Source organism: Gordionus sp. m RMFG-2023, chromosome 2 (assembly GCF_954871325.1).
Source record: "Gordionus sp. m RMFG-2023 chromosome 2, tfGorSpeb1-WG-v2, whole genome shotgun sequence".
In the NCBI taxonomy this organism is placed as follows: Eukaryota; Metazoa; Nematomorpha; class Gordioida; order Chordodea; family Parachordodidae; genus Gordionus; species Gordionus sp. m RMFG-2023.
This window is the reverse complement of record NC_088776.1, coordinates 40,357,589-40,481,222: the sequence shown is the minus strand read 5'-3', so window position 1 is coordinate 40,481,222 and position 123,634 is coordinate 40,357,589. Positions and strand designations below refer to the sequence as shown.

The window sequence follows — 123,634 nt, the reverse complement described above, 5'->3', positions numbered from 1 at the left end:
AAAAGTTAGAAATAAAATAAGGAGGAATGACAAAAATATATAAAAATTTAAGAACAATTGAAAAATTTAAAAAAATTACGATTTTCCTTTTTTGAATGGGAATTTTCCTTTTTTGATTGACACTTTTTTTTCCTTTTGGGAATTTTCCTTTTTCGATTGACACTTTCCTTTTTTGTTTGGCACTTTTCCTTTTTGATTGAACCTTTTCCTTTTTTGTTTGATACTTTTTCTTTTTTGATCGGACTTTTTCCTTTCATTTTGGGAATTTTCTTTTTTGATTGACACTTTTCCTTTTTTGATTGGACCTTTTCCTTTTATGATTGAAACTTTTCCTTTTTTGATTGGGACTTTTCCTTTTTTGAATGGGAAACCCTGTAATTTACCATAAATCTTTTAAATTAAAATTAATTTATAAATATTTATGGATATTCTGTCTTATACAATATAATGAAATGTGTATATATACCTGGTGGCTCAAATGGGGTATTTTAAAATCTATATAACTCTTAATCACGCCTCTTGCTATTTATGAAATACATATTTTATTAAAGAATATATAGAACTCAATTTTTGTTAATAACTAGATTGAGTCGTTTTTTTTAGCAAATACTAATATTTGACAAAAAATAACTTAAAACCTCATTTATTTTTATTTATTCAAGAATGGGCTAGACGGGTTCTCATTATGTAGAAATAGTCGGACACTTCCTTTTTTAATTTTTTTATCTAAATTAAAACACAAAGCATACTTTAAAATCTTATAAAATTATCAAAATAATAAATATAATTAATGTAATATAATATTAATCTATCATTTTTTAATACCTAACAATTATTACCAATGTGACGAAATGGAGGATCATATTTTATCGTGTAAGACTCAAAAGGTAGCCTATTACTTGATAATTTTTTAGTATATGAAACATTAAGGTCTCTTTAAGGATATCAAATCTTCTCTTGATAACCTCGACAGGAAGCTAAAATTTAACAAGAATTAATAAAGGAAATTATTATTCTACGGTTTTTCCTAATTCTCGAGTCACAATAATAGTAGTGTTGTTAAAATACTTAAAAACGGCTAACTCAATATTTTGGCCATTAAATATTATGCAAATCTCGAGATTTCGTTAATAGATGTCCAAACCTTTCAATGATTTTTGAGCAAAGTCTACAGACTTGCGTAATATTTATGGCTAAAATATTGGATTACCCGTTTTAAAAATCGAGCCGTTTAGCAACACTAAATAATAGCAATTTTATCATTAGAAATTACATTAATTATGTTCTAAGACGGTCTTAATAAAAATATATGCTTCATTTAAATGTGTATTAATTAGAGTATTATTTGAACATTTTAATATAATATTTTTAGCAATATCGCCATAAAATTTATTATCAATTTTTAACTGTAGAGATGAACAGAGCTGTAGGATAATTTTGCGAACCTTTATTAATAAAGAATATTTTGATTGCAACAGAATATTAACTGCATGAAGTAGATTTCTTACATGTGAAACTAATCCCAAATATGCTTCTGCCCTTTCATACTCGTAAAAATTTTTCAAAATTTTTGAACAGCTTTTAAAATCTTTATTTAAGAAATATTTTTTTTTAAGGGTTTGTAAAATTTTAAAATTCTATCGATGGCAGGTATTTTGATAACCACCTGATAGGTACATATCGCAACAACTCACACCCTGCCAAGTCAGACAACTCTACCAATTCTTTTAATTCATTAACTCTTTTAGTTGATGAATTAAATTCGTTAAAACATCTCATCTTAATTATTTCGGCATCTACATGCTGCCTCAATTCGGTAAATACACTTTGGGTTTTGCCAAAATTTACAGAGGCATTATCGGCGCATAAAGCTGACATGCAATTCATTGATAACCCTGAATCAGCTATATTTACATTATGTGGTTAGCTACATGTTTGGATTTTTCACTATCCGAGGAAAAAAATAAAAGTTTTATTGAAATGTTCCTATTCTTGTTGAAATAGAGAAAGATCAGGGGAAATATTTTAATATTTCCCTTATTAGATGCATCTGTCAGAATTGCATATGGTTGTCCATCTTTCAAATCGTCTAGAATTGATTTCTATTATTCAGGTACTAAAACACTTGTGATAGCCTTACTCATTTTTGTTCTACCACAAGTAAGGTTTGCACTTATATTGGAGTCGTTAAATATCATGGAAAAAAAAATTCGACCCACATTGTGATGATATAGCTCTGTGAATATTGAACTACATGATAGATGTATACGATTTCTGCAACTGTAGTTGCATCTGTATTATTTATTATTTTGGAGAATATTTTTGTATTGCAATCGATGTTGATATACTCCCCTGTACTGATGAATGAAATGATGTTGATTTATTATTGGATAAAAATAAAACAGGATAGAAAGAAATTTACAAACTGGACATGTTTTTCGAATAAATATTTAAAATCTATTTTTAAAATATAAAAATAATCAATTACTGTCTCTCAAAATTATTATTTATATATTAAAAAGGTTAAAAACTTTTTTAAAAAATTGCGGATTAAAATATTGCGGTAGATTTTTGCGGGAGATTTCCAATTGCGGTAGTTTTGCGGAGAAAGATGTCTGCGTGTAAACTAAAAAATTGCGGGAGTCTCCCGCTATTTAAATGAGCTTGTACCCAATAACAAAATTCTTTGTAAATATATTACTGGTTACATAAGACTAAAATTTAACATTAAAAAATTTCAAGCCAGGTCCAAGCTCATAATATTTGGAAAAAATTTCCACGCGTTCAAGACCTTATAATTTATAAAAAAAATTCTCAAGCCTAGCTCAACCCATAATAATTTTGAAAATTTTTTCCTAGCCCGGCCCATAATAATTTGTATAAGATATTCCCAAGTCAGGTGCAAGCAAATATTAATCTTGAGGAATATTTTTCAAGCCCAGTCCATCCCATATTAAGTTTCAAAACTATTTCCCAAACCCGGAGATAGTTAAATTTCTAAATAATTTATCAACACATGAAGGGGAAATCTCGGATTTACCAATTAGTGGGTTAACTCCTTTTATCAAAAAATTTGATAAGGGCTATCTATATCTTTTGTTAAGTACAAAAAAATGCTATCTATTTAAATTACAAAAATGCCATTCAATACTAATGAAACTTATATGCAATTTATTTATATATTTTTTAAGAAATTTGTTTTTCTTGCCATATAAATTTAGGTAATTTTTTTAAAAAATGATGAGGATTAATTATTACTCTGTGTGTCTGGTAAAAATAAGAGCAAATCCTTTATGACATTTTAATTTTATTTTTGATGGAAAAAGCGACAAAATAAATCTGGGCAGTCGTCTGCAGAAGAAAAAATTAATGTATAATATCATCCCATTTAGGGTTGTAGGTGAAAGTAATGAATAATGACGGATTACCAAAGCAGTGTACAACACCCATTGCTTCCTGATAAAGCTGAGGCCCTGGGCTACTGGTAAAAGAAGAACGCGAAATGATATTTCTGCCAAAGTGTCAATTTTGGTATCCCCCTCTAAAATAGAATCATGAACGACATTGTCAACTCAACCATAAAACGGTCGTAAGTATTGTTATAAAGGCCATGACAAAACTATCGCATATTTTCCCATTAATAATGTTAATGAAATTGGCTGCACTACACATTCACGTTTGAACATCTCTCTAAATATTCATGAAAGTTCCTCAGGGAATCGGATAAAGTATTATTTATAATAACTCCTAATGAGGTGAATGATAGTGGAATTAAATGCTTATGTTTGTTAAAAATTAGGCAGAGGGGGCATAGGGATTGTGGTAGTGGTGATAGAAATATCATTTGGAGGCAACTGGGTGTATAAAATAAACATATAGATATAAAACATTAGATAAAAAATAAAATAAACCTCCAGAGGAGTTCACAGTGCTTTATTATCTTGGCCACCAGTAACTCTAGAACGGGTAAGGCGTTTGTTGAATCGCCATTTTTTCCTTTGCTTATCTTTAATAATAGATTCATCATGTTTGGTAGCAATGTGAGGGATTAGGGTTAGCCTAGTCAAATAAAGAAATCAGGCAAAAATATAAATATACTATTGTTGAAATTAAACAAACATTAAAATAATGTAAAACCGGTAGAAGGGACAATATTAGATGCATATTTCTAATAAGTTGGAGGGCTACCATCAAATAAAATTTTTGGGGACTTATCAAGTCTATTATGATATTATAAAAGTTAAAAAATAACATGATAAAAGTTAAAAAATAACATGATAAATGTAATGTTTAAGATAAAGGTTAATTAATTGTAAGGTAATTAAAAAATTAGATTAAAAAAGGGGGGAAAAAGAAGGTATAAATTATTATATTATATTATATAAATTAAAGGTGATAAGGTTTTGAGAAATAGTGGTTAATAGATAATAGAGATAGAAAGAAAAGAATGAGATAATAAAATTTAGTGATAAATAAAAATGTTTACTTTTGTTAAAAAATAGGTGGAGGTGGCATAGGGATTGTGATAGTGGTGATAGAAATATCATTTGGAGAACTGGGTGAAAATAAAATAAACATAGATATAAAACATAAGATAAAAAAAAACCTCCAGATGAGTTCATTTCAAGCGTAGTTCTTTATTATTTTGTCTACCAGTAACTCTAGAACGGGTAAGGCTTTTATTTATTCGTCATTATTTTCTTTGCTTATCTTTAATAATAGAATCATCATGTTTTGTAGCAATGTGAGGGATTAAGGTTGGGTTAGCCTAGACAAATAAAGAAATCAGGCAAAAATATAAATAAACATTATTATTGAAATAAAATGAAGATTTTTTGGAATAGATATAAAATAATATATAATATTATTTATAATAAAAATAATGTACTATGTATATTTTTTGTGCGTTATATAAAATAATCAGCAGGGATAATAGAGCAATGGTGGATCCGACAAAATGGTAAGTTTTTAAAAAAGTAGGATCCTTAAAAATTGTTATATTAATTTAGTTAAATTTTAAAAATGTACTTTGATATAATTTTCAATTAGACAAAATATTCATCAGAGATAAAAGGGCATATTGAGCGGCCTGACAAAAGGATGCTTAAATAATATAAAATTGTTTAAATTATAAAATAATATCATACTAAGTAATGTTCATTCTTATTCGTATAAACCGGGATTAATCGGATATAACCTCATGATATACCACATTGGTTGTAGTCTTTGTTTTATCATTGGTTATAATCTTTAATTTATGAGGAGAACAAACTCGAGACATAGCCACATATAGCTGTCCATGTGAAAAAACAGGATGAGGTAAATAGATGCCAACTTTGTTCAACGTTTGTCCCTGAGCTTTATTAATTGTCATGACAAAAGCAGGTCTCACGGGAAATTGGCGGTGCTTAAAGGAAAATGGCAAGCCAGAATCTGTAGGAATTAAACTTATTCTTGGAATGAGAACTTTAGTACTGAGAAAACTACTAGAAACAAATTCCGCCTCAATTATATTTGGTAGCAAAGAAGTTATAATCAATTTAGTCCTATTATTCAAACCAGAAGCAGAATTTAAGTTACGCATTAATATTATAGGTACCCCGACTTTGAGTAAAAGTTTGTGAGGTGGTAATCCTGATATACTTAAAGAGTTTAAAAATTCAGTGGGATAAAACGTCGCTTCATCCTCGGTTATGGTTTCATCAGCACTTATGTATGTAATTAAATCCCCCGGAATTTTGTTAATCAATTTAATATTTATAGAATTGACTACGTTTTTAGGGGTCAGGATTGCATTTTGAGCAAATGATGTTCGGTTAAATGATGAATTGTATTTGTCTATATCATAAACAAAAGCAATAAGATCCTCGATATCATTGGAAGCTATACAACAATCTTGAGGAATTTTTATTTTATCCCTGGAGCCATCGAATGTTTCACAGCCTTCACCAACTCTTAAAAGAAATTTTGAGTATTTATTATTAATAAGTTAATCATTTGCTTCCTGAAATTATAGAAGTCTCATATTAATACATAACCTTAATGGCACTATATGTGACCATAAATAGGATCGTTTTAAGGTTGAGTTAACAATTTCGCATCTTCCACCACGTTTAATAACAGGTAAAATCTGTCTAAAATCTCCGCCAAAAATAATAATTTTACCACCAAACGGTTTGTCTAATTTCATTATATCCTGAAATGACCTATCCACGGCCTCGAATATATGTTTATGAGTCATTGATATTTCGTCCCATATTATAATTACCGATTGTCTTATCAATTCAACTATTTGGCTTTGGTAAGGAATATTACATGAGGAACTTTCATGAATACTTAAGGGGTTGTTGAAACGTGAATGTGCAGTAAGGCCATTATGAAGAAGAGTTGAAGCAATGCCAGAAGATGCAACAGCTATAGCAATTTTACCTTGAGCTCTCAAGTTAAATAATATTGTATTTAATAGAAATGATTTTCCAGTACCACCAGGACCATCTATAAAAAATAAATTATGGGATGGAGTGGAGTGGAGGGCAAGGACATAATTTTGGCATAGATAATATTTTGATCCCGATTAAATAAATTGTAGTTAGCCAAATATTTTTTATACATATCATCAGTATCGTAGGATATTTCCTCCCGAATAAGGTGACACATAATATTAGCTGTAGCAGATGGAGATTGGGTGGATAATAAAGGGATAGGCATTCCCAAAAAATCCTTAAGAGATTTACCATTTTGAATCAAAATTTGATTGATGTGGCATAGCGCGAGATTTTCGGTGATAAGGTTATCCGGCTCTGGTGATATTTTCTTGGAAAAATCTTCACAAAGATAAAATTTAAAATAATTCCATAGACCTAGAGGATCTCTCGGCTCACAATGTAATAAAATAACAGAAAATAACTGGCGCAATTGATTTGGCATCTTAAATGAAAGACCTTCCTCTAAACAATGGTTCCATTCCGCATCATCTGATAACAGACCACGTCGAATACATGCATCTTTAAAAGTGTTACTGATAATTCCATTAAAAGAGCGTAGATCTTCAAAGCATGTAGGCCCAGTAACATAATTAAGTAATAGTCTTAAATAAAAAACCTCACCCTCTTTAGGATAAACTGTGCGTATACGGCCTATAACTTTATCACCACCCCTCGTTTTATCCACTGTTTAGATAGAGGTTTCCACACATAATATCTTACAAAATCTGCATAAATATAATGTCTGGCATCTGTGTCAAGTTGATTAATTTTAAACCATTCGGTTAATTTTGTACCAGGATTTTTAGTTAAGATATTATTTATATCAGTATTTGATTGAAAAAGGATTATATGTTGATTGGGTAGATGAAGGTCTAAACGATAGACTGCAGTTATTATTGTAATAACTAAAATTTCCTTTTTCTTTATTATTATTATATGAGTACTTTTGATTAGAAAAATTTCCATGATTATTCTCTATCTGCTCTTTAGGTTTATTAATTTTTTTAACATCATATTTGTCACTTCATCCTCAGCCTTTTCCATTGCCAAAGCCATATTTAAAACCTCTTGAAAACTCACCCTTTCTCCCATGTCATTTATTCCATCTGGAAATCTGGTGCGAATATCTTTCTCCAATGCACCCATTTTGATTCCAGCCACCATCTGATCCCTCAATCTCCCATCCAGGTCAGATTCAAATTTACACTCTTGTGCCAATTTTTTAAGTCGGTCTGCAAACTCAACAACTGCTTCACCATCTCCTCTTTCTATCCGAATAAGCTTAATTCTCAAGCTGAATAACGTTGAAATAAGCTTAAATACTTTTTTACCCACTTCAATTATCTCCTCATAATTAAGTTCTTTCAAAATTTATGGATATACAAAAGACCTCATCTCGTCTAAATTACTAATCCCCATATAAGCAAATAATATTTTTTTCTTGGTTTCATCATTTATTAATATACCTCTTACCTCCAACACATCATCTATATATTCAATATAATCTTGAAAGTTGTTTTGTTTGTCATAATTTTCAAATTTTATTTGTATAACATTATTTACTTGATTAATATTATTCGTTTTATTTGTATTCAATTCACTTTGATTAATATTATTCGTTTCATTTGTATTCAATTCACCACTAATAATTGGTTTTTTATTCATAATGAGATCGTCGCCAATATACAATACCTTATGTTAATATGACCGATTAATACTAACCTTTAAATTGTTTTTTTTATGTTGATATAAATTGATTTTTTATAAATTGTGTAGATTGATTTTTTTTATATAAATTTTGATATATTAATATGAAAATTGTTATATAAACCTGATTTTTTTAGTTTGATAAAAAAAAATGTAAAATTTTAAAATATATTTTATAAAATTAAATTATTAATTTAAAATAAAATAAACAATCTTTATATTAGAAAACTTTATGGTTTCATTTTTATATTTAGAAAACTCGTATCATTACATCAAATATCTTGTAAAACATCACCTTAATTTGTATACAATTTCTTTATTAGTATGAATAAGTCAGATGATAAAATGGTATATATTTACAATTCGTATATATCTGCATGATTGATTTGTATATGACATTAATAATATGTATAATATATCTCATTTATAACACCCACGACCCCCTTTAAAATATTTGGATGCAGACTGTTCCTATTCCCGTTCATGTAAAAGCTGCGCCTAAGTTGGAGACCAAATAATGATACTACGATAGTCCCATTCCGTGTTGTCCACGCACCAGGGGTCATCTTGGGCTTATCACAAAAGGAGGGTGGGTGCCAATTTATTTAAAAAGTGTATTCAATAGATAATTTATGGTTAATTTTACCCTTCTCCCCATATCCCTCTTTAACTAGCCTTCGGCATAGTTATGTTCATAGATTTATCTACTCTAAGTCTAATATAATAAAATATATGCATGTATTCTTTAATTAAGAGAATATTTAATGCCTATTTTACCTAAAATTTTTTTAAAGGTTCTGAGATAATTATTATGACAATTGTCACTTTTATAATTTACATTAAATATTAAACATTAAAATTATGACAAAATATTTTTAAAATAATTATTATTACTTACTCCAAATATTAAAAAATATACAATAGGTATTATGACAATTCTTACATTTACAACTTAAAATTATTCATAAAAATATTTTTTAAGATCAAGAAATAAAATAAAAGATTTTACCTCGATAATTTTATTTAAAAAAAATCACAATATATATGCTCAAAAGATTTTTAGATCAAAAATGTTTTATATCATCAATAAAGATTTCATTACAAAGGATTTAATCATCACAAAAGATTTAATCGCAAAAGATTTTATTAAATTATAAAATTTCAAAAATATTTGCTCAAAATCATAGAAGATACAAAAAACATTCTTTATTTTGCTCAAAAATCTTCTTTGAGCATGCTCAAATTTTTTTTTAATCTTCTCAAAGAATTTTACTCAAAATTTTTGGTCTTCAAATACTCATTTGAAGATGTTTGTTAAATTCTAAACACAAATGTAGAATCTAACTCAATTTTCTTACAACCAATAAAAAAATCAATCTTTTAATACCCCAACTAAAAGCCTTATATATCTTATTTTCCTATCAAAAAAGTTAGATGAATATTTTTACGAAGTTTGTCATTAGATTTTGCATTTTTTTTAGAATTAAAATGGGTCTAATTTTAAAATAAACATTGAATTAATTGGGAAATAAGCACAACTTTTTTGTATTAAGAAAACCAGCGTAAAAATATTTAATAAATTATTTTAAAATTTGGTGGTAATTTAAAAATAATAGGATGCTAATTTATTATTTAATATGATAATTTTGAAAAATGCGGTGCTTTAGCACTAAAACACCTAGCCAACAATGCTCCTGCCACAAAATTTTAATGTCGGGGGATATGATAGTTTATTTTGTTACAAAATGATTTTTTAAAGTGGACACAGTCTGTTTGATTAAGTCCATTTAGTAATAATATGATTTGTTGTAAAACATTTCCATATATAATATAACAACTTCCTTGTAAATAATAGCATATTAGAAAATTTGAAAAAATAAAAATAATAGAAAGTACAAATATATGATAATGTTTTACAAAAAATTATTTTATTACTATATTTTGTTCTTTATTTAGGTAGTGCCCATTAAGACTAAGTTAATGGTAAACAGACTTAGGTGGTATGGGCACACAATGAGAAGGCCTATAATACTACATAGGAAATAAGGTGGAATTGATGGGCAAACGTAAAAGAGGAAAGCCAAAACTTCAATGAGACCATAAAGTTAGAGACAATATAAAGAAGTATAAATTAGATAAAAGAGATTGTATGAATAACAAGTGAAGAGAGATGTTGAAAGAGCTTACCACTAGAAAAGGTAAAGCTAAAGAGAGAAAAAAAATATTCTTTATTTCTCGAGGATAAAAAATATTTTGTTCGAAAATTTAAAATTTGAAACGGTAACGAAGTTTATAAAATGCAAAGGTAAAATTAACTATTTTATAAAACTTTAACATTCAGAACATAGCTATAAAGAAAATATTAAAGATAAGACCGATTTAAACGAGTCCTGGATGGATATATATAACATAAATCAGGTTAATTTATATATTTTTTAAATATAACATTAAAAACAGAAAAAGAGAAAATTAAAACCACATATGGATGGGGATGATATTAGCTTGTTTAGTATTAACTCAAATTCATCGAGATTATCATTGAGAGTAAATATAACAAGAAGAATTAATTTATATTTTATAGGAAGGTTTTAAAAGAAGATGTTCACTGCCAAAATTTCCAAATATTACTCATTTGATGCAACAACCTAATATTAACGAATCTCTAAAAAAAATAAGCCAATCTATACAAGTTATAATTCTAAATTTCACTAGTTAATAAATTTGCCATTATTAGATAAAATATAAAAGTCACATAAGTTTTAATTATCTCTTTATTGTAGTAAAAGGAGAGAAAAAATTATTTTCCATTTAAATATTCAAGCTTTGCTCATTCTGATAAAAAAAATTTAAGCCTGCCTAGACTGATATTTATGTTAATTTATAGGACTATACTCTAAAGCCCTCCATAAAATTTAAGAGTAACCACTCAAAACTCCTTAACCTTAGAAAAATTCTAGATACCCTCATGGGTCATAGGTAGCATTTCTCTGAACACTCCTATTGTTATATAATTTGTAACAAAGTCCTCTGTAATTTTAATTTGTATAAATAATTAAAGTATCCTTTTTTTTCATTACTCTATATTACACCTTTACTCTTAAAATATTAAAATTATGGTTTTTTAAGTGTTTTAATATTTACTTCTTTCCCTATTTTATAGGGCTATGCTGGTTCATAGATTTTTTACCTATAAAATTTTATCCAATATTTTGCAATTACAAAACTTATACTAATTCAATATTTAGATTTATTTTTCTTACTATCTATCTTTTAACTAAATTTTCTATACAAAAAATAACTATAAACTATGGGCAAACCAAGAAACATATTGAAATAATCTATTTCTCATGGCCAAGGCAATATTTAGTTCATTACCATAACTAGTGTTGTTAAATGGCTCTGTCAAATAATGAAAGTTATTTAGACTGAATATGCCCATAAAACATAATGTTTTGGTAACAAATGTTGTAGCTGAGAATTAAGGAGAATACAAATAAATAGTATAAATAAATTAACTACTAATACTTTTCTAATTAATATAAATTGTAATTACATAATCATAACTAAATTAAAAGATTAAAAATTAAGTTCGTAAAATAATAATAATTTACAAGTAAAATATCCTCGATTATATATACTTTTCTATTCATTTATATCGTCTTTACTCAAATAATATAAGAATTTGTTTCGTTTTTCTGTTTAACAGTCGATTTGAATATTACTTCTTTTTTCTCGATTTTATTTCAAGGTAAATTTACATATTACAACAGGCTCGATTTGAGCCAATTTTTAAAAATGGCTAACTCAATATTTAATATAGAAAAATATTATGCATGCTTCAATATTTTACTAATAAATGGCATAAAGATTGACATCTATTAACAAAATCTTAGGCTTATGCCATATTTCTCTGGCTAAAATATTTGAGTTAGCTGTTTTTAAAAATTGGCTCAAATCGAGCCATTTAACAACACTAATCATGGCACAAATGATTATGTGTATTTTTTTAAAAAATATTAAAAAGGTAATCATCTCATTTAAAATTTGGGCAATGTTTATGCTGAATGTGACTTATTAAATATAAAATCCTTTTTTATTGCAAATAATATAATAAAAAAATTCATATATTGTCATAAAATAATTTGATTTGTTACAAATAAATTGAATTTTCATTCTTCTATTTATTATTATTAGGATATTAAATTCTCTATTTATTAATATTAGGATGTTAAATTGTGTATTTAAAAAAAATAATATTCTATGATTATATAATGATGCTATTATTATAAATCAGTTTGTTATAAAAATATCAGTCCAATCCAGGATCTCTCAATTAATAATTAAATGAGAATTATATATTTTTTTACCTATGGGCTTCATTATATTGGCAATTTTGATTTTTACTTATTCTTATAATTTCATATAAAGAATAACTAATAGCCATTAAAGACCTGCAAGAGTACCTCTCTGATATGGGCATAAAAAAATTAAAAAAAGAAGACTTAACAGTCTAGAATCAGGCTTCTTAAAACTTCATAATTAAAAATAGTGTTTTTGCTTCTTTTATTAAATTAGAATGATAATTAAAATATCTTAGGGATTAGGATAGTGTTGTTAAATGGCTCGATTTTTAAAACGGCTAACCCAATATTTTAGCCAAAAATATAATGCAAGCCACAAGATTTTGTTAATAGACGTCCAAATCTTTCCGTCATCTATGAATAAATTTTCCAGGCTTGCCTAATATTTTTTGGCTAAAATATTAGGTTGGGTTAGTAATTTTTAAAAATCGAGCCTTTTAACAATACTAGATTAGGACAAAACAATTAGGGATATTTATTTTGTTTAAATTTATGGACCAGCTTGGGCTTATGAATAAAAGTTTTGGGCCAGGTATAGAAATTAATAATCTTGAGCCAGGCTGGGATCAAATTTTTTAGCCTGGTTGAAGCAAAATAAAATTGGATTTGCATTTTTCTAATTGAATTAAATCTTCCAATCTTAGTATTTGCTTCATTATCTACCATACTACTTATATATATTTTTTTTATATATACGGAAAAAACGATGATATAAATATTAAAAATTATATGTAAACATATACCTGAAATAATAGCGCAACTGTTCATTCAAAAATCTTGGCAAATTTAATTTAAGTGCTCCTAGTTCAGAGAGAAAACAAAATCATATCATTGAAGCCGACTCAGATAAATCTTTCAATGCTGAAAATGTCAAAACCCAAACCAAATCATCTCAGTACTTGAAGACATTGAATTCTACACTGGCTGAAAAGCAACACTTGAATGCCTCTTACAAGAGATTTACCAATACGATCAATTCAAAAGCTGAGGAGAATAGTGTTGTTAAAATGAATTGTGAAAAAGTCAACAACATTATTGTCCAACCAGAGATTAATACAGCACCAGAAAAAGGATCATTGGATACATCCCTCCTAACTAACGCCTTGATATCTTCTCCCTTCCGAAAAAAATCCCAGACCCTGAGTTCGGTTGACAGGGATCAGTATTTCAGGAAGCTCTACGTTGCAAATTTAAAAAATAGCGGCATCAATATTAGAAACTCCCCCAAGAGAACAGCCAGTTATGTGCCTAATAAAGTCAATCTTAGATCCGCTAATGGTTGTTGGGTTGAAACGATTGATGCAGACCTTCAATTGAGGTTGCAACCCCAAGAGATTAGAAGACAAGAGGTTTCATAAAATTTTGAATATATCTGTTTAAGTTTTAAATTTTCGTGGAAGGTCAAATGTTTTAATTATTACATGCATATACAGGGTTTCCCATTCAAAAAAGGAAAAGTCCCAGTCAAAAAAGTAAAAATTTCAATCATAAAAGGAAAAGGTCCGATCAAAAAAGGAAAAGGTTCAATCAAAAAAGGAAAAGGTCCAAACAAAAAAGAAAAAGTATCAATCAAAAAAAGAAAAATTGCCAAAAAGAAAGGAAAAAGTCCGATCAAAAAAGGAAAAGTGTCAAACAAAAGAGGAAAAGGTTCAATCAAAAAAGGAAAAGTGTCAAACAAAAAAGGAAAAGGTCCAATCAAAAAAGGAAAAGTGTCAATCGAAAAAGGAAAATTCCCAAAAGGAAAGAAAAAGTGTCAATCAAAAAAGGAAAATTTTTATTCAAAAAAGGAAAATGGTAATTTTTTTAAATTTTTTTTGTATATCCCATAAAGATCCCGGATAGTTATGATCCCTTTAAAAATTACGACATGTGTATGATGAAAAAAAAGTAAAGAATTGTTTAAAAAATGGACCTAAATTTATCAATTATTTTTAAATATACAAAAGAATTATCAAAAATGAGAAGAAAAAAAATTGAGAAAAGATACAAATAAAGTAAAGAAATCACAAGAAGTTAGAAATAAAATAAGAAGGAATGACACAAATAAATAAAAATTTAAGAACAATTGAAAAATTTATAATTTTTTAAAATAAAATTACGATTTTCCTTTTTTGAATGGAGATTTTCCTTTTTTGATTGACACTTTTTCTTTCCTTTTGGGAATATTCCTTTTTCGATTGACACTTTTCCTTTTTTGATTGGACCTTTTCCTTTTTTGTTTGACACTTTTCCTTTTTTGATTGAACCTTTTCTTTTTTTGTTTGACACTTTTCCTTTTTTGGTCAGACTTTTTCCTTTCTTTTTGGGAATTTTCCTTTTTTGATTGACACTTTTCCTTTTTTGTTTGGACCTTTTCCTTTTTTGATTACCTTTTCCTTTTTTGATTACCTTTTCCTTTTATGATTGACCCTTTTCCTTTTTTGATCAGACCTTTTTCTTTTATGATCGGACCTTTCCTTTTATGATTGAAACTTTTCCTTTTATGATTGAAACTTTTCCTTTTTTGATTGGAACTTTTCCTTTTTTAAATGGGAAGCCCTGTATATTATTTAGATTAACTTTATGAGTGCTATTAATCGGAAAAATTTCATATTTTTTTATGATAGTAATTAAATACAAGGATACTTTCTATTGTTAAAACACGATCTAATCTAAACTGTAAACACACTAAGATGGTTACTCACCCACTTGCTCCCCCCACCCTCCACCTCATTAAAATTCATTTTAGCACATATACAGACAAACCAACATCATTATATGATGCTTATGGAATTTTGGGCTGGTCAATTATCCAATTCCTATTTTTTTCAATATTAATAATATTATACCGTTAATAAAAATGTGAGCTATCTTATATCTAAATTAAAAAAAACATTAATTCATTTGACAATTTTTTTATTACTTTCTTTGCCAAATTGTTTCAATTTTTTTGTTAAATGTTAGGCCATTCATGAATTTTACACTGGAGAGATAGATACACTTGCGGATCTCAACTGTTTGAGAAGCGTTTACTTGGATTCCCTGAAATGCTTGGCTCTCATTAAAAACGAAGAAATAGAGATAACTTTCAGAACTCTTCTGCAAATCTTACCCGTCCACAAAGGTTAATTTTTTATAAACGAATTTAAAAATATAAAGCAACAAAACGGATATTGCACTATATGTGGAATTTATATTATAGCCTATTTTCGACTGAACAAATATTTTTTTAAATGATCAGATGGACACGGATCTTAAAAAATATTTCAGATACAGTCTTTAAATTTACTAATAATGTAAATGCACAGTGCACACCTTCCAAGGGTAATGAGTTGCATTAATGTAATTCGACTTGTAAATGTATTTTGAAACAAATTGGGAGAAATAGGAAAAGCTAGTATACAAATGATATAATTATAACGAAATGTTAATTAATTTGCTTTTTTATTTTTGTTGTAAAACCATTAAAAAGAAATGATCAAACACATTGAAAGTATACGAGATCCTAACACCAAGATCGTACACTCCATTGGTGCTATCTTATATAATTGGGTAATTAATGCTATTAAACTTTGATATATTTAATTTTTAAATATTTTTTCAAATAGATTTATAAGTTTAAATATTAAAACACCATACACTCGCTTATTTATATTTATTTTCAGGTGTCAACTCTTAACTGTTACATAGATTATTGCGGAAACTTGGGGAATTTGAGAAATCTTCTGGAAAAAAAATTCAAACAAGAGGTAAAAGTACGGGATTTCTTGGAACGTTGTCAAAATTCGCCATTTAGCCGTAGACTTGACATTTGGTCCTTTATAGGTGAGAGCAGAACAAATTAATAATTTATTCTGGTTCAAATTTAAAAAAAATAAATAAAATTTAATGAGGATATATCATATTAAAAAAGGGGAAAAAATATTAACTAGAATTAGCCTAATATTTGTGCTCTTGATTCAGATACCTAACAATTTGAACGAAATTTATGGTCCCTATATGAACTTCCTATTAAATTATTTAGGGAATGACTTTAATAGATTGGACATAAATTTAGCTAAAAATATAAGCTTGAATCCAGGCACTTATCTAATTTTGTTAAAAATTCAGGCCTCTAATGAATGCCCAAATTAGATACCATTTTTGTTACATATGTTTTCATATTTAAAAAAATCAATAGATTTACCCAGGACTCGCTTGGTCAAATATCCGCTATTATTCAAACAAATTTTAAAATTGGTAGGTAAAGATAATTCTATTTAGATCCCTGTGCACATAGGTTTGATCCATTTAGATTTTTCAGACTTGAACAAATATTCCCTAAGACTTGGTTGGATGGACCTTAGTTTAATTTTTTTTAAATATTTTGCCAAACCTGGATTGTGGCAAAATTTTATATTATTTTGCTATCCTAATACTTTCATAATTATTATGGATATAATCCAAAGGTGCACCGATATCGATTCTTAATTATAAAAATATGATTTATATAATCAACCACATTTAATTGTTATATTCCGTGTGATTTAAAATTTGATTGATTTTACATTTTTATTTTATCAAAGAATTTGACTTCCTCTTTTTTCTCACTTGCAAATGATAATCGAATTTAAGTAACTCATGAAGTGAACTGATTTCTTGTGAACCTGTTTGAGCCTACAACAAATATCCATGTTTCTTAGGTGTTTTTATCAATTTTCCTCATGAAAGCGAAAACTTAACATTCTATTTTTTTATACATATAAATTAACCTTAGTGACATTTGCTTAAAATTTTTATAAAAATGGGAGAAAATTATTATTTTTACAGGATTTTAAACTTTAGAATGGGGTTAAATGAACAGCTACATTAAAAAATGAAATTATTTTAAAAAATAAAATAAATACAACACTTTTGATATTGAAATTATTATATATTATTCCGTAGTTTTTTAGTAAATCCTTTATTGAATGACGATCGAAACGCTGGAAAATAGGGAATTTTTATACTTTTACTCTTAATTCTCCACAAATAAAAGAGTAAGGATTTAAACACATTTTGATCACGTTTACTGTAAATACAAAATTTCACCCAGATCCTAAGGAATCGGGAGAATCGTGATCGATTTTATATATAATGGACTTAATAATTTTTCCTTATAAATTCAAACCTTTCTCAGTCTAATATTTTTTTTTATTTTATTTCTACTCCCTGTAGGACCTATTTCTAAAATATGCGTTCGAATTGGCTTTGAAATAGGTATATTTGGAAAGAAAAATTAAAAATAAATTTGGATCAGGCCTGACCTGCAAAATTAGTTTCCATTCAGGACTATAATTATAATTGATTATAATTTTTATTAATAATGATTTATTTTTTATTAGACTCCAGAAACCCACGAGGATTACAATCTCATCAAACTTTCTGTAATAATTTTAAAAATATATTATTTAGGATAGTATAACACGTTTATCATGGGATCAAAGTTTATTTTTCTAAAGTTATTAGGTTAGAGACCTGCAAAAAATATTTTTTTTAAGTCTAGGCTCAGAATGACCTGTCGAAATATTTATTTTATTCTCTATATTATCATTATGTATTAAATGTGAGTATTCAACAAATAACTGTTAGTTTAATTATGTTTATGTTTTTTCATTATAAAATATGAATATGGAATATTTCTCACCTGATTTATTGTTCTGTAGGCTGAAAACGATTTTAAAAAAATTTGAAAAGTTTTAATTTTTTTTAGAATTATGTTTTGGACATGTTTTAATTTTTATATTTAAAATAGCTTATTTATTTATTTTCATTAAAGTTTCAAAAATTTGTGAATTTAATTTTTTGAAGTTTGGACTTAGCCTTAAATTCATTTTTTAATTATGATACCCAATCAGGTAAAAAAAAGGAAAAGAATAAGTAATAATTTATAATAATAGTAAGGAAAGTTTCAGGCAATTTTTATTACTTTGGCTACGGGTCGACTCAATGAAAATAATTTTAATTTGATATAAATCTTTATACAAATAAAATAAAGATTAAAGAAGTTGAAAAATTTATAAGACTCATCGACCGTAAGATAGGTTACAACAAATGCTTGGCCATTACCCAAAATTTAGAATATACCCACGATTTCCAAGTTTTTAGTTTTTATAATGTATTTCCATCATTTTTTTAGATTTTAATCGATCAAGATGAAAGCATTCTTATTAATAATGTTATAAACAATAAAAAATTAACTTTTTTTTTCTACGATATTATTAAATTTTAGAAGCACACTGAAATTCGAAAAGCTCAACAACTCATATGTTCAGGCATGCTGAAGAATCAGAAAGGAATAGTAAATTTGAATTGATATTTTTTTACAGCTACTAATTTAAGGTATCTTTGACTTAATATTGCTAAAAGTATAAAATGATTTTGATTGAATATAATATAGTAATACAAATGTAATTTATACACTTAGAAACTTCAAACCTTTCTCTTCGACAATATATTTCTCATGACGAGAGCCTCAAGCTTCAACGTTAAAAACTCGGGAAAATATATTGTTTACAAACGGCCAATACCATTAGGCGAGCTCTACTTGGTACCCCATGCCAATATCTCCAATCCCAATTACGATCATCTAAATTCCAATTGTAATAATAATAATAAAAATTTGTGTTCAACCTTAAATGCTAATTTGACGAGCAATCGCAATGCCGAAATTACGGAAGAGTTTGGGGAGAATAAAGAAGATGAAAATGACAAAGGTCAGTTGATATTTATATTAAATTCCAATTTTATACACATGAATGACTGTTGTATAAATCCAGAGGCTCTTTTTGTAGATACTTTTTCCATAAAATCATGCTCAAATTGCGCTATTTTATTCATTATATAGTAGTGATCTGCATCGGGCCTAATTTTTCAAGCCCGGCCCGGCCCGAAGTTTTTTTAAAAAAGTTTTGCCGGCCCGGCTTGAACCCGAAATTTTTTAAAATAAATTTACCGACCTGGCCTAGCCCGAATTTATTTAAATATAGAAATTACTTTTTATAATCACTCAAAATAAAAGACATATGTTATATGTCGTTTAGTTTCAATAAATAAAATCAAATATTTTTATTTTACTAAAAAATTCAATATAAAATTGATAAATTTTGATATAATTAAAAAAAATTCCAAGGTTCGACCCGAATTTTTTTTAAAAATATTAGACCCGGCCCAGCCCAAACCCAATTATTTAAAATAGAATTAGGCCCCCGAAGCCCGTTTGGGCCGAATACGGGCCGGGCCTAACTTTGCAGATCTCTATTATATAGTACATATAATAAAATGTTCTATTAAGATTCAGTTTTAAAAAAATAATATTCAATTCAAAAATCTCGAAATAAGTTTATGTCAACGTTATAAAATACAAAATATTTACATCTAGTTTTTACGATTTTTACTTAAATTATTATAACGTTTTAAGTCTTAATTAGATAAGGGTGTTGTAAAGGGTTGCCAGACCTGCCGGTTTTGGCATAAATCTTTCGATATTTTTACTCTTGATTATTCCATAATACACTATTAATTTACGGTTTCTCCCGAATTTTTACGTTTTAAAAAAGAACGTTGTTAGTAATGACTTTACTTTGCAGCATCAGTAAATACCGGATCGAATCTTGAAAAATTTGTAGATCGGCACACTCCTATTGGCAACTTTGGTGTTGAACCGTTATAATCTAATAATATTAAAACACTAATTAAATTTCTATATTTGATCAGAGTTGTTAAATCCTACTTTTAAAAGTAACACGCTACCACTATCGCTATTTGTCAAAAAAGTATCTTTGGCTACCTTTTAAAAAATTTAGAAATAAATTTGTTTTATTTTTTTGCTTATTATGTAATTGCATAGTATATATAATATATAAAATCGTCATTTATAAATATTTAAATATAGTTAGTTTTGATTATAAAAAAATTTATGTAAGAAGACTATAATTTAATAAAAATAACTATTTACGATAATATTCATTTTTTATTTTATTTTGTTGCATTATAATAATAAAATCATTTCTATACTATCATCCCCAAGTCTAGAGCGGCGATCAGAAAGTATAAGTTTCGCCTTACTAATCTCAACACTAGTACTTAAGTGCAAGGCAGTATTTATTTTTAATATAAAAATTATCAAAAATACTCATAGATTTAAAAAAAAACTCGTCTAGGGGATTTATCTTTTATTTCAAAAAAATTATCAATGGAAGTCGTTTTTATGCTTCTAACTAGGGCATCTTTGTCTGCTATCTCAATTATTAGTATCTGGCGACAAAGTTGTATCAAGGGATTATTGGCTGAACTGTATCAATTATAATCGATAATAACTTCATCAGCCAGTTTCTGAGAAATATGGCATGTGCAATTTTATAATCAATTTAGCTTGAATTGGTCTTTTTGAATGTAGTCTCCCATATAACAAAATTATTAAGATGTTTTTCTATCTCTTTAAAACTCTTGGCATGAACATTCTTACAAAATAAAAATACTATTAGAATTTAAAAATGACAATTACCTTTAGGTGTTTTGAGGTTATAGCTAATAGATTTATTTAAAGATATATTTTTTTACAGTTTGAAAAAATAAATTTGTAGCTACCTTTTCCTTTTACATTAATTTGAAAATATTTTCAAATTTTGGAAATAGAAAAATTTGTATTGTTATCAAGAACATTTTCTTCCATAAAAATTAATAATTGGGAAAAAGTAGCATGCTATTAGCTATAGCTACCATAAAAGAGCACGCTACTTGTAGCGAGCTACTTTAACAACTCTGTATTTTATTATAAAACTTGAATAAGAAATAACGAAAAGATTGATCTCTTTTATCTTTTAGATGAGTAAGCACTTCAAGTTTAGTATCATTGATTGAGGGTTGATGTAAACTCATATTTGAAAAAAAATATCTTGTTTTTGAGAATGTCTGGACTTTTATATTTAGAAATGTTTATTGAAGCTTCAGATATTATTAATGATTTTATGTTTAGATACTAATTCAACCAATCGAAGCCTAAAATATGGGCATGAAATGGTAACTAAAAAACCTGTTTCCTCTCATTCGAACTCTAATCCGACAATTATAACTTTTAATTAAAATAGGTGCACAAAGATGCAAGGAAGAGTTTTGTAATTCTAATAAAATTTTTTATGGAATTTGGAACCAACTCTCCATAATAAGAATTCTTTCCCTCCTGCAATTTATCCAAGGCAATTGCAAATAAAATTTTACAGTATTCTTATAAATATTTCATTTCTACATCTTTAAAAATAACATTTTAATTAGACTTTTACTTAATAATATCTATTACGGCATTATACATAAAATTTCACCTTGTAATTCAAGGCAAAGATAACTTAGATTTTAATATATCTTTCATAATTTCAGCTGATTTGGGTTTAGCCATTTCCCATATTTTCCACATATAACTACCATTATTGATTCATAAAATCTTGATAAAATCAATTATTATACCTTTGATATCACTTGTACATAATTAACCTAAATGTGCGACAATTAATTATAACTATATTGCCATCTAATATTGGCATAAAATGATTTCCCCTATTTTCTTTCAAAAGATTTTGAACGCTTTAGCAAAATTTCTTGCGTTATTTATGAGTCAAGGTAAAAATTAAAGATTCAGAATCTCTCATTATGTTCCCGCCAAAAATATGAATGATTGTAATTATTAATAGTTTTAATAAAAAATATGAATGAATGATTGCAATTATTAAAAGAATAATATAATTTAGGAAAAAGAATTACAAATGGAATTGTAATTATAACTATTAATTCCCATAAAAAATGGAATTAATGAAAGTTAAAAAAGAACTATAATTATGCAATTAATTATTGCCCAGCCTTGATAACAACATGTTAATATTTATTTTTTAAATTATAATCATTTGAAATAAATTAATATAATTTTAAAAACTTTATGAACTGATTGGTTTGCTGTAATATAGTGGGCAATGACCTTACAATTAAAATATTTAAATTTATTAATAGGGAAGTTCAATTGCCCTTTTGGCCCATCCTCCATGCGCCCCTGTTATTTACTAAATGTATATTAATCAACCATCAAATATTTATAAAATTTTAAGCCTCACAATCATTCAACAATGTCAAAAAGTTTGAATTCAGAGTTCAATTTAGACAAAGAGACAGTCATCCCGACACAACATTTGTTCAAAGTATAGTAATCGTGGATGAACATTGTCTGTATTGCAAAGATGTACACGATTTGAAAATGTGGACAGATTCGATTAACTCTTGTATCAAGCTATTAAAGAAAGAACAAACACCTCTTTATAAATAAGAAATGAATTTTTTTAGTGTACACATAAAATATAATATGTATTATTTATTTTCGATCTATCATCTATTTTTGTTTTAACGAAAAGGAGATGTTAAAACGCTAAAATAGTATTACTATTTGAATGTTATATTAATAGTATTATGATGAACAATTTGTCAACAGTTTTAAATTTATTCAAAACTCTAATAATCTCAAATTATTATAACTAATTTATATTATGATTTAATTTTTTTTGTAAGCCACGTGGTTATCTTATGTCAATATCCCATATTTTTATATTTAAAACTTATGAAATATAATTTTTTTAAAAATATCTCATCATATATATCCTTCATGCATGTTACTAAGGGCGTAATCCTTATTATTTATGAATATAAATATTAGGCAAATAAATTATGATGGATGGGTATAATTATTATATTTGCTTAGGCCAGATTATATTTTTAAAATTTTTTTAGGTTTTACTCCTTTAAATTTTTTTTTTCTATTGTCATTATTTTTTTTAAAAATTATTAACTTATATCTTTGTAGTAAAAATAATTTTTATAATGATGTGATGGGTAAGGGCTGGGGGGCGTGGTCGAGACGTTTTTATAAACTAATTGAATCATATTTATGAAAATTGTGAAATTTTTTAAGGGAGGGGGGGATTTCGGCTTCCTCTACGAAATAAAAAATTTGTTTTCCCAGCCGTTTTCATCATTAATGAGCCTACATAGCCTGGCCAAGTGTTTATTGCTCGTACGATTACAAAGTTGACTATTATTAAATCAAAAACATAAATAAACTAAAATGGCATATTTGTATAAAACTTATTATGGATATTTGGCAAGAAAGTAACTGAATTACTATTTATGATTCTTTAAAGTATTATATTGTATCCAATTTAAAGAAAGAAATTTTTTTTGTAAAATTTGAATTTAGGCAGAGAGATCGAACGGGCCTTTATTAAACCATAATAGAACCTTTTTATCAAATTTCTTAAATCGAAAATAATTTTCTCTTTAAAATAGTTTAATTTGATTTATGACTTATTTTTTCGAAATTCTTACCCTCTATTTTTATACTATATTTTTTAAAAATTTTAAACAAATTTATTAATTTTTCCTCAAAATTTAGGCCTAAAAGAACTTTATATTTTAAAAACTTTAAACAAACCATAACATTGAAAAATGTTTTTTTTGGATTTTATGAGTCAGAATTGTTTCTTATTTTAATTAAGGAATAAAGACGAATTTTTTTATTTTATTACTAGTAGTAATTACATTTTTTTGTAATTTTCTAACAAAACTCTGAATTTTATGGCAATTTCAAACAATATAATTATAATAAACCAGTGTTTTAAAGAAATACACATAATATAATTTTAATTTCTTATTCTATTACAAAATTACTTTAATTATTTATTTAAAGAATATTTACTTTATAATATAGTTTATTAAAATACTCTTTTGGAATTATAAATTTCCGGTAAAGTAAATTATTTAAAAAAATAAAATTTGTTCTTATTTTATAGGAAGCTTTCATGGGTAATGAGTGACAAAAATGTCGATACATACGAAATCATAGAATAAGGGGCGATTTCCTACCTTCGTCTGCCATCGATAAAATTGAGGCCGATAAGTTTAAGGATCTATCGGACAAAAGGTGTATAACTAACTGATCAGATTACCATTTTTAGTTAAAAATTTTGGGTTTGATTTATTGTTTAAATTAAGCTAGTTATTTAATATAAATAATTATAATTTTTAAAAACCATTATGGTAAAGCATTTATTATTTATAACCGTTTGATTCTCTTTTAGGATTATAACGGTTCAGAACCTTATAGCAGTTTACTGTTATTCCGCGTTTTATTATATCATTTATGGCCAAAGTGTCGTATTAAATTAAAAATGGAAACTATTAAATTTATTAATATAAATTATATAAAAAAATCTACTATTTCCAATTGGGCGGACGATGAATTTTATTATTCAATCAATATTGACGTTTTTTCATCTATGTCAATTGTCAAACATAAATTATACAAAAATTTTGATGTCCCTAATTATTTATAAATTTTATATAGGTATCAGAATTGAGATCAAACCGCATTAGTCGTCGGAATAGAAATTTAATTTAAGTATGTTTAAGCAAATAAAAATGGATAGCCTTCGCCCTTCAAAAAAAGCTTAATAAAATAAATATTAAATTTTTTAAAATAATTACTATAATAATTTATTCCATATTTATAAACTTTTTTAAAAAATTATTTAGATTTAAATTTTTCTGGGAAATTCACATAAAACCAGTGCTGCAAACGTTACTATAAAATTTCACCGCGACACTTAAAAGAATGTCGTTACTTTTATATTATACTATTCGAAAAAGGAACATGGTTCGTTACTTTCAAAATAAAATACTATAGATTTTATTTACCATTCATTTTTTCAATATATTATGTACGAAAAAGGTTTTGCTTTCTTTGCAAAAATTTATAAGTAAAAAATTTGACTTTTAAGTGTGGCCAGAATTTTCATATGAATTTAAAAAATGGGCTCACCCCCCCCTACTCGACCCATTTTGGTTTCTTTGCCCCATCTTTAGTCAGACTATGTTTTATTACTTACACTTGTACTATGCCACTTTTTATATATTTATAAATTTTATATTTTAAAAATTCTTCTCTCATAATTTATTCAAATTTAATGTCTCATTCATGCCAATTAAATACATAATTAAAAGTTTTTATTGTAATATAGAGAAAGAGATAAATATGACTAGATGAAGGTCACGATTTGGCTCTGGAACTGATTTTTAAAGACCAAATCGAACCGTAAACCAAAATGTATTACTAAGTCGAACAGTGGATCACGGTATATTGACGATTTTAAAGGTCGCCAAATTTTGTTTCTTCTGGATGATAAATTTTACTCAAAATTAAATATTTTTCCTATCACTTTAATTTACTAAAAAACGTAGTTATATTTTTGCTTTATGAAAAAAAAATTAAAATTTATTTAACATTTTTAAACCAAATTAACCTTAATTACTAAAATGGTCAAAGGAAAAAAATGAACATATTTGACTGAAACTTAGTCAATATACAAAATAAAGGTCTAGTCATAATATAATTCATTTTGTACAAGGTTAAATTACATTAGTTTCTTATATATTCAAAACGAAATAAATTGATGAGTTGTTAAATTATTTAATTATTTTTTGAAAAAAATAAGTTTGACATGTCCATCTTACTATATTGAATTTTTTTTTTTATTATAAATTATTTTAAAAAATTTTTTGATCGAAAACTTTCTTAAAGATTCAAGGTAAATTACAAATGAAAAATATAATATATTTATAAAAAGACCATATATTTTCTTTATTATTATTTAAATTAAAGATCTGCAAAGCCCGGTCTATGCGAAAACCCGGCTGGCGGGTAGCTTTATCTGTTTGATTTGAGCTGATTTTAAAAAACGGCCAACTTAATCACACAAGCCTGAAGATTTGGCCAATAGATGGCACAAGGTTTTGACATATATTAGTGAAATTATAAGGCTTAGGCAATATTTTTCTGTCAAAATGATTAAGTTAGTCGTTTTTTAAGGGCCTGTGCCGGGTGGAAAAATTAAAAGAAATTAAAATAGTCGTGCCGGAAATTAAAATTTTTATATCGGGTCCGGCTGGGTAAAAAATTTTACAGGCAGGGAAATTCGTGCAAAAAATTATCGGGCAGTGGGCCAGACAATTTGTACCTTAAACAGAGATCTGTAGAGGTACCATTTGCACGGTCTAGCCCGGATTTGGAAAATTTTTTTAGGCACGACCCGGATTTTTTTTTGCCCGAATTTCTTTTATTAATAATTTGGTCAGGGAATTAAAACTCATTCTGCTGCCTTGGTTTTTTTAAAAAAAAAATACCTATTCAAGCATTTTATGGACTATTTTTCAGCGAATATGAACCAATAATAAATTTTCATTATCTTATCTCCTCATTTGTCGTAAAAGGGTAAGTTGGAAATACCACATTTTTAATTTGACTGGTCAATGGTAATTCCATTATTTTCTGTTCCTCTTGTAATTTTATATAGTCTTTTATATAAATGTAACAGTCATTTGCGCTCTCTGTAAACATATGTAATTGCTAAAATTTTTAAGCAACTGATTCTATAGATTCAGTGTAATTTATTCTCTTTTTTGCTAAATCCTCTACTTGGAAAATAATTATTCATATTGATTGATATATTTAATTTAATAATTTTTAAAAGATAATAAGCCATTTAATTTTTCTCCTTATCATGACCAAACTGAAAATTGATTTCAAGGCCAAAACTGAACTGCGAAAATCGCAAATACGGAGACCTTCACCATTATATATATTTTTATAACCCTCAAGATAGAAGTTGGTTTTGTATTTTAAACTTGATGTCATTATACAATAGCAAATTAAACCGTATCAGGTCAATTCAGCGAAACTTTTATCGCGTTATCGCGAATGTCGTTTATCACGAAGGAATTTTATAGCGAAGGTAATATAGCGAAACCAATTCCGCGAATTTTTTTCCGCGAAACATTTATAGCGAAGACAATATCGCGAACTTATTATCGCGAATTTATTTCCGCGAAACCTTAACCGCGAATACTTTATAGCGAATACATTTTAGCGAAACTTTGATCGCGAACTCGTTATAGCGAATTTATTTCCGCGAAACCGTAACCGCGAATACTTTATAGTGAATACATTTTAGCGGTACTTTTATCGCGAACTCTTTATAGCAAATTTATTTTCGCTAAACTTTAATCGCGAATACTTTATAGTGAATACATTTTGGCGAAACTTTGATCGCGAACTCCTTATCGCGAATTTATTTCCGCGAAACCTAAACCGCGAAAGAGCGAATACATTTTAGCGAAACTTTGATAGCGAACTCGTTATAGCGAAACTTTAATCGCGAACCATTTATAGTGAATTTTCTACCGCGAATGTATTTGCGCGAAATTATTATAGCGAGCGCATGACCGCGAAAATTCTGAATTCATTTTAAGTGAAATTTATGTATTCAATATCAATTTACCAACCGAAGTTTCTTAAATCATAAAGTTTTAAGAATATTTTATTACGTATTGTTTATTTAATAAGCATGTAATCTCTATCGGATGTGATAGAAAATATATTAGTCTTCCTGGTCTCACTCACTCATGGTTGTAAGTATGGAGCGGACATTTTGGGTTAAGTTTTTACCAGAATAAGTTAACTCCCCCCCCCCCCCAACATAAAATTTAAAAGTGTGCTTTATGTCATTTAAAGTAATACTCTATTTCTAATCTAGATAAAAAAAATATACTGAAAGCTAAGAATTTTTTATTGATTTTCTCAGATTATTTTAATTATAAAAGATTTTACTGATAATTAATGCCTCCTAATTACAATTTCGATAAGCTTGATATAATGGTGAATTCCATATCAAATCAACCAAGGTTTCAACCCGACCCCTTTCAATTTTTTTTAAATTTTGCATACTGGTAGTATATACTATAACTAAGAAAAAAATGAAATTTTACCTCCCAAAAAGGCTTACCCGCTAAAATATTGGCGTTTAAAGCGCAGAAAAATGGTACATTTTTGACAAAAAGTGCCTCATTAATTTTCAAATATCTCGAGAAATAAAAGCTTAATAATAGTTCTTTAATATGACATAAAAATAAATATGATATAAATATGATGAATGTCCAAAACCGGATGTATAAAACCGGAAATGGCCATAGAAAAAAAAGATATTTTTTTTTTCGAAATTTTTTTTCTGTAGATAGATATAACACTGCTTTATATTTGTGCCAAATCCTAGCCTGGGATGAAAAAGGGTCTAGGAGTTATGACTCTTTATATGGCTTAAATTGATCAAAAATATCTTCATTTAATGAATACTTTTGAAATAATGTTTATTTAAAAATTATGTCTAAATGATATGCCCTTACTTTTTTTTATTTATTAGCATAAAACAATCTATCATAATTAAAATTCAACAAATATCATCATATTTAATTGATAAATTCACATTCATATTGTAGTTTTCGTAACCCCTAATGTGTAAGCTCTATAACTTTTACTACATCTTAAAATCATAATCACAATTTTCATTTATATTAAAGAAAAATGAATTCTCCGAATCGAAAATAGTATTCTTAAACGGAAAAAATAATAAAATTATTATATTATTGGGAAAAAGAAACTAAATTATTATAAACTAAAAAAATAATAAAATCATATTATATTATAGGAAAAAGTGCAAGACCATGCACAGGGATTTCATTGGACAAATAATCAGTCCACTATTTACTCTTTTATCATTTATTATAGTCAGGACAACATTATAAAACATATAAGTTTAATGGTGATATCAGATTGCTTAAAGCACAATGCCTGTGCCTTTTATTTATTTCAAACTAAAATGATCTTATTTTTAAAAGAAAGATTTGATACATTGACCAAAATTTGTTATTTTTCTGATGGGGCCGTAACTCAATATAAAAATAAATTTTTTTTTATAAATCTCTATAATCATGAATGTGATTTTGGTATAAAGGCCGAGTGGCATTTTTTTGCTACAGCTCATGGAAAAAGTCCGTGCGACAGTTTAGGAGGTATTACAAAACGGCTAGCAGCTCGAGCTAGTTTGCAACGGCCATATCAAAACCATATTTTGACACCAATGGATTTATTCGACTTTGCAACAAATAATATACATGGAGTAAATTACATTTTTGTAAGCAATAATGAATACAATAATATGGAAAATCATCTAGAAAGCAAATTTTTGAGAGCAAAAAGAATTCCGGGAACACAAAAATACCATGCTTATATTCACCTTGACGAAAATAAAATTAAAGTCAAAATTTATTCCAATTCTTTAGATAATTTAATATATGATATATTGTAAACATAATTAAGAATTATTATATTATTATATTATATGTAATTATGCATTTCAGAAAAATAAAGTTATAAATTGGTTTAGAATTATTTTGTCAAATAATTTTCAGTCACAATATGTTAACAATTAAAAATAAAAAAAAGTGAGGGCCTATCATTTAGACATAATTTTTAAAAAAACATTATTTTGATCAATTTTAGCCATATAAAGAGTCATTTTTCATCCCAGGCTCGGATTTGGCACAAATATAAAGCAGTGTTATATCTATCTACAGAAAAAAAATTTCAAAAAAAAATACCTTTTTTTTTCTATGGCCATTTCCGGTTTTATACATCCGGTTTTGGACATTCATCAAATTTATATCATATTTATTTTTATGTCATATTAAAGAACTATTATTAAGCTACATAATAAAATTTAAATTATTTTTCTAACTTAATTATTTCTCGAGATGTTTGAAAATAAATGAGGCACATTTTGTCAAAAATGTACTATTTTTCCGCGCTTTAAACGCCCATATCTTAGCGAGTAAACCTTGTTGGGAGGTAAAATTTCATTTTTTTCTTAGTTATAGTATATACTACCATTATGCAAAATTTAAGAAAAATTGAAGAGGGTCGGGTTGAGAATCGACTTTTTTTGGTTGATTTGATATGGAATTCACCAGTAGCTAATTCATTTGAATATTATTACCTTTCCTTTTTCTTCTATTCGCATTTTAATAAATAGAAATAACTGCAAAGTTATGATTAATAAAAAAAAAATTCAAAATATTCTATTGTATTAAATAAATTTGTAATATTTATGAAGAATAAATTATGGAATAAATCATTAGATCTTCAATTATTTTTTTTTATTTTTGCTGATTTCACAAGCCTAACTAAACAATATAAAAAAAAATTAAAAAACTTAAAATAATTTTCATCATTTTTTAAAATGATACCAGTTCAATTTAAATCACAGCGTTTTTATGAAAACATCACTAAACGCTTCTACTCAATTTGTAAGCACTTTTACTCATTTTTTCTAATAAAATGGAATTAAAAAAATCAGGATTTTTTGAAAATAAATAGAAAATGTTCCAAATCAAGAAAATAAAGATATTCCAATATCGGGAAATCAGGGCAAAATGGGTTAAGTGTTTATTTATTTACTTTTACATATTTTACCACGACAGAGGGGGGGGTTTGTTAAAAACATTTTCTAAATTTTGAGAAGATTATAATGAAGGATAATTATAAAAAGTGGCTATATTTTAATTATAGATTAAATAGGTGTCTTATTCAATTTTCTCATTTTGTAAATTGCAAAAATTTTTAGGCCCGGCCATACCTCCCATATTCTAAGAGTGAGGTGGGATTTTTAATGACTAAAGGATAAAAAGCGGGAAATCGCGACAACTGCAATCCTTTTATATATAAATATTGGTGAATAATTTTTTTCAAATTATACAAATTTAAATTTGAATTTGAATATTATCCATATTTATAAAGTCAAAATTTATAAAAATTAGATCCAAATCTATATATTTATCGGAAGGAATTTATTTTATTTAAAAGTTTATTATATTATATATGAAAATAAATTTTAACTCTTCGCAATTCATGTCAAAATTCTGCTTTACCATTAATTCGGCCTCTAATAAATCAAATGAGACCGAAGAAAATTTTTTTCGCTTAATCATATTCATTAAACCAGGGTTGTGCATTTGACCGGTCAAATACGTTTCGGTCAATTGACCGATATTTGACCGGCCAAATATGGTCAAATGTGGTCAAATTCAAATATATTTTTTTAAAGTTAATATTATCTTTATTTTGAATATAATAGTAAAATGAATCTATAATACTAGTTTTTTAAATTCATTCAATAACTAACGTGTAGCTATCTGTATCAGAGTCTTGTTCTGATTCATATTCAATATTATCATTTTCTTTAATATTTTTTAAACAATTTTCCTGATATCTTAGATCTTAAATCGATTTCTATTTTCATAAGAATATTAACCCAAATCGACCTATTTCTTTCTAAAGAAGAAGTAGAACTAGGAATTGTTAGTCTCTTAATGGGCAGGGTAGACAAAGTTTAATCTATTAACTTGAGGTCGGAATTGATTGTTTCTGGAAATTACTACTTTCCACATATTTTGCTATATTAAACATGCTGTTTTTGCTTCTAAAATTAATTATATCACTTAAAATATTTTGGTCATCACTACCTTGTAAAATAGCTAATTCTTGAATTATATCAGATACTTCATTAATTACACTACTAGTGAGTTCTCCTCTTGATATTGTGGACCCGAAAAATAAGCAAACATTGTGATCACATGTATTTACATCTTTTTTCCCTTTTTTAAACATATTTTTAATTTATTTTTCCTTTAAATTTTTTAGAGTATTTGACCGTATTTGACAGGTCAAATACTCCTCCGGTCAATTGACCGGTCAATTGACCGGTCAATTGACTGAATTTGACTGGTCAATTGACCGACTTGCCAACCCTGCATTAAACACATCTCTGAGCCAGCATTTGAATGTAGAATTAAAAATAAATTTTTAGATATTTTTTAGGCTTATATTTACATTTTTATTTAATTCTTTCTAAATATTCTAACTTGATCGTATCATTCAAAATCAAAGGTTTAAGCTATTTATATCTATAATTACCATAATAGTTTGATAATTCTGAGTAACTTCTTTATATGCTTCAACTTGTGTATCAGAACAGAGGAATAGACAAGATTTATATATATTTATATCAGCGCCATAAAATTTGGCGGCTGAATAGTTTTACGTACTAATTGTAAATTATATCATATTTCTTGCTTTATTTGTACCAATTGAGTATTTAAACAAGTATAGTAGCTCGTAAAAGGAAAAAACTATTAGTAACAAAATTTTTGCAAATCTATGATTTAAGCGACGGAAATAATTTATTCAGAAAATTTTATCGATGTTCTGTATTAATTATAATTTAATTCGTTTAATAGACAGTATAAAGAAAAAGTTTATTAGCAAAATAAGAAAAATTGCCTAATTTGGCATTATTGATAGAATGGAAAATAGCTGGTTTGCGCTAATATTTATTAATTCTTCAGTCATTTTTTTCACACACAAAAAAGTAACCGTACTATAAGAGAAATAAAATCTATATCTCCCATTAAAGCGTAAAATCAACCAAATTTCTGGAAGCATTTAATCTGGAATAAATCAATAATTGAAATTTATTACATTGATTCTTCAATTCGTTTGGTAGATAGTTTTTCGACAAAATAAGATAAAATTGCCACGATTGGCAACATGCGAAAAAAACAAATATTTTTGAGTGAGCTCATACCATAGAAATGCCAGATTAGTACTTACTATTCCATCAATCAGTTTTTCTAGTCAATAAACAAAAACTAGTTTTAATAAGAGAAATAGACAATAGCAACCTTTAAGTATGAACAGGGTTGCCATGTCTCTCCCCATCAGCAGGACTCCAGCAATTTTTTAGTTTACACGCAGATATCTCTCTCCCGCAAAACTACCACAATTGGAAATCTCCCGTAAAAATCTACCGCAATTTTTTAATTTCTCCCGTATTTTTTTAAAAAAGTATTTTAAACGTTTTTAATATGTAAATAATAATTTTGAGACATTAATTGATTATTTTTATATTTTTAAATTAAATTTTAAATATTTATTCAAAAAAATGTCTAGTTTGTAAATTTCTTTCTATCCTGTTTTATTTTTATCCAATAATAAATCAACATTGTTTCATTAATATTAGTCAGTACAGGGGAGTATATCAACATCAATTGCAATACAAAAATATTCTCAAAATGAAACTATATTTGCGGAAATCGTATACATCTATTATGTAGTTCAACATTCACAGAGCACTATATATATCATTACAATGTGGGTCGAATCTTTTTCTCATGATATTTAACGACTCCAATATAAGTGCAAACCTTACTTGTGGCAATAAAAATGAGCAAGGCTATCACAAGTGTTTTGGTACCTGAATCCTAGAGGTCAATTCTAGACGATTTGAAAGATGGGCATTTATGTGCAATTCTAACAAATGTATCTAATAAGGGAAATATTAAAACATTTCCCTCGATCCTTTTGCAATTTCAACAAGAATAAGAACATTTCAATAAAACTGTTAAAAAAATTTCCTCAAAGAAAAATCCAACGATGTAGCTAGCCACATAAGGGTAAATATAGCTGATTCAAGGTTATCAATGATTTGCATGCCAGCTTTCTGCGCTGATAATGTCTCTGTAAATTTTGACAAAAACTAAAGTTACCGAATTGAGGCAGCACAAATGAATTAATACCAATTGGCTGTATATAATTCTTGCAAGAAGGCAATGAATGTACTGTCTGTGGATGTCGAAATAATTGTGATGAAATGTTTTAACGAATTTAGTTCAAATAAAAGAGTTAATGAATTAAAAGAGTTGGTGAAGTGGTCTGACTTGGAATGGTGTGAGTTGTTGCGATATATACCTATCAGGTGGTTGTCATTAATACCTGCCATCGATAGAATTTTAAAATTTTAAACCCTTAAAAAAATACTTCTTAAATAAAGATTTTAAAGGCTGTCCTAAAATTTGATAAAATTTTTCTAGTATGAAATGGCAGAAGTATATTTGGGATTCTTTTCACATGTAGGAAATCTACTGCTTGCAGTTAATATTCAGTTGCAATCAGAATATATTAAAAATGATTCACAAAATCATGCTACAGCTCTGTTCATCTCTATAGTTAAAAATTGATAATAAATTTTATGGCGCTATTGCTAAAAATATTATATTAAAATGTTCAAATAATACTCTAATTAACACACATTTAAATGAAGCAGATATTTTTATTAAGACAATTTTAGAATATTTATAAATCATATGAGTTAAATTTTATAATTACAATGAAAAAATCAAATAAATAAAAAAACTTTTTGTAGGAAGGAGTTTATGCTACGAGCAACCTCTTTATTTCAAAATATAATTTTATTAATTATTTTTTCTATTCATATTATTAAAATTTCCGTTTACGTAGAAATAGCTTCACTCAAAAAGTGGCGCTTGAATTGTTGCATATTCAATAGGTCTTTTAATTATCTATCGATTTATCTGTAATAAATAACCATGTATTTAACTAATAAGTTCAATAAGAAATAACTTAAGTTACATGGGCCTCGTGCTCATAGCAGATTTAGTCTAATTTTAGAGCCAAGCGCCAGGTCTGGGTATTACATAATCAACCAATTAACAATACTAATATAAGTAATCGAGTTTCATAAAATTTAAGATAGCCTGTTGAGTTCACGACTCAAGTTTATGACTAGTTCACGACTCAAGTTCATAACTCGAGTTCATGACTCAAGATCAACACTCAAGTTCATGACTCAAGATCAAAACTCAAGTTCATGACTCAAGATAAAAACTCAAGTTCACGACTCAAGTTCGGAACTCGAGTCGTAAAAATGAGTCGACTAATTGACTCAAAACTCGACTTGAGTTTTGAGTCTAGTTATTGCGACTTCGACTCGGAGTCGTAGTCGGGTGAACTCGACTTTTCAATCAAAATTTGATTTTAATAACTCTATTTACAATTGTATAAATATTATGACCTTGGAACAGAAACCATCAATTAAGGTTAATTTAATAAATATATTAAAAATACCGAAAAACATTGATGTCTTGTTTGAGGAGATTTTAATTCTCTCTATTTTTTTATGATTCGCCAAAACTTCTCCTTACCTCATTCTAATGCCTCATCCGAGCGCATTTTTAGCCTGAAGAGGACTGCCTGGAAAAAGGAGAGAAATCGGATTTAACAACATTAGAGGACGAGGTAATGGGTAAATAATGTATAATATGTCATGCCAGAAATTTTATAATCTCAATAACGACGGTAAACATTAGTTTTATTATTTAAATCTCAAATAAAATATAATTATGTTTTAGCAAGGGCGCCATAAAATTTATTGTCAATTTTTAACTGTAAAGATGGACACATCTGCAGCATAATTTTGTGAATCTTTGTTAAGATTCTTCTGATTGCAACTGCACATTCTACATGTGAAATCATTCCTAAATATACCTCTGCCATTCATTATAAGAAATATTTTTTAAGGTTTATAAAATTTTAAAATTCTATCGATGGCCGGTATTAGAAACATATCCCAACCAACAGTGTGCTGACTCACTTCTGTAAATACACTCTGTTTTTTCCAAATTCACTGAGGCATTATCAGATCAGAAAGCTGACATGAAATTTATTGATCATCTCGAATCTGATATTATATGGTTAGCTATGTCTTTGGATTTTTCACTATTTGAGGGGAAAAAATTTAATAGTTTTATTGAAATGACCTTAATTTTGTTGAAATAGCGGAAGATCAAGGGAAATCCCTTATTAGATGCATCTGTTAGAATTCCATATATATGCCCATCTTTAAAATCGTCAAAAATTGACCTCCTGGATTTCGGTCTTAAAACATTAATGATAGCCTTGCTCATTTGTTCTACAAGTACAATTTTCATTTATATTAGAGTCGTTAAATATTATGCAAAAAAGATTCTACCAGCATTGTGATGATAAGTATCTCTGTGAATGTTGTACTACAAGATAAGTACAATTGCCGCAACTGTAGTTGCATCTGTATTATATCTTATATTTTGAAGTACCTTATTATGTATTTAAACGTGATACGTGATATAAGCTCCTAGCCCTATAATGTTATACACACACACGGTAGATTTTCAATTGCGGTCGTTTTGAGGGACATTCGCATAAAATATATTTTTAATTGTAAAATTAAAATCGTTTTTTATATTTAAAAAAGATCGTTGGTTTTTTTTATAAATTAATATAATTTAATAAATCAAGATTTTATTGTATTTGAAAAATAGTTACCGACTTTGTATTTATATAACTAATTATAAAAAAAATAGGTAGATAATTAAATCAATTCAAAATCCCGGCCGAAGGCCGCCATCAAAAAATTTTTTTTTAGCAATTTTTATATTTCTACCGCAATTTTCATGTTTCTCCCACATCTCCCTCAATTTGAAAATTTTGACCTGGCAACCCTGAGTATGAACCAAAAGTTATTAGAATTTCAAAAATTATCAAATTAAGATTGAACAAAGAATCTAAAGAAAGCAATTATAATAAAAAAATTACATGAAATTATCATTATTTATAAAATCAACTTTTTTCCTTATTATAAAATATGAGGATAAAGATAAAAAGCTAACTCGATATTTTAGCCAAAAGAAAATTAATCTTGGAAACTTTTCCGACAGATGACATAACTTGCGGCAACTTTGGAAAATGTTATATCAAAATGAGATGGATTAGTTATGGTAAAATTTAAAACAATTAGGATAGCTAATTATTTTCATCAAGCCGCGAAAAGGTTGAGCTATTGTTTAACAAAAAAAATTTAGATTATTTTAATGCCGTAAAAAAAAATAATTTTTAAAAAAATATAACCAAAAAAAATGATGTATTTTAATTTTAGTTTTTCATGACATGACATGAAGCCACCCAAGCTCATTTACATTGTTGTCAAATCAAATGAGAATATAGTATATTAAAAAAAGTTAACCAAATTCCATATTTAAATAATTAATAACCTTAAGGAATTTTAAAGCTATATAACAAAATTAATACAACCAAATATCGTAACTTGAACTGCGAACTCATTAGAGGAGCATCATTGAAATTAGAGGGGGGATAGTTAGTTATGAAATAATTATCATTATTTGAAAAATTGGAAAGGGATGAAAGGTATTTTTTTTTAAAATTATTTATATTTGGTAGGAGGTTAAAAGTGAGAGGGTTGAATCATTTATAGATATGTATACAAGACCCTGATTATATTCTCCGCAGTCCGTTTCTTAAGTTAAAATAGGAAATGGTATAGCAAGTATTATCTTATTTTAATAGATCCCTTTAGGTCATATTTTTTTATATCTAATTTACATATAGAATAAATATCCTTAAAAAATAAATTTCATTATAAAAAGTTTTTTAAAAAATGATTTTTTTATTTATTGAATATGTGAAGGAAAAAGTAGAGCATTGCCATATCATATCGTCTAAACCAATAGGTTTGTTTGTTAAATATATAACTGAAGTGTAAAATTTTAAAAGAATCACTGATTTGAACAAAGACTGGCTAAAAATAACCATAGAAAAAAAACATCTGACAAAAACACCCCTATATAAATTTATATGCTTTAATAAATAAAAGGAAAATGTAATCCTCGTTTTAAACTTTGCCCTTTAGTGTAATACTTGAGTATTATTTTATAATAGTACTTTTCTAATCATGTTGCTCACCAAAAATGATCATATTTGTAAGGGGAAACAACTATATGACTCAAGGGCTAGGAATATGAATTTTAAAATAATTTTATAATACATGACGAAAGGTAGTTATTTTTGAAATATTAATCGTGGGATTGATGTGGTAGAGAAAGACTGTGTCACATATAAAAGAATTTGTAAATACCCTCATAAAATCTGTATCTTGATGAATGAGTCTTATGTAACTAGCTAAACCAAAGTAGACCTTCCTATATTTTTGTCACAAAAAAATAATGAAAATATAAAAATTTTGAGACTATTGTATAAGGTTCCATGTCAATTCGGCGCAAAAAACTCGGCGCGGCGTCAATTCGGCGCATCGTCAATTCAGCGCGGCGACAACTCGGCGCAACGTCAATTCGGCGCGGCGACAATTCGGCGCGTATCTAATACAGTTGCAATTTATTATAAATTTATTATTATAAAAAAAAGGATGATTAAATAGAAATGATTTTGAATGTTGATCATATTAATTATTTCTTCAAATTTTTTTTACAAAATCAATAAAAAAAAAATTAACAACCAATATTTATACCAATTTCCTTGCTGGACCAATTTATCACATTATAAGGTAGGGGAGACTGGGGTTAGTCGAACCGATTTTTATAAAATTGGCTATAGCTCCTGGTTTTTTAGATAATATAAAAAAGATATGCTATTATTTATGCCAACTAATGACAAATATCAAGTTTGTGCATAGAACACAAAATATTTTATATTCTAAAAATTATCAGCAAAAGAAACAAAATTGAAAAAATGGCCAACTATTTTTGAAGGCAATGATTTGATATATTTCTAAAAACTTCATGGAAATGATTAATAATTTGTGTAAAAATAAATATTTTTTGAACGAGGTTAGGGCAGGTTAAATTAAAAGGTAAGAGAGATATAACTATAAATGCCCGAGGTAAACCGAAAATTTATGTACTCTTTAGTCTTTATTATTTAAGTTTTAAAAGTATAATATTCAGGGTTGGCAAATCGGTTAATTGACCGGTCAAATTCAGTCAACTGACCGGTCAATTGATGGAAGAGGATTTGACCTGGTCAAATACGGTCAAATACTCTAAAAAATCTGAAGAAAAAAAATTAAAAATATTTTTGATAAAAATTGAAAAAAACGATATAAATACATGTGATCACAATTCTGCTTATTCATTGGGTCCCCAAGTGGAGTATCTTACTAGAAGTGAATTTAATGAAGTAGGTGATGTAATACAAGAATTAGGCATTTTACAAGGTGGTGATGATCAAAATATTTCAATTGATAATAAATTTCAGAAGTAAGAGCGGCATGAGTAACTTCCTTAAGAAACTATCCTTCCTACAAGTTAGTGATTAAAAATATTGAAGAAAATGATAATATTGTTGAATATGAATAAGAACAAGACTCTGTCAAGGAGAGTGAAATTAGTTATTAAATGACAGTGAATTTAAAAAATATTATAAAATTAATATTATAGATTCAGTTTGCTATTATATATATAAAAAAAGGAGTAAATTGTCTTAAAAAACATTTATTTCAATGACCATATTTAATCGGTCAAATATCGGTCATTTGACCGAATCATATTTGACCGTCAAATACACAACCCCGATAAATAAAAAAATTCTTCTTCATTTAATCTAATATTAGATCATCGCCCGCAACTGGACGGAACATGGCGCACTTACACTACAACTGGAAAAAAAAATTTTTTTTTTACAAATAAGAATATTTTTAAATTATTTTAATTTATTTTTTTAAAAAAGGGTTTAAATTTTATAAGACTATTATTTTTTTTTTCTCACTTAACTTTGAATATTATCATTATCTTATGAAGAAAAAAAATTATTTTAAAATGATAATTAATTGGTAAAGATACTAAAATTTAACTTGATAAGAACTAGTGTTGTTAAACGGCTCATTTTGAGCCGATTTTTAAAAACGGCTAGCAGATATTTTATTAAAAAAATTATTTATGCAACCCTTAGGATATTGCTCACAGGTGGCATAAAGGGTTGAACTGAACATCTATTAACTAAATCTCGAGGCTTAAATAATATTTTTCTGGCTAAAATATTGAATTAGCCGTTTTTTAATCAAATCGAGCCGTTTAACAAAACTAATAAGAATCAATAAAAAAAACAATTATAAGAAAAAGAACAAAAAAAACCAATCAAAAATAATTATCCATCCAAACATAAATAATATTATTTTAAAATTTTAAAAAAAATTTGAATTTAAATTGATATTGAAACCTTTTTAATAATAATTGCAATTTTCTTCTTTTTTTTTTATTTATCAGAACTAACCAGGGTTTTTCATAAAATGCTCATATCTGAAAACTCAAAAAAAAGAGACTTTTTTAAAGAATCAATCCTTCAGCAGGATTTTTCATCAAATTTTGCCAAAGAATGATTGTCAAATTGTTTTTTTATAAAAAAATCTTTATTTTTTATAAGTGTCAATCTTTAGTGATTTATTATGCATAAAAAAATGTTAAATTTTGTTGTTCATTTAAAAAGAATTTCTCAAAATTTTGGGCGAAAAAGATAATAATTTAAATGCATAATTAAAGATTTTTGTAAAACCCTAAGAACTAGTGTGTGCTGTTAAACGGCTCGTTTTTCAATCACCCAGAAAAATATTACGCAGTCTGGAAATTTTGTTCGTAGAAGGAAGAAAGGTCTAGACATATATTATCGAAATCTCAAGGATTAGACAATATTTTTCTGGCTAAAGTACTGAGTTAGCTGTTTTTAAAAATCGGCTCAAAACGAACCGTTTAACAACATTGCTAGGAACCAACAATAGCAAATAATTTAGACAAAAAATCTTTTGAAATAATTATTAAAAATTTTATTTAAGAAATAAAATATTGATGAAGTTTTTATAATTTGGGAAAGTTTTATGAGTATTTATTATATCCAGAAGTTTAGAGTTAGCAGGGCTTGCTAAACCATACACGTCAATTATGGCAGTTAATAATGAAAAAAATACAAAATGTTTATCGAGATAAAGGTTCACGCAAAATCTCCAGGCTTACATAATATTGCCTACTAATCAGGGGCTTGGCAAATATTTAATCTCTTCTTAAAATTAATTATAACAGAAGGTTAAAATTTTATCATAATATAGTTTTATTAGTTTACGTCTATAGACAAAAAATCTTTTGAAATAATTATTAAAAATTTTATTTAAGAAATAAAATATTGATAAAATTTTCAAAAGATTTTTACATGACAGAAATTTTATTAAAATATATAATCATTTATATGTAAATTAAATTTTTTAGCAAAGTTTAAACACTCTTCTATAATTTGGGAAAGTTTTATGAGTATTTATTATAACTAGAAATTTAGAGCTAGCAGGGCTTGCTAAACCATACACGTAAATTATGGCAGTTAATAAGAAAAATTACAAAATCTTGAAAAGGCAATTTCATGGCTGTTTATGATTGGTATTTAGGATTTATGCTAAGAAATCATAATATCTCCTTTATGACCAAAATGTTTATTAAATTAACCTAAATTAAGTTTAAATTTTTATATATAATTTGCTTCAATTTATAAATATTATGATATTTTTAACAATAAAACAATAAAATTATTCTATACGTATCATTATTAATAAATAAAAATGCATTTCAATTTATTATGGCTAAAAAAACCAATGATTTAGGAAGCCCCTTGAATTTGCCCACCCCGCTATTGGGGCTTTTTGGATATTATTTTTACTTTTTCAAAAAGTAAAATTTAAAAAAAATGATTATATTCTTAAAATTTTTATAAGGTACCTTTATAGAGTATAGTTTTAGGAGGTATCTAATTATATATTCTTTTTTATATTATCTAAAAAAATCAGGAGCTAAATTTTGTAAAAATCGGTCCGACTAACCCCAGTCTCCCCTACCTTATAATGTGGTAAATTGGTCCAGCAAGGAAATCGGTATAAATATTGGTTGTTAATTTTTTTTATTGATATTACACATTTAGTAAATAAAATTGAGATTTTTGTAAAAAAAAATACGAAGAAATAATTAATATGACCAACATTCAAAATCATTTCTATTTAATCATCCTTTTTTTTATACTAATAAATTTATAATAAATTGCAACTGTATTAGATACGCGCCAATTGACGCCGCGCCGAATTGACGTTGCGCCGAATTGTCGTGCGCCGAATTTTCCGCGCCGAATTGACGTGATACCATTATATAAAAACAAACAAAATTTTTATTATTGTAGATAAGAATTTAAAAAATTAAACATTCAATGTAATATTAATAGCGATTCCTTTAAGATAATCTAATCTTGATCAATTTTCGAAGTCAGAAACAATTGTTACTATTCTCGCATGTAGATTTCGATATTTTTTTCTCGGAGTAGAGGGTGTTTCACCAGAATTATATTGAGCAATTTTTAACTCTGTAAACCCTTGTTGTTTTTTTAAGCCTAGAAAAAATTATATAGTTTATTAGTAAATCTTTATACTTTTTAAATCATTTTAAAATAATAGATATATAGATAACTTGATATAAATTTCCACATGTTTGGATGGTAACTTGTTAGGAGGGAACTGAAGCATGCCACCCTTCAACCGCGTTGTTGGTTTTCGCTTCCCCGTTCACTGTTGATTGGTAACAATTCCAGAGTTCAATATTAAACAAAGCAGGTACTCTGCCTCTTCCAAACGTTTTACCAAAATAAGCTTTTTCAAAAGTTTCAATTAGAGGCTGAAGTAACAATTGATTATTAGAATAAAATTCGGAGTTTATTAGTAATTCAAATGTTTCAACTACATTTAAGGGTGGCACAAACGCCAAACAAATCATCATTCTAAGTTGTATATTAAATTCTACATCTGTTTTATATTTATGCGACATTTTTGAATGTTTCGCCAAAAGGATTGGCCAAAATGGAAATAGCAACATTTGTGTTGCTAATTGGGAAACACTTCATTGAAAGCTTTTACACTGGCCATTTCAAAATCCGTCATAATTTTTTTTGGAGTTGATATTAAGTTGTCACCTATAATAGTAAATATTCTTTTATAAGTTTCATAATCCTTTCTATTGGTCAATATATATATGAAAGGTAAAATATTATTATTTCTAATCCCATGAATTGTATAAATTTGCGTAAATAAAGGTGGCGACGATTTAAATGTACCATCAGAAAGCCAATGTTCGCATGAAGTTAAGAAGTCCAAATTTTTTCTTGTTCCAAATATGATAACACGGTCGGGAACCTGACACACATGATAAATAAATAAGCAATTATAATTAAGTGTTTCTTATCGGGCAGCTTATCGCAATAAAAATGAAGGATTTAGTTATATTTGTTCAAAAAATTTATAGAAAATCTTACAGGACCATCATCATGAAGTATGAAATCCTCATATTTATCTGTAATTGAATATTCATGCGGAATTACCAGCTCAATAAGGCTGCTAGGATTCGGAGGTGCAAAACTGTTGGAACTCCGCGTTCGGTGAATTATACGTTTCATAAGATTCGGTGATGGTAGTGCCATTGATATGTAATCACTTAATTGAGATACGTGTTTCGCCACAATAAAGTTTGGAGTTTCCATAGTATTATTCAAAGCTTCATTCTTAATTGAATTGATTATTTTCTTGGTTTTCATTTCGATTGGATTTTCTGGATGATTGTGTATTTCTTTATTATCTTTTATCTTACCATTTTTTTTTGTAAGTCGTACGGAACATTTAAAAATATCCTGATTAATGCATCTATAATAATTAGTATCTGAGACTACTTTATCCAGGCGGAACAAATAATTTTTAAAGGTTAAGATCTCCTTATTTTTGCTTGATAACATATTTTATAAGACTCCGAAATAAAGAGGAAAGAATGGCGAAAATATTTATAATTTATAACCAAAGGAATGGCACCAGCCAGACGAGAAATTTTTTTTTTTTAAATTTCGGCAATACTTTTTTTTAAAATAGTTATAATTTATCAAATATGTCATTAATTATTTGTTAATTTTTAGTGTAGCTATTTTTTTTATTATATTTTAAAATTATTTAAAATTCAATAAGAACCCATATCAAAATATTTTATTTAAATTAATTGAAATTAATGCCGAGATATTATAATAAAAATTTTATCACGCCCCCTTCCCCCCCCCCCACCCCTTTTTAAATTAACAGAAAAGATAAAAAAGATATCTATAAAGATCGTAAAATAATAAGATTAATAAATATTTTAAATTGGGGAAATCCCTTATTTCACTTAGATGTAATTTATTTTTGAATTGCCATTCAAAATTGATATTCTAAACAGTAATGTTGTAGACTTTATTCATCTACACTGTTTAAGAATAGTGACTGCCAAAACCACGGTTGTGCATTTGACCGGTCAAATATAGTTAAAATCAAATAAATATTATTTTATATTGAATATTATCATTTTCTTTAATATTTTTTAATCAATTTTCTTTTTGTCTAAATCTTCAATCGATTTCTGTTTTAGTAAGATTATTGACACAAATCGACCAATTTCTTTCTGAAGAAGAAGAAGATCTAGGAATTGTTAGTAATGTCGCTTCTCTTAATGGCCATGGTGGTCAAAGCTAATTCCACTGCTTGAGATTAAAATCTGATTGTTTCTTATGGAAGTTACTGCTATCCCCATGATTTTCTATTAAACAAGCCGCTTTTATTTCTGAAATTTATGATATAACTTGAAATATTTTGATCACCACCTTGTATCCTAATTCTTTTATTATATTACATACTTCATTAAATTCACTATGATTAAAATGCTCTCCTTAATATTAGGAACTCAATAAGCATTGTGATCACATTTCACATGTATTTATATCGTTTTTTCTTTTTCAAACATATTTTTATATTCAGATCTTATAGAATATATGACCATTTGACCAGGTCTCCCGTTCAATTGACCCGTCAAAATCTAGTCATTAGACTGGTCAATTGACTCACTTGCTAACCCTGGCCAAAATTGATTGATAAATTTATAAATATTAAGTCATCAGACAATAAATAGGAATGCTACCCAGATATCAATTTCGCCAGTAAATATTAAGATTTAACTAATAAACTCAATGATTAATATATTGATAAAGCTGAGTTCCTTGTGCGCGATTATATAAAATAAGAACTTCGAAGAAAAGGATAGGATAGCGAAAAAAGTGTATTTCAATAACAAATTTCATAAACCAGATTTAAGTTTATTAATCATTATATAAATTTTTTAAGGTTAAAAGAAAATTACAAACTATGTAAATTAAAAAAATATTATTCAAATAATATAATTATAAAAAAATGATTCAAAATAAATTAGTCATTATTAGCAATTATCGCGATATTAAATTCTCTATAATAATAAATTAGTCATTATTAGCAATTGTCGCGATATTAAATTCTCTATAATATCTTCGCGATATATGTTTCGCGAAATAATTGTCGCTACATTGTCTTTGCGATTTGGGTTTCGCTATTATTGATTCGCGATTAAAGTTTCGCGGTAATGTATTCGCTTTAAAGGTTTCGCGATAAAGTTTTCGCTATAAAAGTTTCGCGGTAATGTATTCGCTTCAAATGTTTCGCGATAAAAGTTTTGCTATAAAATTTTCGAGATTATTGATTCGCGATAAAAATTTCGCGGTAATGTATTCACATTAAAGGTTTCGCTATAAAAAATTCGCGATATTTGTTTGCTATATTGTATTCGCGGTAATGTATTCGCTATAAAGGTTTCGCGATAAAGGTTTCGCTATAAAAAATTTGCGATATTTGTTTCACGATATTACATTCGCGGAATAGTATTCGCTATTATGGATTCGCGATAAAAGTTTCGCTATAAAATCCATTCGCGATAAAAGTTTCGCTGAATTGACATGGAACCAAATTAAACAATGTTTTTAATTACAAAGTAAAATAAATTCTCATAAAGGGGGAGCTTTCATAAAAAACGCAATATATTTTAATTATGTAGAGACTTAAGGAAAAAATTCTGTACCCCCCCCCCCCCCCTTCCCACCCACCCCGCCTACCTTTCCTTTTATTCGATGCTTTAGGCATTACAATTTAAAAGAAATAATTGTAATTTACTATAATTACATCCAAATCGATTCATTTTTTTTAAAAAAAAACTACAATATTTACAGGACTGACTATGCAAAAATATTTTTTAAATATTTCATTATTATATTATAAAAAATTATTATAATTATTTGTTTATCTCATTAATTAATTTTTTTTCCAAAGAAAAGAAAATGTCAAACAGGCTAGAATTTTTGGATAAAAGTTTCGTGGAAAATGGGTTGACGCTTTTGAAATTCGTTATGGAATATCATAATAATATCAGGAAATTTTCTGTCAGGCCAACGCCAGCATTGAAACCAGGATATTTGAGGAACATTCTGCCTTCAAAGGCTAACGATCAACCTGTGGATTTTGCCAACTTGTATTCGGATATAATTAACATAATTTTGCCTGGGGTATATAATATTGTATTCTATATTTAGATAACTCTGGAAAAATAAAAATTAAGCCATTAATAATAATAAATCCTTGATCTGGTCACCGGACAAGATTAGATTATTTTGTTTATGATTAATTTAAAATAAAGAAAATATTCTCTAATGTGAATATTTTGACATGGTCTGAAAATGAACTTGCTCCATATGTATATTTCTCTATTTTTTTTGTAGATCGTGCACTGGCAAAGTCCGAAGTTTCATGGATTTTTTCCTGCTGGGTGCTCATACCCCTCCTTATATGCTGATATAATATCTGCAGCCTTTAGCTGCATAGGCTTTAATTGGGTAAAATAATATATTCATTTTGTTTAAAAAAACAACAACATCTTTGTTGATCCATAAATCCAGAAACTATCTCTTAATCAATTACAAAGCTGTTTTTTAAAATAACTATCTCTTTAAGAATAAAGAAAAAAGATTAATGATTATAATATTATATAGAATATTATATTTGTATGTATTTTATAGACTGCGAGTCCCATATACACGGAATTAGAAATAGTAATGGTTGATTGGATGGCGAAAGAAATGGGTCTTCCAAAAAAATTCCTGTTTGAATCAAAGTCAGGAGGGGGAGGTATAATTCAGGTGATTTTATTTATATATTAATTAGATGATAATTATATTTCGTTGTTTTATAAAATGTTTACACCCTTTACTTCTACTCAAATTATCAAAGATTTTTGCTGTCTCAAATGATAAAACTTAGAAATAAGAGCATTCCAATAACCCAGAAATAAAATTGTAAACCAATCATAACTTATTCATGGTAATGTTTCCATTTGAAAAAAAAAATGAGTTGGCATTAAAAATGGATTATACTAAGAAAAAAAATTATAAAGGTTTAAGTTCTGTTTAGATTGAGGATTAAAAAATTTAAAGGTTCGGTTCAGGACTCAAGGAAACCCTCCCCTTCATGATCATGCGTTATTATTATACTACATTAGGAAATTCATTTTAAATTCCGCGTTTTGTTTTAATCACGGCCCTAACTAAGAATTTTCGTGATAAGAGGGTGGGTGGGTGGGAGTATTTCCTAGGATCGTATAACGTCATTACCATAAACTATATATTTTTTCATTATATTGCGAAATTCTTTTCGCAAAGGTATTATAGCGAACTCGTCTCCAATCCTGCAGAAAATAATTAGTAGAAAATTCATAGAAGGATCCCCCCCCCCCATTACGGAAATCCTGGAGCATCCATTTAGATCTAGATAATTTATTATATCATACATCTTTAGATTAAAAATGTAGCATGCCAATGAAATACTTAATAATATCGAAGTCGATTGAAAAAATTGGATCGGTACATCTCTAAAATTTTAAGAAAATTTAAAAAAAAAGTAAGTAGAGCGATTTTTCATTGGGCTTATTTTTACTATATTTGCTTTATTTATATATATTGAAGATGTCAAAAAAAAACATACAATTCAATTATTTTATTTTTATAAATAGTTTTACGAATGATTTACCCTAAATTTTTTTTCAATTTTAGTCAAAATCACATTTCGTATGAATGATGATTTGAAACTTCTAAAATTGATATTCTCATTTTAAATAAAAACATAAGTAGAACTAGAGCCCTGTGAGTGGTCCATCTAGTTAATTTCAAAAAATCGAAACGGGTAGAGCTAGAGTTATACGAAAAATTTCTTTAATTAAAATGTTTCCCTCATTTTATTTCCAAAAAAAAATGAAAATTAGAATTTCTTGTGATTAGGACAAAGCATTAACTCATTTTTATTATACATTTATTTTATAGAATAGAACATAGTTTAATTGTTACATTTTAATTAAAAAATTTTATGTCGGGCTAAGGGGCCTAAAAAAATTAAAATCTTGGGTGGAGAGAGTCTTTGACTGAAAAAAAAAATTTCCAAGTTGGACAGAGCAACTTCAATATGAGGCGACTGAATATCTACTCAAAATTTGTATAGTATATATATGCGAATTAATTTATTATTGTTTATTAACTAACAAAGGGCTCAGCAAGTGAAGGGGTTACGGTATCGATAATAGCTGCTAGAGAGAAAAAAATTTCGGAAATTCTTGAAGACTCGTCTCAAAATCTTACTTACTATGAAATTTTATCCAAACTAAGGGCCTATACATCTGATCAAGTTTTCATATTTACTTTTATTTATGGTTTTGGGTATATACAATTTTCAAATTTTATTATTAAATATTTGAACTTATTCCAGAAAAAAAAGATATTTAAATGTTTTATAAATTCTATAATATTATGTATAATTAATTGTCAATATATTTTTATTAAAAATAAATCGGCTAGACCCATTCATCAGTAATAAAATCAGCTCGGATGAGTGCTGTAACGATGACCATAATTGAATCTGAAAGTGATTTGAAATTAGGAGAAGCTCGTTTGCTAGAACATATTAAAAGAGACACAGATCAAGGCTTAATCCCATTTTTTGTAAAAGCAAATATAAAATATTTTAAGATTTTTATTAGTAATTTACATATTAAATAATATGTTAGCTGGCGATAGTGTTGTTAAAGAGCTCGATTTGAGCCTATTTTTAAAAACGGCTAACTCAATATTTTACCCAGAAAAATTACTAAAAACTGAAGATTTTACTTATGACAAAGGTTTGGACATCTATTAGCCAAACCTAGAGGCTTAGACAATATTTTTCTGGCTAAAATATCGATTTAGCGATTTGTAAAAATCGGCTCAAATCGAGTCGTTTGACAACACTAGCGGGTGACAATGTGTTCCGGCAGTGTTATTTGTTCAACTTTAAATTATTTTTTGAGCCCGTTTTATTTTAATTTTACCTGATTTTACAGGAAATGTATTCCAACATCTTTGGAATCACCTACCTTATAAATACTAGATCATTTTGTCATGAATTTTTGAACTTAATATAATTTCTATTAGTTTTTCCATATATTATAAATTATAAATTACATAAAGGTTTCTAAATTTCTTAGGATAGGTATTCTGATATTCTAAACACGCTGGAATTTTCACTAAAATTGGATTGTTAAATTTAAAAAAACGTGCTCAAAAAATGATTTAAAGTTGAATAAATAACACACATCATCGGAAATCAAATATGAAATATTATCTTATTTTTTATGAAGCTTTAGCCAGAGCACGCTACTTTGCTTTGAAAAGTCGCTTTATTAATTGAAATAATCATTAAATTTTAAGTTTTACTATTGAAATTTAATTTACAATTCTTAAATTGGATTATATTTTGAATGATATTATGTTCCTACTTGAGAATATTAAAAACTGAATTTGAGAAAAAATAAATAGACTAATGCACAAATGAATCATTACCACAGCATATCTATTTATAATCTAGATTTACTATTATAATGGTATATGCATAATATTCCCTAATTAATATTCGAAAATATTTATTTTTAGTTTAACTTTTATATAATGATAAATCAAAGTAATCGTCCTTAATAAATGTACTTTTATAATGCTAAATTATAGTTAAAATGATTATTCAATCTAGTAGAATGGCACTTTAAAATAACTTAATGTTAACTAAAATATAAATGATATATTATTCAAATATACATAATATATCCATAAATGAACAATATAAAAGATATAAAACGATAACTATTAGTATTAAGAGTTTGTATAGAAGTAATTTTGGCCTAATTAATTTTTTTTCAATCGTGCTACCTCCCCTCCTCATTTGCAGTTAAAATCTATATTTAAGGGACTGACTATGAAGTATGAACAGTTCTGGCATTACATTTTATTAATCTTAATTTTAAGCTGAATAATTTATTTTGAAATTAGGTGGCTGTTAACATTGGTACAACAAATACTTGTGCGTTTGATGATGTTGAAATTATTGGAAAAATATGTGAATATCAATATACATTTTTTCTTAATTCATTAACTGTGACATCAAATTTAATTTTAAAAAATATATTATATATAATATATTTTTTAAATTCAATCGCATACATAGGTCAAGATCGCAAAATTTGGCTTCATATAGATGCTGCATATGGTGGAGTTTTATTTTTTCTAGAAGAATATCGTAAAATCCTTCCTAAAATTGATGTAAATTTGTTCAGTATATAATTTTAACAATAATAATTAACTCTATATTCTATGTCGTAGGGCATGGAGGAATTCAAGATATGTAGAAATATTTAAAATTTAAATCATTTATAAAGGACGCGTGGCCTTATTTTTTTAAGCCAAATAGCATTCAACCATGAGTATAGTATCTAGCTAGCTAACCGATGAATTCCAGTTAAATTTTTCCATAAAATATGGATTGACTTTAATTAATGCCATAGACTTGCAAAGGTCGAATTTTTAGACCCGGCCAGACTTGATTATTCTTATTTTCAAACCAAATCTTTTTTAAAGATATTTTTAGTTATGACCGGGTTTCAATTTTTATGCCCGGCACGGCTTTTTTTTTAAATTTTAATAATCTTTACGACTCCTGCTCTAATTTTTAAAATTTCGTCATCCTAAATCATTTCGAATGTATTTTATGAATATGAATGGCAAATGAATGTTAAATGATCTATTATATAAGTTTCCAATTTTATTTAATTGATAAAAATTAGATTATATGGGTTTAGGGGGGAAAGTAATTTTTAAACCTAACCTGAGTGTGCAATTTTATTTTTAAGCCCTATCCGATTCGATTTAAAAAAGTCTATTATATATTCTATTCCAGATCGGGTTAGCAAATCTGACCGGGTTTCAATCGACATGGCAGGTCTCTGATTTATATAAAAATATGGGGAAAAAACGATTTAAATTATTCAAAAGTTTACTAAGAAGTTATCTGAAATTTAAGAGTTGGTGCCACTCACATTCCGGAGTACAAATTCTGCAAAGTTAAGTTTCTAAAAATATTTTTAAAAAATAAGTGTATCATAAATGATTTAAATTGTAATGATCTCAAATGAAAATACACTGCTAAATAAGGTTAAAATAATATTTCATAAATAGAAAATCGTATGACAATAATAATTTTTTAAATTATAAAATGTAAAGTGTGATTATTAGGCGTTCGTCAAATTATACAAACTTCAATAAATTTATGACAAATATATATTTAATTGCATTCCTTTTATAAAAAAGAAATTTATAGGATTTACCAATTAATTTTTTCGGAAAATAACAACTATCTTAAAACATTTTAAAATTTTAATTTAAGAAAACTTTGGAAACCAAAAATTATTTTTTATATATCAATTATTAACCTTAATAATTTTAATAAAAGTTGACACAATCGCTCACCTTTAATCCTCACAAACTGATGGACGTATGTTACGATTGCTCTATATTATGGTATCAATATCATTTTATCATTATTTATGACCTTTTAAAGAAAAATGACAAAATTAGTTACATTTCAAGTAAGATAACTATGCTATTGCTATGCAACTAGCTATTAGAAAAGATAAATTTTTAATATAACTGGTTGCTTTTACACAGTAACTTTAACAATACTAGAAGCCCCATAAATTTTATTTTACCTTGTAAAAAAAATTCGGGGTATATCTATATCTCTCACTCCATTTACGCTACTAAGGAAAATAAAATAAACGGACAATATTATTATTAAAATTCGCCTTGATCATTTAAAATCAATTCTGTTATTATACAAAACTTATCTTTTATTTTTAACACAAAAAAATATTAGTTATATTTTGTAAATTACAAAGGATAGAAGATGGCAACCTATTGAAATCAGCCCTAGGTATAAATCCTGCATATTTAAAAAATGACGTAGAAGCCATTGTTGAATTCAAGGTTTAATTTTTATTTATAAATAAATATATCACATATTTTTTAGATATAATATATACCTTATTTTAAATATATAACTTTTTTAAATTGCTAATTTGAATGTTATTTGAAAATATCGAATTATTTTGAAATAAATTTTTCTATAATTTTATTTAACTTTACTCTAAATAATTTTAGCATTTTTATCAGTTTAACTAAACATATTATTATTTTAATGTAATCTGAGGCACGAGGAGAAGGGGGTCAATAAATTTTTTGAGGTGCCAAACTTGGCCTCAAAATTGGTTCTAATGTCTTTTAAATATTAGTCTCCAAATAACCCCCCCCCCCCCCAACCTTTATGAATAACTTATGCCTTATATTGTAATGTTTTATCTAAAAGAGATTTTACTCAATATTAAATGTCCTTCAATCTTCTTCAAAAATTGTAATTTATTTTGATATGAATTGTATTTATATAATTGCGATTACATTTTTTGGAATTCCTATTTGTGGATAATTTCCCAAAATAGTGATGGCAAATAAAATATGCATATTTAGTTTTTCAATAATAATATAATAATACTATTCCTTGAAACCAGGGGCGGACTGGAGACGCTACGGCCTCGTGGGCATTTTCTTTATAGCGGCCTCATTTTTCGGCCGGGTAACCATAAATGGCTTATTCGAATTACATGATTTTTATTATTTCTTATTTTTGAAAATCAGTTCAAACGATTTACATTTTTAATAAAAAAATGAATAGCATGACACGATAATCATATATTATATTTTAAAAAATTGCAAATCTAAAATCATATTCATTGCACATAAAAATATTCATTGCGCATACATTTTATATTAGATTTACAAAGATAATCAAATCACATCACATGTTAAATATAAAATAACATACTCAGTATATAAAATCAAATCTTACACCACATGTTAAACATAGTAACTACTTTAATTATACATATAAAATTATTTCATTAAATAATATTGTACAAAGAATAAAATTGCTGCACTTATATAATCAGGCACCGATCATATTGTGAATAGATATACAGGATTTCCCATTGAAAAAAAAGAAGTTTCAATCATAAAAGGAAAAGGCCCGTTTAAAAAAGGAAAAGGGTCAATCATAAAAGGAAAAGGTCCAATCAAAAAAGAAAAAGACCCTATCAAAAAGGGAAAAGTGTCAATCAAAAAAGGAAAAGTCCCAAAGATTTAGGAAAAAGGTCCAATATAAAAAGGAAAAGTGTCAATCAAAAAAGGAAAATTCCCATTTCGCTATTATTTAAAATTTTCCTTGTCAAATTTTCTTAAATTTTTATTTATTTTTATTATTCCTTCTTATTTTATTTCTAATTTTTTGCGATTTCTTTTCTTTATTTTCTTACTATCTTTTCTCAATTTATTTTTCTTCACTTTATCTTTTTAAAAATAATTTGTAAATTTTCCGTTATTTATCTTCACTTTTAAGCTCCATTTTTTAAACAATTCTTTGCTTTTTTTTCATCTTACATACAATATTCTTTTTATGATCTTTTTTCCTTACATTATAATCTTTTACATACATTTCTAACCTTTTCAATCTCTTTAAGTCATTTATTTTTTTGATCTTTTCTCAATTTTTTTTCTTCTTTGAAAGTAGTGATACTCTTTTAAAGCTATACCTAAATCCTGAGAGTAACCTTGATACCTTATTTTATGATATTTCCAAATCATATCTTTCTTTATCATTTCACATAACCTTTTTAAGAATAAAGTACAATCCAAATTTATAAAATTTAATATATATTCTTCCTGTTCTTCATTTAATTTCTTACGTGCACGTGAACCTCCTTTGGGTAAACTATATTTTATTCTATTTTGAGATGTGAGTATTTAATATTTGTCAGTCTTAAAGCTTACTTTAAAACATGATGCTATATTTTTGGGTTACATGTCAATACCGCGAAAATTTTAGCGCGAAATGTATTATCGCGAATGTCGATTACGCGAAAAGATATAATAGCGAATGCATTACCGCGAATGCATCATAGCGAAAACAGTATCGCGAATGCATTATACGCAAAAAATTACCGCGAATGCATTTCAGCGAATGTATGACCACGAATGCATTATCGCGAATGCATCATAGCGAATGTATTAGAGCGAAGACATTATCGCGAATATAATATTGCGAATGCATTACCGCGAATGCATTATAGCAAATATGATACAGCGAAAATATTAAAGCGAATGCATTAGCACTAATATAATACCGCGAAAGTGTTATCGCGAATGTATTATAGCGAAAGCATTATCGCGAATGCATTGCAGCAAAAGCTTTACCGCAAATGCATTATAGCGAATGCATTATCGCAAATGTATTACCGCGAAAGCATTATCGCGAATGTATTATAGCGAATGAATTATTGCGAATGCATTATCTTAAATGGAGTTTGATGAAAATTACTTTTATATTTATCAGCCTTTAAGACAGACTTGGTTGAACCTGGAAATTAATTTTTTTGAAAATAGGGCTAAGGCTTTTAATTTTTTTAACTCAAAATATATAAAAAAATTCTAAGCAATAAATAGATTTTTTAGGATTAGGGTAAAGAAATTATTTTTATATTAATTTATTGTTTAAATATGTATTTAGTTATATTTTTCAATTAAATTTAGGACAAGAAGACCTAAAATTTAAAATAAATAAAGATTTTTGATGGAGTTTCTGCTGAAATAAATTAAATTTGCAAGGTGCTAAGGAAAGTCTTATTTAAAACATTGAGCCCAACAGATAATTAGCCCTCGAAAATCATTTATATTTTAATTAGTGAGGGATTAGTATTGTGATAAGCATTTTTGGACAAAGTTTATCACAAGACATGAAACAATATTCAGCATGATAAGATTGTAGAATTGAATGGCTACACATCTTAGAACTTAATTCATTTAATCTCTGATGATGAGATTGCGATTATTGTGACTCAGGAATTGGGAAAACAATATAATAATGATTTCCTATTGATTCTTGTGATTCCTTATGGGTCTTTTTTCTAGTTAATTTTATAAATGGATATAGAAACATATTAAAAAGTTTTAAAAGCAAGCTTAGACGGATATCATATTAATTAAATAATCAGAAGCGAACTTGCTATGATGCATTTGCGATAATTCGCTATAATGCATTCGCGATACTGTTTTCGCTATGATGCCTTCGCGATAATGCATTCGCGGTAATGCATTCGCTATAATATCTTTTCGCGGTAATGCATTTCGCGGAAAAAGTTTCGCGGTATTGACCTGATACGTATTTTATCGCCCAGCGTTGAATAAATTTTTTTAAGATTATTTTATCCATTTTTTTATTCAAGGGTATTCCGAGAATTTCTATGATGGCACCTGGCTTATTATTTGTTTTAAACTTAAAGCTATAAAATTAATGATTTTGACGATTACAATAGATTTAATAAGATGGAGGTCTAATCAATGCAATGTTCCCCTTCATCTTATCTTATTTAAAAATTTCTATGCCTCCAAATATGGCTGGAGGTGGGGAGGGGGAGTAGCTATATGAACCATTTATTTTTTAAAAAATATTTATTAAAAATTTAAATTATATTATATTTATAGATAAAAAAAAAACTTTTTACTATAATAAATAGAAAAAATTATCAACATGTTTTTTTCGCGCTGGATGGATAGGGTTAATCATATGAATAACTAGAGGCTATTAGAATCAAGGCTAGCTGAATCAATTAAATTATGCTTAAAAATATGATATAATCAGTATTCATTGGCTACTATTATAGCTTTAAATTAATTTTATATGATAATTATTATAATTAGAAAAAAAAATTTAAAATATAATTAAAAACTTAAACATTTTTTAAATTTAATAAAATGTCATATTTTGACATTTTTATATGAATTATTTAGATGCAAATGATGTATTATATCAATAAGACATAGTCCATAAAAAATAGAAGAATAATAATTATAATCATCTATGTAAGAGACTTAATAAACCAATGGAATCTACAAGCCCCGGGTTTGGGGCTTGTTGGGGAAAAATTTAACTTTTATTAGAATCAATAAAATATTAAAAATATTTATTAATGTATAACTTAGGTCAGGCGCGTAAGCAGGAATTTGGTCTGGGGGGGGGGGGATAATAAATTTTTTAAAGAAATATTATTGTTATTTAAAAATATCAAGCATAAATTTATTATGACTAATAACTATTTCTAATACACAATTTTAAATTATATGAATTATAAAAAATATATATATAAACCGGCACATAAAAAACTATAAAATAAATGTGAATTAAAAAATATAAAGTGAATATAACCACCATATGAATCACTTAAATGACCCAAAATAGAAATTTGAATATTTTGTTGAGCCTTTAAAATTTATATATAAAGTAAAAATTTTTAATGTTGTACTATTAATATTAATACACAAAAAGTTTCTTAGGAATAATTGTATTTTGTATTATATTTACAGTGTAAAATCCAATTTTCGTTGGAATTGAGCTAATTTTTCAATTACTCATCCTTGCTTGGCGTCAAATGCTTATAAATATTTAAAAGATCCAAACCATTCAATCCACTTTCAGAAGTTGTACTTCTTAGGTATGTTTTCAGAGAACTGCAGGCCCGGTTCCCGGGTCAGACCGTATTTTAATTTTTTAAATACACCCGGGCAGGGCCCGAAATTTTTAAAAAAAAACACCCGAGCCAAGTCTGATTTTTTTTAAAAAAAATTATCCGGGCTCGGCTATATATTTTAAAACCAAATATTTGAAATTAACTATAAAAATCAAAAATAAATATAATTTCTTTAAAAAAAACCCGGGCCGGGCAAAATTTTGAAAAAAAATCCAGGCCGTGCCCTGGAAATTGTATTTCTGCAGGGCTCTGTTATTCTTCTTAAAAAGAGAATGTTCTCTCATTAGTTTACTAATGGGAAAAGTTGCTAATATATATAATATATATATAATCATTTTAATACATTGGGAATAAAATCTAAAATGTGTTTGAAATTATACAAAGCATCCATAGCATTTTTTGGGACTATATCTTAGTTAATCTTTTAAACATAGTTATTCAGCTAATAAGGCATCAAACAAAAATATTATTTTTTTTCTATCACCATCTGAAAAAGATTGGGAAGGCTTTTGTGGAAGTAATATCTGCAGATTGGTAAGTGCTGCATGATGAATTAAAAACCATTCATTTATTTGGATTATAGTTTTATAATACTTTTCTACTGATCTTATACTAATGTTTTGACGATGAGCTTGCCTTGCTGCAAATCGAGTGAGACAAATATTAAACACGTATAGCTCTCCTTTTGACTCAACGATAACATATAAAATTGAAATTCTTCATCAACATTAGCCCTAATTTCCTTGAGTTCTAATAAAATGCTCTCCGCTATTCTCATCTTCTTAATCAAGTCAATGTCATGTTTTTGAAAAGTATTACATAAAATAGTTGTATAATTAAATAATACATTCTATTGAGAAAAAAAAATTGAAATAAGTATTAAATCCAATAATTTTCTTGCTTCTGAGGAAATATTTCTTTCAGGCCATTGTGATATTTCAGTAATAGCATTAATAATCGGTTCTTCTAACTCCATAAAAGCTGTTACTGCTTGATGGCAGAGACTCTATCTCGTTGGATAAGGTTGCAATTTCTTTCTCCCTGTTGGACCAGAAGTTTCAGAAATAATTATTATTTGACTAGAAATTTGAAAATGGTAGATAAATATTACGCCACTAGAAATTTGAAAATAATAGGTAAATATTACGCCAATGAAAACTTGAAATCGAAATTAATTGATAAATAACTTAATAGATGAATGTGATAAATAAATGTAAATAAATATATATTTAATATGAGATGGGAATAAATATTAACAAATATAAATTGATATAAACATTAATATTTTTTAAAAATATATCCGGCATCTGCATTTTTTGGCTTTGGCCACTGCGTACGCCAATGCTTTAGGTAAATGTTTGTTGGGCTATCTCATAGTATTTTATTAATTCAAATACAACAATTATTTTCAGGCTTATGATGATTTTGACAAAAACGCCGAATAGCCCTAGACCCTACTATTGGAAGAAAGTTGATCATGCGATTAAAAATTTAGATTATTTACCGGTTGACTAAAAAACGTTGCGTTTTTAAATCTTTATAACTCTGAAACGCGTCATCGTTTTTTTTATAAAATCTATTTTATTGTGTATCTTAATAATCTTAAAATATTTTAAATTTTAAAAATATAGTCGGAACACTCATTTTTTTAAAAATTTCTCCTAAATCATAAACTATAACATAAAATATTTCGGTATTATCAAAGAAATCTTATTATTAAATGCCACTAACAATATAAGCATATATAGTAATTTTGTAAATTAATTATTTTATCAAGAGAAGATCTTAATGATAAATTATGCCATGAGAAGAAAAATTGGAAAGAAGTTTAATTCCTGAATTTTCTAGAAGAAAGTGGAATATTAGTCCAGTTCAACAGCTTTAAAGAGACCTCAAGATACGGGTTCCATATATCGAAAAACTATCAAGTAATAGGCTACACCTTTGAATCTTACAAACTTGAAAAAAAAATTGGTAAAATATGGCCCTTAATATCAAATTGGCGTTTATTGTCAGGTTCATGCAAGAAAAAAAAGGATAGCATAATTACATAAATTTTTATTATTTTAATAATTTTACGGATCCCAAAATATGCTTTGTGCTTGTTTTCCATTATAATTTATAATTACGAAAAAAATTTGAAAAAAAGGCGAGCGTCCAGCTATAGATCAATATAATGGGAACACGTCTAGCCTATTTTTAAATAAATAAAAATAAACGAGGGTCTTAAGTTATTTTTTGTCCAATATTAGTATTTCAAATTTTTTAAAAAACGATTTAATCTAATTATTAAAAAAATTGAGGATAAGAAACTTCATAAATAGCAAGTGACGTGTTTTAGAGTTACAAAAATTTAAAAACGCTACGTTAAATAAATATAGAAACGTCAATTAGGCTGGTTTTCTCGTTTTTTGAAAAAGGTCTCAACTTGCTAAATGAGTTACAATATAATTAGTGAGTTTAAAGAATTTCTTTAGAAAAATAGAGATCGGGAAAAATATTATCAGCTAGAAATTTGAGACTATTTATTAAGAATTAAGTGGATAAGTAGTAAGAGAATTTTAATACTTTATATTAATTATATCGATCATTTGTCAAATATAAATCAGTATTGCATACGTGATAATTTTTGCGATAATGCATTCGCGATACTGTTTTCGATGCATTCGCGATAATGCATTCCCGATAATGCATTCGCGATAATGCATTCGCGGGCATTCGCTATAATATCTTTTCGCGGTAATCAACATTCGCGGTAATCAACATTCGCGGTAATCAACATTCGCGGTAATCAACATTCGCGAAAAGTTTCGCGGTAATGACGTGATAAGATATTTTTGATACTATCCTTTTTTAACGCGTCAATTATTAGTGTTTCACTTTTAATATTTTCTCCCTTTGTTTTTGCCATATCTTCATAATTTTATTTTTTAAAACAAAAAAAAATTTCTTTTTAAAATATATACTCAACAAATGGAAGTAGTGACAAAAAAGACTAAAATCTTTAGATTATAACATTTACCACATTTTACGTTTAATTATTCATAATAATTACAAAAAACTTATTTACCTACTCAAAAATATTGAATGCTTCTTGCATAAATATTAAAATTTTAAAAATAAGAATTTAAAATGATTATATTTAATTGGTATTAGTTCAAACTTATTTAATTTTAAAAAGGTACATTATAACTAAACAATTAATTTAATTTAGCAATTGTAGTTAAACAGTGGTAGCCAGGACTGATCCATGGGGGAGGGGGGGGGGTGTTTAAAATTTTTTGCAGGGGCTTCGCCTTCAAACCGCATTTTAAATATTTGCCAATTTTGTGCTTTATTGGTGCCTAACCACTATATTAGCCAGCATAAATCAAAAAAATAACAAAATTTTGGCCAAATTTATGATTAATACGCGACTGAAAGCATTATTCTGAAAATTTTATCAATGTTTAGTCAATTGTAAATTAATTCAATCCATTCGGTGTAGAAAGAAGAATAAAATCGCTCCCTCCCCCAAACCTCCCATTTTTTATGATCACTCAATATATCTTATTCTATGTTAAAAATAATTATTTTAATTAAATTTTTGCATATAACAAAATTTAGCAGAGAAATTCATTATAGATTTTATTTATTATTTATACAATAAAATAAATTTCAAAATGTATAAATTATACAGATTATATTAAAAATGTATTCTAAATAACTATATTTAAAAAAAAATAGATTTACAATATAATATGAGCAATTCTTGTGCGGTATTTAAAAAAATCTAATTTAACAATTATAATATAATTAATACAAGTGAGTATATTAATAAAACATAAATAATTCTTATTAGAGATCCGCAAAAGTAGAAAAATCGGGATCGGGCTGGGTCGGGTCTAATATTTTTTTAAAAAAATTGGGCCGGGTTGGGTCGGGCCTTAGAATATTTTAAAATATATCTAAATATATCAATTTTATGTTAAATTTTTTATGTAAAATATAAATATTTGATTTTATTTATAAAAACTAGACGCCATATAACATATATCCAAAGTTGTTAATCGCTACTTTTAAAAGTAGCGCGCTATCGCTATCGCTATTTGTCAAAAAAATTAGCACGCTACCGCTATCGCTATTTGTCAAAAAAGTAGCTCGCTATTAGCTACTATTTTTACTTTTTATAAAAAAAATTTAGAAACAATTTTTTTTTTATTTTGCATAAATAATATATAAAAATCAACATTTATAAATATTAAAATATAGTTAATTTTGATTATAAAAATATTTATGTAATAAATTTTAAATATTTATGGTAATTTGTTGAATTTTAATAATAAAATCATTTCAATATTATCATCCCCAAGTCTAGAGCGACGATCAGAAAGTATCAGTTTTGCCTTACTAAATAATCTCTCGACACTAGCACTTGAGGGCAAGGGATTATTTAATCTTATATACATTGTTGTGTCCAACTATCAGCCGTGGTACATATATGAGATATCTCTGATAATTCTACTATTAAAGCATCTTTCATCACTTTAAACTTACTTGCTATTTTATTTAGTATTGATCAAAGACTGCGCTTCTGATGAGGTTTTTGCCTCAAATGATTTATTATCTATATATTATAAGTTGAAGTGCATTTATCGTTATTGGGAGCAAGCTTTCGTTGCCATTCCATCTAAGAGCTTTTTCACGTGCCGATCATCTTGTCTCACCTATTTTTTGCAGCCTTCTCAACTTATTTTGGCCAAATGAATTATTCTGTTTCACCCAAGCATCCATCCTTTTATATGATTCACCAAAGAAACTTGCTAGTCTGTTCAATAATCCAAATAAATTTTTGTCTTCAATATTATCGCATGAATCACATATACAGAGATTTAATATGCGACTGTAACACCAAATATACAAACTACCTGGAGCCTCTTATCTAATAAGAGCTTGCAACCCACCAAATTCATGCGCATATTTGCAGCACCATCAAATAATTACTCAATTATATTTCTCATTTTAATTCCATGTTTTAAAAAGCATTCACTCGAGATATCAAAAAATCCTTTTCCAGAAAAGTTAGTAACTTTTGTAAGTGCGAAAATCCTTTCTGTTATTTTGATATATGTATCGTAGGCGAACGGTTGCTTGATCATAAACGCTAATATCTTAAATATTTTCCTATTCATTTCAAACTAAACCGTTTGTTACCAATCCCCTTTTTTTTAAAATTAAATTCCGGATTTGATCAAAAACAACATCAATAACTTTGTTAACAGTTCTTTTTTGACAACTAGGTTATGAGAGAACATCTTCCCCTTGATTTTGATTTGTCAGAGAGTTTAGTTTAATCTTTTCTTTTCTATGTTTGCTCTTTAAAATAGCCTTCTCTAATAATCTCTGAGTATTTGATCATTCTTTGATATAATCGGAATCCTTTCCAGGAAATTCCCATAATTCAAATTTTCATTTTCAAAGTGGCTAAGTGTTTCAGTAGCATTTGATCCTCTGTAGGGTAATTTTGTTTGCCTAAAACCTTTATTATCTCAAATATTTGTTTTATTATGTGGATATTATTATAAATTAAATTTATCAATTTTTTCCATTTAATAACATTAATTGAATAATGACTTGTTTTTTGATGCTCTGAGGTAGGCCTCTACTGCACTAATATGTACTCTTGAATTTTCATGTATTTAAATTACTGAATGCATATGTCGAAAATTTGTTGAGGCTGTTGTGAAAACAGGGACCCGGAGTGAACCGTAACGAACCTTTAAACCACCGTTATAAATATCTGAACCCTAACTGTAACCGAACCGATATAATTCTTTTTGAAGGAGTATAAAGAACCTTTATAAAAAAAGGTTAAACCGGTTCAGTTTTTATATTTTTGAAATGGAAATAATTATTTGAATATTCAGAATTATATAAACCTGCTCTTATAGTACTGGCGGTTCCCGCAACACAAGTTTCGTAGAAAGGGCCTTTTCGGGGCTAAAATTTGTGTTATCATCACAACGAACAAAAAGGAATCCATTTATATTAGAAAATATATTACTTATACGTTCAAATAATATATTTAAAAATGAGTTATTATGAATCATATATACTTTTTTTATATATAATTCAAAGATGCTTATAATAAAAATTAGACGATGATGTTGCTTCAATAAAAAAAAAATTTATAACCGTAATGAACCTTTATAAACCTTTATAATTAGCTGAACCGAACCGAACCTTTATAAATTTTTTCTTTAGAACCGTAACCAAAACTTAACCATTATAATTTTTTACATACTTAACCGTGACCAAACTGAACCGTTATAAATAACGGTTCGGGTCCCTGTGTGAAAGTGTTTCGCGCAAATCCCAGGCAGATTGAACCACATATTTGGCTTTATTGCACATTAGTTTTATTGTAATACATTTTCTAGGTATTTTTTCACTCATTACCATTCGATAATATAATTTATCATATTTACTATTTATTGGTTGTATAAGATGTTGCATCAAAAATATAGGTTTTTGAGGTATAGTGTCTGTTAATTGCAACTTAAAATTTTCATATGTATGCATATCCAATTCTGAAGGAGATACTGTAGGATCCCCTGAATTGATTTGTGGCATATCTGGGAAGAGCTCTTTAAAAAAATAGATGATGAAATTGTTACAGAAATGTGACGTTAATATTCCTATATATATTGCAATTTCCGATATTAATAATCCACTTTGTGAAATATCTGAAGGCATTATTGATGTAGTTGCTTCTGACAAGTGTGAGGATAATAAAGACGGAACTGCTGTAATTGTAGATAATGTATTTTTAGGATATGTGAATGATTTATCTGCTATAATGGTAGATAATATAGTTTTAGGTGGGTGTGGCAATGATTGAACTGATTCAATTATAAATGAAGATGTTGCAGACAATGTAGTTGTTTCAGGTAGATGTAAATAGGAGGCAGTTGTTGATATTCCTAAAAAAATAAAGAAGTTGTTTTGAATCAGCACCAGCAGCTATGAGATCAGCAACATTTTTTTCTCCTAATTTTTCAGCTCCACCTTTAAATTTCCTTTTGGCATTTCTATGCATGATATTTAAATATATATCACTTTAACTAAAAATAATATTGTGTACACTACCCATGATAAATATAAACAAGATAAGTGTAAAATTAAATTTAATATATTTTTTAAAAAAATTGTATTATAAGGCAATAAAGTTATCATGTTAGATTATCCTTTCATATGATGTTGCATAAAACATTTACTATTATTAATTTATAACTTAAGAAAAAAAAATATCTCTAGATGTGAACTGGAAATTCAAATAAGATTCATATTACATATAAAATTACTTATTTTTATAAAAATCTGATGAACCAGCTAGTAATGATAAAAAAAACACTACTGTCTATGGGTTATGAAATATAAAGAAGTTGTTTACTTTTGACTTTTTACATACATCACGATCTTATAAATAAATGTAAAAATAGCTATATTATGTTGATTATTATATTTGGTTTGTACCAGAGTTGTTAAACCCTAGAGGATATATTTTTTTTTGAACAAAAATTTGTAGCCACTTTTTGTTTTTACATTAATATGAAAATATTTTCAAATTTTTGAAATGGATATTGTTATCAAGAACATTTCTTCAAGGGTGCCTTCCATTCAATAATATAATTGTATGACACACTTACATCCATTTGCGATGACATTTTAAATAATTTCCACCAGATGATTTAGGTTTATAATACAAATGGAAAATATAAATTAAAATTAAATAATAAATTATAAAAATTATAATTAATTAAGATATTATATTTAAATTTTAATGTTTATAGTTATATCCATTATATTTTTAAAAAGTGGCTAAGTAGCGCGTTACTTAGCTACTTTCAAAAAAAGGAGCGCGCTAAGAAAAATAAATAATTGAAAAAAGTAGAGCGCTATTAGCTATTGCTACCAAAAAAGATAGCGAGCTACTTTAACAACTCTAGTTTGTACAATAAATTTTACTGAAAATTTTTGCAAATGATAAGTAAATTGTTGTAATCCAAATTTTAGGTAAAATTTTAACAAGTGTTCGTTGAGCTTAGTTAGTAATAAAATAACATATATTAACAATCAATTAATATTAAAAAGAAACATTAGAAAATCAAATTGATCAAAAATGAATTTTATTAAAATTATACCTGGGTTTTATTTAATTTCAAGGAATTAAGAATAAGAAATACAATCACAAATGTTGGCTAGATTATTTCTATAATAAATTAATGTTTAAAAATATAATATAATAAATTAATCAAAACTTAGCTTTAACCCTACTCAAACTCAAACGGAAGCGTTTTCCATTTGAAAAAAACAACAAAGAAAAGCACGTGGTAATGATGTATAGTGTAAAGCTACGTTTTGATATTTTATGTATTAAAATATAGTAAATGACATGATAATTATCAAGGAATGTGATATTCAAATAATAGAGATTTCATTAAAAATAAAATGATAAAAGAAAAAAATGTGAACATAATAATATTTTTTTATTAATCGGCCTCTTTATTGATATTTTCCTCTCGGCCTCAAAAACAGACATTTTCTCGCGGCCTCGAAAATGCTCACCTGGTCTTATGGCCAGTCCGCCCTTGCTTGATGAAAGTATATAATAATTAATTGAGTGCCAATTTACATTTTAAATATATAAAATTGATTACAATATTATAAGAAATAGCTATTGGTAGACTGGAACAATTTTTGTTAGAATTTGTATTTACCTAAACTTTTTTTTACTATCAAAATTTTTCTAATTAATAATAAAATAACCTTTTGCTTCACAATTTACTTAACAAAATAAAAGTAATGATATATAAAGTTCAAATTTAAATACATGAATATCTACGCGCATATGAATAACAAATAATACCTATTCAAATCTATTACAATTACATTATAACGACAATGGTGTTCTAGTGATATTTTTTTAAATCGACATAGGATTGGCAGATAGGTCTTGGTCGACGATTTCGTTCTTTGAAAATATACTTCCACATCAAGCTATTGGGAATGGAACACATTAGATCTCAAATTAGAAATGTAAATTAAATTTATAAACCCATTAAACCCACCCATACAACATTCTATACTATTTTCTCGTTTTTCTATTAAATTTTATAGGAGCTCAATTTGCAAACACTATTTAAGTTTTGACTATTGATAATATTTATGTTTAATATTATTTTCAAATTGAGTGTCTAACTTATATATTTTCAAATGAATATGAATACTTAATTAATTTTATATCAAATAGAAAATATAACATACTATCTTATATGAGTTGGTCCAAAAATTGCTTTTTGATTCAATTTTTTTTTCATAATCACTTACTGCAACTATATTAACAAAGTTTTTGTTTTTACATATTATATCTTAAGTATAAACATATCAAATATGCCAAACTAATATAGTATCATAATATATTATTTATCTTCTATCATTATAATTCATTTCTTATTATTTTTGTAGCATAACCATGTAAGCTGAATTAAAGACGACTTAAAGTATGTTTTCAGTAAGCTGAATTTTATTTTATTCATATATGAATATAATAAACAACGAAGAAAGAGGACGATCGAATAGGAAAAATACAAAAAGATTTAAAGTACCTTATATTCAAAACTGAACGTTTTTCTCAAGATAAAGATATATGAAAATAAAAAATTAGCGGAGGTTTCTGTTATGCATGTAATTATGGAATATTGGCGCTAATACCACAATATAAATTCTTGAAAAATAAAAAGAAACAAAAACATGCGGGTCAAAAGGTGGATCATATTAGAATAGCAGAGGTCACTATTATTATGAAGTCTAACATTAGTATATCTGGCTTACAAAAAGAATAATTTTGATCAACATACATTGCGCAAGGCATGCATTAAATATCATGGTATAAGTTATCTTTTATAAGATTGCAAAAAAATTGATATTTCTTAGTATTATTTAAAGATTTGTTATCGTTTTTTAGAGATTCTCTCAAACGCTTGAAGATATTTCGTTCAACTCAAAATAAAAATGGATCTTATTTAAGACCATATACTCGTTGGTGTATAAAGGATAATATCGCTAAAACCATTACATCAAATAAGGCTTTGAGAAAACTCTCTATTTATTAAAATGACGATAACAATATTTAAGAGTAAAAATTTAATATCGTAAAAAGTTTTAACAAACCAGTAATAGATCATTTAATAAATATGCGATCAAAATGTAAATTTTGTATAATAAGAAAATAGCTTCTCCTCTCGAGTTTTAAGTCAAACTTATTTGAAAGAATATCAATTAACTCAACATTAATGGTGCTCTCAAATTAGCTTCCACTTATTATTTACTTGCAAATTTTACTGATTAAACCTAAATCAAACTCCTTTCTAAACGCCCTCCACCTACTCAGTTCCAATCGCTCAACAACCTATTAGGCTTCTGATTTCATCTCTGACAAAGTCTGGTAAACACTCCTGCCTTTAATGGGATTCCACCCATATTCCTTCAGGATACAACATATTCTTTGATCAGCTCAAGACACCCATTTTACCCAAAACATTAAATTTGTGAAACCGAATCTTGAGCTAGAATTATCGCCTTACAGATCCTTACATAGATATCTAGCGAATAGCCCATGGTTCAACACTCTGCGCAAAATGAGTTCTCCCAGGATTAAGCATGGAACCTCTCACATTCTCACTTCAATTAGAAATTATTGGCGAATATGAGGCTGCAGTACATTTCACACAACTTCATTTGGAGAGTGATCCCACAATAAATAATTCATCAAAAATTTTCCTAATGAATATAACTCCCATTCTGGCAATCAGACAGCACATCATTCCCTAGTCACACAAAATTCATCTATTCTTGTTACCAATTTTCTTCAATTTTACAATTGATTTCGCACTAGATCTTCTTGGACCACTTTTATTTTTCTCAGAATCAATGAGATAATCCAAACCATTAATTTTGCCTGCACGTTCGATATATCGAAGATGGTATCATTACCGGGTTTCAAGACACAATCAACAAGGCTGTAAAAAAATGGATGCACTGTTGGTCCTTCTTAACCCCAGATAGTCCGAATTTGTAAAGCTCAACTCATAATCACTTCCAATGAGGAAATCATATTTAGATTCCCTTGTAGGATGATTAACTGCTATCAGTACTTTCAAGCATTTTTCTTATGATATACTCAAGCAAGGTTATCATCTTTACCTGCTATCCTAGAATAAACCATTTTTCCATCTATATATCTTTTTTAGAATTTCACCATTCTTTTGCATCATTCAACTCCTATTTTGAAATTTTCCACCTCTTTTAGCTTTTATAAAAACATTTGGATAGGGATGATATATAGTAGATCGGACTCGAGAACGTGATTCCGTTAATATATATTAAAAAATAAGTGAGCCATGTTAAAAAATTATACATTTAGCAGTGCCTATCGAAGCAAAAATTAAAAAATATCAATTCACTCGATAATACCTTTGGCAATAAGTATCATTAACCTTATCAATGCTAACACTTCAAAAAATGACTTTTCTTTAGAAGACGTTTTCTTGTTGTGGAAAAGAAAACGTCTTCTTGCTACGGAAGATGCCGCTGATATTTCATCACCCGAATCCAACAGATAGAAAGATTGGCCAGGTGTAGTTCACTGTGAATCTTGTCGAATATCTAGCTTGCTACCAACCGATTGATCCTTCGATCCATATCCAATTTTTTAATTATAACCTTCAGCTCCAACTCGCAAACAATAAGCTTACCCATGATATTGGATTTAACTGTACGATATCCTCACATCAACTCTGGCTGTAGATAGCAAAGGAGAGCGTTTAAAATGCTGTTCATGTAATGATCGAATTTCTAGGGGTCAATACAATTGACAAAATATTCACGATATTTGAACCCCTGATTTATTAATTTCAACAGCAGTTTTCCTTCAAATTCTATACCTACTCTTTCTTCCTTATTTTCTTCTCCTTTTTATGCGATATTTATTATTTTTTAGATTAACCTAATTTCGCATAGCTAATATTATATTACTAGCTAAAATTTAATTAATTAATTATATTTGTTTTGTTTTACATACAATAATATTATTATAAAAAAATAAAATTATTTAAAATAAATTTGATTTTTTGTTAGAATATCAGATTAGGTGAGTATTTTGAATCTGTGGTACTAAAAGATAGGCGCCTGTTTATACCGTATCCCCTTGCGTGTGGAATGCTCTGCTTTAATTTAAAGGTTTATAACCCAATTCATTTTTCTAGCGCATAACGAGGTTTGCTACGAGTAGAGGGGCTAATGTTAAATTATTTGAATTTATCTTAAGTGATTTTTATTTAATATTTAATTTATTAGAATAACAATAAGACCTCTTATAGAAAGCGTGTACCGAGATGTCACAAAACAATTATATTAATATTTGGCTATATTCTTGAATAAATTTTGTTCCTGAGTGTTAAAGCATATAGGTCCTATGTTATCACTTAAATTACCAAAATTTTAGTTTTTAGCTTAATTAAAGAATAACATGGATTCATAATGTGAATCTATCACTTGGAGATATAATTTTAAATCTTATATTTTCTAACTTCACCCGCATCAAATGTGATCACTAAATTGATATTGTGGTAGGCGCAGATTGAATGTTGTGGTAGAAAATTAGAGCTTTCTGCTCTGTTAATCAGTATATAATCGATATCCACAATTTAAAATTTTTCACCCATTTTCAGAACTTTTATGCTCTAACATTCCATTTATTTTAGAGAAGAATGTTTCTTGTAGAATGGAAATTTTTCGTCTTCCATGATTTTTATATTCTATAATTTGAACTTAAAAAATGGAAAACAAAAAAAATTATAAAAACTTGGCTCAACATTGAAGTTAAATAGTTTTCATAAATTTATATCATTTTTATTTTATTCAACAAATATATAAATTAAGATGATTTTATTAACAATTTATACAATAAAATTAAAGGAGCCAATCCACTCCAAAAAGGAGCTAACTCCTGCTCTCGCCCAGTTTTGTGAAATAGTGCTACTCCAAATGTTACTAAAAAAAAAGTCAGAAAAATGCATAATAAAAAAATATAAGTGTAGCCAGATAAGGCCGGTAAAAATCTCGCTAAATTCGCCATTGACCCCTCTCTTATTCATAGAAAACCTGGCTATGCCTATGTAAAAAAAAATAATAAGTCATATTACTTAAATATCTAGTAAAAAATAGTATATAGCTTTTATATAGTCAAATTTTTTTATCTTATATGGCGGGAATTTTTTAAAATTAAAATAATGAAATTATAGACTTTTTATGACAAATGAAAAGCCAAAATCCTTAAGTTTTTATGAAATAAAAAAAATGTTAAAAAATTAGGACATACTCAAATTATCAATATGTTCAATTGTTATTTCGCGTAAATTTTTATGTGAGATGATTTATTTTTTCTACTATTTTTCATTTTTAAGTTTTGCTAAAATATATTTTAATAAATAGGATTCCGATCTTCTAACTAGGATTTTGTTCAAAAAGCTAATCGAACAAGATATATATCTGACATCTACAGAGGTCAAAGGGCGTTTACTCATAAGGTAATTTAATATTGCTGTTTTTAACTGCTAATAAATATATATTTAAAAAGAAAATAAATGATATAATGATAATTTCAAAATAAAAACAATATTTCCTAAAAATAGAGAGCCCCTTATACTAGAGATCTGCAAAGTTAGGCCCGATTCTATTTAAAACAATCGGGTTCGAGCCGGGCCTAATATTTTTAAAAAAATTTGGGCCGGGTCGGGTCGGACCTTGGAATTTTTTTTTAAATATATCTAAATTTATCAAAACTAAACGCCCAGGCGTGTACGCAGCGGGGGGGGCAGGGGGACAAAGCCCCCCCCCCCCCAAGTTAAAAAATGCAGATGCCGGATAAATTTAAAAAAATATTATTGTTTATATTCAGTTGTATTTTATATTCCATTCTCTTTCTTTTTAAGTAAATATTTAATTACATTTATTTATCACATTCATTTACTAAGTTATTTTATCAATTAATTTCGATTTCAAGTTTTTCTTGGCGTAATATTTATCTATTATTTTCAAATTTCTAGTCAAATAATAATTATGGAGATAAGAAATTTTTTTAAACATATTGTTGATGATGAAAATCCTAGTCATCTTATAAAAAAAGTAAAAATAATTTTATAACATTTTATAATTAGCCTAGATGGTTATGGCTAGAATTCTCTATATGAGACAATGGAGCTTATCGCAAGATATGAGTCCTGTTAGTTAAGTCAACATGTACAAAGATGCTGAGAAATTTTTGACAAACATCAAAAAACAAATTATCACAAACGCTGGGAACCTATTATTTCTTCAAATAAATTGTGGGGATATGATTCCTATTTTATCACATATTGACAAAAATAGGAATAAAATAGCAAAAGAAAATAGATGTAAGATCAAGCTAATTATTGAGGTCATTCTATATTGTGGATTGCAGGGACTAGAATTACGTGGCCATTTGGATTCAGGAAGCTTGAATTTCAATAATAATAATAATGAAGGTAATTTTCGTGGTCTTTTAAAATTTAAAACATTAGGGGATTCAACAGAATTATTTCTGAAAATCCTTGTCCAACAAGGAGAAAGACATTACAAAAAGCTTGTCCAATGAGATAAAGTCTTCGCCATCAAGCAGTAACAGCTTTTATAGATTTAGAAGAGTAGATTATAAATGCTTACTGAAACAATTGCCTGAAGGAGATAATCAGAAGCAAACAAATCATTGGATTCAATACTTATACGTTTTTTTCTCATTAACATTGACTTGATTGAGACGATGAGAATAGCGGAGAGCATTTTATTAGAAATCAGGGAAATTAGGGCTAATGTTGTTGAAGATTTTCATATTTTATTTTTGAGTCAAAAGCAGAGCTATACGAGTTTAACATTTGTCTCCCTCGATTTGCAGCGAGGCAAGCTCATAGTCTTAACATTAATATAGGTTCAGTAGAAGAGTATTATAAAATAAATGTATTTATACCTCTCTTAGATACATTTATAACCCAAATAAATGAACGGGTTTTAATTCATCAGGCAGCACTTAACAGTCTGCCTCTGCAGATATTACTTCCACAAACGTCTTTTCAACCTTTTTCAGATGGTAATAGAAAATAAATAAAATATTTATCAGATTTTTTTCATGAAGATGTTAAAGTATCTTATGATGCCTTATAGGCTGAATGCCAACTATAGTATAAAAGATTAACTATGGTTGATATAGTCCCAAAAAATTATGGATGCTTTGCATCATTTCAAACATCTTTAATATTTTCCCAATGTATTAAAATTATTAATATTAGTAACTTTTCACATTAGTACTGCAACTAATGATAGAACATTCCCTTCTTTAAGAAGAATAAAAACATACCTAAGGAGTACAACTGACAATATTTTGAATATTCATAGGTATTTGATGCCAAGCACAGATGAGATAATTGAATAATTAACCCAATCCCAAAGAAGATTGGATTTTACATTATAAATTTATAATAATTTTTTGTGCGATTTATTTTTTAATTATATTTTTTCATGAATACTTTTTAAGTTATTACATACAAAATACAATTATTCCTAAAAAACCTCTGTAATAATTTATGTTTCCAGCATTTAAATTTTTATACTTTATATGTAAATTATAAAGGCTCAAAAAATTTAAATTTCTATTTTGGGTCATTTATTTTATAGTGATTTATATGTTGGTTATATCCACTTAATATTTTATAATTCACATTTATTTTGTAGTTTTTTATATGCCGCCGGTTATATCCGTTTAATATTTTTTTCATTCACATTATTTTATAGTTTTCTATATGCCGGTTTATATATTTATTTTTCATAATTCTCATTAATTTAAAATTCTGATTTAGAAATAGTTACTAATCCTAAAAAAATTTATGCTTGATATTTTTAAATAACAATGATTTTATTTAAAAAAATTTAATCCCCCCCCCACACCAAATTCCTGCGTACGCGCCTGTAAACGCCATATAACATATGTCTTTTATTTTGAGTAATTATAAAAATTAATTTCTATATTTAAATAAATTCAAGCCGGGCCGATAAATTTTTTTTAAAAAAAAATCGGGTTCGGGCCGGGTCGGGCTTGAAAAATTAGGCCCGATGCAGATCACTACCTTATACCTTTCTTGTCCTCTATTCTCTACTACAAATATTGTGAGATATTTATAAGATGTGAAATAAAATTTAAATTTTTTATGCATTATATACACAATTTATTATATTCATTAAGATTTCCTGTAGGTTGTTCAAAAGTCGATAAAGTAGATTTAGATGACTCGTGGAAATTAATCTCTGAAGTTTTAGATAATGTTTTAGATGGGAGAGAATCTTAATTAAATTTTTTTACAGAACCTACATTCATATTTTTTAACACTTGATATTACCAATACTTTTTAAAAATTACCATAGAATTTTAATTTTCTATCCCGCAATTCAATTTTTGGCTAAGATAAATATGGTAGAATCTAAATAAAGTTTATCATATCAATGCTCTTCACTTCAAAAAGACTTGTGTTTATTTTATACAGATTTCCCTCGAAATCTACCGGTCTAATTTTTTAAGCATTCACTCTTCTATAGGATGATATATAGCTTTTTTTAAAAAATATTTTTTTCTTCGTTCTTTTATGTTTTTCTTCATAGATTATATATATATATTTTTTATATTTAATTTTTAATATATCCTTATTTGTTTTTTATTATATATTTTTAATTTTTAATTTTTGTAAAAAGTATCAATAAATATTTATTCGTTTAAATTTAAAATTTAATAAAAAATGTCACAAATATTATCAGAAATAGAAACAAATAAAGCACAAGATTTTTTTTTTGACAAATAAATGTTATAATAAAAGAAGTTGTTCTATTATTGTAAAATTTATTATAATAATATTTTTAAAAAGTGGAATCCAGATCGAACCTGAACCGTTAACTGGTATTAACCATAATTATTTTCTGAACTGGCAAAATATTTATTACCTGATCCTCTAAAAAGGAGAGTAATCTTGACCTTTCTATATTTCAATAAAATTAAAGATTATTATTGATTATTAATCAGTATCAATCGTCACTTTATAAATTTTTGGGTTTAGCTATTTAGAAGGCCTAATTTGATAAAAAAATATTATAATTGTAAAGTCTATTTGTTTGTGCATTAATAATAAAATAAACTTTAATCGTCTTACTTATGTATTTATAGATAAGATTTAAAAATTGTATGCTTTACTATACGTAATTAATTCCAAAATTGAAGGTTCAAACCGAACCGATAAAAGGTTATTTTTATTTAAACCAAACTATTTCGTACGATTCTGATCTCTGGTCCTATCCTGTAATATTGGTTTGATTAAATAAAATTTATGAATTTTTTGGATTGGCCTGCCCCGTAAAAACATTTTGCATAAGATGTCCGGCCTAAAATATTTTTGCTCTGCCAGATTTTCAATTGCTATCTTTTATCAAGTAATGTTTAGTAAAAAATCTACACGAAAAGCTAGCAATTAGCGTAATATACATTAGAGATCTACGAAAATTTTTTAAATTTAAATAGGCCAGGCTAAGAAAATTTTAAAATTATAACGAGGGCCAGGCAAAACATTTAACAGGCCTAATGCATAACATTTCTGAGCCTGACAATTTATACAGAAAATATCAGGCAATCGGTCAGACACATTAAAATTTTGATATATTTATTTAAATTCAAAATATTTTGATTAATATAATTTGATAAATTACAATATGCTTATTTTGTATTTTAAAAAATCTAACTAAAATAAATCTATAAATAATATATTATATTAACAAAAAATTAAATAATTTATTTGTGATAGGATACAATTATAAATACAGATGCAAGCACTATTGATTTATAAAACGGTTATAGAAATAGGTAACCATAGTGAATCAGATCCTCGTTTATTTATTAATACCATGATGTGTTTAGACAGAATAATTAGACAGAATAAGACAGAATTTTCTTTTATTTTATTATCATAAATTACATTTTATTTTTATTATAAATTACATTTTTTTTATTAACTCCTTTAACCAAAAACAATTTATATTTTTATATCTTTTTTTTAACAATAAAAAAATAACCAATTATGTGAAATACAAATTGATATTAAAAAAATGTAACGTTAAAATGATATATAAAAAAATGTTAATATAAAATTTTTACAAATAAAATTGATATCAAAAAAATAAATCAATTGCTAAAATAAATAAAACGTTGATATTAAAAAAATATCGATCAACATATTCAACAAAATATATATGAGCCGTAATTGATGTTGAAAATTAATATGTTGTTAAACGGCTCGATTTGAGCCAATTTTTAAAAACAGCTAACTCAATATTTTAGCCAGAAAAATATTGTCTAAGGCTCGAGATTTAGTTAATAGATGTTCAAACCTTTGTGCCACCCATGAGCAAAATTTTAAGGCTTGCATAATGATTTTCCTAATAAATTATTGAGTTAGCCGTTTTTAAAAATCGGCTCAAAATGAGCCGTTTAACAACACTAAGATATTAAAAATATGATGGCAGAAAAATTCATTCAAAAAAAAATCTAACAGGCTGAGGCGGACTTTTAGTAAAACTTTGAGGGCCGGGATAATCAAAATAAATATATAATTGGCTGCGACTGGAAAAATTTGGGGCCTCCCGGATCGGAGACAACTTGAAAATTTTTTTTTAACAGGACGTCGCAAACCAGACTTTGCAGGCTTTTACTATACATGGCTGAATTACCATTATATACAAAAAATTATTGTATTTTGAATAAATGGATCAGAGGGTTGAGAAAATCTAGCTTGAGACATAGCAGCATATTTCGCCAAGCTAAAAAAACAGGGTCCGGGTTTAGAGCAGGGTTGCCAGGTCTCCCCCCATCAACGGGAGACTCCTGCAATTTTTTAGTTTACATGCAGACATCTCACTCCCGCAAAACTACCGCAATTGGAAATCTACCGCAAAAATCTACCGCAATTTAAATTTCTTTCGCACAATTTTTTTTAGCATTTTAGCCTTTTTAATATATAAATAATAATTTTGAGAAACAGTAATTGATTATTTTTATATTTTTAAAATAAATTTTAAATATTTATTAACATGTCTAGTTTTTATTTCTTTCTATCCTTACTCCAATCATATGTTTTATTTTTATCCAATAATAAATCAACATCATTCATTCATATTTTATTATTTTCATGTGTGTATGTATAAAAATTATAGGGACATGCGCTTAATTATCACGTTTAAATATATAATAAGGTAATATTGTACTTATTTCAATGATAATTATTTTATTTATTATAGTTTAATCAATTATTATTATAATCATTGCAGGGAAGTGTATCTAAATCTATTGCAATACAAAAATATGCTCCAAAATAAGAAATAATATAGATGCAACTATAGTTGCGGAAATGGTATACACTTATCATGTAGTACAACATTGACAGAGCTACTTATCATCACAATGTGGGTCGAATCTTTTCCCCATAATATTTAACACTCTAAAAGTGAAAACCTTACTTGTGGTAGAACAAAAATGAGCAAAGCTATCACCAATGTTTTGGGACCTGAATCCAGGAGGTCAATTCTTGTCGATTTAAAAAATGGACATCCATATGCAATTCTAACAGATGCATCTAATAAGGGAAATATTAAAACATTTCCCTTCCTTCGCTATTTCAATAAAAATAAGGGCGTTTCAATAAAACTATTAAATAGACATAGCTAACCATATAATTGTAAATATAGGAGATTTGAGATTATCAATGAGTTGTATGTCAGCTTTCTGCGCTGATAATGCCTCAGTGATTTTAAAACCCAGAGTGTATTTATAGAATTGAGGTAGCCCAATGTTGACTTAATGCCAATTGGCTGTATATACCATATACTACATAATTCTTGCAAGGCAATGAATGTATTATCTGTGAATGTCGAAATAATTGTAATAAAATGTTTTAACGAACTTAGTTCATCAACTAAAAAAGTTAAAAAGAGTTGGTCTTGGTGAAGTGGTCTGACTTGGAATAGTGTGAGTTGTTGCCACATGTGCCTATCAGGTTTATCATAAAGCCCGCCATCGATAGAATTTTAAAATTTTACGAACCTTTAAAAAATATTTTTTAAATAAAGATTATAAAAGCCGTCCTAATATTTTGAAAAAATTTTTCTAGAAGGAAATGGCAGAGGCATATTTAGGAATGATTTCACATGTAGGAAATCTCCTACATGTTGTTAATATGCAGTTGCAATAAAAAGAATCTTTTTTAATAAAAGTTCACAAAATTATTCTTCAGCTGTGTTCATCTTTACAGTTAAAAATTGACAATAATTTTATAGGGCTAATGCTGAAAATATCATATTAAAATGTTCAAATATTACTCTAATCAATGTATTTTTAAATGAAGCAAATATTTTTATTAAGACATTTTTAGAATATTTGCAATCAAAATTTGATTTCAATAACTCGATTTACAAATGTTTAGATATTATTACCTTTGAACAGAAACCATCAATTGATGGTTTTGTAATATAATATATATATTAAAAATACCGATAGGCATTGATCCTTGTTTGAGGAGATTCAAATTATTTTCTTTTATATATAATACAAATAAAGTAACTCCACTACAAAGAAGTTAATTTGAAAAATATTACCTATTCTGAAATTATAAAACGTTACCGACTTTGCTAATATTTATATAAAGAATTTATAAGAAGTAATAGGAGGTTATCTAAACTAATTCCCCAGCCGGCCGGCACTATGCGGGCCTTCGGCCTGCAAATTTTTTTAAAGCTATTTTTATATTTTTACCGCAATTTTCATATTTCACCCGCAAAATACCAAATTTCTCCCACTATTTTAAAATTTTGACCTGGCAACCCTGATTCAGAGTTAAAAGTTTAAAAAGGGGTTCGGGTTTAGAGTATTGTTGTTAAACGGCTCATTGTGAGCCGATTTTTAAAAACGGCTAACTTAATATTTTATTTGGAAAAATATTATGCAAGCCTTAAGATTTTGCTCATAGGTGGCACAAAGGTTTGAACATCTATTGACGAAATCTCGAGGCTTAGATAATATTTTTCTGGCTAAAATATTGAGTTAGCCGTTTTTAAAAATCGGCTCAAATAGAGCTGTTTAACAACACTAGTTTAGAGTTTGAAGAGCATAAGGAAAATATTGACTCAATGTTAATAAATTAACATAATTTTTATTTATTTTTTTTTAAAATTCTATATCATATAAACATAATATAGCAAAAAAATTAAAAATATTTATCTTACAATCATTTTTATTATTTAATCCAAAAATGACACTTGCCTATATTTTAATTAAATTAAAAATTGAATATCTAGAAATATTGGATTTTATTTTCCTTTCTTGATTTTATGGTTGGCACAATATTTTACTTTCTAAAATTTATATAAAAAAAAGATAAGCAACATATTACTATTATATTATCAGCATATACTATATTATCTTTTATTACAAAATTTTGCCTAGATGGATTATTACAAAATTTTGCCTAGATGGATGCAAAAAAAAAATTTGGAAAATCATAAGAAAATGGAAAATGATTCAGCAAATAAATTTTATCTTATTTATTATTTAGGAATTTTTTTATATAAGGCTGTGTCCAAAATTTTTTAAAAAAAGCCTCATAATTTATAAATTTTCGCAAATTAATAACAAAACATTTTGGACAAGCCAAGTTTTATAAAAATCAAAATTAAAAATACGAAAAAAAAAGAAATTAAAAAAAAGAAAATGAAAAGAAGCATAACCAAAAAAAAATTAGAGTAAAATATTTCATAAAAATTATCAAAATAAATAAATTTTGAATAAATTTTTATTCAAATTTATTAATTTCTAGTATTTTTTTAAAAAAATAAATTTTTGACGAAAAATGATATAGTAGAATACTATTTTATTTTTTTACATTTAAAATAGCTTATGATTTTTTTTCTTCAAAATTTATTTATTTATATTTTTTAGATTTTGGACGCAGCCTAATTTATTATTTTAAGAATTTATTTTGATGCTTAAACCCTCAACTTTTACAACGGGTTCGGGTTCTGGTTCAGCAAAAAAATAAGGTTTGCATAGGCGTATTCAGGATTTTCATAGAGGGGGTAACACTACTAGGCGGGTTCTTCCATCACAAATTTTGATAATCGGAGAAAAAAAGCCTGTGGAAAAAAACTAGACTGACACAACTGCGGAAAAAATTCAGGGTTGTGAACCTGAACCCTCGTATTTTGTTTGTACCCGGACCCTTTTTAAAAGTAGAGGGTCCAAGGGTTCTATGTGTCATAAAAAAATTTTAAAAATAATATAAAAATTTTTTTATTTAAAGATTGATATCCTAAATTATTTTCTAGTGTAGTAAATAATATTTTTTTATGTAAAGCCCATGCTCTACAATTGGCTATTAATGACTGCCTAAAAAATAATTACTTTAAAACTATCATTATTTAAGAACTCCCACAATTGTAAGATATTAAAATCAATGAAAAGATCAATGACAATATTAGATTGCACAACACGTTTATGATGCTAGAACGATTATTAAGTTCTAAAGATTTCTGTAATGGTTTTATTATAGGAGCATGTGAAGTTATTTTGTCGGAAGATGATTGGTGCCAAATAAAGGACCTTAAACAACATTAAGATTATGATCAGAACAATTATATTTATCTGATTTTTATGGCGTATGGATGAGATGTCGATTAGATTTAGAAATTACTAGTCCTTTTTCGTACGAAATATTAGAAAACATGAAAATTCGAGAGCAACAATATTTGCCAAATAGTGTTTTATGTGCTTCTATATATTTAGACCCCCGATATCAAGTTTTCTTGGTATTGAGCAAAGCATATCTTAAGGATTTATGGCATACGCAAAACTCCATTGTTTACAATATATTGGAGGCTATTACAATAATACATACTGGTTGTAGTGATAATAATTATAATGATAGCAAAATTGATGATTTTGAAATTTTATTTTTAGATAAAGAAAAAAAAAATCAAATTATCATCAGATAGAAAGGAGGATCAAAAAATGCCGATTGCATCATAAATAGAAAAGTTCCCAGAAGTTAAAAGAATAAATTAGGATACAAATATATTAAAATTGGGAAGAAAATTCTTCACATTATATCCAGAATTATATATCTTGTCTAGAATCGTCATGGCTGTACCGGCGACACAAGTACAATAAGATAACTGTCTATTTTAGGTAAGCGTAGAATGTGGATTTTCATCTTTGAAATATATATTGTCAATTTACGTGGAAATCTCAAGGGTGATATTTTAGAAGATATTATGATTGTGCGACTGAATAAAACATTTAAAATATAAATTATTTCATTTTAAAAATTTTTATTTGTAAATTATGAATGTGTATATATTGAAGTATAATAATAAATGAATGAAAAAAAAGTCTTATTTTGAGTCATTTTTTATGTTCCCTGAACCCGGACCCGAACGCTGAACCAGGGCTCTTTTTAAATTTTATTACTGTACAACCCGAACCCAAACCCGGACCTGGATCTTTTTTTTTATCGAAGGGTTCACATCCCTGAAAAAACACCTGTGGAACAAAAATCCTTCGACTTAAAATCTAGTCCTTTTTTCTATTAGAAAATTAAATACTAATAAAAATTTGTTATTTATTACAGATATATTTATTGTCTATAAATATTATGCATGATGTAAGATAACAATGAATGAATGAATCTGTATTAATAAATAATACATTTACCATTTAAATAGTGTTTAAAGACTTATATTTTTAATTTTAAATTTTTAAATCTGGATTTTTTTCCCGCAGTTTTTTCGGCCGATTTTTTTCCCCACAGGCTTTTTTCCGGGATTCATAAATTTTATTGGAGGTCTTTAGGTCCATTTATTCTAGGTCTTTGGCTATATTCCATTTTTAACTTTTTTTCAACAAATTTTGAATTATAGTTGTTATTTTAAAGTATATGATAGATACTAAGCAGTATCTATTAAATGATATTTTGTTTATTTTTCATTTAGATATATACTGCCAAATTTGGTTTAATATATATTTAAAAAAATGCGAATTTCGGGACGCGTTGGCGGCCTAATAGATAAGAGCGTCGCTTACCAATCCGATATTTCTTATTTCTAATCCAGTTAAGGATCATGTTTTTTCTGAAGCCAACTTGGTTACTCCGTCCTTGGGATGGATGATATATAGTATTCGACTCGACCACTTGATTCAGTTAATATATATTAAAGAGTGTGTCTTATTGCATTTAATAAATTTTGGTTAGTGTTTTTGTTATTTTGAAAATTGCCATATATTGATTTGGCATTATCTATCATTAACCTTATTTTAAAAAATAATTTACTTTTTCTAATTTATCTTTTTACTGTTACATTTACAATTTAGCAAATACTTTATTATCCTTTTTATGGGTTACATAAATTTTTTGAGATCACAATTTCATATACAAGAATTTGGGGGTTTATAGGGAGGAAATTTTTATTACCTTAAGATGATATTTACGAGAACTGGCAGATTTTCTCCCCCCCCCCCCCCGGTTATGTGCCTGGTTCAGAGGGTTCGGGTTCACATCACTAATAGATATAAAACATTTGTGCTTTGAAAATAAAATTATTCTCTCATGAATATTTGATGAAATTTACTCAGAAAAATAAATAATGGAGAAAATTTCACATCCTGGGTGTGTTGATGTAACTAGGTGATTTTGAATGATGAAATAAATTTGTTGTTCATTTTTATTTATATATTGCAACTGAAGGGGACAAAATCAAAATTTTGTAAAATATATAACTAGCCTTAGGATTTCAATTCCAAAAATAATAAATAAAATTTTATAAATATGACGTTATAAAGATGAGTTTTACTTTAAAATTATTTTAAACGCCATCAGCATAAATGTGTCAAAAAATATCAAAAATATATAAGTCAAACTTTTATATTAATTATTATAACATATAAGTTTATTATAAATATTCAATGAAAAATTATATATTTTTGCAACCAATCTTTCTGTTAAGTTATTTAAATTTAAAGATTGTGTTTTCACTTGATTTCGGCTTTGAGATAAAAGAAACAGAAAAAAGAAATCTAGATTCAACTAACTTTTCTATCAAAAATGAAAAATACATCATGATTATTGACGCGGGCAGCAGTGGAAGCCGAATATTTGTTTACAAATATTATTTTCGCGTGCCCAATTCTTCGAATAGTGCTAATAATTCTAAAGAAAAAACATATTCGAATCTTAATGATTCAAAATTAGACCTATCTCAGAAGTTTTCTATCGATTACTTGAAAGTGGAATTGGCCAGGGATCCTGATAATTCGAATAAAACATTAGTACGAAAGATATCCCCTGGTAAACTTTAAAAAAAAATTTGACGATTAGGATACTAATATTTTAAACTCAATAATCGGCCAGTCGAATATTTTTTTGATAATTACATACATTACTTAATTATTTGATAAAAATTGGGTTTTAATTTAATTTTTTTATCAGTATAATGGTTCTTTAACTTATTTTTATAAGTTAATTATTTAAATGCAATGAATAAAGGTATATGGAATCAAATTATTGAAATTTAGTATAAATATCAGAGGTCTGCAGAAGTACTTTATTTTTAAAAAAAATTTCCACCTGCATGGGTTTTATATTTTCAGGCCCTGCTCAGATTTTTTAAAAAATAAAATCTTCAGGCCTGATCCGGATTTTTAAAAAATATATTATATGTATTTTTAATTTTTATAACTAATAATAACAATTTAAAATATTTGGTTTTAAAATATACCGCCTAACCCGGCCCGGGTATTTTTAAAAAGATTTTTAGTCACGACCCGGCTTGGGTATATTTAAAAAATCCCGGGCCGGGTCGAGTTAAGGGCCGGGGTTACAGGTCTCTGATAAATATATCTATAAAGTTCGACAAAAAACATTAATTTACAATTGTTATATTAAGGGAAATTTGCCATGAATGGCCATGTTTCTTTTTTGAAAAAAAGGTATTAAGATTTAGATTTATCCAAACAAATTTTATATGAATGCCTAGCCTGATTATTAATCTTTTAAATATAATTTGAATCAAAGCTCTATCTATAATATTTTATGAGCTAGATGAGGATATGTAAAAATTGTTTTTATTATTTAAGAATTTAAATATAAATATGAAATACTTGCAAACCTATCTTATATATTTCTTCATTTTTTAGGCGTATAAAAATTTAATTATACACTAAATTAATTAGTATTAACATCTAAATTTATCATCATCTATTTAATAATAATATTTTATAAATTAATATCTTAATTATCTTTTTGTTAAACAATCTTATTTCAATATAAAATTAATCACTATCTGTTTAATTATTTTATTAATTATTATCTTAACTATCTACATGTTAAAATAATTTTTCAATAATTTAATCATTTCATTCATGATATTTAATAAACTGTTGTAATATGTAAATTACTTTGTAAAATAGATAAAAAAAAGTAATATTCAAAAGAAGTAATATTCAAATAAATCGACTGTTTAACAGAAAAACGAAACTATTTATTAGATTATTTGAGTAAAGACGATGCAAATGAATGGGAAAGAAAAATATATATAATCGAGAATATTTTACTTAAAAAATAGGGGATCATGATTTTACGAACTTAATTTTTAATCTTTTAATTTTTTTATATTATTTTAATTTATTATTTTAGTTATGATTATGTATTTAGTATTTATATTAACTAATAAATTCTCAACTACAACTTTTTACCGAAACATTATGTTCTATGGACATATTCAGTCTACTTAAAATACAAAATTTTACATAAACTTAATTAAACAATTATTAATAAACAACAATAAAGAAATCCATTTTATTAATTTATAAATGAAACAATTATAGTATCTTTATTTATATACATAACAAACAAATAAATCATTGTTATTCGTACTATGAGCCCATTCTTCAGATTGCAAGCATTAATTCACTCATCACCTTACTTCCTTTTTGAATATGCCTTCTTGAATATTATGGAAAGCCACTCATTATTAGTTTTCTTTAGATTTTTCTTTGTTTTTTTAGTATTAGTTAATTTATGTTTTTTATATGGCGGTGAGGTCAAAATTTATGATTTCTTTTCCCTGTTGTCTATTTTTATATTATTATTATTATATAAAATTGAATTGGACTGGTTACATGATGTTAGGTTATATAACCAGGGTTACCATGTTTACCCCCATCAGCGGGAAACTCCCGCTATTTTTTAGTTTATACGCAGACATCTCTCTCCCGCAAATCTATTGTAATTGAAAATCTCCCGCAAAAATTTACCGCAATTATTTAATTTCTCCCGCAATTTTTTAAAACTATTTTAACGTTTTTACTATATAAATAATTTTTTATATTTTTAAAATAAATTTTAAATATTTATTTGAAAATGTCCAGTTTGTAAATTTCTTTCTATCCTGTTTTATTTTCATCCAATAATAAATCAACATCATTTCATTCATATAAGTCAGTACAGGGGAGTATATCAACATCAATTGCAATAAAAAATATTCTCCAAAAATAATAGATATTACAGATGCAACTACAGTGGAAATCGTATAAACTACTACTATGTAGTTAAACATTCACAGAGCTATATCATCACAATGTGAGTCTAATCTTTCCCATGATATTTAACGACTCCAATATAAGTGCAAATTTACTTGTGGCAGAACAAAAAATGAGCAAGACGAACACAAGTGTTTTAGTACCTTAATCCTAGAAGTCAATTCTAGACGATTTGAAAGATGGGCATCCATATGCAATTCTAACAGATGCAAATAATAAGGGAAATATTAAAACATTTCCTTTGATCCTTCACTATTTCAACAAGAATAAGAACATTTCAATAAAACTTTTAAAAAATTTTTCCTCTATAGTGACAAATCCAACGATGTAGCTAACCACATATTGGTAAATATAGCTGATTCAGGGTTATCAATGATTTGCATGTCAGCTTTCTGCACTGATAATGCCTCTGTAAATTTTGGCAAAAACCAATGTATATTTACCGAATTGAGGCAGCACAATAAAGAATTAATACCAATTGGCTGTATATGCCATATACTACATAATTCTTGCAAGAAGGCAATGAATGTACTATCTGTAGATGTCGAAATAATTGTGATGAAATGTTTTAACAAATTTAGTTCATCAACTAAAAGAGTTAATGAATTAAAAGAGTTGGTGGAGTGGTCTGACTTGGAATGGTGTGAGTTGTTGCGATATGTACCTATCAGGTGGTTATCATTAATACCTGCCATCGATAGAATATTAAAATTTTACAAACCCTTAAAAAAATTACTTCTAATAAAGATTTTGAAAGCTGTCCAAAATTTTTGAAGATTTTTTCGAGTATGAAATGGCAGAAGCATATTTGGGATTAGTTTCACATGTAGGAAATCTATTTCATGCAGTTAATATTCAGTTGCAATCAGAATATTCTTTATTAATAAAGATTCACAAAATCAGGCTACAGCTCTGTTCATCTCTACAGTTAAAAATTGATAATAAATTTTATGGCGCTATTGCTATAAATATTATATTAAAATGTTCAAATAATACTTTAATACATTTTTAAATGAAGCAGATATTTTTATTAAGACAATTTTAGAATATTTACAATCAAAATTTGATTTTAATAACTCTATTTACTAATATATAAATATTATGACCTTGGAACAGAAACTATCAATTGATGGTTTTTGTAATTTAATAAATATATTAAAAATACCGAAAGACATTGATGTCTTGTTTGAGGAGTGTAATTCTCTCTATTTTTTATGATTCGCCAAAATACTTAAAGTTAGATGGTCTAAAAGCAGAGGAGAAATGGGTAGAATTTTTTCGTAATAACAATAAATCCCGATGCATGGAAAAAATATGCGAGTATGTCTTCCCATTACCTCATTCTAATGCCTCATCCGAGAACATTTTTAGCCTGATGAGAACTGCCTGGAAAAAGGAGAGAAATCGGATTGCTTTAACAACATTAGAGGCCAAGCTAAAGGTTAAACAAATTTATAATATGTCATGCCAGGAATTTTATAAATATCTCAACGACGGTAAACGTTTATTTCCATTATTTAAATCTCAAATAATATATAATTAACATTATATTTAATTTTCCATTATTTTTTATTTACATTCGCATAAAATAAATATTTTTTTACATTGTAAATCAAAAATAAAGAGCATTACAATATCCTCAAACAAGACATCATTGTCTATCGGTATTTTTAAAATATTTGAACATTTTAATATAGTTTTAGCAATGGCGTCATAAAATTTATTGTCAATTTTTAACTGTAAAGATGAACACATCTGCAACAAAATTTTATGAATCTCTGTTAAGATTCTTCTGATTGCAATTGCACATTAACAGCATGTAGTAGATTTCCTACGATCATTCCTAAATAAACCTCTGCCATTCATTATTGAAAAAATTTTTCAAAATGTTAGGACAGCTTTTCTAATCTATATTTAAGAAATATATTTTTAAAGGTTTATAAAATTTTATAATTCTATCGATGGCGGGTATTAGGAACAAATCGCAACCAACATTGTCTGACTTAATTCTATAAATACACTCTGGTTTTTTCCAAATTCACTGAGGCATTATCAGATCAGAAAGCTGATATGTAATTTATTGATAATCCCCAGTCTGCTATATTTACCATTATATAGTTAGCTATGTCTTTGGATTTTTCACTATTTGAGGGGAAGAAATTTAATAGTTTAATTGTAACGTCCTTATTTTTGTTAAAGCGGAGGATCAAGGGAAATATTTTAATATTTCCCTTATTAGATGCATCTGTTAGAATTGCATATGATGTCCATCTTTCAAATCGTCAAGAATTGACCTCCTGGATTCAGGTTCTAAAACATTGATGATCCTTGCTCATTTTTGTTTTACAAAAATTCATTTATCTTGGAGTCGTTAAATATTATGGGGATAGATTCTACCTACATTGTAATGATAAGTAGCTCTGTGAATGTTGTAATACAAGATAAGTGATTACAATTTCCGCAACTGTAGTTGCATCTGTATTATTTCTTATTTATGGAGAATATTTTTGTCTTGCAATAAATGTAGATACACTCCCCTGCTCTGATTATATTAATGTGATTGAACTATATTAAATAAAATAATTATCATTGAAATGAGTACAATATTATTTTATTATGTATTTAAACGATTTAAACTTGATACGTGATAATTAAGCGCCTATCCCTATAATATTATACACACATACGGTAGATTGCGGTCTTGCGCGATATTCGCATAAAATATTGTAAAATTAAAATCGTTTGTTTTTTTATAAAATTTTATCTTGTTTACATTCTTTTATATTTAAAAAAGATAGTTGGTTTTTTTTTATAAATTAACATATTTTAATAAATCAAGATAAAATATTTACCCACTTTGCATTTATATAAACTAATTTTAAAAAATAATAGGCAGATAATTAAGTCAATTGGCCCGAAAAATTTTTTTTTTGGCAATTTTATATTTTTATCGCAATTTTCATATTTCTACCGCAATTTTCATATTTCTCCCGCAAAATACTAAATTTCTCCCGCAATTTGGAAATTTTGACCTGTTATTAGAAGTGGTAGTCATAGGGCTAGGAGTGGAATTTATTGAATCATTTTCAGGATCACAATTAGCTAATTTTCTCACTGCCATGTCCCCCCCCCCCGCTGCATACGCCAATGATTAAAATAATCTTAACTTATATAAATTTACCAAGTACTGGAATATTGGATAATTCTGACATATTATCATCATTGGATATTAAATAACTATCTTCAGTGAATATATAAGGGTTTTAGGTCCCCCAGGCTAAAAATCCATTCTGAATATTGGAGACTGTAGCTTTAGGAAGCTCCATTTTAATAAATGATTATATGTCATATATGGTAAATGATGTGCCTGTATGGTTTCCATCCAATTCTCAATGCTGTTATTATAAAATTTTTGCCCAAAGATTGATTTATTAAGTGGTTGTAGCTTGTGGGAGCAGTAGGATGAGCATAATTATTCCATTGTCTCTGCAAAAATCTATTGATCTTAGTGAGCAATGTGAACAATGATTGTCTAGTATTAATAAATTTTTATTTGTTTTGGATGCTTCTGTTAGTTTGCAAGAGTTAAAAATATAAGGAATTCATTTTTCTGCATCCACATAGATCCATTAAGTATATAAATAATAAACATGTACATTATAAAAACCTATAGGGTCATCTCTGATAAACTATTTGTATCGGATTCTTGGAAATAGTGAATGCTATTTCCAATTGCATTTATATTATCGGATTCTTGGAAATAGTGAATGCTATTTCCAATTGCATTTATAGTCATATAAATAGTCATTAAGGATCCTCTTTCACCTGAGGTTAAAAATTCTGATTTCTAGCCTCCTGAGCTTTGGTGAATATTAATCTATTTGAACTACATCCCATATGAGGATATTGCAAAATCCCTTTTCATAGGAGTAGCCAAAGGGGGGGATAAGAAAAATCACCCCCCCCCCATTCAGAGATTTATCACTTTTTGTTAATATCATTTTGAGCTAATAAAAAATATCCCCCTTAGTCTTCCCCCCCACTCCCTGACCCCCATAAATGTATGCATATATCCTAAACATTTGAAAGAAAGAATGTAAAAGTTGATATTTTTTTATAAAACTATTCATCATAAAATATACATTTTTGTATAAAAGAATTTATATATCCAAAAATGTTTTTTATATCAAAAATGTCTTTTAAGAAATGGAATATAAGCCAAAGATAAGTCTTAAGACAAAAGTGAAATGTATTATAATTATTAATAATAGATCCATAAAATTACTAAATAATATAATTTAAAAAATTTATAGGAAAAATTCTCCTACCCTCCTGAGAATAATCGAAACTAAGAATTATTTTTAAAAAATAATATTTCTAAAAAATTTGTAAGCAAAATTCTCCTACCCTCTCTCCTCTCCCTCCCCCCTTTCATATATAAACTCTGTATACAAATTTTAGAAAAAACTATTTTAAAATATCTAAAATAAAAAATGATACATTCATTTTAAAAAAAAAATAAAAAAATTAACCAATCAGAAAAAGAACTAATCTAATATTAATATAAAATAATAAACAGAAAAAAAATAAAAAATAAGCCCCCCGAAAGAGGCAGCAACCGGCGCTTAATAAAAGACAGGTGGTTGAGTATTGTCTGGCCAAGCAATGACTGGTCAAAATTCATACATTCATATTCAAATCAAAAGCTCGTGCAAAACAATATTTGATGCAAAATCAAGTGATGAATGAACTAATTAAACTGGCAATTGATGATATAATCTTTCATATAAGATCAACATTATTAATAGCTACTAAATTTAATATTCCTAGAACAACCTTAGGAAGAGCAATGAATAAATACAAAGGTTATACAAAAAGGTTTCTGCCATTTTATTCCTCCATTATGGATAAATGCATATATATAATATTAGGAAGTTTATCTTACATAATTATTATACACATCATACATTATAAAACATAATAAAATATCCATATATATAATCATTAGTAACTGATAATATAACACATAATATGTAAATAAAATATTACAATAAATTACTCCTTTACTACATTTTTCCTTTATTAATTGAAAGGAAACACAGCTTAATTTCTTTTAAAACATCCTAGTCTTTGGTCTCCATTTACCGCTGCCTTGGTAAGATTGATCTCTTCTAAAGTAACAATATCGTTTTCCTTGTTGATTGATCTCACCTAGAGTATCAATATCGTATTCCTTGTTGATTGATCTCACCTAGAATATCAATATTGTTTTCCTTGTTAATTGATCTCACCAAGAGTATCAATATCGTTTCCCTTGTAGATTGATCTCACCTATAGTATCAATATCGTTTATCTTGTAGATTGATCTCACCTAGAGTATCAATATCGTTTCCCTTGTAGATTGATCTCACCTAGAGTATCAATATAGTTTCCCTTGTTGATTGATCTCCCACTGGAATATCAATAACGATGGATCTCCCACCGGAGAATCGTTATCGAGCCATTATGCCTTGATCTCCCACCGGTGAGTCAATATAGATGGATCTCCCACCGGAGTATCGCTATCGAGTTTATTGTCTTGATCTCCCACTAGAGAATCATTATCGAGTTATTGTGCCTTGATCTCCCTCCGATGATTCAATATCGATAGATCTCCCACCGGAATATCGCTATCGAGTTTATTGATAGACATCGTACTTGAAAGGCCCACGAGATCATCATTATCCTAGAGCTGGCCAAGAGATCACTGTCATTTTTGAATGGCCCACGAGGTCACTATTATCTTAGAGCTGGACAAGAGATTGCTATCATCCTTGAATGGCCCATGAGGTCACTATTATCTTAGAGCTGGCCAAGAGATCTCTATCATCCTTGGATGGCCCATGAAGTAATCCAAATCCCTACATTGTATAAGAAGTAGTTCGAAGCCCCAATAGTTTTGAATAGGTCACGTGATTTGAGAGCCCAACATGCTTATATCTTTAGGTCTTAATTAGCCAGCTATATTTATAAGTATCCATTTTCACAATGTCAAAAAAAGCCAGGTTTTATCAGTAACCCTTTCCTCAATCCAAATTCCATAATCCATAAATCAATCTTCATGTTTTCCCATATAATTGTTCCAATAAAGTTCATTTCACAAAGAGTAATCAATTTCCATAAGTAAAAGATTGTACCATCATATTTCCATAAGTAATAGATTATACCATATTATCATATACTTCCAAATGATTATTAAATTATTATCAACAGATTTCTAAATATTCATAATTTTATCCTTCTCATTTTTAATAATTGTGTGCATTCATTCTTCTGGAATTTCATAGTATAATCAATTATTGTTTTTCATAATTCATATTTCAAGACAAGATTGCATAATAATAAATTCATATACCATTAATGTATTTTCCAAATAATACCATAGTTTATTACCATTGAAATGATATTTTCCAATAATTTTTCATAGTTAATTTGATAAAACCCAATGGTTTCACATTATATGTTCTTTTCCTTTTTTCTCCGTCGCCAATTATACAATTGGGTTTCTGCCATTTTATTCCTCCATTATGGATAAATGCATATATATAATATTAGGAAGTTTATCGTACATAATTATTATACTCATCATACATTATAAAACATAATAAAATATCCATATATATAATCATTAGTAACTGACAATATAACATAATATGAATAAAATATTACAATCAATTACTCCTTTACTACAAAAGGGCATAGGCGTAGTCATAATTTTCTGGGGGGGGGGGGGGGGGTAATTAAAAAATTCCAGGGGGCTTCGCCCCTAGACCCGCCCGGCCTTCGACAGGGTTACCTTAGTCTATATATAGTCCTAAAATATTTTTACAAGATAAGAGGTTATTTTTAATAAAAAAAATAAGCCTGAAACAAATATGAAATATGTTTTTATAAGTTTATAATTAATATAAAAGCATGGTAATAATTTATTCCAAATAAGTATAAGAAATTTATTTATAAAAAGTAAATAGACTTATAGTTGATATTCCTCTATTATATAGAATTAGTTACAAAATACTAGGTAAAATTCCACTTTTACAGGCATATTTGACAGTTAGAAAATATATTACAGTTAATATTTTAACTGTAATTTTACTAATCAATGCTCTTGATAATAAATATAGCAACAATCATTCAATTATTTAACGCCATCTATTTATTTTAAATAAAAAATGATGTTTAAAATTAATTTTCATATTATTCATCCCACAATGTCTTTAAAAGATATTTTCTGATGTTCTTATTAATATTCAGGCTTGTTAATCGATCCCTTTAAAAAGATCGAATCCCGATCACGATCTTTTTAAAAAAATAGGATCGAAATCCAGGATCGACCTTTTTAAAAAAAATGGATCGCGATCACGATCACGATCCTTTTCTTATTTAAATTTCTGATTGATGCAAAATTAACTAATATAAAAATTAAATAAATATGGTATAAATTTATTGTAATTGAATAATATAATATATAATAACAATTAGAATATATTTATTTATAATTACATTAGCCTTTAATAATAAATTTTTTTCAAAATTATCATCATTTAAACATCCACGTTTTTCATTAAGTACATTATTAAAAATATTCACTGAATCATGATTAGAATAAAAAAAATTTATTAATTGAAAGAGCATTTTGTGATGAATTTTTCCATAAAAAGGTATCGATTTCATTTGAAGGATCTGCATGTGCAGCGTCTACATGAGCGGGAGGGGTAGGAACAGTTTGCATCCTATTTTTTTGAGGGGGTATGGGGTAAGCTGCGCTAATGGGGGTAGGATAAATTTTTTGGGGAGTTATCTATTAAATTTTGAAATGAAATAAGACAAAATTTATTGCTGTAAAAATTAATACTTTTATTATAGATTTATTATAATACAATTCATCGACCAAATTTATATATTGCAAACAATCATACACATTGTTTTCCAAATAAACTATCCTTTTAAATGTAATTTAAAAGGTTTAGATATTTTAGCAAGCTCATAATGCCATAATAATTAATTCATTGTAAATAATGTAGGTTTTAATTGAATTTATTATCTAAAAAATAAATTCTTTATATACACAAAATATCGATAGTTAGTAGTAGAGATAGATTAATTTAAATTATCCTTTAGAAATTCTTTGAAAAGAGTATCAATAAATAAATAGGTTAAGATAATGATAAAGAGACACCGACGCCGAAGGCGGTGATTTTTTAGCGGGATAGGCAAAGGTTTTTGAAGGGGGTTTGCATCCAGTAAAAATCCTGTCATGTAGACGCTGTGCATGTGGTTGACCCTGTATATTTTCTAAATGGGCAATTAACCTTACTTTTAGCAACAAATTTTGTGGCAGATTAATAAAAGGCCAATTGAGCTTAAACTTTGGGTGAATTATTGATGCCAATATATTACTGTCATCATAGAGTGAAGGAAATCTATATTAATAAATGTTAATTAATTTATTATTAAATAAGTGTTCATTCATATAAATCAGGTATCTGCAAAAGTTAGCCCTTATTTTACAGTCAGGCCTGACCAATTGTATAATATTGATTAAATTTAATAATTTTTAATGCCTATTAGGCTCATTAAAATTTTACCAGATATCAGAGGCTTAGTAGACCAGACCTGTTAAAAATATTTTACTAATTTTTTTAATAAATTTTGCAGATATCTGATATCTAATAATATAAGAACTTATGAATAAAGGGTTCAACACAAATTTTGTTAAACATATTAAGGTATATTATTATTTATAAGTGGTTAAAAAGGTCATATATAAATTCTCTTAAAATACCAAATTTACAATATTTTATTCTAATATATGATTATTATAATTAAGATTAACACATAGATAAATATATTAATTATTTTCATAAATTAATAAAAATTATATTTTTAAAATAAACTTTTATATGTCTCTTTAAATTTGAGCTACTAATCTTTGAGGAGGAAATCTTATTTTTGCATAAGGAACATTTTGCATAGATCATTGTCTGGTTACTTCCATCCGTTACACATAGAGTAAATTACTTACGTAAATTATGAAATGGTAAAAGATTCTCATTCTCACCTATATCTACTGTCATATCAATAGTAGTACTAGTAGATGAATCATCTTCTAAATTTATAATGGAGGACATTATTAAAACCTAGATTTATTTATATTATAATATATTTAAATTAAATTAAATAAATAAAAACTTGTATTTGTAGGCTTTAAATTACTTCCAAAAATTGAAGAAATGAAATTTTTGAAATATGGTGGAATGGTGGTTGATAAAATATGATATAGATAGATATTTTTTTAAAAATATTATTTTAATTTAATTTTCAAAATTTTTATTATTTGTTGCTTTTTAAGTAAAAAATTAATTTTTAAAAGGATCGGGATAGAATATTTAAGAAAAAGATCTCGATCACGAGCCTCAATTTGAGGTCAGGATTCCGAATCCAAGAAAATTGACAAATTTAGGATCGAATCCAGGATCAGCGATATTTTGATTCGATCCTTTAACAACTCTGTCAATATTTTATAGTTTTCTGCAAAATATATAATTCGCTATATTGGTAAAAATTACTTGATTGTTATGATAATTGCTAAAATTAGATATACTGTAAATCTACGACATAGGGGAGACCAGGGCTAGTCGGCGCAATTTTTGTCAAAATCATCATAGCTCCGAAAATAATGATCATATAAGATCTTACAAAATACCAATAGATACCTTAAACATCTACCTATAAATATATACTGTTATATTTTTTAAATATTTAATAATTATTTTTCTAGAAAGGTTTTAGTAAAAGTCATTTTTTGAACCTAGTAGCCCCGAACCCGTGGTTAGTCGGTTCATCGATGGGGCTAGTCGAATCAAGTGGTTTATTAGGCTTCTTATGGGACAAAAAAATTTTTTCGCAGATACTTTATTTATATAATATTCTATTTATAATAATAACAAATAAAATAACAATCTTTTTTGACAGAGAACTACTCTACATTGACCAATCTTCAAAATTATGAAAACTTTTATAATCCTGTTACATATAATGCACACATCTTTTATTAATGTTTATATTTATTAATAATAAATTTACTCAAAATTTATCTAATTCTATATTTAAATATATAACATCATTTGATTTTATTATCAGGCTAAATATAATCTGATAACTAAAATATTCATGTCCAATAAAATGAATTAATTTGAATCATGTTATATTGTCAATTAAAATAGATATATATATAAATATTTGTTTGTTAGATATAATTCATTTTAAATATATTGATATTATTATCAGGCTAAAATTTATATGCTAAAATGTTCATATCTAATAAAATGTATTAATTTGAATCATATTATATTGTCAATTAAAAAAAAATATATATATTATATTTGTTTGCTAGATATAATTAATTTAAATAATTGATCTTATTATCAGGCTAAAATTTATATATGCAATATATATAATATATGTGACAATATATAATATATATTCACAATATGTATATGAAGATTTTAGTTTGCAAGATATTTATATAGGTCTGATATTATATTAAAATTGAAATGTATTATGAAAAATCAATCACATTAATAAATTTATATAATAATTATTATTTAATATATGACATTTATAAAATATTATATTATGATTATCTGTACAATATATAATATATTATTCACAATATGTATATGAAGATTTTAGTTTGCAAGATATTTATTTAGGTCTGATATTATATTAAAATTGAAATGTATTATGAAAAATCAATCACATTAATAAATTTATATAATAATTATTATTTAATATATTACATTTATACAATATTATATTTTAACCTGTAATAAATGGTATTTTTCTTAATGAGATATCATTTTCATACAGTTTTATAGTTTCTTCATAATCTTTTTTTAATAAAAATTTTACTATCTTAAATTTTGCATATATATTTGGGTATCATAAAAATATAATAAAAATTGACTGATTGCGCCTACTAGCCACGATTCTACTAACCTCAATGGTGGTAATATTACTAATTTAATCTTAATATATATTTAAGCATTATATATCAATCTGAAACTTTCCCAAATATTGAAATAGATATTTAACTTTTATATAATGTTTATTTTGTCATGTTTAAACTTTTAATTTTTTAATACAACCTAATAATATAAAGTGAAAATATTGTAATTTTGACGTCAAAAACATGTCATAACGGATAAAAATTTAAATAGTTAAATATTATAAATTATTTTCATCCCCAATTATGGATATTATAGTATTCTATTTTAGAACTAAATTTCAAATTTTAATCTTAACTGGATTTAAAATAAAATCCTTTGAACCGACAAGCCCCTTGCGCCGACTAGCCCTGGTCTCCCCTATAATATTCCACTGTTTGTAATGTCCTTTAATTTTTTATTTAATTTATGATTTAATTTTATCAATAGTTTTTTAATTATATTTTAGTTTTATTAAAATAAATAAATTAAAATTATTCACTTTATAAAAAATTATATTTGATATATTTTTAAGAATATTTCTTAGTTCCTATTATTTTTAGTAAGATTCCTTCCATACAAACTTAATATTTCTTTTTTTTAAAATGAATTTTTTTTTTTATATTATCATTAAAAAATAACATTAAAAAATAACATTAAAAAATAACATTAAAAAAACTTTAAAAAAAAAATTAAAAAAAATAATAGTCCCTCCCCCCCCCCGTTAAAATATTTTGCAAAATTTTCCAGGCTCGGAGACGGGGCTGCACCAACACATCCACAATACCTAAATTTAAAAAAATTGAGAAGGTCAGATCGTAATTCGGCTAATTTATGGCGGAATCGCCCTATATCTTAATAAATAAACGATAAAATGTTTTCTAATAACTTTAAATTATTAACATTTATAAGCAATCATATCTTTTTTTCAATGGTATAATAAAATAATGAATAACTAGATGACATTTTTGGTTATATAGAGTCCTTTTTCAAAAATAAAGGATCTCATCAAACGAAATTGAAGATAGCATTATATATTTTTTAAATTATCAGAAAATTATTTGTTTATAGTATCCTATGATTCATTGGTATAATTTGTACCAAATAAATAAAAGGGGATGGGAGGCTTTGATTAAGTACTATCTTGGAATATGTTACGACTAATTTTCAATCCTAATTTATATATTAGACATTATTTTTAACTTTATTAAAAACGAAATTATAATTAATTTGAAGACACAAAATGAAAACCAATTTTATTTTAGGGCTATCATCATTGGCAAAAAATGCTACCTATTCAGCGGAATACCTATTTAAATTGATAGATTCTGTCATGGTAAAAATACCCCTTAAAAAATATCATGATATCCCACTGTACATAATGGCGACAGCAGGCATGAGATTGGTTTCACACATGGAACAAGAGGCTATACTGAAAGATATTAGACATGATATTGCAATGAGGTATCCTCAATTATTTTTCCCAGCTTCGCATATCCAAATTATAAGCGGAAAAATGGAAGCGGTGTACGCGTGGATAGCTATGAATTACATACTTGGAAATTTCGATAAACATGCAAAAAGTTAAAAATATTTTTAAAATAAAAATATATTTCATTTAAAATTACAAAAAGAGGTCGAAGGAGAGGAGCAAGGGTGCCGGCAGGATTTTTGCCAAGGTCTATAAATATTCAAAACGTATAGTGGATATTTCGGTCAAAAAATAATTCAAACTATTTATTACCAGAGTATTCAAAAATATCAAAATAAAATCTAACATAAAACAATTATCAATTAATACAAATAGTATCCTAAATAGTAAGTAGGTTAAAATGATAAATTTGTGTAAAATTTAATTAAAAAATTTTTTCAGCCCAAAAATTATTTCCAAATAATTAATCACCATCCTAAAAATATTATATTATTATAATATAATGTAAAATATATGCTATAATTGCTTTATATAAATATGATTTTAAAAAATACAATTCCTTTACATTATTGAAAATCTTATACTTTAGATAGTTTACTGTTTTTATAAAAAAAATTCTGGGTGAACTCGAGTCTATGGCTTCAGCCCTATGTAAGACTTGAGAGCAGGAAAAGAATCGTTTTATAATTATACTATTAGAAAACAAAAAATATACTGAGGTATAATATTAACATTATATGTATATAAACTAAAATTTTATTTGTCTTTTTGAAATAGTTTTCAATGTTATCGATAAGAAACTTAAAATATCAAAGATAAGATCTACACTGTTTAGGATTTATTTACTAATATTCAAGGATATTAGTGTTGTAAACGCGTTTAGTTTGAACGCGTTCGTGAACGAAGTTCGTTTTTTTTAAAAAAATGGTGAACGGAGGTTCCTTTTATTTTTGACGAACTTTGAACGTGAATGCGTTCCTTTTTTATGACAAACGCGTTCAAATTTAACGTTCGTTCAATTTTATAAACACCTTTAATTTTTATTTATTTGAAAAATTTAATATTTTAAGAAAAAAGTCTTATATTTTATAATCAACTCTTTTTCCTTTTCACATTTCAATTTTTTTAACACACAAATATTATAGTTTATTAATTTGAATATTATTGTTTAAATTTAATTTAATAGATTAGCATAAGCATGGATATTATTAATTCATTATCATTATCTGATTCTGAAAATTCAAAATCAGATGAATTAACATTACCATGGCCCAAATATGATAAATATTTTACAGTACATCCTATATTGAAGGAACTAATTCAATACTTGTCAATGTAAAATGTGCCCAAAAAGTATTTCAAAATCTTCAAGTTCCAATTTAAACGATATTTGATTGTAATATTAATTATTTTATTTTATATAATATAATATAACTAAGTAAAATCATTAAATTTGAAAAAATGCATTTAGGTTATTTGACCCCAACAATAACGATAGTTATTTTAAAATTAAAAAAAATTAGTGGCTTAAATTATGGTCAACTATTGATAAACGCCTTATTAAATGGGATTAATAAAAAAATACTAAACCTATCACTATCAAATTAATTACATATATATTTTTTTAAAAGATTTGAACATATATATGAAGATCAATATGTTCTTTCTGCATTTATACATCCAATATTCAAGTTTCAATGGCCATAGATAAAACTTCCAAAGAACGAACCTATAAAAAATAAACTTATAGCGTTATTAAAAAAGTGCATTGAAAACCCTAGAAATGATAATGCAACTGTTAATTCCGAATATCCTTTTTTGACGAGTAAATAAAGGATGGATTGGAGGAGGATAGCTTATTTCAATTTTTTCAAGCAAAGGCAAAACAATAAATGTTTTTAATAAATCCCCACGTTAAAAAAGTTGTTTATTAATAATACCTCAATCCCCTCATCTGCTCCTATAGAGCGCGTTTTTAGTATATCGAATACCGTATTAACTGCCAAGTACTCCTGTCTATCCGATGAAAATTTTGAAAACAATTGCTAATAAAATTTAATAAGAAAAGTTTTTTTATAAAAAAAAATATCTTTTTATTCGTTATATTATATTGTATTTATAATTATATTATCAAAATAAAACTATATTATCAAAATAAAACTATATTAATTTTAACGTGGCTAATATATTGTGTTAACTATAAGACATTTTATTTATATTAAATAAATTTTAAAAAAAATTTATCATAAAATTGAACGAACGTGGTTACTTTTTTTTTGAAAGTGAACGTAAACGCGTTCGATTTTTTTAGAAATGTTTAGAGCACTAAAGGATATTAAAATATGTATAACTAAATATCTTTATTAATATTATAATTTTACGAGACGGCAAATCATAATATTTTAAAATTCTTAAAATGACAATATAAATATTACACAATTTAAATATAATTTTCAAGGGCGGGTCAGCGACTCCCTTGCCCCTTTCTTCAGGCGCCCATGAAGAGGATGTTGTAATAGCTGGAACAGTTAGGCTATATATAAAATATGAATTAGTCACAAATAATACTAATATTTCGCTATTGATAGGTACTGTGGGTATATTAGAAATGGGAGGAGCATCCCTTCAAATAGCTTACGAAGTTCCACATAATTATTCCACGTTTGTTTATAAAAACTCTAAAAATACGAGCAAAGAACAAGTCAATGAAATCGTTGCAAATTCTATTTATCAATTAAACTTAAGCGGCCGAATTCCAAACGGGGCTATCAAAAAGAAGAAATATTATGATGTTTATGTTAAATCTTTCCTAGGATTTGGTGTCAATCAAACCATTGATATTTATAAAAAGAGTGTGATGTTGAAGTAATGATAATATTATATAATATTATATATGTCGTAATTTTTAAAGGGATCAGAACTAGCCGGAATCATCATGGGTTTTAAAGGGATAACTAAAAAATTAAGGTTTTAAGTTAAGGAATGATAATACGGTATTATCACGTTTTAATCGTGATAAAGAGGAATTTTATTTTAAAAAGCGTTTTACGCGCGTTTCGTTTTATTTCTTTTTAATTTTATTGTTATTTATTAATTTTCAATGTTGTTATTTTTGGCCTTATGAAATAAGATATGTCTAATATAGGCAATCGATAGCTAATCAAAAGATTTATTCATCTGGAGCTCAATCTCTCCCCCTTAATGGGCGAGTCTAGGTCTGGGGGGTCAGGAATACTTTTATAAAAATAAAATATCGATATGGGTATCAAATAATAGCTAATTTTAATATCTTTTGACTGAAAGTCTTCATTCTTGGTCATGGGTATGACTTGGTCTAGGGGGGGGGGGATTTAAATTTTGTTTTTTTGATATGTGTATTTAATAAAAGGTAATTAAAATATTATTTTATTGTAACAATAATAATCACTCATAGAGGGCGAATCTAGGTCTTGGGGGGTCAGAAATATTTTCATCAACACAAAATATAGATGTGGGCATCAAATAAAAGTAATTTAAATATCTTTAGATTAGAAGTATTCATTTTTTGTCTTGATGGGTATGACTTGTCTGGGAGGTGTATGGAGGGTGGGGCGGCGTAAAAAATAATTTTTTTTGATATGGGTATCAAATAAAAGTTAATTAAAATATTTTTTTATTGTAATAATAATAATCACTCAAAGAGGGCGGGTCTATGTCTTGGGGGGCGGGCAGGGGTTAGGAATTTTTTTATCAACACAAAGTATAGATATGTGTATCAAATAAAAACTAATTTAAATATCTTTAGATTGAAAGTATTCATTTTTTGTCTAGATGGGTATGATTTGGTCTGGAAGGTGGATGGAAGGGAGGGTGTGTAAAATTTGTATGTGTATCAAATAAAAGATAATTAAAATATTTTTTTATTGTAATATAATAATCACTCATAGAGCGCGGGTCTAGGTCTTGGGACGTCAGGAATATTTTTATCAACACAAAATAACGATGTGGGTATCAAATAAAAGGTAATTAAATATTTTTTTATTGTAATAATATTAATCACTCATAGAGGGCGGGTCTAGGTCTTGGGAGGTAGGGAATATTCTTATCAACACAAAATATCGAATATGCTAATTTTAATATCTTTAGATTGAAAGTATTCATTTTTTGTTTTGATGGGTATGATTTGGTCAGCACGGTGGATGGAAGTCGTGGGGGGGGGGGGGGGTCAAAAATTTTTTTTTTGGATATGGGTATCAAATATAAATTAATTTAAATATTTTTTTTATTGTAATAATAATAATCCATCATACCGGCCGGGTTTAAGTCTTGGAGGGTCAGGAATATTATTATCAACACAAAATATCGATGTAGGTATCAAATAAAAGCTAGTTCAAATATCTCACGATTGTAATGATTATACTCTAAGCAGGCGGACGTCTTAGGTTGTTAGGAATATTTATATAAACACAAAATATTGATATAGGAATTAAATAAAAGGTATTTTAAATATCATTTGGAGGGTAAAAAATTTTTTTTTTAATATGGGCATCAAATAATAGGTAACTAAAATATTTTTTATTGTAATAATAATTAAACTCTAAATGCGCTCTAGGGTTTGGAGAGCCAGGGAATTTGTATTTAACTTTTATTTATTACCCATGTTTATGATTAAAAAAATATTCATTACATCTTAAGATGCCCGCTTAGCCTGATAAAATTAAAGAAGATTTTTTAATTACTATTTATTTAATACCCATATAAATTTTTATTTTTACCCCCTCCCCCTATTCCCAGATCAAGTCTAACCCTTTAAGATAATAAATACTTTCAGTCAAAAGATATTTAAAATACCTTTTATTTGATTCCTATATCAATATTTTGTGTTTATATAAATATTCCTGACCACCTAAGATCTCCAGCCTACTTAGAGTATTATTACAATCAAGAGATATTTAATCTAGCTTTTATTTGATACCATTATCGATATTTTGTGTTGATAGGAATATTCCTGACCCCCCCCCCCCCAACTCCCAAGACTTAAACCTGCCCGGTATGAGGGATTATTATTTACAATAAAAAATATTTTAATTACCTTTTATTTGATACCCATATCAAAAATATTTTTTACACCCCCCCCCCCCTAATCTACCTCCAGACCAAGTCATACACATCAAGATAAAAAATAATACTTTCAATAAAGATATTTAAATTAGCTTTTATTTGATACCCATATCGATATTTTGTGTAAAAAAATTCCTGACCCCCCAAAACCTAGACCTGCCCTCTATGAGTGATTATTATTATTACAATAAAAAAATATTTTAATTACCTTTTATTTGATACCCATATCAATATATTTGATAAAAATATTCCTGACCCCTCCCCCCCCCCCAGACCTAGACTCGCCTAGATCTTCTTATTTCATAAGGCCAAACAACATTAAAAATAAATAAATAACAATTAATTTAAAAAAATAATACCATGCGTAAAACACGTTTTAAAATAAGATTCTTCTATCATAGTTCAAACGTGATAATACCGTATAGTTCTTTATATTTAAAAAATTGAATTTTTAAAGGGATCCCTTTAAACTGTGTTGATCCCGGATAGTTCTGATCCCTATAATTACGACAGTATTTACCATTCTAAGGTAAGCTCCTTAGTCCAGGAATTATGAAATTTACCTTGAATGCCATGGAATAGCCAGTTGAAATAAATTATAAAAATGAAATTTTTATATAAATAAAATTATATGCCAGCATTTTTGAGAAAACCTGGGATTAAAAAACACCAGAATTGTTAAAAGATCTAGATACAAGTATCTAGATATAAAAATGTGGTATCTGTATCGGTATCTAGATATATTTTTGATTAAAATATCTGTATCTAGATATTACTTTAGACGATGTATCTGTATCTAATCCATTTAAAAAGTATCTTTTAACAACTCTGAAAAACACATAAGTTAGAATATGCAAATCAAATGATAAAATTCAATGAATTTATAAAAAAAAATAACAATTTAATATAAGGAAAATATGTTTCAATACAATGGACAATTTAAATTATAATCAGTTTTTTAAAGAGCTTGACATTTTCCAGCGTTGGATTTACTAACTTTTTCTAATTTGATTTAAATATTGTTTTTTTTATGAATTCAATAAATTAGTTTTATTTCAATCTTATTTCTATTAAAATTAATATAACCATCAGAATAGGGAAGATGGGAAAGTTTGTGGATATTTTGGTTTTTTTAATCATTTATCTTTCATGTGCTAAAAAAATATAGATATCTACAGATTCTCAAGAATAAGAATAAAACAAGTGGTGACTCGGTGCAAATTCAGGATCCCTGCTATCCTGTTGGTTACACATACAAGTTACGAGTTGATAATTCTGTTCATAATAATACAACCAATAAAATTAACATTACGGGCACTGGGAACTTTAAATCATGCCATAAATCTCTTATCCCTTTATTAAAATTAAACTCCGAATGTTCGTTAGAACCTTGTTCTCTAGACGGTGTACATCATCCAATCGGATTTTATGCTCAACTACCTAATCATACTTTATTACCTAAGTTTTATGGAATATCGGAATTTTTATATTCTCATGCTATTTTAGAGCTCAACGACATATATAATTCGAAGGCTTTTAAAGATAAAGCTGTCAGGTATTGCGCAACCCCATATAATCCAATTTTAAAGGCCTATAAAAAACATTTATTGTTGAATGTGAATAGTGCTTATGGTAAGAACTCAATTATCAATCAATGCATCAAAGCAGTTTGGATTTATACTGTCTTACATGATGGTTTTGAATTTCCAAAAGATCAGGTATTTTTATTTTTATTTAAATTAATACTAGATCTTATATAATTGATTATTGTTTAATAAGTCATAACAAAGTTAAATTATAAGATTTTTAAAAATCTTTTAATTTATTTTGAAAGATTGCATGAAAATTACAAAAAAATTATCAAAAATTGAAAGATTTTTGCTCAAAAACTCTGCTACAAATTATAGCAATTAAAATTATTTGAAAAAATTAATAAAGTATTATTTTTACACATGCAATGCATTTAATAAACGGAACTAGGGGAAAATTATGGAATCTGAAAAGAAACGTTGATTCAGAGAATGTTCCTGCAACAGTTTTGAAACGTTCGGAAAAATAATATTAAAAATTTAATTATTACATATATATAAATGGGTCATAAATATTCATTTTATATTTTCTTAATTCCAGTTTGCTTCACATAAAATTTTTATACCCATTACTTACTTTTATGTGATTTTAAGAATATGGATTAGAAAATAAAACTGTTTTATTATAAAATTAATATTGAATGATGAAAATTTTAAATAAATCATATAGTTATCAAGTTAGTGTTGAAAGTTGTCCTTCGACACTCAGATTTATAATAATAGTACCTCCAAATATAAATGATTATCTTTTAGAAAATGTCATTAATAATACATAGTTTAATTTAAATGTTGTTTTCCGAAACGTTTCGAAACATGGGATAAAACATTTTTTTTGGTCGGAACAGGGACTCACACCAGGTTCATAATAAATGGGTATATTGATGATAAATGAATTCTATTTTATTAATTCTTTGCCAGATGGAATAATAGATTATTGCTAAATATATATTATATTTTATCTCTATATATTAATTGATATATCTATAGGACATTCTAGAATCGGTGGACCTTGTCAAAGGAAAAGAAGTTAGCTGGACTCTAGGAGCCATTATTCATACTATATTATACGATTTATCTTAAAGATTAAATTTGGAAATGTAATTTTCACACTATTTAAAGTTCATGGAACGATTTCAATATTTAAAGAATAAAAGAAACCTATAAAAGAGTCTTCCATCTATTTTCTCAAAATAATTTTATCTTAAAAGAAAATCATACAAAATAACTCACTGTTCTATTGTTAATTCAAACACATGATTTCATGACAATTCGTTTTTAGTGTAAACTGATTTATATAAACAATTAACACTAAATTTTAATTGTAGAATATGATCGTAATGTTAGGCCAGGGAGTTTTGAGTAATCGAGCATTTCCTTGTCAATTTAATAAATATTTTTAAATAATATTTTTCTAAATTATGTGAATGAATAGAGGGTTCTTAGACATACATAAGACAAAAAAAATATTATATAAGTTATAAAGAATATAAAAATGAATTTTTATACAATAAATTGATGCAATTTTTTATTTTAAATTATGTGAATGAATAGAAGGTGACCATATATAAGACTATAATTTATTTAAAAAAATATATTATATAAGTTATATAGAAAATATAAATCGACGTGGTTTTATATATTAAATTAACGCCGTTTTATTCATTACATGTTTTCATTGGTTATCGTTTGTAGACCTGTGACTTGCCAGTTACTTTTTAATATATGAAGAATTCCACTGACTGGGAGAAGGTTCGTTAATATTTATCATTATCAAAATGGAATTATATTTTATCATAAGACCCTACATGCAAATCCGTCATGATGACATTCATAAGGTAAAAACCGTGCTCACATTCAGCAGTACTACTGTGTTAATACAATTTTGAAATCCTTTCAAATCGTGGGGTCATTTATTACTTTCATTATTATTATCATAATATTTCCTTATCCAATTTAGCGCGAGATCCACATTGAGCTTTAATCGGAAACAGTAATTTAATTTGCTCTTCCCCATAATTAGAGCCCTAGAAAGTATTTTTCGAGGCCCGAGGAAATTTTTTTTTGTCCGAGCCACATATTTTTTGGTCCAAACCGACTAAAACTATTTTTTATTTAATTTGAGTTTAACTATTATAATGTTTAAGAAACGATTAAAAATTATGTGTATTTATTCAGATATTGCCATCTTAAATAAAAGTATATCAAACTAAACACCCATTATCTAATCAATATAAAAGTAAGGTTGCATTTTACTTAATTTTCAGAATTGTTATAAGATATTTTAAATTAGATCTAGATAGATAAAATAAAATGTATCTAGATAAAGATAGAATTTCTATCAACTTATATACAAGGTTCGCGTTGTTCTCGAACAGAAACTTTTATTATGAGAGTACAAAATATGTAAACAACATTTTTATATTTTGTTCTCATTTAATTCGAACACCATATAAAAAAATAATATACCCCTATTTTTACATTTTCTTTCGAATAAATTCTTATTTAAAACGAGTATTTATTGAAAAAATATTTTTACATTAAATTTATAAGTCAAAAGTTAGCGGTATATCTATAAATTTATCTAAAAAATTCTAAATAAACTTATTTGCTTAAAATAATTTTGTGGATCAATGCTATCGTTTTTAATAATTAATGGGCGTCACGGCTAAGCAAGGATTTATATATTCCTTCGCATATAAAAGTATTCTTCATAATCTTGAATTGATATCTATAGATTTAAATGGGGAAAAATTAATATTTAATGAATATTTATATATTTTTTTTATATATAAGTTTTAATATTTTATATATGGTGAATTCCATATCAAATCAACCAAGGTTTCAACCCGACCCCCTTCAATTTTTCTTAAATTTTGTATACTGGTAGTATATACTATAACTAAGAAAAAAATAAAATTTTACCTTCCAACACTGTTTACCCGCTAAGATATGGCCGTTTAAAGCGCGGAAAAATTATTTTCAAATATCTCGAGAAATAATTAAGTTAGAAAAATAATTTAAATTTTATTTTGTAGCTTAATAAAAGTTCTTTAATATGACATAAAATAAATATGATGGACATTTTATTAATACCGAAAACCGGATGTGTAAAACCGGAAATGGCCATAGAAAAAAAAGGTATTTTTTTCAAATTTTTTTTTCTGTAGATAGATATCACACTGCTTTATATTTGTACAAAATCCTAGACTGAAATGAACATGGGTTTCGGAGTTATCACTCTTTATATGGCTAAAATTGAACAAATTTAACATTGATATCATCATATTTTAATTTAATGAATATGTTAATTTAAACATTACGTCTAATAGACAGGCCCTTACTTTATCTTTATCAAAATTTTTGAAAAATGGCTGGAATAATGAGCTTTGTTTAACACTTTAGTTAAATTTTGTCTCGATTGACAAAATAATTCTCAACATATTTATAACTTTATTTGTCTCAAATTGCATTACATATATTACAAATCAAAAATTTATAATTAAAATATATCATATATTATAATCATCCAAGGAATTTTAATAAATTATGACTTTTGTTTTCGTCTAGGGGAATAAAAGCTTGGAACTTTGTGTTCCAGAAATTCTCTTTGCTCTCAAAAATCTGCTTTCAAAATGACTTTCTATGTTCTTATATTCATTATTGCTCACAAATATATAATTTACCCGATATTATTTCTTGCATAGTTAAATAAATCTATTGTTGTCAATCGTTGCAAGCTTGCTCTAGCTGCTAACCGTTTAGTAACGGCCCCAAATGTCGCATGGGCTTTTACCTTGTGCGGTTTCAAAAAATGTCACTCAGCCTTTATCCCAAAATCATTTTCATGATTGTAGAGATTAATGAAATCTTTTATTTTTATATTGGTTACTGCTCCATCAGAAAAATAAAATTTTAGCCACTCTATTAAATCTTTCCTTCAAGAATACGATCAATTTTTAAAATAAATAAAATGCACATGGGTTGTGCTTTAAACAATCTGATAAAACTACTAAATTTACATGTTTTATTATGTTGTTCTCACGGTAATAAATTATAAAAGAGTTGATAGTGGCTTGATTAATAGTCAGATTAAATCCTTGTGCATGGTTCTGCACTAAATGCATAATTTTCTGAAAAGTCAGCAATAACTAAGAATTCGCCACCATTTAAATTGAATTTTAAAAAGTTTCGAATTAATGATTATCGTGAAGTAAACAACCGAGGAATTAAATTGTTTAATTATTCAATTAAATAATCTACAAATTCGTCAGCAGATTTTGTCAGTGTTTCGAGGGTAGTTCGATCAAATGCTATCCATTGTTTGAATGTTTTATAATTTATAGAATTCTCGTCAAATAATATTCTTTTAATTTTGAATATATGGGGGAAAATTTATTGTTGAACTTCAATTTTAGTAGATTATTTTATGCTAAATAAAATATTTAAAATTATTTTGTCAAGTAATTTTAATTTCGAGATAAAAATTAACTAAAGTTTTAAACAGCTCATTATCCCAACCACCTCTCAAATTTTTTTTATAAAGATAAAAAAAAGTAAGCGCCTATTATTTAGACATAATTTTTAAATTAACATTATTTCATAACTATTCATTAAATTAAAATATGATGATATTAATGTTAAATTTGTTCAATTTTAGCCATATAACCCATGTTCATCCCAGTCTAGGATTTTGTACAAATATAAAGCAGTGTGATATCTAAAAAAAATTTTGAAAAAAATACCTTTTTTTTCTATGGCCATTTCCGGTTTTACACATCCGGTTTTCGATTTTAATAAAATGTCCATCATATTTATTTTTATGTCATTTTAAAGAACTTTTATTAAGCTACAAAATAAAATATTTTTCTAACATAATTATTTCTCGAGATATTTGAAAATAAATGAGGTGCATTTTGTCAAAAATGTAACATTTTTCCGCACTTTAAACGGCCATATCTTAGCGGGTAAATAGTGTTGGAAGGTAAAATTTCATTTTTTTCCTAGTTATAGTATATACTGCCAGTATACAAAATTTAAGAAAAATTGAAGGGGGTCGGGTTGAAAATCGACTTTTTTTGTTGATTTGATATGGAATTCACCATATATATTATTATAATATATTAGTCTTAAAATTTTATTAAATATTTATTTAAATTATATGTACATTTAAAATAAAATGAATTCTGCATTCAAGTAGTTTTATTTTTAAGATAAAAATAAATAAAAGTATATCAAAATGTATCTTCACGTATCTAAGAGTAGATACCGATACCTCTAAAATAGGATATAATACGACATTTTTGTATCTAGATACTTTAACAACTCTATTTATTTGTATACATATAAATTGTATTCAGTTTACATATAAAATGTTTTAGTCAAAACAATAGATTCTTTATTATAAAATTGTTTATAGTCGTTTATGTCATTTAACTACTACTAATATGCAATTACATTGACCTCCATAAGATAATATAAAATGTAAGAAATATATAATTCAAATAGCGTAACCTTTTAAAATATATATAAAAATTCAAATATAACAAAATGTAGTGCTGTAAAGTAATGTTAAAAGTATCGGCGTTACCATTTTCGAAGAAAGGGAAAGTCATTCGTTACTTTTTTCTAGAGATAAGAGTAACGATAACGCGTTTATTTTTTAAATAAAGATAATGCAAAAATTACTCGTTAATTTAAATTTTTTCTTAAAAAATATGGGAAAAACATAATTTTATTGTATTATAAATTTATTTTATAAATAATCTAAGCCGTGTTTTTAATTTAAATCAATAAATTCCTTCTTTTTTATTTTAAATTTTCATTGTTAAATTATCAGTCAAGATTGTGCATCAATATTGAATCATTCAAGATTATTAATTGATATTTTTATTCTCTAATATTATAATTTATTTAAAATATTATGTCATTTGTACATATTTCCTCAGATGATTTAACCTGCCCTTCCATCAACATGAAACATTTTTTACAACAATAAAAAATTAAGAGTAAAAAGTCTACGCTTTGTAAAATTGTTGCCCAACTTAAATATTTTTTCAATTGTTGAATAAATATGGGCAGTCTCAAAACTATGCAGCCATTTTTAAGGAAAAATGGGAAGATATCTGATTAAACTGGTTATAACAAGATGAAACTCTTTTTATAACTCGGTGAAATTAATAGTCCTAGTAAGGAAAATAATCAATTTAACGAATCTTGTGATAAATCCGAATTGCAGATATTTTCACATAATGATCATTCATATATATTTATATGGGTATTGTTAATTACATTACATAATATGATATGTATATATGATTTTGTATGTTATGGAACCTGTTGCTACGGCTCTTTTGATTTTAGAATATTTAGTATTATATCTCCCTCCCAAGATAACTATTATGATATTAAACTTAGAAAAATTACTTTATAATTTCAAGTTTTATAATAAACCATAAAAAGTACAAAGTTGAAATATTGTTTACAATTTATATTTTGATTATATTTAATTTCAATACACATTTATATGAAGATGAATATATACTATCAGCAATAATTCACCTGCTATTAAAATTCGATTATCGCAGGATAATATTATAGGTTAATGAAGGTAGAAAGCTTGAACTTTTTCCAGTTTGAGAAAATATCTTGACAAAGAAAAAGCAGACTTTAATTTCTTTAAAAAAACAACATACATACCAGATAATTTTCTGATAAAAATAAAAAAAAATTTTGATGAGGATCTGATGAAGATTCTTTTGAGGATGATCTATTAAGCTTTATCAAAATAATGATTATACTTTAACTTTTAATAAATTTCCCTGATTAAAATTTTTATTTATTAAATATAATAAAACCTGCCGGTTGATCATGCATTTAGCACGACCAAAGATGTGTTGAGTATTCTTGTTTATCTGATCAAAATTTTAAAATCAAATGTTAAAAATAAATATAAAATTATCTTATAATATAATATATTTTTGAATAATTTTATTTATATTATATATAGGAAAATAAATTATTATAAAAAGATCCGATCTTATAATATATTATTTTTGTATAATTTTTACGGAAATTTTATATAAAATATTTAAATTTTCAAGTAACGAGAAACGCGCTACTTTCTGAATAGCCAGTAACGCGCATTTCCTTTTTCACAAGGTAACGAGTAATGGCAACGCGTTGGTTTTTTTTGACGTAACGAGTTTCCTTTTTGAAGTAAAGTTTACAGCGCTAATAAAAGTAAAGATACATTACATTTGCATTTATCTTTTGTCTTATATTCATTAATTTTAATTTTTTTCAGAAATTTTTTAATTTGAATCCATTCTGTAAACGATTTCATAAATTAAAAAAAGTTTAACTAATCATAAAAATATAATCACAGGATTAATTTGGTAAATGGATATTATGAAAATAATAATTAACAATAGATGAGGAATGACATGTTATTCTGATTGACATTTTTATGAAACAAAATGATTATTGTGGATATTTGCATTTTTAACATTTATTTATCGGGTCGGGCGGAGAGAAAAGCCTTCAATGCCCTAACCCAAGGGATTCAGACAGCCCTTGCAGGCATCCACCCATAACAAATGTGAGGATAAAATTTGAAATCGATATTAATTCATAGAATAAAATAGAATTTATTTCTGCTGTGAATGTAATAAATATGCGATAAGATGTAGGGATCAATAATATTTTAACAGGCATCTAGATTTTTTGGCTTGGGGAGGTTATCCACAAGGTGACCATTCATAAGGAGGTAATCAAAAGAATGATCAACAAGTGGATAAGTCTTTTTGTGTATGGGAGGTAAATAAGCTGAATGAACAACAGATTGTATTGAAACACAAAAGAATGATATGAAGGAAAATCTATTAGATTCTTTATAAGGATCAAAAATAAAAACATGGAAATATTTAATGACTTATTTATTAAATGAAAAATGTACATTATACATTATAATAATCAAATTAGTTTTTTTTACATTATTTGTTATTAAAATACCGAAATGAAAAGGGTAATATTTAATTATATAGCCATAAAATATACAATTAGTTTGTAAATTGAATATTACCATATGCAAATCACAATAATTTTTTATGTATTTATGTTTTTCAAATCCTTTATATAAGATAAAACGTATATATATTATATCTGGTAAGTCAATTTACAAACTAATGATATATTTTGTGAATATATAATTAAATATTACCTTTGGTATTTTTGTAACAAATAATTTAAAAATTGGATACACTACCCTTAAATGCTGGTGTGGAATGACCATTTAGTTAAGCTAACTAGTGTTGTTAAACGGCTCGATTTAGGCCGATTTTTAAAAACGGCTAGCCAGAAAATATTACGCAAGACTGAAGATTTTGGTCATAGATAGCACAAATGTTTATACGTCTATTAGCGAAGCCTCCAGGCTTAGGAAATATTTTTCTGGCTAAAATATTGAGTAAACCGTTTTTAAAAATCGGCCAAAATCGAGCCGTTTAACGACACTAAAGCTAACCCTATATTTAGTGATCACTTCTCAAGAGAGAATTAAACTAAAAAATTGATTTTGTTTTTTTAAATGTAATAATGAACACGTTTTTTCTTTTTATTCTACACAAACTATTTTTCATAATTGAAATATTTTTTCTAATTTTTTTAAATTTATTAGTTACTACTCGTGAGCAGAGACCTGCGGCCCGCAGGCCCTATCATATTTTCTAGAGGGTGTAGGCCGGGCCTGGGTTTAAAAAAAATTTTTTAAGCCTTGGGCCTAAAATGATTAAACTTAAATTATTTAAAACAGTTGCTAATTTAATAAAATAGTGCCTTTTTTTCTTCTAATAATAATAAATTTTAGTATTATAAACAAAATGATAGCCTAAATATATTTAAATAAAAAATATTAAATTTTTGTATATGGGCTTGGGAATTTTTTTTAACATTAAATATGAGCCGGGCCTGGGCCAAAAATTTTTTTTTACTGCGGGCCTGGGTCGGACTTGGTCAAAAAATTAAGGCCCATGAAGGTCTCTGCTCGTGAGCTACTTTTTTGAATTACAGCAGACTACATTTTTTTGAAAATAAGAGTACTTTTGAAAATAACATCCAACAACACTGTGAAAAGGTCACTAAGATTGATTTAAATTAAAGCTGTATTATAAACGAGATAGACTAATAATAAAAATACATATAAATCAGTTCCAGGCAGGATTCGATTAAGTGCCTACAAAAAAGGGCAGGTAAAATATCGATCCAGTAAAATTTCTTATTCTATTTATAGTTTTATTAAACAGTTATACCATAAGATAAAAGATAAGAATATTTATTTACAGTAAATATAAAAAATACATACTCTATATAAATATATTTATACAAATATATAATAAGTATCAAGAAATAAGTGCCCAAACACTATTCTTATTTTTTCGGGCCATTCTACCCTCAGGAAATAGCTTTTTGCCTCTCATGCTATCGGGTAGTCTGCCTAGACAAGGTGCAAAAACTTGACCGGGAACTTCTGATATGCATTCCCTAGGATAAGTGGGTCCAAAATTGGCTGGGTTCTTGATCTGGCCCGTTTTTATAGCCTCTTTGGTTAATTCATCGCTATTACATTAAATATAATGAGTTAATTTATGACTAAAATTTACATGTTTGTAGGAAATTTAAAGTACATGGTTGTAGGATTGGCAAAAATCATTATTTTTTAAAATAAAAAATTCATTTTTTGACTAATCGCTATTTTTTTAATTTAAAACAAATTTTTTAACATAATAAAAATTATTTAAAAAAGATGCATGGAGTAAAATAACTAATAAGGCAAATTTATTAATATACCAAGACTTACCACTGTTAAAAAAAGATAAACAATATTTATTAAACAAGGAAGAAATACTAGGGTTTTTGATAACTCCTTTATTTTAATAATATTAAAATAATTATTTTTAATAGTTTATGGAATCTATTACATTTTGAATAAAACAAATTTATAATCAAAAGATTAAAAAATTTGTTATATATACTAAAGAGTAATATAAAGTTGTATGTTATAATAACGATAATGAATATTCTATAAAAACGAATAAAATTATATCCAAAAATTATCCGTTAATGTTAAAATTTAAACGAAGAAATAAAATATAAATTTTTTAGAAATAAAATGCAAATATAATTTTTAATTTTAAATAAGCATATATAAAAATAGACGAAAAGAAAATAATAATACATATTTCAAAAAAAAATATAATATATATTATATTATAGTTGCGATGCAAAATATATATAAAATTAACAATGACTATATTTGATAAACTAGGAGGGAAATGGGAGTGTTTCGAAGAAACATTTGTAGTTCCCCTTTAGGATTTCAAATTGGACTTTTTGTTTAAGAGATAGGGACTCGTTTTTGACCCCTGTCCTTAACGAAATTCTTCTACCCAATTGATTTAAGAACTTTAGGGATTGGGGACCGGGGTTTCCAAGGACGCTAAAAATAAGGGGAATAAATAAAAAAGAGTTAGGGAGGAATCTATATTTATTAAACTTATTGGTTTCTTGTAGTTCCAAGGAGTCGGTATTTCCGTTAGCCGGAAAGGAGGTAACACAAGAGACGTCCCAGACAAGTCTTTTGCCGCCGTGCCAAGACGTTAAAGACATGCCGTCAGGGCGCTTACCGTCAGCATTTAGGAGACCCAATGGCTCCAAGCTATTGGGGAAACCGGCCGAAATCAAGGCTTTGCCGATTAACCTATTAAGGTTGTCGTGCCTCAGGAAACGGCCACTGACTTTGAGGCACGAGAAACAATGTCTAGAGAAAGGATCAACCTGTTTGTGACAGGCGGCACAGGTGTCCACAGAAGGGATAAGGCAACCAAGCCTATGGCCAATGGCAGTTTGAAACTCATCGTCTGTGAGTAACGTTTCCTTTTTACCACTCGGAATCGCGTCTAGCCATTCATGGCCGTTAGAGTTTTTTTTTGCGTTTCTGAGCAGTTGAAGGTTAGTTAGCTCAGGATACATACAAAGTTTTTCAAACGAGCATTGGAGCATAGGGACCAGGAAGCTCTTTAGATGGCAGGAAATTGGCTGCTCGGAGCCTTGGGTGATTAGAGTAAGCCACTCTTGTTTAGCTGAAGATAGAAGGGGATCGTCCAACTCGATAAGCGAGGAAATGGAATCGGCGAAGGATATTCGAGATGAAAGAAAACACGCAATTGCCATAAGGAAGGGGGGTAACAATCCCAGTCCACCCTGGTAAGCGGGCATAGAGGCGAGGGACCAATTGAAATCGGAAAAATTTAAGCCTAAAAGGGATTCGATAAAATGTTTAAATTTTAATTCGAAGACCTTAAGGAGAGTATTGTACTGGAAAACGGGGGAAGATTTAAATAAATGTAAGAATTTAGGTAGAAAAAGACATTTTTTGGTGAGAAAGAAGAACTGATGCTTGGGGAGATGAGGAAGATTCTTGAGTGAATTGGAAAGGGAATGGATCAAATCGTCAAAAGTTTTTTGACAAAAGGAGGTTGAAAAACCAATAGGGGAACCCAAAAGACAGAGTTCCTCGTGCGGAATGATTGTAAAATCTAAGGGAGGAATAAAATCCTTATTGTTGAGGGAGGAAATTTCACACTTTTTCCTATTTAGGGAAAGACCAATTTTCGAAGCTTCCATTTCAACGTACTCTATGGCCGACATAACATTGGATAAAGAACCGCCAAAAGAGCCATCGTCGAGATACCATAAATTAAGGTCTAATTGGAAATTAGTCTTTAAATTTTTGATCAAATCATGAATCCCTATAGTAAAGAGCAGAGGGCCTAGAGGATCACCTTGCTGTATCCCCTCTTCGGAGGATATGGAAAATTCCCCGAATTTGAGTAACGAAGGGAATCCATAACAGGAATTAAGGAAATTCCCATATTTTGGGAAATGGTGTAAAAAAGATGGTAAGAATGCCCTCCTATGGATGGTGTTGAAGGCATTTCTGAAGTCTAACTTGCAGAAAACCTTATCGGCCTCAGTATTTATAAAAATACGCGCAACATGTGAGGCCACTTCACACCCACCTCTCACTCCAAATCCTAACTGTGAAGGAAATAAGAAGGAACTAGCCTTAGGCCGAATCCTATTTACGATAGCCTTGGCGACTAAGCGACGAAAGAATGACCCTATGGCTATGGGTCTAACGCCGCCATCCGGTTTGGTCAGGGAGACAAGACGGGCGCCAAAAATAATAGGACGAATGCAAAGGGGAACTTCGCGTACGAGGATATTATTGCACAGTTCGGTTAATGCTTTCAACAAAGGGTCAATGAAGCCACTATCAGGGCATTGAATTAACTCCACAAAGAAACCAGGTCTGAAGCCGTCCAACCCCCCTGTCGTCCCTTTTTTAAAGGACTTTAAGCACTTAAGTACTTCGTCACAGGTAAAGGGAATAGGGGAGGAGGCATGCGGGTGGATGTTAAAAGGGGACGCTCGTGGATGTTTTTCAAGTAGTTGTTTAAATATGGTAACGTTGATAGGTGAAATAGAGTCATCGGAAGACAATATTCGGGCCGCACCGCTAATATCTCCAAGATCTAATTTTTCAGAGATCAATTTGTGACGGAAGGAGTTGGGGTTTAAAGCGTACGAAGGAGAAAATTCATCGATAATTGTATTTCCAAAATTGGAAACTTTTTCCTTAATTAAGGCAGATAAGTTATTTATTTTATTTTTGGGTTTAACTAGGACTCGAAAACAAAAACTAACCAGGTCTAACCATAATGGTAGTGAGGAGAAATCCGAATTCAAATTATTTATAAGTGACATGAGGAACCTAGAGATAGACTCTCGGGCGGCTATAGGGATCCTAGAAAGAACAGGGGGCTTATGCGAATTAAGGAATAAATCAACAGAGCTTGAGGAACATGGTGGAATGGGGTCATACGAGTGAGGAGCGTTAATTAAAGGATCTGGGCCGTAAGAGAGGGGAAATTTTCCAGAATTGTGGCACGCGGGTGAACCATGTTTCCTAAACACGCCATTTAAATTAAGCGAAACTATTTTTAAGCATACTTGACAACAAGAGTTAACCATGAGATGGCTTTGAAAGGGAGAAAACACAAAAAAAAAATATATATATTAACGGATATAATTTTGATTGGAAGAAAAAAAAAAAAAGATGAAATGGGGAAAAAAAAAATCAAAATTTGGATGAGAGGAAAACCTGATCTATCCTTTCAGAAGTATTATCGAGATTAGAGGGGTTGGTAAATTTGAAAAAAAAAATAATAATAAATAAACAATAATATTTATAAAATAAGACTAGGTACATAAAGTATAAAAAGTATTATTACAAACAAGAAAAAAAAGGGGGGGGGGGGGTATAAACAAGAAAAAAGGGGGAAAGAAAAAATCAAAAATTGAAAGAAAAAAGAAAGATTATGAACAATCGAAATTAGGAGGGTTGGTAAATTTAAAATAATAATAAATTAGATGCATTGGCAAATAAAAAAAAATAATCGAAAATACTGGTAAACCAAGAAATGCAAAAAAAAATTAAACTTTGTCGGGGAAATCTTTAGGGTGTGGAGATGTAAAACGAATTCAAACTTAAGGAAATTTTTCTACGGCCGCAAAATAGGGAAATCTTAAGGTTGTCTTAGAACTATTCGTTACACAAAAGAAGTTAAGCGCTTCTACTATTTGAAAAAGAAAGTTTTGATAGGACAAGCCTCCCTCAATAGTGCTTTAAGCGAATGTTGATATGTAGTTGGAAGAGCGATAATTGATTATTTAGAATATGTCGGCATAATATTATATCATCTTTGAAGAGTGTAGATTATTATATTTTAGAAATCGACATTTTAATTGGACAAGATGTCTTTTTTTTGGGAGAATTGAAAAGGGACGATATTTTCCGTGAATGGAGAGAACATTATCTACGACCTTATATAAGAAATTGTTGGAGAAAATCATCGTAGGAAAGAATAGTCAATTTCGATAACTATGACCGGGCATTAGTAGAGGCTCAGGGAATAAGAAAATCCAGAAAATATAAAAACCGGAAGATGAGATATGCTCAAAAATAAATAAAATATTGTTTTTTATTTTTTTTTATTGCTCGAAAATTGTGCTTTCCGCAAATGTTGATAAGTAGTTGGAAGAGCAATAATTGATTATTTCGAATATGTTGGTATAATATTATATAATCTTTGAAGAGTGTAGATTATTATATTTTAGAAATCGACATTTTAATTGGACAAGATGTCTTCTTTTTTCTTTTTTTGGAGAATTGAAAAGGGACGATATTTTCCGTGAATGGAGAGGACATTATCTACGACCTTATATAAGAAATTGTTGGAGAAAATCATCGTAGGAAAGAATAGTCAATTTCGATAACTATGATCGGGCATTAGTAGAGGCTCAGGGAATAAGAAAATCCAGAAAATATAAAAACCGGAAGTCTATTTATTATCTTTATACATGTTATCAAGACTGTGATCATCTAGAATATTCTTTTGTCACCAATAAGAAATTTTATAAGGGATATAGTATTTTGCCTTGAATCTTTATATTTTTTTTTCAAGATTGGAGTTGCCCATTAAACTATTTTTTAAAAGGTATATGTTTTTCTTTTTCCTTTTTACTAAAAAAATAATTTCAGGATTATTACATTTACAACATATCAAATCATTTATAATAATAAAATTAGCAATTAATTAAATATTATATATATAAAACACAGTAAAAGTTTTTATTTGAAAATAAAAGCTAATAACTATTAATATATAAACAAAAAAGAAGTGATTTAAATTATGATTTTTATTTAGTATAATCTTGATTTAATCATTTCAATCCTACATATTTGCATAATATATAAATGCATGATAAGATTTTTTAAAGAGACACAAATAGGGCTTAGATAAAATAGAGGAATTTTACTGAAATGGAATCTTTTAAAAGTTTTTTGTAATCTTGAAAGAGTTTATATAAATATAAGAGATGATTTAAAAATAAAAGAGAGGGATTTTTAAAATTAATATGAAAAGATTTAACAATGCATGCATAAAGTATAAGTAATGAAAAATAGATGACAAAAGGATTATAGATGTATAGATAATTATAGCTCAGGATTGGACAATTAGAAAACTTTTATTATTTATTTCCCCAACCAATCCAATCCTAGTCTTTCGAAGGCCTTTTAAATATATAAATCAACTTAAAATAGAGTAAATTAAGAATTTATTAATTTTTAATAGCAAGAAAAAAAGAACATTATAAATAGAAAAACAAAATGTAGATGGAAATTCTTTTTCTACAAGACTTTGGCTTTGAGATGAAGATGGACTATATAAGAAAAAGGCTAAGTATATAATCAATATTCTATAGCAGGATGCATCATAATAGGTAACTAAGTGGAGGAGAGAGAAGATCTTTGTGGAAATTAGTTGTGAATATTAGATGATAAAAAAAGGATAGAATTAAAATTAGAAAATTTAATATAAATACCAGTGTTGTTAAACGCTACTTTTAAAAATAGCGCGCTACCGCTTTCAAATGAGTAGCCGAGTTGGTGGGTCACATAATAAGACATCCTTCGAACAACTTAATACATCAAGCCCTAATAAATCAATCTCAGGAAGACATTGCTCTTACGCCTTTTCTATCCTTTAAGGGCAGTTGGTTTGGAAGAATGGTAAGGTCTTTGGTAGAACTCGATTTATCTTGAGATTTTTTAAAGACGGCTTGTCAGACAGGAAAATATTCAAATATATTCTGAGACTCATATATGAGCATATGACAAATAACTGCTAAATGAGGTTAAAATTGATAACTTGTTCATAATATGTATTATGAGGTTAAATTGATAAACTTGTTCATAATATGTATTTTAAGTTATTATTTTCTAGAAATGGGGTTTTTCTAATATTTATTAGGACTTAAGGTTTCTTTCCATAATCTTCTTAATAATAGTTTATCATTAGATATTTATTTAAAGATGGCCAAACTTCTTCTCTAAATTTATTGTGATTTTAGTTTTTTATTTTATTCTATTCCTAATTGTATCCCAATTGTATTTTAATCATACGTTACTGTTTGATATTTGTTTCATTTAAAGTTGACCAGGTCTCTTCTTTAATTTATTATAATTTAAGTTTTTTTTTTCTTTTTCCTTAAGCCAAGTTCCAATTGTTCTAATTTAAGTAATTGTGATATACTCTTAAAGATCAGTAGTCTTTTCTTATTATCGGCAAAATGATAATGGCTTTTCCTTCCTTTATTATATTTAATTATCTCTTAAAGTAATAATTAGAAGGTTGTATTTTGAAGACTTTAGACAGTTTCATATATCTATTCAGTTCTCCTTATAATATAATTTCTATTTATCTCCTGCTATACGATGTCTCACTTCATTGGAAGGGATTAGTTCCACTCATATATTAGTTTCCTGGGTACAAGGTTTGTCGGTATCCTGAGAAAAAATCTAGCATAATTATATGAAGGATGGGCCTTCATATAATTCACGTTCGCTCATCTTGGGCAGGTCTATGACCAACGTGCAAGATAAGATAAAATATGAAGAAAATCATAAAAATTTTTAAATGAGTATTTTTTTAAAAAAAAGCATCTAGAAATTCAATATTATTATTATTTATTTCAAAAAAATCATCTATGGAAGGCCGCGGTTTCAATCTTGTTATAGTATTAGTATCGTGGTTAGGCATGACATTTTTTAACGTCACCATCAGCCTATCAAGTTGCCCTTTAGATTCAGTTAAATTATTGTATGGCCAATTTGAAACTAGGATGAACGATCGCAGCTATTACATTATCATGATCATACAGATCTGGAAATCTAATTTATATAAAGCGATTGTATTTATAAAAAAAGAAGAATACCTTTTTAATTTTCAAAATTTATATTTATCTAAGATTTAGATTCATTTATAATAAAATATTAAAATAGCATTAAATTATGGTAAATAAAGATTTTAAAAATATAATTATTATACACAAGGTAATTAATAATATATTAATTTTGAATTTTATATTATACTATATATTAATATTATAGAAAGGATAATCTATATTTTTCTCATTTTCCAAAGAAATTTTGCTATCTTCAACAATCTCACATATTTTTAATAACTAGATTTATAATGCTAACTACATTTATAATGTATATTTTTAAATTTCAAAATTAAATATAATTTTAGATTTAATAAAAAATATTTTTTAATATTTTTTAGATGTATTTATTATGTAAAATTGAAAGTTGCGAGCTACGGCTATCACTATTTTCTAAAAAAAGTAGCCAGCTAAAGCTACCGCTACTGAAAAAAGTAGCGTGCTATTTTAACAACACTGATAAATACACAATGTCTCTAGTTCTTATCATAAAGTCAAGGTTAGAAAAAATCTTCACATGTAAAAATCTAAATGAGTTTAATCAAAACCTTATCAATTAATTGGATGTAGTATTATGTTGTTCCTCCATATTTCACAACCAAAGAACAATATATTTTCCAAAAAATCTGTGTTTAATAATTTAAGAATTAACAATTTTTAACTAGATTGCAAGCCTAAAAATTTGGGTCAGGCTAGTATTAATTGAAAAATAAATATAGCCTAGGCTTAAAATGGAAAAAATTTTCAAATCTAGGTACAAAAAATACAATCCTTCTTATATATATATATATATGATGAGTTTATTTGGAATTTATGAGCATAATCTCTTATTCAAAATTTCCAACACATATAGATGTAGAGAATCTAACCTATGTATTTCAGACAATTTTGATTAAAACTATGAAGTTACTCTTAATTCATATAAATTAAGAAACATGTAGAAAAATTGAAAATTGTCGGTACTCAACACATGCTGAAATTCATTTATAAAAATCAAATTTAAAATACATCCTAGTATAGTAGATGATCTAAAATTGAAGGATTTCTATATACACAAATTCTGGATACGTTTTTATTCCAAAGATACCAGATAGTTACTAAATCATCAATTAATACTTATAAATATAAAATAATTTAAGAAATAAAATTACATAGTTTTCCCCAAAATAAGTTGCATGTGTGACATAATTTCTTCCCTACTTTTAGCAAACACATCCATAAACATTTTCTTAGACCCATCTAAAACATAATTTATAAAATTATTTATAAGATAAAAATTAAAGTAGAGCTAAAATTATTATTATTAAGGACTTCAAGTTTATACACAATGGTTGGTCATTATATAAAAATCCTAATCAATTAAAAAATCAGGGCATATATTTTGAATCAACAAAAATTGATTACCTAAATAAAACATTATGAAAGGTGTTGGGGTCATGTTTTCAACCTTAACAATTTGAACTAATCGATTTTTGTGTTGAATTTGAGGTACATCCCAAAATATTACATCTCTTTAAAATGTGTATCATTTTTATAAATATTAATGATTATTTTACCTAATACCTTTATGATATAATTTTGAATCAGAATTTTCATCATTGTAATGCATGAGCATAATCTTTACATAATCTTTAAATATAATTGTTCCAGCTTCTAAATATTTCATGGTTCTCCTAACCGGAGCTGGTCCTTTCATCAAAGGCATGTCAAAATATTTTTTCACTTATTTATCTTATCTTATCTAGCACTTTGGACATAGACCTGCCCAAAATGAGCAAACGTGAATTTTTAGATGGTCAAGATATATTGGGCCCACCCTTCATAAATTATGCCGATTATTTTCTAAAGGATATCAACAAACCTTGTACCCAGTTGTAACTTAACAAAAATGAGTGGAACATATCCTTTCCAATTTTGTAATAGTGAGATGTCTTGTCTTGTCTTGTCCTTCACTGGGGAAACACACAATTAAGTGGCTTCCACCACCCAAAAGATGTGGTATTTAGTATTATAAAAGAAAATATAAATTTAGTAATATGACCTTTTTTGAATCCATAGAATAATCTATCAATAATTTAGAGTGAATTAATAATATATAGCAGTTTTCATTTCATTGTTAATTTTAATTCATTGAGTCTAGAAATAAACAAATGATTAAATAAAATTAAATACTAATTCAAAAAACAGTACAACCACTTATCGATAATACTAGATCAATTAATAACATTTGTTGAGTCTTTCAAAAAATATTGCACCTGATGAACAGCACCCATTAAAAATAAAAAATATTAGTGAATCAAAAACCTAAATGGAGGTTTGGGGTAATGATGTTATTTCAGGGGCATGGCCAGCCTTTAAAATCTCAGGGGGCTCAATTAAAAAATTTTTTACGGGGGGGGGGGGGGGGCTGGGATTATGGGGGGCTTGGTTTTATATTAATATATTATACATTATTAAAATTTTCTGACTCTAAACAATTAATCTGCATTTCATATTTTGTCATTTATTACATTATGCATACAAAATAAACTAGCATATAAATAATTAAAACAATACAAGACATTTCTAAAAAAAATATTTTTTAATACCAAATCTAATTATTACAGTATAAAATATTAACTATTTCTGATATATAAAATTTTAAGTCTAAGGAATTAGTAGTGATAGAAAAGGTTATTTAATATATGCCTATATTGATAA

General features: G+C 27.0%; 5 protein-coding genes and 1 long non-coding RNA gene across 8 annotated transcripts; 4 read left to right on the top strand and 2 right to left on the bottom strand.

Annotated features, from left to right (window-relative positions):
• Positions 1-5,182: 5,182 nt before the first annotated feature.
• LOC135924333 (uncharacterized) lies at positions 5,183-8,150 on the bottom strand. Its single transcript, XM_065459391.1, has 6 exons — positions 7,952-8,150; positions 7,509-7,846; positions 7,280-7,406; positions 6,611-7,169; positions 6,039-6,437; positions 5,183-5,954 (listed from the first exon to the last, which is right to left on the bottom strand). Exons 1-6 carry the CDS (start codon positions 8,148-8,150, stop codon positions 5,183-5,185), a joined length of 2,394 nt encoding a protein of 797 aa, XP_065315463.1.
• A 2,397-nt stretch (positions 8,151-10,547) lies between these two features.
• LOC135923360 (uncharacterized) lies at positions 10,548-10,881 on the top strand. The gene is made up of 3 exons (XR_010571200.1): positions 10,548-10,610; positions 10,650-10,736; positions 10,774-10,881. It is a non-coding gene; the product is annotated as an uncharacterized LOC135923360 (long non-coding RNA).
• Positions 10,882-11,623: 742 nt separating this feature from the next.
• On the top strand, positions 11,624-22,859 carry LOC135924332 (rho guanine nucleotide exchange factor 3-like). Its single transcript, XM_065459390.1, has 11 exons — positions 11,624-11,647; positions 13,309-13,902; positions 15,497-15,656; positions 16,005-16,084; positions 16,198-16,357; positions 16,713-16,771; positions 17,896-17,937; positions 18,549-18,650; positions 18,783-18,851; positions 18,978-19,266; positions 22,645-22,859. Exons 1-11 carry the CDS (start codon positions 11,624-11,626, stop codon positions 22,857-22,859), a joined length of 1,794 nt encoding a protein of 597 aa, XP_065315462.1.
• Positions 22,860-26,075: 3,216 nt separating this feature from the next.
• Positions 26,076-73,584, top strand: LOC135923820 (3,4-dihydroxyphenylacetaldehyde synthase 2-like). Of its 3 annotated transcripts, XM_065458773.1 has the most exons (15): positions 26,127-26,169; positions 26,244-26,371; positions 46,393-46,625; positions 46,839-46,952; positions 47,136-47,255; positions 48,652-48,789; positions 48,960-49,103; positions 50,460-50,526; positions 50,635-50,729; positions 51,916-51,983; positions 52,361-52,448; positions 66,074-66,172; positions 69,272-69,373; positions 70,628-70,722; positions 73,449-73,584. In XM_065458773.1, the coding sequence occupies exons 2-15, from the start codon at positions 26,362-26,364 to the stop codon at positions 73,549-73,551; spliced, it is 1,476 nt and encodes a 491-aa protein (XP_065314845.1). In that variant the 5' UTR covers positions 26,127-26,169; positions 26,244-26,361; the 3' UTR covers positions 73,552-73,584. The 3 variants fall into 3 exon arrangements, with proteins under 3 accessions (XP_065314846.1, XP_065314845.1, XP_065314844.1); XM_065458774.1 differs by lacking the exon at positions 26,244-26,371 and having other exon boundaries at positions 26,076-26,169; XM_065458772.1 differs by lacking the exons at positions 26,127-26,169; positions 26,244-26,371 and adding an exon at positions 37,108-37,141.
• An 8,664-nt stretch (positions 73,585-82,248) lies between these two features.
• LOC135923849 (ectonucleoside triphosphate diphosphohydrolase 7-like) lies at positions 82,249-105,272 on the top strand. Its single transcript, XM_065458826.1, has 5 exons — positions 82,249-82,629; positions 97,174-97,491; positions 99,929-100,205; positions 103,609-104,158; positions 105,017-105,272. The coding sequence occupies exons 1-5, from the start codon at positions 82,401-82,403 to the stop codon at positions 105,107-105,109; spliced, it is 1,467 nt and encodes a 488-aa protein (XP_065314898.1). The 5' UTR covers positions 82,249-82,400; the 3' UTR covers positions 105,110-105,272.
• An 8,069-nt stretch (positions 105,273-113,341) lies between these two features.
• Positions 113,342-122,713, bottom strand: LOC135925341 (small ribosomal subunit protein mS25-like). Its single transcript, XM_065460610.1, has 4 exons — positions 122,491-122,713; positions 122,339-122,445; positions 122,086-122,173; positions 113,342-113,641 (listed from the first exon to the last, which is right to left on the bottom strand). Exons 1-4 carry the CDS (start codon positions 122,637-122,639, stop codon positions 113,425-113,427), a joined length of 561 nt encoding a protein of 186 aa, XP_065316682.1. The 5' UTR covers positions 122,640-122,713; the 3' UTR covers positions 113,342-113,424.
• Between the last annotated feature and the right edge of the window lie 921 nt (positions 122,714-123,634).

Excerpts from the sequence above, each read along its gene's own strand:
- LOC135924333 (XM_065459391.1), bottom strand. The coding sequence starts at position 8,150 with ATGAATAAAAAACCAATTATTAGTGGTGAATTGAATACAAATGAAACG. Across the intron at positions 7,170-7,279 it reads TATCTTAACTAAAAATCCTG|TGGATAAAACGAGGGGTGGT; the intron begins GTACAAAATTAA and ends CTATCTAAACAG. Across the intron at positions 6,438-6,610 it reads TCCTACGATACTGATGATAT|AGCTCAAGGTAAAATTGCTA; the intron begins GTATAAAAAATA and ends ATTTAACTTGAG.
- LOC135924332 (XM_065459390.1), top strand. The coding sequence starts at position 11,624 with ATGCCCATAAAACATAATGTTTTG. Across the intron at positions 16,085-16,197 it reads GTGCTATCTTATATAATTGG|GTGTCAACTCTTAACTGTTA; the intron begins GTAATTAATGCT and ends ATTTATTTTCAG. Across the intron at positions 18,852-18,977 it reads TGAAGAATCAGAAAGGAATA|AAACTTCAAACCTTTCTCTT; the intron begins GTAAATTTGAAT and ends TTATACACTTAG.
- LOC135923820 (XM_065458772.1), top strand. Across the intron at positions 46,953-47,135 it reads GCTGCATAGGCTTTAATTGG|ACTGCGAGTCCCATATACAC; the intron begins GTAAAATAATAT and ends TGTATTTTATAG. Across the intron at positions 47,256-48,651 it reads GAGGGGGAGGTATAATTCAG|GGCTCAGCAAGTGAAGGGGT; the intron begins GTGATTTTATTT and ends TAACTAACAAAG.
- LOC135923849 (XM_065458826.1), top strand. The coding sequence starts at position 82,401 with ATGATTATTGACGCGGGCAGCAGTGGAAGCCGAATATTTGTTTACAAA. Across the intron at positions 100,206-103,608 it reads AAAAAGAGTGTGATGTTGAA|ATATCTACAGATTCTCAAGA; the intron begins GTAATGATAATA and ends AAAAAAATATAG. Across the intron at positions 104,159-105,016 it reads TTGAATTTCCAAAAGATCAG|GACATTCTAGAATCGGTGGA; the intron begins GTATTTTTATTT and ends ATATATCTATAG.
- LOC135925341 (XM_065460610.1), bottom strand. The coding sequence starts at position 122,639 with ATGCCTTTGATGAAAGGACCAGCTCCGGTTAGGAGAACCATGAAATAT. Across the intron at positions 122,446-122,490 it reads TTATATCATAAAGGTATTAG|AGATGTAATATTTTGGGATG; the intron begins GTAAAATAATCA and ends CACATTTTAAAG. Across the intron at positions 113,642-122,085 it reads CTTATTTTGGGGAAAACTAT|CGATGAATTAACCAAAGAGG; the intron begins GTAATTTTATTT and ends TTAATGTAATAG.